The sequence below is a fragment of the Chlamydotis macqueenii genome, chromosome 5 (genome assembly GCF_036417535.1).
Source record: "Chlamydotis macqueenii isolate bChlMac1 chromosome 5, bChlMac1.mat, whole genome shotgun sequence".
Lineage (NCBI taxonomy): Eukaryota > Metazoa > Chordata > Aves > Otidiformes > Otididae > Chlamydotis > Chlamydotis macqueenii.
In genome coordinates, this window is record NC_141560.1 from 25239698 (window position 1) to 25382407 (window position 142710).

A 142710-nucleotide genomic window follows, 5' to 3' on the forward strand; every position below is an offset into this window, starting at 1 on the left:
GGGTGAATGTCTTTTCTCCGGGGCGATGGATGGGGCATGGTGGGCTCCCTGCAGCAACACATGTCCCAGGAAGCCACGCAGCTCGGTGGCAAAATGGCTTTTGACAGAATCTAATATGGATGGCAGTACCTCAGAAAGCAGATGTCAGGAGGAATAAGCCCCGGCCAGCTGGATTGCTACATGATTTAGACAGCAGCCTAATGTCTGTTCCTTACCACCTCCAGGAGGGTGTCTCTGCTAATAGGGCTTCTTCCTGTCAACAGCCGTTCTCAGTTTCTTGAACAGTAGTGAAGCAAAACTGCTTTGGGGAGAAAAATGTAGACGAGAGTGGGCAACACTCCCGACCTTTCCCAGGGTTCTTGTGAGAACATCCAGAAGGTCACATCTACATCTGCACCATGGGGCAACCTGCAACGCGATTCTTTTAGCAATCTCATGGCCTAAGTTTTATTAGTGGGGTTACTCTGTACACTTTGTGGATCCCTGTCTTACTACCCACTGCGGAGCCATAGAGTCAGAATAGCATTGTTACAATTCTGGTGATATCTGTGATTCCAATTAGGAAGCACCATTTTATGCCAGGGATGAAAGTAGCCCGTTTATTAGATCTGGGCTGTAAAATGGTCTGGGTAATCCCTGATCACTAGCAGTATCTGCCTGGGAAAGGAGTCGTAGTCAGATATGGTCAATACAGTATACACTTGAACCAGAGGTTTCAGGTTTTAGGGATCAATCCCCTTGCTCGAGAAAATCTCTTTCACTGTGGACCGCAGCATACCCTTGGTCAGATGGATTACCTGCTATTCTCACTGTCCTCCGAGGCTTCATCAGGTGGACACTGTTAAGACTGGCCATCAGGAACAGATAGTTCCACTCGATCTGGTAACCCTGTGCTCATGCTTTCAGAGATTTTAAGGACAGAACAGATCATCTACTCCAGCTTTTTACATAATGCAAGCCCTGATTTTAATTCAGCTGGGGCACACCCTATTCATTTTCACTTTCAAAGATAATAAGGATAAAATATGTCTTTGCACAGTCCTCGTATTTAGAGCGGGAGAAGCCCTAATTGGTCTCATTTCATGTGTCTCCTGGGGACTGACAGAAGATAATTTCCTTTACCAAGTGCAGATATAAGTTCTAAATGATTCAAAAGATGATGTTTCCACTGCTTTCCTGGAAAAAAAAGTCCTCTGCAAAAAGATCTTGCTTAGTTTCTCCACTATTGCGAGCATTATATCTATAAATACAATAATTCAAACATCTGAAAATGTTTTCATCTCAAGAGAGGGTACCAGCTTTCTTTGTGCACTGCCTCTTCAGGGTTTGTATAGCTTTTGCCTGCTTCCAAATTCACCTTACTCTCACTTTGACATATCTTTTCAGGTGTAAAATCCCCACATCCTAGGGCCCATTGCTTTCTAATTTCCTTGGCCACCTTGAGAAAGCACTGCCTGTCATCCAGGCTGAACCCTCTGCTTCAGAGCACGCCCAGCAGTGAGGAGCTTGCACAAGTACCAGGCCTTGGGTGTCTCCACAGCCAGGAAGCTGCTGCCGCCCACTGGGTACATCAGTGCCAGAGATACTGTCTCCATAGCAACGCAGGGCTTTTTGTTTTTCTGATGAACAGTTTCAAAGAATAGAAAAAGCGCATCTGGAGTTGCCATATCAGCTGCCCCCCCGCCTGCTAGAGTCAACGAGAGACAATACCTCGGGTTTAGCAGGCTCAGGGCTGAACCTCCCAGCAGGCAGAATGAGAGCGAGTGAGGTGTACAAGAGAGAGGAGAAGTGTGGCGGGGTGTATTATTATTTAAGGGTGGATTTGGGTTGGTTACCTAGTAAGGTAGTGTCATATGAGGGGCTCTGCATGCGAATAGCTTAATCACATCAGTGTGATGTATTCTCTACCTGCTACATGTGTTGCTGAATATATGAGTAGGACTGATTTTTGTATCTTTCCTTCGTAAAGCCAGAGTTTCTAAGTGCCCCTAGTTCATTTGCACATGTCTTAGAGGGTATGATCAACCTAAGTTTTTTTGGTCTGTGCTTTAAAGAGGTTCTTTAGATATGTCATTATTTTCATTTTCTTTGTCTAGTTCTAGGAGAAAGTGCATTGCTGCTGTTGTCCGCTGTGCAATAAAGCCTCTTTTTGCAGCACTTAACGGCTTATGGGGTATCAGGCAGGAAAGCTGTTACTGCCATGGGACCATACATAGCCCATTCTGGACTGCGGTTTCTTTAACTTCTTTGACTCCTTGTGGATCGTCCTTCAGGTAATTTTTTGCTCTGTTCCTTCCCTGCTCCGCTCCAGCTTCTATTGCATACAGCAGTTTTAGCAGACAATTTAAAGAAGAGGTGATGCTGGCTGGCTGTGTCCAGCACAGGAAGAGGCAGAGGAATCAGGCTCCCTGCCATCAACCTCTAACTTCAGCAGGCGGGATGTGGGAAAAAGTAAAGCCCAACCCCAGCCAAATAAAGCTGGCCTGCAAAAGACCTTCATTCCAGAGGAATTTTTGAATTAAATACTGGCTACAGCCAGCCAGATTCCACTGAAAATGACTATGTCAACTGGTTTTAAATAACAGTCTTTCATCTATATGTTTTTTATGTTTCTTCCCATTGTCTGTTGATTTCCCCATAGGCACTGGGAAATTAAATCTTTTGCTCAACACATTTTTGTTCCTTCTTACTTGGCAAACATGGATTTTTGTGTCTGACTGGAAACAAGATGGCTGGCTATGCGTCCCTCACTGTCCGCTCCCCTAATGGCCGGTGGGAGGAGGTGACAGCTGCCCTTGCACAGCTGACAAAACCAGTGCCTCCTTTGGGTTTTCTGGACGCCTACGACCTGTTCCTGTAGCAGTCCCTGTAACTCTTCCTGTTCTTCTAGCAGTACTGCAGGAGTCATGCTGTACTCCTTATGGAATGAGCCAGTCCTGACTGCACTGGGCTCCCTTTGTAAGTAGGCAACTCATTTCTAAACCTCCTCCTAAGAGTGCCAGCTTCAGTGTGCACAGTAGCCACAGACTGCAGAGTTATTTTTGTAACTTACTTACCTCCAGCGTTGGGCCAGGAAAGGAGAATTAGTCCCTTCTGGGGACACAGTGCCCTTATTACACTCTATTAGAAGAAGTCTGATTTCTCTGGAAAAAAAAAAATGTAACAACTAAAGCCACCTGCATGGCTCTGTCTGGAAGAAAGTCTGACAGAGACTTGGAAAAGGCAACTACAGTATTCCTTGCAAATAGTAACGAGAAGCAGCTGGAAAGAATGAAATCTTCCACATGGCTGTATGTGCCATCCATGTTGGCCCAGATCGTATGGCGGTGGCCTGAAAATAAAGAGAGATCCCTTACAAGCACCCTTGTGTTCCCTACCGTTGCTGCAGTATGGATTTATTTTTAATAGCACCCAGAAGTGCCATGAGAAAGCACACAAGGCTGTCTGCCCACAGGATGAGTCTGTTGCTGCTGCTGTTACTGCAGCACCTAAGAGTTAGTGGTGGCTCTCCTGCTGCCAGAGTAGGCTTCCTCTTCTCAGGGGCAGTAGCACACAATGCTGTTATTCAAACGTTTCTGTGATACTGTAAGTCTTGAACATTGCTGGTTGTCTTCCATTTGTGTCACTGCTTTGATATATAACATTAGGTGAGCATAATGTCCCTCTGGCTTTTGACTGGCAAAGATAAAATAACCTTCTATAGCGCAGCATTGTATGGAAAGGTCTTCAGGGCAAATCTAAAGCCTCCCCTTAAACCCCACCAGTATAACTTCTGGCTTCTCCTTTGTCTGGAGAACACTTCAGTCATGATCTGCCATTCGATCTGCTGATTCATTTCAGCAACTTGGATTTAAGTGAGCAGGTAAGGAGGAAGAGCAAGAGAGGGTTGACTGCATGACCCCTAGTGCCATAACCTGGCACAAGTGGGCTTTTCTAATGGTTTCTAATCTCTGGACTCCTGAGTTTTTTTTCCAAATATGCTTGATACCTAAACTGTTCCCTAGGGTGTGGAGTAAAGTCATCTGTAGCTAGTTATACTTGGAGAGAAACACAAACCTAGGAATGTTATTTGTTTTGAGTTTATCTCACTTGCTATGCCAAGTATTTGTAAATACATAGGAAGTAAAATAAAACATAGTGGGTTCACTATCTTTAAATCATTAGAGTCTGTATCTAATTCACAGAGACACGGCACTAAAAGGTGAGCTGAGAAACAGCTTGAAGGAAGACAGGTCCATGGTCTCCTCTTCATAGCAAGAAAGAAGCACATTGATATTTGCTGGAAGGACACAAAGTGGGAAGCAAGAGCTGTTCGGAGAAGTGAATGGACAATACAATAAAACCAAACATTCCTCATGGGGTGAGAAGGTAGCTGATCTTTCAAATTCAAAAGCAGTTCCTGTTTCTTCTAAGGATTAAGTGTATGTCTTACATTCAAATATGCCTTTGAGTACCTAGTCTGGGCTCTAAGGAGGAAGATAACTATGGTTATGGTCATTAGGTTGTTTTTGCTTTACAGAGTAGTAGGGGTGGCATTAGCTGGTCATCTTTGGAGTCTGTCCTTTCTTCATAACATCCTGACCTGTAGGAAAGGGCCAGGCAGCAAGTACTGAGCATAGAAGAGTCGGCGCGAGGGCACAGCAAGGGCCAGTGGCTCCCTGGGGACACGCTGTGGGGAGCTGTAGGGAACCCTGCAGGGTCTACCAGCCCAGGCTTGTCCCACCACCCCAGCCAGGGGTACCAGGGCAGCCCCAGCCCTGGGCATCAGACACCTCCCGGGGGATGGGGACAGGCCAAGGCTGGGCTGCAATGTTGGCTCCCCTGTGAGGAGCTGGAGATCAGCATCCTATGGTGTCGCTGATGCAGGGATCGATCACCCTGAGGGGACTGAAATGGCGTCCTGGGTCCCGGGCAGGGTGGGGGGAACCCCAGATGAGGGTATCAGGGCCCTGGCAGTCAAGATTAAAACACCATGAGCTGTTTAAAAACAGCATCAGAATCCTCATGCCGTTTTCCTGGTTTGGGGTCACCAAGTGGCTGGGGCTGGACCTGGACTCCCTGAGCATGCTCCCGTTCTTCCTTTAGTCTGAGTGAGCTTGGTCTGAATTATTTAACTACATTTACGTCTTTGATGCACCAGTTTTGTGTGACTTCATTGTCAATCCAGAAGGAATTTGGCCTCTTCAAAGTGATTTCCATCTGTAAATAAAATGTCCTCCTGGCACCCTTCCAGTAGAGAGAGCTACTGCTGATGCCTGTGTAGCACAAACAGTATCATACAGAGCTGCTCAAGATTAGATAGGAGAGCTAATTTGGGTCAGGAAATAAATGTAGCCATGTTAGGTAGATACATTTAAAAGAGAGAGTAAGGAGCCCAGAGAGAGAGCTACATTAATGCAACTGCATCGCTTTGGGTACCGGAGTCGACTTGGGCATCTCTTAGCTGCACGATATGGTGGACACCCCTTAGAGGCTTCAGTTTACAGTTCTAGCTGCGTATATCCCTCAGGTGCTTTAAAGTGCTTCTGAGACAGAAGAAACATTCCTTACTGAGTCACTGCTTTCACTTCGACAGTGCCACAGCTCTGGCCCTGTGTGGAGACACTGGGGACTGACACAGACTCTAACAGCAGCACCCCAATGAATCACTCCTATGGAAACAGCCAGAAATTCTGTGTGTGACATTTGCAGAGCTTCCAGCTCTATCTATATTCATCTCAGGCTTCGCACGTATCTGTGAGGTTTCCACTGTCTTCTGCCCAGGGTGCCATGTGTGTGAAATTGTTCAGACTCTTGTTTTGACTAGAGGAGGCCTAGCCAGTTGCAAACTAAGAATAGCCAAAATATAACTGTCAGCATTAAAAAAAATTAATAATATATATATATGTACATAAAAAAAATTAACTACTAGTAAAAGAATGTAAAAAATGGAGCATGTCAGTAAAATATTTTGGCGCTTCATTGGTATAAATACCCAGACTCCCTAAGCACTTTCAATGCATAATCTAGATTTACTGCCTTTTCGAGATGGCTGAAGTGGTAGATTCTTTAAAGCTTGACATGACTGACCATAAGCATGAATTGTACAAATCCAGAGTTACAATTTTACGGCCTGTGTGAACACTTTTAACTGTGTGCTTTAGAGATTTATTGAGGTTCTCTATGTTTGAAGTGTTTTTTTTGTGAAGAAAATTAGAATGTCAGTTAAAAATGTGAAAATGACCAATAAATTCTCTTTGGTTTTGTGAGGTCGAAGGAAAAAAATCTGTTGGTTTGCATCTCAAATAAAAGTCCCCCCCCCAGGAAAATAATTTTTTTCTCTCCTGTTTTTTAAAGTTGTTTCAACTTGGTGAAAGTTACCAGGCCAAGAAATTTAGACCTAGAGGATGAAAGATGTCTAAGCTTCACACAGCCAGGAAAATGCAAGTAGCGACAGCACAAGCTTCCCCTGTGTGTTGTTCCCCAGCCAACGTGTTGGTGCTTTCATTCATGCAATTCTCAGCTTCCTCGACTACTGCATAAAGTTAGCTAGTAATTGGATGGAAACCCTGTACCTCGTTTCAAGAGAGCGTGTAACAGCCGCCACCTTTCAGCATCAAGAAGACCTGAACTGGTGACTTAAACAGAGGCCACATCTACATCCTTCTAGTGCAAGGAACCATATTTTGGGCTTGACTCAGTTCATCTACTCCCACCTTCATTGTCTCAGATTCCCACTGAGACTGACTGCAGAATGATGAAAATAGCAAGACAAAGCATTTTGTGTTATATTTCTGATCTGTAAGGAAAAGCAAAGAATGAGAAATGTCAGGAGTAAAGCCAGCCTTAGGAGATATCCTCTTCCCAGACAAAAGAGATTTGGAAGTACAACCATCTTTATTTTAATGCATTCTTGAATAAAACCTCTGAATCTCGTGATGCATGGGCCACCACTAATGTGATCAAATTGTACTCAGACTGTCTGTGGATTTCTAAAGCACCTATCACTGCCACAGCTAGGTGACAGATTACAAGAATTAGAAGAGACATCACTGCAGTTCCATTTATACCATATTCTCTGTCCCCCCTAAGGCATTTTAAGATGGATTCTCTGGTCTCTGCTAAATTTGCTTTGCACTGGTTATGGAGCATAGAGAGAACTCAAATAGGCAAAAGATTCCCACAGGAAAATTCTCTCAATACAAGGGAGGTCTGTGCCAGTTGTATAGCTGTCTAATCTCTGCTGGCTGTCCCTCATCCTTCTACTCCCAGCAGGAACAGGATGAAACAAAGTGCTATATTACAACAGATCTTTCTCTGGTATAAGGTCCATTATCTTGTTTGTGCTGGTGGTATAAACTGGAGAATATGATTTATTGTTACAGCTTCCAGTTGGATAAGGCAGCTCTGATTTGGACATCTGCCTCTCCAGCATGACTTAGTCAAGGGTCGAGGTCTCTCTTACTCTAACTGTTTTGAAGGATAGCCACAGGGAAAGACACCCACCGTCTATTTGGCAAGTGACTTCATAGAGAAGTATTACTGCATGCAGAGGCACCATGTATTGGTCTCAGCCTGAGGTCAGGCTGAGCTGTTACTCCATGGAAGAACACAACAAGATGTTCTCATAGCTGAAGGTTTTCTGGCTCATGAGATCTTTTTGCCTCTCAGGATGGCAAACCAGAACTATGGGCTTCCCAACCTCAACCTGCTCACAGGAAAACCAATCATTGTTTCTTTTCTCTTGCCTGTATCTTCACAAAAACTAATCACAGACTCATTTTACTGCCTGTTGTTGGTAATCTCCTCCTGCCCCTACAAACCTCTCTAAACCAAGCTAGCAAGCCTTGTCATTGTAGAGGGGTTAGTTTCAGGTTCCAGTTTTACCTGGAATGATAATCTGTCCGCTATGCAATAAAGGTGTAGTTTAAATTTCTCAGGTTTTATTAGTCTCCCAGTTCTTTCCCACCTTGCTCCTACTGGGCCCTGCAGCTGGTTAGCCATAACTCATCCCGTACTTTCTGCAGCCCAGAGAATCTCAGGACATTCCTTCTGGGCTTCTCAGTCCAGCTCCTTGCTCGCACAGCCAGCCATTTCATACAATCTGTTGAGAAAATGTGTCTAACTGGCTCTAAAAACCGGCTTGGTTTTTGGCCTTACTAGACCCCACTGGGAGGCCTTCACAGGGCATCAATGCTCTCAGCATTAGAAACCTGACAATCCCTAGCCCAAATGTATGCATGGCTAGTTTATACCCATTTGTTCTTGTGCCAGCATTGTCCTTTATCTTTAAATAGCTTTCCTCCTCCCCATGTGTTCACCCCCTGAAGTATTTATTTATAGATTGCAATTATATCCCCCTTTGCTAGGCTAAACAAGCCAGGCTCCTTAGTTAATTAAGCTCTGGTGAATGATGCAAGGCCAAGCACCGTGGATGCCCAAAATCTGCTTCAGTCAGGGCTACATTAACAGATCATCAGGAGCCAAAAAGGACACACCTAATTTTTACCGGAGCTGATTCTAACTGCCCTCCTACATAATGGGAAGCTGCTTAGTTCAAACTGTGATCAAGTCTTCACTAGCCAGTCCTCCATTTTATCTTTAAGGTAAGGCAGATGTGGGCTGCCTTTGATGCACCCTGTTCTATCCTGCTTGACATATCCAAGCAGCTGGGTGATCCATACTACATTAATCACATCAGGGTTTATTTTTAAAGTAGAATTAAGAAGTGAAAAATAGGTGAACCTCAGTTGCTTGCTTGTTCAAAACATGTCCAGACAGAAACTGAGGAAATGTGTGAGAGGCAACAGTCCTGCATCAGCTCTGCGAGATGGGCTGGAGGAGTTAACAGAGCTTTTCCATCTCTAGCCTGTAGGACTGTTGTAATTCATCATTTCTATAGTACCATAAATTAGACAGCACTTCGCAAGCACAGAGGCAGTTCTTGCTTCCCTGAAGTCTATAGCAGGGCTCTCAGGATGGGGTGCCTGGCTGAGGCACGCTCTTCCCCAGAAAGGCTTCCACTGTGAATGCCATGCCTACAGGACTATGTGACAATAGAGCCCCATTGTCCCATTTGGAGTGGGAGTAAAAAAGCTGAGGAAGGCAGAGGGCTTTTTTCCCAACTCCCCCATATCACAGCTGGACTTCTCGTCTCTCCACGGCCTGTTTTAGCGTTGCCCGGATGGAGAATAGGCTTCTTGGGGCTTTGATTCAGTCTGGCTGTCCTCCAGCAACATCCACAGTACTCCCTCCCCTCCCATATGCTCTCCATTAACATCCTCCTGTCTGCTGAATAAGGAAAGAATAACTCTCCCAGCCCCAGCCAGAGCCCCTGAGCCAGGGGAGTTCATCAGTCAGACTGGTTTCTCCTGAACCCAGAATAGGCCTCGTTAATGGGCCAGGAGGGGATTTTATTTTGCCTTTCAGCTAGTGGCTGCCCTGAGCCAGGAGTAGAGTCAAGTTACTGTGTCCGGGAATCTCAGCTATTCCAAGAGTAGGAGCAAGCAAGCTGCTGACTCAGGAGGTTTCCTAGTATTTTCAAGCAGGGCTCGGTCCTGTCAGAGCAAACTGAACTGTTGGTCTTGCTTTCTTCTAGCCCCAGGACAGGGATTAACAAAAGTCACAGCCGACTGGAACAGGCTGGGGAATGGAACTGGAGCAGAACTGCAGATCACTCCCTTTCCTGGCATGGACACAGATCCTTGCAAAGACTCATATTAGTCCTTTACCCTTTTTTACTCCTCTCCTTGGAGTGCTGTTTAGTATAGTACAGACATCCACAACCTACGAGGCAGCTCAGCTTTATTTGCACCATTTTCTAAAAGGGGAGATAAAATCAGAGGGAAAACCAGACTTATGAGGCAAAATTTTCATTGCAAATCAGTATCAAAAGGGAGGCTGGTGTTCAGCAATCCCTGCCTTCCTGCACCCTGCTGTCACCCAGAGACCACCCTGCTTCTGTTTTGTGCAGGGATGCAGGAGGATCCCTCCTGTGCAGCTAAATCCTCCTTTGGGTTTCCCAGAGTCTGGAACAGAGTCCTGGCCTGCGTCAGGGACAAGCGGTTAGAAGTCACACTGAGTTCAGGATTCTTGTCCTCATTTCTAGTCTGCCTACATGCTCTTATATCTTCAAAAGGAACCAATTTCTAGAGAAGATGAGGCTACTAAAGCAGTCCCCCACACTCACCCCTCATGAAGCAGTGCATCCTTTGCACAGAGAGTGAAGTCACTGGAGAGCATATGTTTGCACATTTGCACTCCTCCGTCTCCCAGCACCGCTGTGACTCCAGCCAGCCTGTTACAACATGTCTCCTCTCAGCCCCTGCAAAGTTCTGTCAGCAGAGAAAGCCTCAGCTCTCTTCTTCCAGGTCATGCTAGTCCTTTCTTCTTTGCTGCCTCCCTCTGTGGGCTGTTTTGTCTTGCTGGCCCAATCCCTTCCTCAAACTCACTTCAGCAATGAATAACCAGCCTAGTATGTAAAGGGCAGTTGGGTACTGGTATTTATAAAACAGAAGGTTTGTAAAACAGAAGCTGCAGACATGCCTGCAGCTATTGGCATGTCTATCCCAGCCCCATCCCCTAAGACTAGCATCTGATACAAAGACAGGTGAGAGCTTCTCTTACTTTCCTTCAGTCTGGAAGATACGAAGGTCTCCACTTTGAATGACTAAGGAGCACTTGGATTGTGGCCCAAATGCCACCTGTCTCTGCAGTATGGCCAAGTGGGTAGGATGGCTCTCTTAAGCTAGCATCTCACAGAGATTTCCCTATGTAATGAGAATTTTCAGCTACCTTTCAGCTACCTTTTAAAAGGACTTAATGTCCCTTTAGAGGTGGCCAACATGACAATAGTGACAAGCTGCAGACTAAGGCTCTGGCCCACTTACCTTTGGCATGCTACTTGCTTTACATCATGAGTTCTGTAGAGGCCCATGGATGGTGCCTGGGAGTTGTGATGGGTACAGGGAAGCAGCTGGGGAGGAAGAGCATGGCCTGGGGCACTTTCTTTTCTGAAAAACTGACAAGTACTGATTTTTCTCCGTCACTTCTTAACACACTGTTTGGATTAGGATCTGTAGAGTTTGACCATTGAACAATGACCCCGAGAAATCTAGGTGTCTTCTTCCAAAAATCTTTGACTCAGAGGGTACTGAAGTGTTTCATTTCAGCTAACCAGGGCATGAATTAAGTATGCGAAACTGCAGTAGAGTAAAAAATGAACTGCAGAGAGCAATGCCTGTAGGAATAGATTTCATGTGGCCTGCTTGCTACCTGTGAGACAGGGATCCCTGTAGAAAAGGCAGAACAAACCTGCTCTGATAAATATGACTAAGTGAAATAACTCATTACTCGGTCTGTCATGTAGTTCAGTGAGTCACGTGTGGTATCTCTAGAAAGTTGGTAACACCCCAGAAGTCACTAACTTAATTTGTGTTTAACTGAGGTCTTGTCTCATATTTAATAGCAACTCCAACTGGGCTTGCATGACAATCTAGAGAAGGGTGGAGATAGCCAACATGGACCTGAATAGAGCACTAATAACCCTTTAGTATCCAAGATGCCTAAGCAAAAAGTCAGCAGAACATTTGTATTTGTAGCCAAGGCTTATTTGCAAAAAGTGATAGAAATGTGGTAAACAAGACACCATGCCACAGTTGCATTGGCTAAAAAGCAGGAATCCAGGCTGAGGGAAAAGGATGGACACAGAACGATAGTAGGGATGCCCTGAGCAGGATGGCTCCCATCTGAGAACAACATTCCGAAGGTGCTGTGAGCTCCAAATGTCCAGCTTCAGAGACAAAGACTGTCTTGAGAGTGTCTAGATAAACACAGCTAAGCTACCAGGATGTTTTATCTGTTCGGAGGGAGTGAGCGAGCCCAAATGCTGCAGTGTTGCAGGGAGCCAGAATAACATGTGCTGTGTGACGTGAAATATTTAAGCACACATGGGCTTTGTGGCGTTTCCTGCCAATCTGCAAAGTATCAGTGTGGTGACTTGTGCTGCCAGGATCTGGGTTAAGAGAGGAGTTCCCTGGTGGGCATAACCTAGCTGCCGTCTTACACGGGGCACGTGGCTGAAAGGCATGACTCGGCTAGGGGGAAACCCTGAAATGTCACACTGTCCCCTTCCAAAAAAATGAATAAATGTATCCGCCCCATCTCTGTCTTCCAGAGAGTCCTGCTCCTCCTCCTTCTCCAGCTATACAGCCAGGGAAACTGAAATACTCTCCAAGTTCCCCAGCTTGCCCTAGCTGTGCAGAGCAGTGGCTGTGACAGGGAAGGAGTAAGCATGTAAGGGCTGTGTTCTGTACCCACAGACTGCCCTTCCCTCTGGATTACTTTTCCCCCATGTACAGAGGTGAATCCTGGTGAGGCAGGCATCCAGCCGCTTCAGGTGATGCACATGTGCCCACTTGACTCTCTTCTGGAAAACCTCCTGCTTTCCTTAAGGGTTGCTCACACCCATCCATATACATACACATATAAACAGCACAATACCACATTAACACAGTTGAGACCTATGATAATGGCAATGAAACATGAAAGCTTCTCCCTTCATCCTTGTTTTTCAGGTTTGAAAGAGCAGGGTGTGAGTCCCGGAGTGGCTACGAGAGAGGTAGGTGCTCCTTCTGACATCTTAGCAGCCCCACTCCAGCACTGGCAAGGCAGCTGCACTGCAACTGCTTGTGTGCAACTCAAGAGCTTCAGGTCGCTTCTGACCCGACGTGGCATTTCGTGTCGCTGGTAATTGTTACTTCCTTACACAACGCAAACAAAAAATCCTGCTTCACCAGCACAGTCACCTGTTGTGGTTTACCCAGGGGAAAGGAGCGGGCAGCGATGGCCTGGCTGATGCAAGAGAGTGCTCCGTGCCTTTTGGGGAGATTAGGGACATTAAAAATCTTTCACAGCGTGCATTAGCTAGTTTTCCTCTCCCATACGTTTACACTCCACCCTAAACATGGGAACTGTCTCCCTGCGGGTCTTGTGGAAGGAGGTAAATGGGAGTGCTTATGGGTGTGTGACCTGAGGCGCCCAGGAGCAGGACATGCTGATGTCCCTTCCCTCCCAGGCCAGCCTGGAGCGGGGTGGAAGGGGCTGGGAGTGGAGAGGAGGAATTACCCACTGAAGATGACCAGGAACTGTAAGGGCACAAACCAGTGTCCCAAGCGTTTTGCAAATGGCTTCCTCCCCTCTGAACACCAAGAGCTTGCGAAGCAAGCAGAGGTAAATGCCATTTGCAGAAGAGACGGGATTTTTTCGCCCTGTTGCAGGCAGGGCCAGCTGCGTTCCAAACCCGTGACTGCAGCAGCCATGACCCCTCTGAAGGGAAATCTGAGCCTGCAAGCAGTTGTGCTGGGGAGGGCTATGCTCTCACGTTTCTCTGTTTTGTTTTGGAGCCTCTGATAAATAGTGGGCTTGCTTTTTTCCTTCCTTTCTTTTCTTTCTTTCTCTCTTGCTCTCTCTCTTTCTTTCTTTCTTTTTTTTTTTTTTTCTGAACGTATTTCCACAGCCTTAAGGAAGGAATTTAAAAAAAAAAAAAAAAGGGCTCTGGAATGGGAACGAGTATGTTTCAAATTACAGAAAGGATGTGAAAGGTTCAAGAATTTGAGCCCTGACTCCGCCTGTGTCTGTCTCCACCCCCCCGGAGAGCGGCTCGCACGCCGGCTGCTCAGGGCGCTGCGGGCCGGGGGTGGGGGGGGGCGGGGTGCCCTTTGTGGGGGGGGTGGGGAAGCGGGGGGGGCCGGGGTGCCCCGCAGGGCCCCGGGGCGGCCTGCCAGCTCCCTCCGCTATGCGCGCTGGCCGGCGCGGGGCCTCCCGCACCCCGGCTGGCTCCCAGGCCGGCTGCCTGGCCGGGTTTGCAAGGGTTTCAACAAACCTTTTCTCAGCGCGCAGTTTGTCTTCAGCTTGGGTTTGGTTTTTGCCTTTTTTTTTTTTTTTTGTCTCCTCGGGTGTGTATGCGTGTCTGTGTATGTGTGCAGGAGTTTTTCCTTCCAGCGGTTACGCTCCGTGCCAGCAATGTGCTGAGGAGCTTTTCTGAGGGCGGAGCGCCCCCTGCTAGGCGGAAAGGGAGAAGAAGCAGGCCAGGGTGCAGCCCTAGGGTGGAGGAGCAAGTTTCTGGCTGCTGCGGTGTAGGTAGGTCTTCCTTAGACACTTGCACAGTGTGAGAAGCATCGACACCATCAGTGCCCTCACGGTGACTCAAGGGGAGGGCTGGAAGTTCATAGAGTCACAGAATCATAGAATGGTTAGGGTTGGAAGGGACGTTTAAAGGCCATCTAGTCCAACCCCCCTGCAAGGAGCAGGGACATCTCCAGCCGGATCAGGTTGCTCAGAGCCCCGTCCAACCTGGCCTTGAATGGGGCATCCACCACCTCTCTGGGCAGTGTGCCAGTGTTCCACCACCCTCACTGTAAAAATTTTTTTCCTGATGTCTGATCTGGATCTACCTCCCACTATTTTAAAACCATTACCCCTCGTCCTTTCACAACAAGCCCTGCTGAAGAGTTTCTCCCCATCTTTCCTATAAGGTTCTCCCCATCTTTCCTATAAGCCCTAAAACAGTGGTGAACCTCTGAGTCAAACTGCCCTGGCGCTTCTCAGTACACGTACCCAGTGTAACTGGCTACCACAGCAGCTCCACAAAGATGAGATGGGGAGAAACCACTGGCAAAGAGGACTGTTGAAATGGCTTGATCTTCCCTTACTGGGGAAGATATGATTGGACCTGGTCTCTGTCCCTTATGGAGGACCATATTCTGGAGATCTTCTCTATCATTAGGCCACTTTATCCTATGACCTTAAATGCAAACCTGGACCATCAGGGAATGCACACTCAGTTTCCTGGAAGGAGGATCCTGTGACTAAGATTATATGGCAGGACATTATTTCCTTGTCCTCCTGTGACATCATCAGGTACCCCCTTCCTATGAGGCTGTGAAAGTTAGCACATTTGTCCCCTGAGAGATGCAGAGCTAAACACAGCATGTCAGTGGAGGAACTAGGCTCCTCATGAAGTGTCTGGAACAGAGAAGACTACCAGAGCAATCTGTCCTGCCTGTGTTCTGTGTCCAGCTGCCATCTCAGTAGCCTGCAAGAAACAGAGTGGCAAGGAATGAACTATGGATGATTGCATTCTTCTGGTGGGCCAAATTCAGAATCCAGTCCTTTGGCTGTGGTCTCTGGATTAAGAAACTATGAAATAGCTTCCATATTGTTGATCGATAAGGAATCACCCACATAAGAAGAAAAGAACAACTGTAACATACATTTTCAAGAACTATGTCCATTATGATCTTGACCTTTTCCAAGTGTTTTGTAAAAACCATTAGCATCAGTCAGTTGACATGAATCCACTGCCTCATGCTGGAAAAATTAAATTTTGTCCTTGCAAACTTTCACTCCATCATTTCTTCAGATTCTATAGCATTGCTGTGATGGGTCCAGGTGAGGTTTTACCTAGTGAATGAATGGAGAGGGGACTTAAGCATCTCAGTTGCACTGACCAGTGCATTGTGCATGGCATGCTCCCAGTCCCGTGATGCTTGATTTTGTGCATGGCTGCAGAATGCCTCTTTGCATAAGGCGTATGTCCACTGATATATACGGAACACCTTTTGATATACTCATTGTATGGATGGGAGGCCACGGGAACAAAGAACTATTGATGCAAGTTTAAAAGATGAAGACTAGTATCGGTGTACCCACTTCAGCAGCCCGTGAGATTTCTCCTTTGAAAGTAAAGCCAAAAACCTTTAGGCCAGTTCAGCTAGACAGATCAAAGATCTTCAACGTGAACAAGCTGAGATAGTTTGGCATGTAACATCAGTCTTTATACTTACTCTGAGATTTCCAAAGCTTCTGACTAGCAATGTCTTTTGTAATGCAATGATGCGTTGTCATAAGTGTTGCAGTGGCGCCTAGGAAATCAGTCGGAATTGGGTCTCTTTCTGCTGGATGAGACCCACAATAAAAACATTATTTCCCCTGCAAGAGATAAAAAGGTTCATCTAAACTAGCTAACACATTAAGTACTCTGGTGTGCCTGTTGCGATTTCAAAACATGTTACTTAGTGTTATTTTGTTTATAATATTGAAGAGATCTGACAATGTCACTCAGCTGTGTTACTCTCACAAGCCATGGAAGGTGCAGAGATTATGTTTAGCCAGCTTTCTGCACTAATTTTGTGCTGGCAGGCTGAAATCCTGAGGTATGTGAGATGAGTCTCAGAGCTGCTTTAATTTATGCTGGCTAAACCATTTCCTTCTGCAGCATTTCACAGGTGCAGGATCAGCAGAGCAATTCATGTTCCACTCCCCGACCGCCCCTGCTCAGTATCTGCCACAGTTTATCCCCAAATTCCCAGCAAGGGGACAAATGCTGCCACCAAGCTTAAGAAAGCTTTATTGATCTGAGAGTGCTCCGAAAGACTCAGCAACAATACAAACTGCAACTACATCCCTCCACCACGCTGCTTCCGTGTGAATTTGGAGAACTAAAATTTTCACTAGCACTCCCAGTGTTTTTCTAGTATTTTAATTGCATCAGGCTACACAGTAGGATGGAAGCTTGCATCTAGTTCCTTCCCAGAGATCCAGCCTCTTTTGATTTTTTGTTTGGCAAAGCAGATAATTTTTATTTATCAAGCCCTTCAGGAATGGAAATTTCAGCTCAAATTCTTCAGCTGAAAGAAACCATCCAGTCTCCCTGTAGGTTTTTGCTGGTGTAAAGGTACAATCTAGCTGCCACATCATTGTTGAGTGTGGAGTTTAAGTGGACACTCAAATAAATACAAGCCACACTTGCTGCAGGCCAGTACCCATCTCTATTTGATTATGTTGTTTTCCTACAGAAGATTTTTGATTGCTGTAGCTAATCTAGAATCTTAAGGGCGGTAATTGGACAAATCAGTTTAGTTGGGCAGCCGAATCTGTGGAAATCTAAGCAGAATGGTAATGCGTGACTAATACACAACAGCGCTCTGCATGAGATAAAGATGCATGTGTAACATATGCAACACACACCCAAGACACTGTGGGAAGAAAAAGACAAAGACATTTGACAGTATATATGCGCCACTCCTCCACTCCAAAGTGCATCCCTTTCTACAGAACAGACACAGCTCTGTAGCGACAGTGAAGCATGACCTTCACTCTCTGCCATCAGGGACCCTGAGATCCCATTGTTCTCTCTTCCATGTTTTCCAGTCTGGAAACAAGTAAGAAACTTTTCACCCCTGATCCAGCTTAACTGACCATAGTGCATCTCCCTGCTGATAAGCCAAGAGGCTCATTTTTGAGGACAATCTAGGATGCTGTAAATCTCGTTCTCTGTCAGGTAACAATAGATGCCAGTCATGCCAAAAAAAATCCCACTCTTTTTTTTTTTTTTGGCCAGATATAAAATCCTTAGGTGTTCCCAGCTCCCCAACCTTAATTCTCAGCTTGCCCATGTTGGTATTTACATTGTATGCCTCTTAAGCTGGAAAAAAAAAGACTCAAAAAAGGATTTATTGGGGCTGAGGGGGAGAGAGAAGCATAGATACTTCATATTGGCATAGCCAGTGAATGGTAAATACTTAGCCAACAGAACTGGAGCCACTGAAGAACATCCCAGAAGATGACCTGTTTAAACAGCAGCCCCCTCCAGAAATAATGAGTAACTACACTCAGGTCCATGGATCATGTGCAGTACCTTCAGTGGATCCAAGAGGTACTAAAACTGTCCTGCAGCAGTGATACCTCTCTGTACACAGCACAAACGTGGGCCAACAAGCAATGTCAGAGTTGCCACATGGGTAGGGACCGATTGTCAGGTATCTCCAGTCCCTCAACCACCGATGCAGTGCGTCCAGCACAGCCACCGCTCCCCAACCCACTGGCCTCTGGAGCACGATGGTGGAGCAATGTCTTAACAGCAGTTAAAACGGTGCTCCTGCTGGTAGCCATTTTCAGGAAAGAAGCACTGAAGTAATTTTCAGTAGAGGAGCTGAAAGCAGACTCCGGGCAAAGCCGATGTGTCCAGGGGTCAGTCCTCGCGGGGGGCAGCAGGGGTGCTGGACCCACCTTGGCCCTCAGCCTGGCCCAATGCCCTCTCCTCTTGTGAGACCAGGGGTTAGCAGGGCTTTTTTAGGAGTAAAGGAGCTCAAATTGTGAAATGGTGGGCATAGACAGCTCTGCCACCCTCCCTGAGCCCTGGTGTTCAGGAATAACATCTTGCAGGTTTGGTTACGCTTCTGTGAAAACGTACCTCAGTGCTTAGGAACAAGCAAGAAAAGTTAATTACATTTTAGGAATGATTAGGGAAGGAACAGAAAACCCCTCAGTGTTACGCCCCTGCATGTGCAAAATACCCAACATCTCAAATGCTCTCTGCTGCTCTGATTCTTCATCTCAAAACCCACATATTCTGTATGTGAAGGAGACACCGGCTGCAATCACAAGTCAATTCTAGAACAGTCATAGGCATCAGAGCACAGACCTGCTCGGGTAATAAGTTAAAGCCTACTGAAGATGACTACTGAGCAGTCACACTGATGCCATCATGTCAACAGTCTGATTTGACTCAGATGAGGCACTGGAGCCACCTGAACTCTAATTTGAAGATTTTTTTTTTTCCATCTGGGAATTCTTCTGGGAAAGAGAGACTTAACAGATGGCAACTAGCTGTTTCTTTTCCCTTCCACTGAAGGCTAGTCTGCCCAGAGTGGCAAACATTTCCCAGTTCTCCAAGGTTCTTCGTCTATGTTGGCAGTTGCTCACATGGCAAAATGTACTTCCTGTGAAGCTGCTCATCTGTACATGTTTACATTTTCTAAATTCTATTTATTTATAAATATTAATATATGCAAGGCTTTAATTCCTTCTTAAGAGGTTTTTATTTTTAATACTGGTTTTAAAAAAGTAGTTCAGTATCTAAACCACTTAAAATCTGTTATGGCTTCCATTCTTCTAGCATATTTTTTCCTAAGGAGATATTAAATAAAATTCCTTTTACCCTATTACCCATAACTTTTTAAGCAACATGAGCTGTAGTTTCTCATGATTTTTTTTTTTTCTCCTCTTGCAAAGGTCCCTCTGTCAGGATTGCTAAGTCTAGTAGGGAGTGTCCGCAGGGCACTTTCTTCTGTCTTTATCCATGTGCTCTTCCTCCGAAGGGGATAACAATATATGAGTGCCTTAGTTTCCCAATTCCCACTTTTTGTCTCCATCTTTGTAAATAAGTTCAGCATTGTCAGCACACAGAGCAAGACAGATTTGTTAATCAGGTCCAAAGGACCAATCTTTCCTTAACCAAAAGGACCAGACTGTATAGGGACCAGCTGTGTAGTGGAACATCGACTTTATTTCTACATTCAATAACTTAGACTATCCAAACTCCCCAAGGCCAGGGCCACTCTGAGCTTTGTTCCAATGTTTCTCATACAATCTTTCATTGTCTGACTCGCCTTCTTTCTTCATTTTTATGACTTTTCCTTCTCTTCCTGCTTGATTTCCCCTTTCACAGGCTCCTGTGCCAGCTTCTGCTCTTTTAAGTGACTGATTGAAAAGAAGGAGGTGAACCAGTGTTAATCTAGTAAAGTAAACATTCCCTGACAGGTGTCTTAAAGCTGCTGAGAAGGTCTTGAGGAAACAGCCTGAGGTGGGAACAGTAAGGACAGCAAAGGTCACAACTCTTCTGACTCTTGTCTACAAGGTGAATATTACTAGTACCACACATGCTACAGTCCTAAAATGCATTAAGCAGCTAGATGAAGAGAAGGTATATCTTTATTTTTCCCTACATATAAACTCAGTGGCATTAATGGCATCAAATGAAGTCTTTGCCGGTCATTGGGTTTCAACAGTTCCTAATCTGCTTACTACTTAGCCACAGTTTGGTAATTTGTGCCGAATTAGTACTTGGGAACATCAAGTAACCTCTGATTCAAGATTAACCAGGCTAAGGCCTGTCTAGTGTCTGAGCATGAATGCTTTCAGTACAGCACCAATCTATGCAAAGGAATGAAGATCGGACCTCACAAAGTAATTTGCTTCTCTTTGAAAACATAAGGAGGCAAAGAGGGGAAGAGATTTGCAAATCTGACCCATTGCTTCTAGCCTTAAAACTAGACTATAGCATATATATATATAACCCATCAGTATGTGCTGAGGGATGGAAATATTTGGGCATGATTAGTTGGGCTTTCAGCTGATGAGTCACATGTCAGAACTGACTGAAAATCTAGGGGGAATTCTGGGTCTAATGACAAGTGGTTTAGCCTGCAGCGACTGACAACCTCCGAGGAGTTTGCTGCTGACTGCTCAGGCTCTCAGAACTTGGACATGATTGCTACAGGCACTAAGGAAAAGACACTTTCAAGAGAATGAAAAGTTCTGTAGTTTGAAGGCAGGTTTCCAGGAAAAACTAGGTCTCCTAAGAAGGATCAGAGAGAAGGAAAAAAACCAAGAGTCCCTGAGGATGGAGGAAAAGGTCTGAAGGCACAGATATGCTGTCTTTGCAAATCTCACCCTGCCTTCAGGGGGAGGACAGTGATGAGCTGATGCTTCTCACACAAGCTTATAAGAATGAATGAAAATGCCATTCAGTTCTGAGATCCCTGCTCTCTCATGGCAATTTTATCAAACAGAAAAATAAGACTGACTTCTAGTTTGACTCAACAGAGCTTGTAAACATACCAGGTGTTTTTTCATCTAACTTTTACTTAGGTAAGTAATGGACTGGCCAAAACCATATGTCCCTTTATCTCCTAAGGTGAATAAGGTTATGTTTCTTTGGTATTGGGCCAAATTAAAAAAAAAAAAAGAAAGACAAGCCAGGACAGTAAGTGGAGTCACTCACTCACCTATAGTCTACAATCCCTGTCCGATGCCGGTCCAGCTGGCGCACTAGTTCCCCAATTTGAACTCGATCCAGTGGGATGCTTTGTTGCTAAGAGAAGAGAAATGCTAGCAAACCTGGGTATTTTAAAGCAGAAAAATCCTCCATATCAGACTGGGCCTTGGCCATCTTTTAATAGGTGAGCAGATGGCCACGTGCCGGGAGGAAGGGATGGAAAAAATCCAGAGTGGTGGTGGTGAGTCAGTTTCACTCCTTTAGGATTAAAATAAGATTTTCTTTTGCATTTTTTTTTTGTAAAGGAGCATCATTGCTGCCTGACCATTGCTACTGATTCCAAGTACCATGGTGGTTTTGGCAGGAATAGAACTGTCTACTCAGTGTGTAAAGGCAAGAGTTTAAATGCTTCTTTTTCCCTTTCTCATAGCAGTAAGACATAAGTATCTATCAAGATCCTGTACATCCTATACAAACAGTGGACCTCTGTGATCTTCTAGAGTTGATCCGTTATCACTGATGCCATCTGCAGTATTTATTGGCTGTCATAGCCTTTCCTTTGATCGCATTTGGGGCTCTACTTTGCCAGTGAGTGAATTTAGCCTTCTAGCCTGAACACCATCACCACCAAGGCTGGCTGGTGGCTGTGCTGCAGCAGAGAGGTTTCCCTAGAACAGTAACCTGCCAGAAGAGCATCCTGGCCATGCTTTCAGAGGCACACCTGCATCATGGCTCTCCGGAAGGCTGCCACAGGGATCTTCATGTTTCCATCCTTGTCAATATTCCTAAAAAAGTCCCAGAGTTGTAGATTGTGCTCTTTCAAATATTTCTAAGAGAAGCAGAGATAAAACATGGACATAACTGTGAAACAGCCACTGATACTTGCCTCCAGTTCTCCCCTTATTCTTCCATCTGTCACCCTGCCTTTACTTAGCCCATCACTGAGATATACGAGCTCTTAATCCTTGTGCAGCCACTCACCCTATTGTGAGAATAAAATCCTTTTGTTCAGGTTAATCTCATTCTTCTCAGTTATACCTCCTCCCCTTACCTTGAAATGAGACTCAGTAGTAAACCTGTTTCTTCTGATAATTGCCTATGGTTTTTTGGTCCTCATCCCAGCAGCCACTGCTTGGCTAGGCTCTCTAATCCAGAGGCAGTCCTCTCCCTCAGATCTCTGATCACTTTAGTGACTCTTCTCTGAATTCCTGTCTGTTTGATTGAGGACACATCTGAGTACTGTAATGGCTGTTAAAAACTGCAAAGCATTCTAATGTGAGCGTCACTAGCTGTGAAGCACAGCAGCACTGATGTGAGCTAACAGCCCAAGCTTTTGCTTAAGTTCGTCTGAATCCGTATCTACAGCAAAGTCTCACCCAATTAGATGAAAATTTGCACAGCAGCTAAGAAAGGTGGTGAAGCTGATAGTGCAAACGTGTTATTTAACTCAGCAGTGCTCAAGTGCTTGCGTTGCCTTCCAGCAAGGAGGACAGCACCATCTGCTGCTCTCCTTAGAAATTACAGACCTTGAAAAGCTGGGTAATTTCTATTTAGGATAGTATTTGCTTGTAATACCGTATCCTACTTTTACGAAGCACATTAATTTTGATGCTAAAGCACAACTGTCAGTGAAAGGTTCTATGAAAGGCAGCTATTGTGGTGAGCTTGTGATGAGGATGGACACTCATTTGGATCAGACCTGAAAACAATCGGTATGCTTTACACAGCAAGCAAACATCTATCCAGATTATTTTTTCCCCAGTGCTCTCAGATACCAAGGCATTAGCTTCTCCTGAAAATCAAAGGATTTTCTTAGTCAGTCTGCTTGGCCTGAGATATGTGAACATTGTGACAGTCCTTGTGAATATACTTTTCTCAAGGAACTTGGCTGAATTTCCCACTTGAAAGAAAGCTTATTCCTTCCAACCTCCATCGCTCCAAGTGCTTGGAGCATGTGTACTGTGTACAGGGGAGCTGTGGATCCAAATTCAGTAGCTCACCTGAATCACTTTCATGGGATTTGGATGCTGGTTGGGGATCTTGGTGATACAGCCTTCGACCTCACCATGGATGACATCTAGTTCAGGACGCATTTGACACACCAAATCCAGCAATTTGATGAAAGTTTCATTCACCAACACATTCTGGTACACAGGAGGAAGGAAAGTGCAGTCAGCGTGGACATTCAAAGAACAACAGACTTGTTTGTATTCACAAATTCATCTAAAGTCAACATTAACCATTCTCTCCTAGGGGATGGTGCCTTCTCCTATCTCTGCTTTTAACTTTCAGAAATCCCGTGGAGGCCTGAGCCTAAAAAAGTGTTCTTCTTTCTCTTTTCCCATGTCTGAGACAGAAAAGGGTTTACCAATTTATGTAGAAATTAGCAAAGTAGATGTTTTTCAGGTGAATGTCTACACCAAAGACCACTTATGTTAGGTGATTCATGTTCATCCCTGAGACAATTCTAGATAGGTCTCCTCTCCATTCAGTTAAGATGCAGACTGCAAGTTGAACACTCAATGGCCAAAATGTGCCATTGAAAAAAAAAACCAAACCTCATCCAAGGCCTAAAGGATTAGTATCTCCAGCAATGTAAGTTTATAGCCCAGACAAGAAAGATGCACCTAGCTGGGAAAGGTCTAGATGTCTTGAGATGAAAAGAACTTCTGGTAAAGCTCTGTTTCATTGTGTAACCCTAGTAAGAAGCTCCAGTCAGCAGTACAAGACCTGAGAATTGTTTTTTCCTAAGAATTTCAAACAGGGTAGTGATGGCTCAGCATTTCAGAGCTGAGTTTTCTGTTTTAGCACTTACAGAATAGGCAGCAGCACAGTGTCCTGATTTAGGATTTTGGGATATTAGAAAGTAAGCTATCAATGTAAATATTATTAATGTCACTGTAATTTATTCTTCTAAATTTAAGTTGTGACAAATTTGCCTTTGCCTCAACCGATCTTTTAAAAACATCATTACGATTTTGTTCATAGCCATGACGGCAGGGGAATTGCTCATGTGTTATGTTAGTTACATACTTAATTGTTGGAAATTTCCAGGCAGTTCAGGAAATTAATGAAAGCTTGTTTTCTGTCACAGTGGGAGGTTCCCAAGGCATCAAGCACCATATTTTTTCCCAAAGTTTATTTACAAAGTCTCCCAATACATTCTTATAGCTTCTTTTTAGAAGCTTAAGATCCACCATTCTTAAGATTCATCTAGAAGCTTATAATCTACTGTGCAGTGAGCTCTTGACTGTTACTACTCGAAGACAGTCTTAAATGAGTCTGAGTCTGGCTGGATTTACTAGTTTTCATTCAGCACCTGGGGTTTTATAGATGCAGAGTGACTCTCTGAAGGAGCCATTCAGACATCCTTGCACTGTGCACACTAGCAGAGTGTCCTAGTCCTGGGAGCACAGCACAGGAGAGCCGGAAGGCTTGCCAGCCTGGCTTGAGCCCATGAAAAAGCCAGTGGACCACCAGTGCGGCCTCAGCAGCAGTGTAGCCAAAGCACCGTGTCTGGCCTAACAATCCATGCTGGGGTCAGGCAGCATCCAGAGAGAGCCAGCTTGTGCATTTCTGCAGGTTTGACACAGGCAGTCCACAGTCCAGAAAAACAACACATGGACAGCAGAAAAGCAACAGTGTTTTCTTCTGTACTATGATGGTGAAGATGGGCGTGTGCTGGCTATTTTGATTCACGACTTCTATAAAATGTTTGATAGTCAGTATCTGCAAGTCGAAACCCTATAAACAGTAAAAAGAACATGGGGGACAGTCATGCTTAGAAATGCTGTCAGAAGCAATAAACTGTTGTTAAAAATGTGCCTTTCTATTGCTTCGCCTTTGCTACTGCTGTCAAACCCATGCAAAGGTTTCTAGATGTCATCCTTATTGGAAATTCCTCTTACAGACACACTAATTATTAATTTCTTCAAAGTCAAGATAAGCATTTATCACTGGGAAAATAGGCAGAAGAGGCTTTTTTTTGTGTTTTTCCTTAAGTTTCCTATAAAAGATTCAAACCTTTACTAATTTCTTAAAGGTTTAAGACCGTGTAAGATCTTGGGAGTTGTGTATTTGCAAGTGCTCTGAATTGAAATGCAAGATGCCCTGCATCACAGGTGGATTGAAATCTGTCAGACAGATTAGATGTTTGCCTACAAGCATTTGATTGGGACACTGAAATGTCATTGTAAATTTATGCCATTGACCATTTATCTTGTGAAATGCCAGGTGATTTAGACTTTTTGAAAAGTGAGGTGAAGAGAGCATCTGTTAACCCTAAAAAGCAGAAATACATAGTGAGATTTAGGTTGTTTTGAAGATTCTTCATGTTAATTAACTCCTTGCCTCAAAATTTCTCAAGTGTCTCCTTTTAAATAAGTGCATTTAAACAACTTATTTAATTTCTTAGAATTTAGCTGAAATACATTACTCTTTCTAAGTTTATGAATTGTTTATGTTATTAATAATACAAACAGCAGAACCATGTATACTATAATTAAATCCTTTACCCCTATACAGCCCATTTTATTTCTCCTTTGCAGAATGAGTCCTGACTCCTTGCAGACTTGGCTAATAATTCTCTTTAATCTTAATTTATGCAGGAAAAATTGTCTGCCCTAGAGGAATGCCTGTTCTTCAGATGATCTCTGCTGAAAGCCCTTGATACTCTCAGGAAAGACTATAGATGAATATTATTTATTCTGCTTTGTTTTAGTTTGCTCTTTAGTTTAGTTCTTTAATACAGTAACCACAGGACAAAGGTACACATGCAGATGTAACTCAGGTACAATCCATTACGTCTCCAAAAACTGCCCATGAACGTTTTTTAGCTGGTTTCAAGTGTGAACATATTATTTACATTCCAAGTCCCAAATCTAATCTAATGCTCTTTCCTTTAATCATGGTGCTCCCAAACATGGATGGGCCCTGAGGCCCCTGACACCTTCTGTAACTGCTCCTGTGAAGCACCAAAGCTTGGATGGGAAGGCTAGGAGTAGACTGATGTGTGCCCAGATCTCTCCCCAGTATTAGTCTACAATGCAACCCCTGCCCTCACTCAGGAGCTCAGAAGCATTTCTGGGTCTCTCATTTCAGAAGTAGCACATGAGGTTATAACAATATGTGTCATGCTCCCAACTTCCTATGCAGCAACATACTAAGATTTGGCTTCTTTGATTTTTTTTCCTTCCACATCAGCCTTTTAATGTTTGTTGTTGTTGTTGTTGTTGTTGTTTTAAATAAATTTGCTTTGCTTTCAATGCCTTGAAGCATCCATCTTCTTCTACTCCTCATACATACTATCAGAATATCAAAGCACTTCACAGTATCTAGCATCTTAGGCTACCCTGGAGGGGGACAGCTCAGGGGACGAAAAGAATTCATCCTCCAGTGGGAATTCTCTCCTTGTTCTTGTTCCGCTATTGCAAAATGGGAGTGAAATGTGGTAATACTACAGACACCTCTCTCCAGCGCCAGACCAAAGCCCTGTAATTTCCACATGGCTCCTAGAGGGCTGTCAAATAGTAGCCTCTTTTTATTAATGGCTGTGTATAAACAAAACAAACAGCAAGTCTCAAAACAGTTTTGGAAGGGAGCAGCTCTGTTATCCACACAGTTCCTAAAAATATATAGTGTGTGGTTCTGGAGGCTTTCCAGCACATAAGCTCTTACTGAGATGTTGATCTCCTCCATCATGCAGTTGTGGTTCTTTCTGACAGACGTGAGTAGTGCAGTGGCACCTTCCACGGTCAGGGGATTATTTGCCATCTATGGATGAAGAGACATAGATTCAGATATGGTGAGAATGAGGATTTCTGCCCTAGCAGAGGGCATATTGTAACTTCAAGGACCATCCTTTCTTCCCATTCTTCTGCAGGGCTGTAGAATAAGTGGTCCCTTCTGATGGGTTTACCTGTTATCTCACCATCTCTTGTCTCTGTCCCACAAAACTCTGCAATGCAACTTCCCAGTGGAGTTGCCTTCTCAGCCTCTCTCTGTCTCCTTGTGTGAAATTCCACATATCAGATCCCCTGCATTTGTCCCTCAGGAGTATGTGATGTGGATCATGTTCAGTCATGTGATGGGGAAACGCTGACACAATGGACTGCATATGAATGTGTGCTTGCTAGTAGGGTCCCTCTGGATGGGGGTATGCCGCTTGGGGCATTTCCCATACCCTGGGCTCCTCTTGGTAGCACAGCAGATCATAGCTCAAGCTGATCGGTTGCCTCTGGCCTACAAGGTCTAATTATCTGGCATTATGGGGTTCGCATTGCCATGTGCATCTCCTAGTGTGTGAACATCACCTCTCCTGCACCTTGGACTTCATGTGCACGCCCCACTCCCACTGTCTGAAAGAAAAACTTTCTTCATTAACATTGATCAGCAGAAGACATGTCCTCCTTTAAACCCGTTTTGTTATCAGGCCATAAAACAATCTGTGCAGTTACATAGAGAGAGGAATACCTTGGTGTAAGCTAGTGACCTTACCTCAAGCCAGGTTAAGAGCAAGGCAAGCAGACGCATTTATTTACATAACCTAAACCAGCAGTCCCAAAGACTGATGTGGTTGCTGTGATTTACAAGGACAGGGATGTCCAAAGACAGGCCTACATGAACAGCTTTAAAGATGCCCCTCAGGCACCATAGTGCCATTTGCAGGGTCTCAGGATGGTGATGTTAGATCTAGCAGAGAATGCAGCTCGTAAGCAAGCTGACTTTTCTGAGCCAAATTCCTAGAAAATGATCTTGGATTGAGAAGACATGCTAGCTCTCAACCCTAACCTCTGAAGTGAGCTTGGGTGGTCATTCAGTTTTGCTCTTTCCAGGATTATTGATCCCTAGTTTACTAGAAGGCAGTTTTGGCTTTCTTTTTTTCCAGGACTTGATAACACTCCTCTCCTTTAGGTAGTGCTGTGGCATTGCCCTGACATCGCAATGACACAGATTATCCTGTGTTTGAATAAATTTTTAGCAAATCATTAACACAGTGAGAAAGGCACACTCTTGCCCGGCTGCAAACTTAAGTGTGAACCTTTGCTTTAGGTTGAAATGCATATTACATGTACATACGTACCTTCACAACTACATTTTATGTATATATGCAGAGCTGTTGAACGCCTAAGCTCTCTGCTAGACATGTTGAATGCCTAGGTTCTCACTTGACTGAGACTAGACATCACAGGAATCAACCACTTTGGGGTAATAGTGGGTGTGGGGTTATGCCAAGCCGTCCCTGGGGGATTTTTTTGAGAGAACAGTACAATTTAGTTGTCCCAGAAGAAACTCACGGGATAGGATTTCCTTCTGCTTAGCTCACCTTCAGCCCAGTGCAATACTAATTTCCTCCAGTTCTAGCTCAGACAGCTCAGCTCTGTCTTCTGTCCCTCCTGGCTCAGATCTTTCTACTCCCTCAATTTATTCCTGAAGCCCTGTCTGGGCTTTATCTTACCTTCAAGATTTTGAGTTTTCCATTAACTTCAAGGCCCCTGCAGAGATTCTTGGCTCCCTCGTTGTTGATCTGGTTGTTGCTGATGTCCAGATGAACCAGCACGTTATTGACTTTGAGAGCTTCTCCTAGGGCCAGTGCTCCCTCGTTGCCAATGCCATTCCAAGAAAGGCTGAGTATTTTCAATGCACCATTGCCCTCCAGGGAGAGAAGAGGGATCTTAGCTACTGCATGCCCATCTTCTCTACAACTCTACCCTTTCTTGCCTGACTGAGACAGGAGCATCCTTCAAGTCACACCCGGGCAGCCCAAACTAATCCAACATCTCTGCAATGTTACCAGGGTCTCTCCATCCATGTAAGTCACCAGACCTACTCACTGCTTTAGTCATTCTCCTGGCGCTGACTGCCCATGTCAGTAGGATGAACCTTGCTAGAGCTACTGAATCCTGCTCAGATCTCAGGGATGTGAATTTCCAATCAGTGTTTCAACCAGCTCCTGCTAATATCCCTGGGAAGGGTATCACAAAACCAGGGCGTTCCTACCCTGAGACCTGTGCCCAATCCTACTGTCCCTTTCCGGCTCAGGTGGTTCCAGCTCAGGTCCAGAATCTCCAGTGTTGTGTTTCTGGCTAGGAGAGAGAAATTGAGATGTCAGCGCATGAAAAGTGCTCTAGACAGAGCTGCTGACCCACTAAGAGAAAGTTTGCTGGGGGTTCAGCAACAGCTTCATTGATTGCAGTAGGAGGAACTTGTACCTATAGAGTCTTTGCTGTACATAGCACACAATGAACAGAGAATGGGCTGTCAATCACAAGCAGAAAGGGAACACAGATTTTTTTTTTTCTGGCTTAATCAAAGTATAAGTTGTGAAAGAGGAAGGTAGAGAGAGGGAGGATTTCTTATATTAATATACACTGTCTGTTTTTCTCGCTGTGAAAAATGACTGGATTCTCCTTGCCACATCTAAAATATCAAGACTCATTCTGTGTATGTTTGATTAGCAGAAGAGAGGAATTCAGCTTCATATGGTAGCTCTGCCCAGCTGTATATGTGCGAGTGCCAATTCACATGCACAGCACACCTCACGGTGTAAGTTCTGCTTAGAGCAGGGTATGTGTGAATTTATTTGTGTCTACTGCAACACTGGGAGGGGTAAGACTTGCTGCCAACACTTGCTTCTCATTTTCAGAGAGAATTTCTCATCCAGATTTCCCATGGATGGGAGGTTGGATGGAGGCAGATGGTGATTTTAGCTGACTTAAAAATATTCCTTTAAGAAACAAAGCAGAAAAGTAACAGATTCTGCAGAAATCTGCTGCTCCTGCCTCAAGTGAGCTGGAAGGAGAGAAGAGCTGTAAGACCTTTAATTTTGGAGAGGCATTGTTGCAAGTTTTAGTACCGATCTCTGTGCTGCCTGCAGGCTTGTCCGAGCAACTTATAGCACATGCTTGTGGCCATTATGGTAGCAGGTGTGATGGACATACTGAGGGAAGAAAAGCTGTCAGATATTCATATAAGTCTTTCCCAGTGCACTAATAGCACCTGGGATTACTAAAAGACTGTAACCATTTTGTTTGCTTTCCCTCTCCAGGGCTACTAGCACACTGTGGATCTCACTTTGTCTGAACAGATAAATTAGGCAGCTTAATTTTATTTCTTCCTAATCTGTTTCCTTTGCTGCTTGCTCTGCAATGGCTCAAACCATAAGGATCTGGGCTACTTAAGAAAAATTGAAATAACTCCTGAACTTTGTAATCAAAAGCTTAAAACAAGCAGCAGTTCTGATCCTATAAGATTTTAGTAGAATGCAATTTTCTGCTTTCTACTCCCTGAGGGACTTAGCTTTCAGCTCCCTTCTCTCTGACACAGACTGCTCTGTTAACTGTGATTTCTCATCCTGCATTTGTGTTCTGATACATCAGTCATAGTTCCTACAGTCACCTGTGGTGATGAGGGTGAGCCTGTGGACCAGGCAGGAAGCTCTAAAACTGGATGCCCTGTCTTTTGTACTACCCACCACGACATCGGGCATTTTTGCTGGAGAAGAAAATACATGTTCACTGTGCTGGTGCTATCAAGTCCCCCAGTGCCTGCGCTCCTGGCTTTGTGGGAGTAATAAATTAAGTTACCAAGCATCTGTCCCAGGAGTTGTCCTCCCTTCTCAGAGAACTCATTGTGGCTGAGATCCAGCTCCTTCACTTTGTAATTGCCCTGCAGAGAGACAAATGTGCAGAGACAATGAGATCTTCCAGCTGGCTGCAACCAGCTGCCACGCCAAGGCCCCCACAGGAGGATGAAACAGAGGGATATCAGACACATTGAAATCTTCGGTGCATGGGAGATCATCAGTACAATCAGAGACTGTGGCACTGTGTGTCCCAAAACAAAGCTTTGTTAGGCATATAACATCACAGTGATTATCTTCCCAAAACAGCAAAAGCAATGGGTTTGTTGTGCAAACTTCCCTCACACAGCTCATGTCTGGCCTGCAACACATTCTCAGTCTGTTCCTGCCCCTGTTTCACTCCCACCATTGTACCCTGACCAAGAGCACTTTCTGATACCAGGTCAAGACCTTGCTTCAGGGCAGCTCCTGGTAGTGCCAGATGACGCAGAGGCTTTGAGACAGGAATAACCAAAGAAGCCAAGCATCTTCTTTTTACTGGTGAATTGCAAAATGATATGAATTTGGGTTACTTATCCTTCTTGAAAATGTTTTGTCACCCAGATGTTGTTCTGCTGTTCTGTTACACAGTCCTGCAGGTTTGTTTCTCAGCCAGACTCACACAGCTGTTCTGAGAAAATGTTAACGCAGTCCATCCTGCTCTGTGTCCTCTTAGCCTCTCTCATTTCTGAAGTAAGCAAGAGGCACTTAACGGAATTATGCCAGGAAATCATATCGGCATTGCCAAATGAAATCATGCCAAGTGAGTAGCAGCTTCAAGATGAGGAAAATCTGTTACACCGCCAGGGCTGCAAATGACCTTGTATTTCAGGTAACTCACCATTAATGCCTCAGCAAAGTATGGTGCAGTCTCCTCTCCAAAGTTGTTTCCTGGGGAGGAAAAGTATGTTAACAGTGTGCTGCTGATCTCTCCCTTGGTGCTGTGCTGGGGTCTGCAGGAAGCTGTGCTTTTAGGTGGAACCTCCAGTTAACCACAGCCCATATCAGGCTGTAAGAAGTTAATCACTTTTGCACTTTGCTTGACAGAGTAGAATTACCCCAAGACGCGGCAGACATCAATTATCTAAGTTTCTCCTAAAGGACTGTTTTTCAGAGGTGCTGGAGGTTGAGCGCATCAAATATTTAATCACATTGCTATAAATCTAGATTTCCATTGTTACTCTGGGTTCCCATCAGAGACATAGCTGAGAGATTGATTTTGCCATAGTCTGCCTAATATTCTCAGAATGACAGACTGGAATGGAACACATGCTATTTCACTTCCACTGCCATCACTGTTTGAGAGCATACAGCCCACCTGAGAGCTGAAGAGTATGGAGGTAGGACATGTTATCCAGAAGCAAACTGGCAATGGCTTCAGCTCCTGCTGTGTCTAGGTGGTTATTGGAGATATTCTGGAAAGAAAGAAGGCAGAATGAGAAGGATGAGTCCGAAGAATGAATCAGCTTTATTGTCTTCTTAATGCCCAAGATATCAAGGGAATGCGATGAGCAAGACAAGCAAGATGAGCAAAGTCACAAATTTCAGCCAGACAGTAATTAACCTGTGAGTTACAGGTGTGTTTAACCCTGTATCCTTCCTAACAGGAATAAAGCCCTAGAGCCTTCAGTTTCACATGGATCTTTGTCTTCAGTGAACCAAGAGGCATTTGGCCCAGAATCTTTTCTTACAGTGTAACACAAATTCCATGGCCTATCAAAATGCATTTTGTATATCCCAGTTTCAGATCGAAGGAACATTCCTACCAGTTCATATCTGAAAGTTTTGCATGATTCCTTTAATCTAGTTGGAAAAGTTTCCCCATGTCATATTGGAGAATGAAAGTTCCTCACCAAAACATTTTTTCCATTGGCTAAGCATGAACTAGAAAGACTTAGTTATGGTAATTATTGTCACATCTGCTAATGAAGAGAACAGTTCCAGGCTCACCAGACTGCCATCACATGCCCACTTTTGCTTTTCGGAAGCATGTACTTTTAAAAAATAGAGCAGCATAAAATACCATGAATGTGGATATTTTTGTATGGGAACAATGGTTATTTGGTTAAAATTTTAATGGAATGAATTGATTTTCTTTCAGATGATTGAACTTCGTGAGCAGTAATTTTGGCTACAAACTGTGTTAGATTGGGTACCAGTTCTTGAAGGGAGGAATTCTCTCGTAGCATCTCTGCTATATCTATGGCTCCTTCTGCCAGAATGCAGTTGTCTTCCAACTCTAGATGGGTGATGGTTCCATTGGACTGGGGAGACATGAATGTAAACAGAGACACACAAAAAACTGCTGAAAAGTTAATGAAGGGGATAGTTTCCTCAGTTCAACACACACCTGACATTTCCTCCAAACCTCAGAAAGTATTCCAGGTCCTGATCAGGACAGTGATTGGGGAACGTGACAGAGGCATGGCAGTGGGAACTGGCATACAAAAGAGATGGGTTTTTTTGAGAGGTTTTGAGTGGGTAGGACTTTCCATTGCTTTCTGCCACCCTGGAGACTCAGGTTCAGATCCAAGCTCCAATTCAGCCCTTTTGGGCCTGTCCATTGGTGAGTGTAGCATATCCCTATGCAGAACCCAGAGTGGGGCATACCAATCCCTCCAGCCCTACTTCTGGCTTTGTAGGGATTAGGAGCACTGGGAACTTGTGTCCCATGGAAGAGCATCAGTTTGCTCTTGGGGGTAACTCCAGCAAAGGCCAGCCATTGCCACACAAGACTTTCCTGTATAGGGGATTAGAAATATTAGGAATGCTCAGAGCTCCTACAGGGAAGATACATGACTTTTTCTCCCATACTGTGTACTCAGTGATAGCTTCCAGGCCTGAGAGAGGCCTAAAATGCCTATTGTTCTTGAGAACAGTGGTCCCACTCCTACTGGCTACTCACCACCAGAGCAATAGCAATGGCTTTGACACCTTTGGGTCCTAGACCATGATGGTTCAGGTTTACATAAGGCTTGGCCAAGTTCTGAATAAAGTGTGAGACAGGCACCACCTCCATCAGCCTGCATGCTTCCAAGTACAGCTCTGCGCCCATAATGCCTGCAAACGCCTTCTTAGGATCTACAGAGAAAAGGTATATTAAGTGGTGCATTCAGTGTCCTCCCTCCTCTTTTAAATAAATGAAGTAACTTAATAAACTTAAGTAACACTATCCAACAACAGTAGGGTTTTACACTTAAAGGGTTATTGTCCCCTGGTTCTCCCCATCTTGTTATTCCAGACTTCCAAGAGTTAATGTATCCTCCTTGCTTCTCCATTTGGCATCCAGTGACTGGCTGCAGCTTCTCACCAGTCTGCAGTGTGACTAAACCTTTCTTGATGTAATTGAGAGTTCTTGACATCAGGCAGAAACATTTTCTTTTCTTTTTTTTTTTTTAATCTTAATTGAAGCATGCAGCTGATATTGCCAGCAGAGTTAGGGCAGCTCAGAACATTTTGGCTTACAACCAGCAGAAAGAATCCCAGCATTCTCATCTTGGCCATTGAGTGTTGTTGACACAGCTGCAGTGAGACATAACAGTGCAGCTGGCGGCTGTATTTCCACAAAAACCTGTCATTTGGAATTCCTTCGTCAAACCCCATACTTAGAGCTCCTATTTCTCCCTGTTGTTATATGCATTCAGTGGTCTGACCTCAAGACAAATTCTCCTCTCATCAAAGCCATTTTCCAGTTCAATCTGAGGCCTTTAAAAAACCAGTCTTTTGTTCTTGCATTCTTAAGTTTTTTTTTTTTTTTAATTTTCCTTCCATTTATAATAAGTTAAAAAGTTCTCATCCTAAATTATGGACAAATCCTGCTGTTACAAAAATGACTTGTTTAGCCAGAGGACTGACTTCACTAGGCAGAAGATAGGAGGAGAGCCACCAGAAAAGTCTAGGACAGTTGTGGCAAACCTATGGTACACAGACTGCAATTGCCATGCAGTGTTTCATCAGGAGCACGCATTCAGTCCCATCCCAGGTTTCAGCTAGCTGCTCCTGCTGCCCAGGCAGCGGGCTGGTCTGGCAATGTTGGTTATTAAGAACTAGAGGAGAAAAGAAGGGACAAAGGAATAGCCATGGTGCATAGGAAGCAGTTGAAGGAAGATGCTTGACATCTGAGGGAGAGCTCTTAGAGGGAAATTCATCCCCCCCCCCCACCTTTATCTGTTGCCTGATTACATGTGGTTTTCAGGACCCCAGCAGGGTTGTGTCCTTGGTCTCCATTTTGGATACATACTAGTTGGCTGGTACAGCTCTGACTGTAAGGGAAAGGACTAGTGAGGGCAGATGGTCAGAAAACATTTACCTTCAACCTCAAGGTCAGTGTCAGAGCCTTGTGTAGCTGTCTCTGCTGAGACGTCAGCCAGCGACACAGAGTCTGGAGACGCACTGGTATTGGACATCTCTTCATTCTGATCTGCCATCCAAACAGATTCATTTTGTCAATGCAAGTCCAGCAGAGATGTGACTCTCTGGATGTGACAGATCTCCCACTGCTCTCACTGAAGCCTATGCTCACTTCAACATGCTGCAGGTGCACTCCTTCCCCAGCTCCACTTTGAGCTCACCGCTCCCTGTGCACTGTACAGTGGTGTCAGCCCTGGTGTGGGGACAGGCTCACGCTGGGGCTGCAGACCTGCAGACCAGCTGTGGCTTGGTAGATTTTCAAAAGAGCCCTCCCCAAATTCTCCAGCCTGTGTGCGGGGGACGCACAGTTCTCCCGCATTAGGTCTTTGTTCCCTCATGAGCTGCCTTTCTCAATTTCTGAGCCCACCAGGCAAAGCAAATTTCCCCTCTTCATCCCATTTCCCCACAGACCTGCAAGCCAAACCCATGGCAGTTCCTCCCAGCTCTCCTGAACTGACTCACACTTCCCCAGGCATGGGCAAGGACGCTGTTGGCTGACTTTGCGATCAGGCTGGGAATGCTCCGTAGTACTCTTCAAGCAAAGCAGAAGAGAAAGCATTTGTATGCTGTTGTATATTGGGACTGAGTGTAACTAGACCCACTGGAAGTGATACAGCTTCTCCTGCCTGTAATTCATAACTTATTTTATAGTTAGAGAGAAGGAGAATTTGGAAAATTCCTTTTTAAGAGCAATATATGCATAAAAAATAATGAAGAGTAATTTTGCCAAAGTAATTTCTGGCTAGTAACATAATACATATTTTTTTCCTACTCTGAATCTTCCTTTTCATTCCCTCTCACTGCTTTTACTACCTTCTTCCCTTACTCCTTATTTCCCTTTAGAGCTCCAGGCTACTGATCTGTAATTTTGTACCCTTCTTGGGTGTCAGTTAGCATTGATGTGTGACGTGGAGCTTGCAGTTTGGCTGTTAGTTCAGACCTATGTGAGGGAAAGACTTGGCCAGCTGGTACCCACCTCATGGCATTCAACCAGCCCTGCAGCTGCAGCTCCTGTGTTAAGTGCTTTTCCTTTATTTGTTCAATGATGGGTTTACTTGCCTTACTTTAGAGTGAGAAAGACAAAAGAAAGGGTAAACATGGGTCTAAAACCCATGTAAAGAACTCATGAGACAAGTAGAACCAATGATTTGGGACATCATGATGGTACCTGCTCATCCTTTTTGCTTAATGGCCCTGCAATGCTGGATATGCTGATAAAATAAACTCCCCCCTCTGGGGAACAGTCTATGCTATACAAACCCCACCCAGACGGTATCATCCCCCGATAATGTGGCTGTCATGTGCCCAGTACATCAACCAGTCCTGCAGTATGCAGGCTGAGCCTTCTGAGGTAGATCCAGAAGTGGTCCCTGTACCCTCGTGGAGCTGTGGAAGTTGGCACTGGCACAGGTCCTTCAAGTAGAAATTTGAAAAGCATTGAATCATGATTATTGTTGTTAAAACCAATGCAGTGGAAAGTGATGGGTCTGGAGACTCCTTTACCACCCTCTCCTTTCCCCAGGTGCTGGGGCTGAAGACACAGCGTTCTGCTCAGCCTGCCTCATGCACGGCCTGTATCGGACATGAACCAGGATCTAAGAGAGGAGTTCACTCCATGGTCTGATGTGTGACTTGCGAGGGATGCATCCAGGTAATGGCAAATCCCTTCTCTTGTGCTAGGTTAATGTCCCTGTTCTCTGGGGACGTTGCTTTCTGTTGTCCCCTCATTTGTGTTGTACAAATATTGGATGCAATTTATACTTCAATAGCACTGTGGAGTAGAGAAAATGTTTCTTATTTTTTGCCTAGCATTGCAACAAGGTCCTAGTTTGTGCTGTTAAACTAATGAAGTGGTCTTTCTTAGAACCACTAGTGATGAACATAAAGATCAGATTAAGATTTTAATAAATTGGTTCCCCCCCCCCCCCCGCCAGAATAAAATCTAATTGATGTATATTAAGGAACCTCAGCTGTGGAAGGAAGCTACCAAGGTTGTCCTCACTTCTTTTATTCTGAACATCTGGCATAAGAAATAAATTAGAATAACAGCTCAACTGGGGCAACTCATCAAGTGGAACATAGCATTTTGCAGTACGCAGACAAAATGATACTAATGTAAATATTCACATATAAGCATTTTTTTAACATTCTATAAGGGATCAGCTAATTCAGTGATATGTCAAACAGTATGATTATAATAACTTGAGAGTATTAAGTGCTGAAGGAATCTATGAGGAAACAGCTACGACACGTGATTTTGTATCTAAGCAAAGTATTTAGGAATTAATATCCTAAATGTTGTCATTTATTGAAAATTTGAGAAATTAAGTTTATTGTGGTTTGGAAAACTGTATGTACCTTAGCTTGGTCATCTAGTCAAGGGTATCAGATCTTTATCTCCTATTTTAAGTCATGCCACTGTGGATATTAAAAGACTTATAGAGAAATTATAAACAAATATGTTAATATTTGTCAGGAAAAAAAGATTTTTTTTTTCTCCATCCTAATATAAATAATTTAGACCAAGAAAAGAGCACACCAACCAAACATTTTGACAACATTTTGTCTCTGGAATAGGGTAGGATTAACAATTATACCATTCTCCTTGCTGCTACTGTCAGTTAAATTCAGCCAGTATTTTACCCACAATTATTTAATCCAATATGTAAGGCAAAATGGTAACTATTAATTGACCAAGTATTTTCTTGTGATATTTTTTAATTAATACTGTCAGAAACCCATGAGAAATATTAATTTTAATATAATTGTTTGGGCTTGAGAGCGGGTAATTAATTTTGTCAGATCCCACTTAAGGAGTGAAAGTTTCAAGAGTTCACAGCCAAGAACAGAAATCTTGTTTGCAGAAAAGCTATCTAAAAAGGACTAATCCCAAATAGGCAATAAATCATTATTGCTGGATCAGAAAAACCCCCAGAGCTACCTTTACAGAAAAATAAGAAAAGATATCTGATAAAGGATCTCATCTCTTAGAGCAACCATTAGGGAAAATTATGATGTAACACTTAATAAATTGCATTATAGTCTAAATACAGAAAAACAAGAATCAAAGAAACAAGTTGTCCCACACTACCTTACAGTAATTCACTATGAAGGAAAATAAGAAATGAATTTGTAATGACTAAGTGACAGGCCAAAGGAGGCTTTGAACTTTGAGAGGAACTGCTATGCTAAACTGGGAAGTCAGCCCAAAATGCTGTGAGCAGACCCGCAGCGTGACTCTGCTGTGTACAAGCACAGCCTGAGAGCTGTAGGTTTGAAAAACTCCTCTGCCTCTCACACCCTGCCTGCCCTGGGTGCTGAAGGGCTCAAAGAGGATCTGGGCTCTCGAGGTACTGAGCTCTGACATCTGCTGCAGGCAATAGGGGCAGCTGGGCGGAGCTGCCTGGAAGCTGGTACTGGGCAAGTTCCCAGATGGCAGCTCCCATCTCAGGGCACCTGCACCCTGGATCCCTGTTCGCCACCTTTCTTCTTATTGCTGCCTGCCCTGGGGAAGGGAATCCTCCCCTGCCCCAGTGATCAGCCTGCTGCAACAGCAGTCCCCCTTGGGGGCCAGCAAATTTCCTTTGGCTATTTCTAACTATTTCTGAAGTGAGTTTGCTAGTAACTAAACATCGCACCTGTGTTCTTCTCACGCTTGTTCTCCATGTCCCCACCAGCGAGCGGCACGTTCATTCGCTTTTTCTCTTCTGTAAATGAGGAGTTCACAGCCACCTCCTAGACCCTGGAGATTGCTCACAGCTACACACAAACAGTGCAGCTGCTTGGCTACGATTAAAACATCTCCAGGAGGAATGGTGCCACTTGTAAAATCTGTATTCTTGATTTCCACTGCTTATGAACAGGAGAATCCCATTTCCTGCTTTCAGGGGCTAGCCAGGTGTCATGAGAAAGCCCTGTGGAGTCTGTGGCCACCCCGTCCCCCTGTCCTGCCACCACCACCCTTCTGTGACCTCACCTGCACCTTCCAACTCCAAGGGGTGACATTCAGTGCTGGAAACCCTGTCGCTCTGGAATTCCATCGGCTCCCGATAACTGAGAACAGAACAGCTGCGGTTTTGGCTGTGAAACCCCCCCAGATATATCAGAGAGTCGTGCCAGGCTGCTGGTAAGAGTTCTCCTCTCCTTTGAGTTCCTATTCCAGTTTGTACAATTTCATGAGAAGGCCAGACTGCAGCAGTTACAGTCTTAAAGGAGATAAGGATAGAAGGAGTGTATCGGCCTTATTAGTCTGGAACAGATTCAGACTTCCCTACTGCCAAATTTCCAGTATGTTTGGTAATAAAAGTGTGACTTGTAAACATGTCAGCACTTAACAGGGCCTTGAATCAAGTACTCATTCATCCCACCAACTACTTTTGGTGCCAAAATTGGTGCAGTGCTTATTACTTTACATCATTTATGCCGAGGACTCTGTAACCTTTCCTAAAGGGCTAAAACCCAAACTGTGACAGAACAGGCTTTCTGATAAAGGTTGAGCAGAACTAATACATAAACTTAGAAACCATTCCATTATGGGTGATGTTCAGTGAACATGATCTCTCATACAGATTTTGAAGTTTATGTAGCCTCCACAGTGTAATATGGGCTATACAGAGAGGAAGAAAAAGGCCAAGGATAGGATATTTTTAGCAGTTTTATTCCCCTAGTTTCTACATAAACCTCTCAAGTAGTTGTTGTGGTTTTGTTTAGTGAGGGGGGGCCTAAGGTGGTAGCTTCTGTAGGAAACTGCTAGAAGTCGCTCCCGTTTGTTCAGTGGACTCGGCCAGGCCTAGGGCGGACCCACTGCTGGCCAAGGCCAAGCCAATTGGTAGCAGAATGTTCCATGATAATGACTCTGCGATAACATATTTAAGAAGGGGAAAACAGAAAAAAAAAAAAAAAGAGAACATGTGAAGAAGCTGAGCAGGGGCAGAGGCACAGAGGGGGAGGAGCAGGCCTCATGGGCCTTGCAGGCCTCACCCTCTGGCCTCTCGCCAGGCGGCCGACTGGGCCCGACTCGGTCCGGCCCAGCGTGGCTGCAAGAAGTGGAGAAGAGATGAGCTGGATGATGTGAAGAGATTCTGAGAGGCGTCTGCCAGCCTGTTGTGAATAACTTTTCTTGTGAGAGGAACAGCTACAGAGGCCAAGGTCAGTTCAGAAGGAGGGGGAGGAGTAATGCGGCTCCTGGCCAAGATTCCCCTGCAGCTTGTGGTGATGACCATGGTGGAGCAGGTTGTCCCCCTGCAGCCTGTGGAGGTCCACGGAGGGGCAGAAATTCACCTGGAGCCTGTGAAGGACCCCACACCAGGGGAGGTGGATGCCTGAAGGAGGCTGCGGCCCATGGAGGGCCCGCTGGGGCAGCCGTTCTGGAGAGACTGCACTCCGTGGAAGAGATGACCCACGCCAGAGCAGTTTCAGGAAGGACTGTGGCCCGTGGGAGGGACCCCACAACAGAGCAGGGGAGGAATGTGAGGAGTTCTTCCCCTGACTATGAAGCAGTGGTGTAAAACAATGCGTGATGAACTGACTGCAACCCCCATTCTCTCTTCCCCCCTGTGCCGCTCGGGGTCGGGGGGAAGGTAGAGATAATGTTAAGCTTGGAAAGAGGGAGGGGTGGGGGGAGGTTATCTTGTTTCTCTGTCTCATTATCCTGCTAGTTTTAGTAATAAATGAATAGTTTTCCCCAAGTCGAGTTACCGTAACAGTAACTTTAAGGATTTCTCCCTGTCCTTATCTCAAACCTCGAGCCGTTTTTCTCATATTATCTCTCCCTATTCTCTCGGAGGGTGGGGGGAGTGAGAGACTGCATAGTCTGGTCTTGATGCGGGCTGAACTACAACAGTAGTCCAGTCATTAGAGACCATGGTAGGGTTAAATTTTGATATAGAACAAAATGCCACAAAAGCCAGTGGAAGGTTTGACCCTGAAGCAAATGACTATTGTCAGCTTTGATTTTATTGCCAAAGTTTGTAAATATTTTTTCTAGTGTAGGCCAAACAATTGTGGCTGTCCAGATGCTTGCTTGTTTGTGGCACCAGCTAACATTCCTCTCTGATTTCAGTCTGATTATCTTGATGTGGGTTAGATCTGAAGATACGTTCTTAGATCTTTCCTTTTAAAGAATAGCCTTGTTTTAAATGCCCCAGTCATCAGTCCTTAATGTGGCAGATCCTTCCTCTGGAGAACACTCCATTTTCTGACTGGAAACCAATGGAATGGTTTCCAGAGGTTTGCTTACTGCAGCAGGAGATGGGAGACCACAGTCTCGTTCTGTGCTTTGCCAGAGACATTTCTGGGATTTGAGACAAGTCACCATGTCTATGGTCTGTGATATTTTGTAACTGGAAATTTGAAAACGAGACTGGTGGGATTATTATTTATATACATTATAACATCAGCGCAGATCCTAGCCGTGGACATGGTGATTGTGCTAATCACCATAAAAAAATAGCATTAGAGGCAGGTTGTTCCTCAAAAAGTGTTTTGTCTAAGTGTAACCCATGAGACAGCAGCTGATCACCACTGAGGGAACAGCATGGCGGCACTCGTCAGAGCCAAAGGCAGGAGTGGCACGAGTCTTGATTTCACTGCAAGTGCCCATCTTAAAGAGAGTTTGGAAGAAGGCTACCGAGATCTCACATTAGAAGCGTGTATTTGGTGTAAAGAGCCGTAGGGGTGCTCAGTTCAATCTCTTTGCCTTTAGATGTTGCACGCATTCAAATGTGGAACAAAGAAAAACATTAAAAACGTGGATTTCAACCAGGACTTCGCTTTTCATATGAAACTGTTTTCGACATGTGATCAGTCTCAACTTGCAAAGGCTACAGTGTGCTCACAGCCAGGTGAAAGGGTGTGATTTTGCAGAGTGGCGATGACCTGTGAGCAGCAGCACACCGAGGGAAAGCACGCTCCCGCACCGCTGTTGCACCCACAGTGGCGTTTGTCCACATAGAAGCTGTGCTCTGCAAAACCTTGACAACAGTATTTGCAAAGCCTGTGTAATTATTAACTCCTCTGGAGCAAATGGGACTTTATTTGCTCGGAGGCTTTCCAGGGAAAAAAAAGATTCCTGGAAATTTTCCTTTCTGTTTGGATTTCTGGAGAACGGAGGGGTGAAAACTTTTGTTTGAACCACAGATTTCAGGGTGGCAGGGTCAGAAAGCTGCCGTCACCCTGCTTAGCGTCACAACCCCTGCCCCCCGGGCGCGGCGGGGCCGCCGGGCCCCACCGCAGGGATCGGTCGGCTGCGCGGCACGGGCGGACCCGGGCCGGTGCCCCGGCTGCGCTCCGGCCCCACCCCGGCCGGGGCCGCCCAGCTGGGGCCGTCCCACTTGCCGGCGGCGGGCGGCCCCGGAGCAGCGCAGCGGGAAGGCCAGGCCCGAGCCGGCCCTCAGCCCCCGCGGTGCGGCGGCCCGGCGCGGTGCAGTGCGGGCCCGGCCCGGCGCGGTGAGTGCCTGCGCGGCGCCGGGGCCGAGGCTGTTGCTGAGGCGGGGCCGGCGCGTCGCGTCGCCTCGCTGGGGGCGGTGTAGGCCGGGCCGCGCCGAGCGGTATGATCGGCACCGTGCTCTGCTACGTGCTGCTGCCGGCCGCGCGGCTCTTCCGGGCCCTCCGAGGTAACCCGGCCCCGGGCGGGCGGCGGCGGGGGCCGGGGGAGCCGGCGGCGGCGGCGGGGGGCCCGGAGGGGCGGGGTGCGGGTGCCCCTCGCTTTCCCCCGCCCTGGCCTGAGCGGAGTGCGGCGGGAGAGGCCTCGGCGGCTGGGTGCCAGGGCCTGGGGCTGCTGCCCGAGGTGGCGTGGGTACTTGTGCCGGGCCAGGGCTGCTGTCCCCCGGGGCAGCGCGGGGGGCTGGGTGTTTGGAGGAACCAGTTGTCGGCTGCTGTGCTGCGGTGGCAGATTGCAGTCTGCGGGGAGGCCCGAGCCTCCAGGCCCGGACCTGTGCTGCAGGTTTGGGGACATCTTTGGAGATGGGCTGCTCTGAGGTCTGTGACTCCTCAAGGACCTACGGGTGACTCATGGATGGACTCTCGCTTTGTGTGCATCAATATTTCACTTAGTTTCCTAGATCCTGCTGCTACTTCACAGACACTGGTAACTCCGCTGATGCAAAGCCACTCTCCTGCCCGAACCTGTCCCCTGGCCTGTAGCAGCCGCTGGCACGCTGTGGTCATAGCGAGCAGCTAGCTGACTCCTCTCAAATTCAGCTCCTGTCCTGTAGTAACAGGCTCTTGTAATAGCTGTGCCTGGCTAGTGGTGTGTGAAAACATTATCTTGGTGCATTGGTGTTTCTGACGTTCGTGAACTTAGTTATAAAACTACAGAGAGAAGTATGGTTCTTAAAGCTCCATTTCTGACACATACAGAAAGCTTTGATGCAAAAGATATGGTAAAAGCATACACAGATGTTGCTGACTCCTGTGTGTTACTGCTCTAGCTGACTGACTGTCACAGGGATACAGTAGAGAAAAAGTGATTTGTAGACAACAGAAATTGCTAGTCAACAGTGGGGACTAGTGTCTGTGCAGAATTCATATCAAAACGTAAATGCCATCATCTCTTAGACAGATACAAGCGAAAAGAGTCTCTGTCTTTTTCTACTTTACCCCACCAATATTAGTATATTCAAGTGCTATGTGAACAGCAAAGGTTTTAATTTTTTTTTTTCCCACAGGTCTCGGTCATCAGGTGATCTGTAGTTCTTACTAGGACTACTTCTGTGCATATATTCTCTCTGATAAGGCTTTTAACTGCACATATTGGTCCCTGTGAGTCTTTATTTTTAATCTCTTCATAACAGAACAGTTTTTATTTTACAACACATTCTTGTGATATGTTTGATCTTCTTAGCTGACCACTACTTTCTCACTGAATCCCTGGAAAGAAACTTTCTCCAAGTGATCATCTACAAGAATGTGGCTTCTTAGCCCATGCACCCCATCAGCTAACTTCTGCAGACTGTGTATGTACGTGTGTTACTGAGAGCTGATAGTTTCCACAAGCCTTGACTGACTGGCTGTGGCACTGCGTAAGTTAGAATTGCTTTCCCTAGAGCTGGTAAAGCCAACTGCCATCCTGACAGTTTCAGTGACTTTGACTAACATAACTAGAATTGGACTGTGGCCTAGCATTCAGGAAGAGGCAGGGTAAGTTATTCAGACTGTAACTGTTTTTCTTCAGCGAAGTCATTTGATTGGGTTGCTATACTGTGTTGCACAGTTACAGTAAATGCATAGGAAAAAGAAAAAAAGTGAATGAGAAAGGATTTCCATCTGTCTTATGTTGGTTTTGATGTTTTTAAATGGCAGATGCTTTCTTTACCTGTCGAAAGAATGTGCTTCTGGCGAAGAGCACGTCCACCCAGATAGAAGGCGTCTTTGCTGCAACCAGAGGAAGGTTGGTCCCAGAAGAGCAAGAAGCCCTTCTCCAGCAGTGGCTGGAGGAAGGAGCAGGGAATTTGCCAGCCAGCGAAAGTGTTCCAGCAGTGGGGAAAGTATCAGTTACGCTCACTAGTGACTGGTTAGAAGGTTCAGAGCTATTGATGACTAGCCTCAGTGACCTGAATTCGGCTCCAGAAGTCACCCAGCATGCTGGTCAGCAGCTCGTAGAGCTGCATGCCTTGGCTTCTTCAGAACCACAAGATAGTGCAGTGACTGAACTGGCAAAATTACCAGCAGAGGAGACGGTGGCTGTAGCAGACAGTGCCCCTTGGCCAGCTGTGGTGGCACAGACGGATCACCAGATAGCTGGCTGTGTCGCTATCGATGTAGAAGTGCAGAATGAAGACCCAGCTGTGCTGGCCTGGAGTATAGCACGTGATGCAGAGACAGTGCCAACGGAGCCCCCAGCCTGGCGTATTCAGGATACGGTACCACTTTGTCCTGTCGCAACAGAGGTGCCCTACCATGGTCAGTAGTAACAGCTCTGAATCTAATGTTCGGTTTGGGATCTGCATTGGTAGTGAATGTGGTCGGGTTATTGTGTCTAGGCTTGCTGTCAGTAAGACATTGATTATATCTGTCCATGCGGAATTGGCAGGATCTGCTAGTGAAAACCAAAGTGAGTTTTTGCTGAGGGAGGGCTGGCCAGAACTAGTTGTCTCTGTGCAATTAGACCATCTGGTGTGATCATCAATATATGTTGGTTTCCCAGGAACTGTTCCCAAATGCTGGCTTTATAATACAAAAAGGACCCAAAAGCTGGTGGAGTGTTTCAGGGTACTTGACTCTGGTCTTCTGTTATGCCGTCCCCATTGACAACTATCCAAAGACATCCAAAAAGAGCACTGGAAAACCAGAGTGGATGAGAGTTTGCTCAGAGGCAAGAACACCCTAGCTTAGAGAATGAGAATGTTCCTCTGGGATCCAGAAAATAGCCGAAAGTGTCAGCAGGGTCCCCAGCATGGCTGTAACTTGGCTTTTTGTCTCTTGCATGTAGAGATTTTATGGAGAGACTGGGAGGATCTTTCTGTCCAGCCTTGTGTGCTAGAGCAGGTGTCGAAAAACACTCCTCTCTTTGAATTTCGAGTCATGTCTTACAACATCCTTGCCCAGGACCTGGTGGAGCAGGGCCTTGATCTCTATCTGCATTGTCATCCAGACATCCTAAACTGGAACTACCGCCTTCCAAACCTTTTGCAGGAGATCCAGCACTGGGATCCTGATGTGAGTATGACTGAGCCCTTCCCACATCATTGTAACCAGAATATGAATTCCTTGTTTGATCTAACAGCATTAAAAAAAAAAAAGGAAAAAAAAAAAGATGGAGGGGAAGTCCTAGGAAGACACTATGTGCTTGGTAATGGAACACTAATTCCTTTGAGAGTGTTTGAGGCCTTGTGCATATGCTTTTTTGGTGTCTGTCTTGCTTTGATTGTGTTACTGTAGAAACTAGGCATACTTTGATAGCAGGACTTAACTTATTTAAACAGGAGAAATAGAAAAACAAGAGACGATATGTGTTTGGGAAGGAAAGGACCAGGTTTGTAAGGCAGCACAGGAGGGGAAACCTGCATAGAAGAGGACTTCATGATTTTCTCTGTTCCTTGAGTCCTCTTTGTGTGATGCAGGATCTTCTGCCTCATCACTGGAAAACTGAATTATAAGCTAATGTGACCCATAAAGTTACTGCTCTCTATCTGGAAAGTTCAGGACAGAGTTGCAGTGATGACCTTTCTGGTTGCAGGGTTGGTATGCGAGTGCACTTTTCCACTTTCTTCCTTCCCCAAAACAAGGTAACCAGCAAATACTGGTGGAGTGAGCAAGGTGTCTGCCTTCTTTCCAGGTTCTGTGTCTCCAGGAGGTGCAAGAGAACCATTACTGGGAGCAGCTGGAACCAACATTCAAGGAGATGGGTATGTCCTGGTTTTGTGTGTCTGTCCCTCCACCTCATGAGACTGGCCAAGCAATGCTTGGCTAAACCACCACACCTGCTTAACGTCTTCAAAGGACGCTCCCTCAGTCTTGAGGGAGCTCTTCCTGTTTGTCGGGGGCTAGCTCACCCTACTCTGAACTGTCCGCCTGGACCTTTACTCTTTCTTTTGTAATTGTTCTTTCTCAGAGTTGACAGATGAGAGTAACAAAACCAAAAGGGTCCTAGAAGGACAAGGAGAGAGAAAATACCCTCAGTGATAAATGATAAACTATGATTATTGGAATAGAATTGGGTATAATGCTGTACCCAAATGTAGTAGGAACCTCTTCTGCCATACAGACTTGCTGAACTCCCCAGCTGATGGGGGGAGCCTGAAGTAGTGACTGGATAAACCTTTTAATAGGTGATGGTTTCTTTTCAGGCTTTGCATGCTTCTATAAACGGAGAACGGGGACGAAGACAGATGGCTGTGCAGTGTGCTATAAGCACAGCAGGTTCCAGCTGATCAGCCTCAGCCCCATAGAATACTTCCGGCCTGGCCTGGACATCCTCAATCGGGATAATGTAGGCTTGGTGTTGCTGCTACAGCCTCTGCTCCCTGAGCACCTAGATCTGAAGGCAGTCAGCCCTCTGTGTGTAGCCAACACTCATCTGTTGTTCAATCCCCGGCGGGGAGATATCAAACTGGCCCAGATAGCCTTGCTCCTAGCAGAGATTGACAAGATTGCAAAAACTACTGAAGGCAGCTACTATCCTGTCATCTTGTGTGGAGACCTGAACTCTGTACCTGATTCTCCACTCTACAAATTTATCCGGAACGGTGAGCTTTCCTACCATGGGATGCCTGCCTGGAAGGTAGGTGCCAGCCAGGACTGACGTTGGGTAGCTCTTTTTTGCATGCTGCTAGAGAAATGCATGGCTGCATTCTTTCTCTTGTGAGGAAATAGTCCGAATTTTGAATTCAGTTATTCAGCAGTCTTCTTCAGTGCCTCGAACATTTCTGGGGAAAGAAGCAGACAAATGCGTGCTTGTTGTTTCCACTGCTGCTCTTTTGGTTTCTCTTGAGGCAGACCAGTGGTAATAGACCACTTAATTTCAGGTCCTGGTTCTCCCTTGCTATGGGATTTTTGTGCCTGGGTGACTGGAAGTGTAGGGGAGTAGAACTCCAGCAAGACTTACTGAAATTTTATGTGAATATTTGTTCTGAAAACAGTTTGAAATGGACACCTGTGCTAGAGTCTCTTGTGGTTACTTGTTATTGTGTATCCATGATGAAATACATTATTTGCTTTCAAGCTAAATCATCAGTTCAATAGTAGATGCCTGCAAAATATCTTGTCAGCTGACTTTTGGCTAATTGTATCCATCCCCTGCAGCTGAAGGCTTATTATAGCTACACCTTATTCTGAACAGCTTAGTTGATGACTTTCTATGAGGGCATTCTCCTGTCTTGTTCTTGGCCAGTGTGTATCTGTACATTGTCTATAGCTTGCAAAAGTTCTACTCCGTATTGCTGTTGTTTCTTCTCCTGTTTCTGGTGTCCTTGCAGGTGTCTGGTCAGGAAGACTTTTCCCAGCAGTCGTATTCACGGAAACTGCTGGTCCCACTGTGGCCGAGCTCACTGGGTGTAACAGACAACTGCCAATATGTCGCCCTGTGCCAGCCAAAGAAACTAGGTGAGCTTCAGTGTGCACTGAGAACACAAGTTTGCTGAGGATGGACAGTTTGTGGGCCTTACTGTCTCTCTGAGTAGCTTGGGCATGTGTTGCTTGAGGCACTTATCAAATATTCTCTTCTTCAATCAGTTTCCTTGGTATATGAATCCAGTTTAGTTTTTCTGGAGTCAATTGCTGCCAATTTCTGCCGTTTTCTTTTTCTAGTCAGGAGCTGAATGTTCCCTTACCAGTAACCATTGCTTTACGTATTGCTTTCATATTCCCAGACTTACACTTTTGTGCGGTTGTAAACCATGTTCAGCAGCAGCAGCCTTCAGCTGCAGGTGTTTGTAAGAGTGGTTTTGGGCAGTATTTGCACACCACTATTAGGACATCGTTCTGAAGAGCCCAGTTACAGTCATGACTGTTTTATACTGTCCTTAGAGAGGATTAAAAAAAGTAGCCCACACCAAATAGCTTGTGTTGGAATCTTGAATGTAGAATTTGTATTCAACTCGATATCCAGAATTGTTTTTTCTTTTTCAGCAGACATTTCCTTGAGTTGGACACTGACTAATTTGCTTAAAAGCCTCTTGAGCTTATGGTGTCTCAGAGGGGGCATTCTTAATTTGTTTCATCAAGGTGCTGCCCATGACTGTTGCATTAGCTAAAGGGATAGCAATGGCTGTGCTCTGTTCTACATTTACACGTCTGTTCTGTTCTACACTTAGGTTATTAAGTGATTCCCATTCTCATGGTATCATAGAATCATAGAATGGTTAGGGTTGGAAGGGACCTTCAAAGGTCATCTAGTCCAACCCCCCTGCAAGGAGCAGGGACATCCCCAACTAGATCAGGTTGCTCAGAGCCCAGTCCAACCTGGCCTTGAACGTTTCCAGGGATGGGGCATCCACCACCTCTCTGGGCAACCTGTTCCAGTGTTCTACAACCCTCATTGTAAAAAATTTTTTCCTAATATCTAATCTAAATCTATTTTAAAACCATTACCCCTTGTCCTATTGCAACAGGCCCTACTGAACAGCCTTTCCCCATCTTTCCTGTAGGCCCCCTTGAGGTACTGGAAGACCGCTGTCAGGTCTCCCCAGAGCCTCCTCTTCTCCAGGCTGAACAGCCCCAGCTCTCTCAGCCTGACCTCATAGGAGAGGTGCTCCAGCCCTCTTATCATCTTCGTGGCCCTCCTCTGGACCCTCTGCAACTGGTCCATGTCCTTCTTGTGTTGGGGGCTCCAGAAGTGGACACAGTCCAGAGTCAGAGTCCTTGGGCACAAAACCCACTCTCAAACTAAAGAGATCTGAGAGGTCTAAAGAGTATGCAAATGTTTTCTGTAGATGTGACTTTGCTGCAGTTATTTTCGTGTTTTAATTTGTGTTTTTCTCTGCAGGCAGACGTAAGTACAGCCGAAACTTCCTGCTCCAGTTTCGTTTTTGCGATGTTGCCTGTGAACGACCACCACAGCTGGTCCTCTTGGAAGGTGTGACAGATGCTAAACCAGGTATTAATGGGGGATTTCTCAGATTGTGACTCTCCTAGATCAATTTTGATGAAAACGTCAGGTGGAGGTAATGCCTGGTGAGAAAAGGGGGAGGCAGAAGGGTGTCTTCTCTGGCTGTGCAATCACTAATGGATTCCCTGAGAGTTCAGAGGAGGACAATCTTACCACCCTGGTACACACTAACTGTATTTCTTGAGATGCACTGAGATTCAGCCTCTTTTGGGGGCTGTTTCTTATAGAATGAAATATCTAAGTATCTTTTTTTTCTACTTCAAGATTTTTGGTGGGGGAGAACAAACCTGAAGACTATAATGTCACGATGACCACAACATAGATGTCTCTGGATGCTGGTACCCAGTAGACACTGCCTCACCTCTGGGCCCTGTGGCATGGCTGGTTCTGCTCTCTCCATTTCTGTTCTGCCTTTCTAGACACCCTTTGAGTAAGCTGTGGGATAAGGCAAATGAATTTTCTTCGCGAGCAAAGGTTGAAGTATCCTGAACTTTGATAATATTACGTGCTTTAAGGACATGTCCTTAGCAGGACAGAATATGACTTCTCAGTTGTTTGCACTGATCTGCTCTCAGGATGTTTCTGTTAGTTTTAGAGCTGGAGTTTCCTTTGAGTATTTTTCTTTAAGGTGCCTGTGACTGGAAGCTATCTGCTCTTCTTGGGCAAAAAGATTCGTTTGGTCTCAGCAGAAGGTTCTCAGACTTGGGATGAGCAGCCTGTTCCAGGATCTTTGTAGGTCTGGCTGGAATCTCTTTACTCCTTTGCAGACTGCCCTGCACACTGGCCCAAACCTGCTGCCGTGGTGAGAGACCCTGATCCCCAGCCATTTGTCCCAAGGTAATTTGGTGGACTTTAATGTCCCTGCTCTTCAAGCCTGGTCTTGTTTTCCTGAGCACTGAAAATCTGGCTGAAGTAAAGACTGAAATAAGTGTAAGGGTGGAAGAGAGTAAGCAGGGCTACCTGGAAGAGTCAGATCAATCCAGGGTTGTTCCAGCAGCTGGGCGCTGTTCTGTCACCATTGTGTCGGTGAGGTCGAGAATGAAGGGCATAGAGAGGACTGGGTATTGGAGACAAAGGAAATTCATAGTCCGCTTTGTCTTGGTGTAAGTGGAGTGAATAATTCTGAAAGACTCTTTTAGGTGTTCACAAAGTAGAAATAGTTTGTACAGTTGCATAAGCAAGAGAACATCAAGCTTCAGCTGTGATTGCAGTACTGTGATTGCATAGTTCTCTTTCCTTCCGTGGTAAATGATAGCTGTTCATGTGCAGGTCTACAGGCGTTATCCAGCACAGCCTCAATCTGACCTCTGTCTACAGCCACTTCCTACCACAGAGGGGACGCCCAGAGGTCACAACGATGCCCATGGGGCTTGGAGCCACTGTTGATTATATCTTCTACTCGGCAGAGCCTGTGAGGGATGGGAACAGGGGAGGTGAGTGTACCAGTGCAGGGCTTATCCCTGTGGTGTTGAGAGAGGGCTGTGAGGCGTGCCAGAATGCAGCTCCGTGTTGGGCAGTGTATTTCGTAAGCTGAGGTGGATCTACAGGATGTGACTTTGACTGAAATGATGGACAAAGTGGAAGCAACATTTCCTCAGTTATCACAAGAAGACACTGATTATCTTTGCTCTGGAAAAACTGAAGCTGCTTAGCTTAGGTTCATGTAGACTTTTGAAGAAGCTAAAATGAATAGATTCTGTTCTTCTGTGTAAATATCTTAGTTGTGCTTCTGATAACAGGCAGTGCTGGGTCCTAAGTTCAAGGCTTGGACTTCTCGTCTGACTGAGACCACACACTGGCCTTAGAAGGTGGTGACTCTGTTTGCCTTACAATGGCACCACCTCTCTGCTACCTGAAGTGGGAGTTATGTTGATGAAAGACTGCATGTAAATGTGTCCAGGAACTGTCTCTGAGCTGATTTGGATACTGTCAGAATCAACTCTGGGGAGGAGGTTAGGAATGAAGAGGTGAATTCCTCCTCAGGGGAGAATCTGAAGCTATTGCTAGGACTTAGAACCATGAAAGAAACTTCCCATGTAAGCAACTGACTGGTGAATTTAGTATGTACTTGATTCCTGCGCCTGCAAGTGTATGAAACCATTGAACAGCAGCATTACAGGATGCTCACTGCTTTCACATCTAGGCTCAAAGGTGCATGCAGTGTTTGTGCAGGCTGTCTTTGCTCACTGGTGAAAGAACAGGAAAGCATTGACAAGCATCCCTTTGTGAGTGTATAGAGTTAATCTACAGCACCAATCTATGGCTGATGTTTCTTTCCGTTTTCTTTGTCAGGGCGCAGGCTGTACCGGGATGGAGCCCTGAAGCTGCTTGGCCGCCTTTCCCTTCTCTCTGAAGATGCCTTGTTGCTGGCGAATGGCTTACCAAATCCATTTTGTTCATCTGATCATCTCTGCCTGCTGGCTAGCTTTGGCTTGGAGATCTCCAGCCTCAGAGAGGGTTAGTGTTGGTTCCCTTTCCTTAAAGAAAAGCTGTTCTGAATACAGCAGGCTCTGGATTGCACAACCTGCTTGCAAGAACACTCTTATCCTTGTCGTGCCCTGAAAGTCACCTTCTCCTCTCACATCCTCACAAAAAGCAGAGATGGGAGAGTTGGAGTGCTTTTTGCATTGGTATTTTGTGGGTCTCTGCAAACCTGAGCTGTGTTTCCAGTGGGCTTCCAGTTGTATTGCATTACCATCTCTTAAAGAGATCCATGTTCCACTGCTTTGTTTAGCAGATGTTTTAGTGCTGCAGGAACCAACATAATTCCCGTGTTTATTTGTCCCTGTATGAGATCTTAAGGAGCTAGGAAAGAGAGGGGCAACACTGCCTGCTTCTGGTATTCAACTGCTACCAAGGAGCAGGGGATGGATATACATCAATATTATTTCACACCAAAACAATGGTTCTTTTAATTTCTCAGTGATAGTTTATGAAGTATGGTCCTTCCAGGACTAGTTGTCATGTTGTTTTTGAGAGCCTTGGCTCTGCTAGCTGCTTGGAAATGGCTTTTACTTAATCATGTGTAAGGGCTGCCTTGCTGACAGAAGAGTTTGTGTAGTTGACCAGTTTCTACAAGAAGCTGCCTGCTGTGACTAATGGACCAGGGAATGGGATTGCCAGGAATGCAGCCAGGGGTTCTACAAAGCCACCCACAGGAGCTCTAGAACTGCAGCAAAAGCCTAGAGGCCTTGGGGAAGGCTGCCTTCCTTTCTAGCAGTCTCAGAATGGTGCCTAGTTTGGCACTTGTAGGAAAAATATTTATGATCCTCCCAGTGAATATCAGGTGCAAAAAATTGTCCTGTAAGGTGTGACAACCCCAGGAGGCTGTAGCTCTGGAAGGTCCCAAAAGTGAGATGAAAATAGCATGTGAGAGGTAGCAGAGCCATCAGATGGAAGAGCTGATACTTGTCACTTGCCCTACTGTTTCTCTGTGCAATCCCTATTCCATTCACCCTGCCAGGGGTCAGATAGCCAACCTGTAGCGTCCTCCCGTGCCACGCTGAACTTCATGCTGCTGCCTTATCTGGAGCCGGCCATGCCCTAGGGAGGTAGAACCTGTAGGACTGACTCCTGTCTTTTGACAGGTGTTGGGAGGGAGGGGAAGGCTGTGTAACTTGGAGCCAGATTGACAAAACTACACTGACAGGACACCAAAGGTACACCGGGATCCAAGTGATTGACAGAAATGGCTTGGCCAGTTCAAAACCAATAGAACTGTACCTGTTCCTAGGGCAGATTCCCTAGTTCAGCCTGACATTTGGTGCTCAGTTTTTCTGTGAGAGATGAGGGCAATATTGGCAGAAACATTATCAGTCTTCTGTTCACAAATGAGGCAGGGAAATCTGATCCCACCTCAGATTTCTGTGTGAAGATATGACGAGACTTGAAATATTCTTCTCTCTTCCTGGGTTATATTGGGGGACTTCCATATTTTAAATGTTACTTTCTTTGTTGAAAAATAAAATTTTTCTTATCTGAGAAAAAAATACAAAGTAACTGCAGCGCCTTGTGCTCCTGGAAGCTGAACCCTCTGAGGGCTTGCTCAACAAGGTTTTACTGGCTGGGATGTGAAAGAGGAGAGGACAAATTAGCTACACAAGACAGTAGTAATGAGGGTTGAAAAGAGGGAAGAAGTGGGCCTACCTGTTGTCTCCCAGCACATCGCCAAATCCCAGAGGTGATTTATTTGACATTGGGCTTGTCTCACGAAATGGTTTGCATTCAGGAACCCTTCCCCTCCTCCCAAAGAAGGCAAGTACTGCTGATCTGTTACAGCTCACTCGTGTAATCTGTACAGAAAAAAGAAGCGTGTGTGGGGATTGTGTTCTGTGTCCACATGATTGTGTAAGGACTGCATATTCCCTTCCTGCCCCTGCCAGATGGTGTGGTATTTGCCTGGTGACCTGTGGATAGCTTTTGCTACCCCAGCTGGGATAACATGTAGGAGTCTGGATAAGTGAATATCAGTCTGAGGGTGAATAAGTTTGCAGCTTTGCCCTTAGTTTCACAGGTAATGGTTCTGGCTTGGCACTGGTGTTTGTTCATGGGGAGGGATGCAGAGCTGTGTATTTCTGTGGCTCTGCTTGTCTGACAGTTGCACTAATTTCTGCAAGTACTTTTATTCTGATTTTGTAATTGGTTGTATTTGTAAAGGGAGGGGAGGAAAGGGAAATTAGTGAACTGAGAGTTTTATTTTCTGCCAGGCTTGAAAAGAGGTTGCCAGAAAGCAGCCTCTGCTAGTTGCAGGTAACTCCCACCAGCTGGTAACGTTGTAATAGGAAACTTGGAAGACACCAAAGGTTTGAAAACAACCATCCAAAAGCAAAACAAAAACCACTGTGACACATAGTATTGGCACTTACAACTTTGGCTGTCTGCTTCAGTTGTAATTGCTGGCTAGGTCTGATGGTCAGTTGATGAGGGAGGGGTGTGTGTGTTCGTGTGAAAGCAGCCCTTCTGCCTCACCTATTGAGGCCCATAAGGTGTGAACAGTACACCATCAGATGAACTGTTTCCCCCTGCACTGGCTGAAGCACCCTGCCAATCCTGTGATGTAACTGAGACGTAGGAGCTGTGCTTCAACATCACAAATGCTTCTTCCATTTTATTTAAACCAAAGACTTTTCTTTTGGGTAACTTGCGTGAAAGCATATCTCAGGGAGTCTTTAAGGTTCCAGCTATGTTTAGTTGGAAACTCTAATGTTCCACAGGTCAAGCTAATGCTTTCTCTTTTGATACATGAAATAGTATGGTATGAACTTGGAATGGTTAAGTTGTTGAACACTGGATATGGAGTCATGTGCTAAGAAACACCAGGACAATGCCTGCAAGTCCTCTGATTCTTCTTTCAGAAGGCTAGAAAGCTCCCAGAGGGACCTACAGCTCCTGAAGCCCCGGCTCACACATACTTCCTTGGGCATTCATAGGTGAAACTATTGCAGAAATGCAGAACCATTGCTAGTGACTGCATACAGACACACGAAGGCAGAGCTGAAGGGTTGATTGCTGGAGTTGTTTTGAGCACTGTCCCTGAAGCTCTGGTATAGACCCCTACAGAGGTGACCTGTTTCAGGAAAGAAAAAAACCTGTGTTCTAGAGCAATTTACAGTTAACATCAAATGGATCTGGAGTCTTGTGAATGCCTCTGGCTTTGGGGCACTATAGGAGAAGTTTGAAGGTAGGGTGGGTGGAAAGAGTCCCCACCACTAAGGTAGATAGCAACTAGTGTATAGCCATGGGGAGAAAATAATGTGTTCTGTGATGCTTTAAGAATAGCACAAAATGATATAATAAGAGGCTGTGGTAATGAGCAACTCATGGTGGGAAGCAGAACTGAGATTCCAGATGTAGCTCTTAACACTGTTTCCTGACCTAAACGCGTGACTAGTTGTCACTAGCACTGCTTTCTGATGAATTACAGAGGGGTCTGTAAACAGTTATGAAAGTGGAACACCAGGAATATCTGCTATAGTCAGAAAAGGAAGGCATCTTACAGGTAGGATCATCTACATTGTTTTAGTAGTGATGCAGAGCTCAGGGAGACTGGTACTTAGGGGAACGGGTGCCAGAGACCACTGGCAGTGTGTTTACATACCCTGTTATCTGTCTCCTAAACTGCAGGATCATGCAGCTGTAGAGGCAAACATGTATTTGACAGAGTATCTTTGCTAGACAGTGCTTAGGTTGCACTACAGCTGCTAGGCTGTATTTAGTTACGCTATTTAGATAGAAGTTGGACTTCCGTCATTTTCTCACAGTTATAAGTTCTTCATCACAGAAGGATGCCCTTTTTAATCAGTTTTCCTGATTTCATGGGACGGGAGGAGTGGTAAACAATGTCGTTGCTCTAGTTTCTTTGCTTTTCTCAATAAATGAAACTTGGCTGCTGCTTGAGGTCTTCTTTCTCCATGCCTTTTCTTTACGAGGTATCTCTTCAGCAGCTGTTTTCCCACGATTGCCATATCCAGTTAACTCTGAGTTACGGATGTTTATTTTTTTTCTGCAGCTGTATTTTTCAGTTAAAAGCAATGGGTGGAATTCTTTAGGGCTAAGTCTTATTATAAACTCAACATTTAAATAGCGCCAAGCTGTAAGATAGTGGGTTCCCTCACCCCTGAAGAGTTAAGTGGAAGGGTGGGAGCTCTGAAACTAACACTTAGATGGGAATAACTCTTGTTCTGTAAAACAAAAAAAAAGTATAAGATTTATCATTAGTGCCCTGTATGCCACCTGCTTTGTGAAACACAGAACTCTGAAATATACTTGACCTTAGTTCCTCCTCTTTGTGGAGTCTCTTAGAAGCTCTAAGAACAGTTCATAATCTCAGAGAGAATCTCTTTTAAGAGTAGATCACAGTATGTGTCCTGCTTCTAATGATACTTGAGAGTGGTGTTGGCAGTCTGCAAAGCAGGATGTTGCTGCAGTGCAATTTCTCCTCCATTGCCACTGCCTCACTAATGAACGTTTATTGGATGTACTGTTAGGAATTTGCAGATATATCCATGGTTCATCCAAGTGCATTTGAAGCCTTTTGTGGCTCATCTAAAGGAGCAGCACACAAGCCTTAGCGGGATATAGTCTCCTTTCAGTAGGCTTCCTGTTATGCAAGTTAATTGAATAGCTGCCTATGACCTGCTCCTTACCAGACTGTAGCTGCCTGGCCTGCAGCGCTTTCCCTAGCACCGTCACACTGAAATGGACAACCTGCACGACCACTGCCACTGAATGTACTGCATCATGTTTCAAAGTATGATACTGAGTTTCTGTAGAGAACTCACCTGCTATCATTATAACCAAGATGCCTGATTTGACAGCTGGCATGCCTTGAGCTCCTTCCTTTTGTCAGCTGTACAAGTTTGGCTTCCCCTATCAAGGCAAGTTATTCTCCAGCTTCCACTGAAAATGTCATTCTGGTCTTGAAGCTCTTTTCCCTTTTATTTATTTTAAAATCTATTTATTTTATATCAGATCTACACTGCACATTCCTGTGCTCTAAGGGAATAGGAATGCTGTATAGTAGAGCTGGAAAATTTTTCCTGACTTTGGTTAGACAAACACAGCAGCTTTCAAGGTGCTGAGGTGGCAAATGGGAGAAGGACTGGACTAGACGCTGGCATGTGCTACAACAAAAGATGCATTTGTTCCATCCTTTTATACACAAAAAAACCCTTGACTGCAAGCCTTAGCAATGTTATTTAGTTTTTTAGTCTTTTCTTTCTGGATGTAAAGCCTTCTACAGCAGTCTTAAGTTTATTCAGTTATTGGCCACTTTCAAGAGCTGCTCCTGAACTGGGAGTAGATGAATGCAGTAGTTATTCTAAAGCTATTCCTCTCCTCCCTTCCTCCCCCAGAGTGAGGCTGGAGATACGATGGCAGTCATTCTTTGCCAAAATAAAAATATAAACCAGGAAAGCGAACACAGCTGTTAACTGAAATCTGTAATGGCCTGCTGTCCACAACATGTCATATGCCTTTGCCTTCCGTAATCCTGCAGTGAATCCAGCATGAATGGTGCTCTTAAGGCTCAGTCTCACTCTTTATGAATAGATTTCTGTACGCTTTTAGGCATGTGAGAGCCGCAACTTTTGCAGTCTTGGGCTTCTTAGCACAGTAGCTGACTGGGTTTCTTTTTTTTAATTACTGTTTTGCTGAGTTGTGTATCCTTTCCACAACAAAGGTTTTTCACTAAGGACCAAGTAGCGTAATCTCCAACTGACTTACAAACCTCAAACTGCAAGAACTATCAGTAGCAGGGAGGAAAGCCTGATCTAAGATGGAGCAGAAGGTCTTATTTTTAATCTCAGCTGTGGCCAAGTTATTGTTTTCCCATTCTCACTCCATTATCTAACAATTAATTACCCTGACCTATACATCTATAGGGGTTTTAGGAGTTACCTGATTTTTAGCAAAATCTGTAAGACATGGGGCAGAGGGTATTTTCAAGCAAGCATCTGAAGTAAAGATTTATAGAAGTCACAGCATTTTAGTCTTTTTTGCTAATATTATTGATCTTAAAGTGAAAGATTCTACTTCTACTGCTGCTAGTGTATTGTCAGCTCCTGGGCTTGAGCCCAGGCTGTGCAAGATTATGAAGTGGCTACTTTCTTCTTTTGTCTCTTCATACCACCTAGGAGGAACTGTGCAATTACTTCCCCTCAGGGCAGAAGTTGTTAATATAATTCATTTAGCTAAGAGGGACTATTGCATGTGCCATTCTCTTTGGAGTAACAGGTTAGAGGATGTTTATTCCTTTCCTCTACAAGCTGTAGGCTTGCCTACATCCTGGCCCTGGTCCCAGCTATTACTCATTTCCCTAGAGAGAAGGGGTATGTTATGTCTGAAAGATGATAGCTTGAATAAAGTTGGATCCCCCTTGCTGGGGAAATGCACTGAATCTTGCATTTGACTATCCTTTATTAACCCAGCATTTGTCTTGAGAAGTCCTGGTGAGGTCATTAGTTTGGAAGGCCACTAAACTACAAGCCTTAAGCAGAATTGCTTTTCAGGCCAAGAAGGGAGACTGGATAATATGTTGAATAGTAGAGCAGTGCAAGCAGAGCCTTCTTTTAACCCTTACAGTATTGTTTCAAGACTGAAATTTCTGTTGCTGCATCCACTGACTTTTTTTTTTTTCCATCCCGTCTGACTAATGGCAGTTCAAGAGGAAAAGATGAATTTTAGCTTTTGCTACACGGCCACATACATACTTCTTACTCTCCAGAAGGTGCCTCTGTGTGTGCAGACATACTTACCTGTTCAGATGATTGAAGGAGAACGAGGGTTCTTCCATGTCCGTAGTGATGCAAGTACAGGGCATCTATACCTGTACTTGCAAGTACCCTGTCTGATACCATCAGTCAAGGCTGTGCCTTTGACTTTTCAGCTGATTGTCAATAGGAAAGTTTAAATTGGAAAGAAAGACAGTACAGACACCTTTTTTTTTTTTTTCTCTGCACAAGCTGAGAGCAGTACAGAGGGAATTTTATTGTGTAAGTGTCAAAGGAAGCAGGAAGAAGTATCAACATGAGGGCTATGGGAAGTGCAGTAAGAACTAAATCTAAATACAAGTTCTGTGTTGGCTACATAAGAACAGAGAACCACACTGATTAATTACAAAAAGACACACATGATATTGTTCCTAAAGAAAGAAACCTTCCATTTCTTAGTTCTGAGCTGTACTGATGATAAAGATGTAAATGGTTTTGGAGCACCCTATCAGTGCTAGAGTAGAATACTGATGTGTATGGAAGGGGACCACTCTGGTCCCACTAGCACCATCTCAACCCTGACCTGGAGGGAAACTCTGCTCTGCAGAGATTGCGGGGGATTCAGTAGCCTTCTGGGCCTAAGTTGAGTTGCTCTTGAGCAGACAGGGCCAGGGCACCACTGAAGGAGAGTGGCTGTGATACAAATAAATACCTCAGAAAACAAACAAAAATATTAAATTCCCTAAGGAGTTCAGCTTGGCTGTAGAGGGACCATCTCCACCTTGCTCTGGCAGAGCAAACACCAAGCCAGAATAGCACTTGCTTGCTTAGGTTAAGTTACAAATCCATAATGCAGGTCTTAATGTTGACAGGACAATGGTGCAAGACCACTGAAACACACAGTGTTATTTCAGCCAGACTCGCTCCCACAGCACGCGTGGGACACAGGGCACCTCCTGGTTGTATCTAGTGCCTGATCATCAGGAGCACTTCAAATACTTCACTTAGAAGGAGCAAGTGGCTAAAGCGACCACCTGAAGTGATTAGCCATTAGCAAGGTCAAGCCCATCTAATCCAGACTCTTGCCCTTTGGCAACAGGAGCATTCTTCTGTTCATTACGGTTTCTTAAACTCCACAGTCGTGTTTCAGTCTATACATCACCACATATGAGCCTACCTTAAGGGGCAGGCACCTCATTAAGGCTTGAAATACTTAAAAAAAATTTCTTCATGTTAAGCAGATCTGATCACAGTAATACAGCTACTGCATGAACAAAAAACTATCTTTCAACTACAGTTCCGGAGTCATTTATTCTGGTAGATCCAAGCGTACTATGTACTGACAGTGGCACACAGGTAAAACAGTCAACGGAAAAAAAGCACTCCACTCCCAGCTAAAAACACTTGCTAACATACCTTAAGTTCCTAAAGACTCAATTAGCTTATCATATCAGAGTTAAAAAAAGGCTAGTGTGTCACAGACTGATGGACACCCAACCTCGCTCTTTAGTATATGAAGTTTACATCAGAGTGACACTGTAGCGGAAAGTTTTGCTTACTAATCCATTCATCCATTAAAAAAATTGCAGTTGGCCAGGTACCAAGGGACTTGTCTACATAAAAGTATAAAGAGGAAAGGTTTGCACTACATTTAAAATAGTTTTCCTAGTAGTAGGTCAGCATTTGTTCAAGCCTTTCAAAGCTCACTTAGACTTCACATACAACATAGGCCATGCCTGTCCATTCCTAGTGTATGGATGCTGTTCCCTTCCACAGACTTCAGAAGGACTTGTACTGCAAAACAGACGTCAGATGAGACCTGCTGAACAGTGCATGAGCTGCATGAGTTATCATATTAATATTTAACATTAAATAATCAATATGACTCCTCAAGATCCATCTTTTTTTTTTGTTCTGCAGGCACTAAAAAATATGAGTTACAATCTAGTCCTTATTTTCATCCCTTCTCTGTAACTCTAAAGACTGCAGAAGTGAAAAAGACTCATCTCCAGCCTTTTTTTCCTTATAGTTAAAGGCAGACAAACCAGAAGGCAGAGCAGGTGGATGAGGGAGGAAAGAAGTGGAAGTGCAAAAGTTCATCTTTCATTGTACCTTCAGGTTTCTTGTGGCATAAAACTGGATTGCACTAATCCTCTCTGTCACAGGGGGACTCTGTCTTCTTTGTTAGCAAGGAGGCTAAGTTTTGTATTGAAGTGGTTCATCCTGTTCAAAGATGAGGGGAGCAAGAGCAAGAAGGGGAGAATTGTTTGGTCGTTTTCCACTTTCTTGCACCATCTGCTAAACTGGAAATACAGAAACAGTAAGGGGCAGGAATTCTACCACACAGAGAAACATAGTAGAAGGCTTGAAATAGTAACCCTAGTAGAAGGCTCATGTCTGCTCCTGTGTCCATCTTGAGAAGTCCTCAACAATAGATACATAAGAAGAATTAAACGCCTTCTAATGTACATAATTGTGCAACTAAATCTTGAAAGAGGATATTCTTGTCTGGCTACAGCTGAGGATTAAGAGACCTTGAATTCTACCTGTCATTCATTCTTTAAACATCCACTTCCTTTGGTTTTCTATGCTATGAGCCTCAGTTACATCCTGCAGGAAAGCGCTTAATTACCGGGTTAAACAAAGCATTTTGTTTTAAGGCATTCTGCCCTGGTGATCTAACACTGCTGAGCATCCCTTTTGCACTGCTCTAAAGCATCATTAGTTTGCAGCTGACCCCTTACTTGCCCCATCTGTTTTGCAGTCTTCCTCCCCACAACACACTTCCCCTCCTTTCCATCTAAAAAGGCTGAAATCTGTCCAACTGTTTGCTCTGGATGGAGCTACTAATTCTCAAGAGTTTTCTAGTTACTCTGAATTAACTAACTATCCAACCAACCAAAGTCATGGTGAGGATGCATCCTAGTTTTATCTAAGTGGCTTTTAGAATTTTTTTTTCTGGATTTCATCCACTTTAATAAAACCTGACATTCAATCTACTTTGCTGACTGCAAAGGAGACTGCAATTATCATATAATTCACAGTGGCACCTTCACTTTCAGTCTGCTGCATAGCAAACATTATGCAAAGGCAGTTTGTGGCTTCCAAGTGACCCATGTTACTCACAGGTGACTGTGGTACCTTTACAGCTAACATCATCGTTAGCATCCAGACACTAAATATCTTAATTTACAGCCATGCAAAATTGACCAGAGGACACATTCAAGTGGGTGCTTGGCCTGCTGCTGCTGTCCAACTTCAAATGTTGCATCTAGCTGGAATGCAAGGGAGGGGACAGGTGTCACACTGCACTGTGAAAACTGGCATCCTCTTCTGGATTAACCTTATCTTGGATCAGCAGCAAGTTCTGCCACCTCCTTATGGATTGTCCTCCTGGTTGTACAGCATAGCAGAAAAGTACAGACTGCAAAGAAAGTTGGGAAGGACAGACTGCAGTGGTATGAATATAGTGCCTTGCAAGTTACATCACAGTTAAGGATGTACAACTGGGGACCTGTAAGGCCTGAGTTAAATCGCTTGTAGGTGGTGCTTCAGGGATTAACACTGCTTTAACTCAACAGAAGAGCTGATTTGTTTGGGGATAAGAACCCATTCTCTGCCACCAAAATAGCACTGCTTATATGAGGGTGTAGCACAGCAATACTGCAACAATAAACCCGGTAGAGCTAAGCTCCATCATGTTTCTAACAAGTTCACAGGAAATAATAAGCCCAGTTCTAGCAAAATTAAGTATGTATTATTTCAGAATGTTTAAGTCCTTGTCGGTGCTGTCATAAAACAAGACTCAGTTTCTCTCAAGGATATTCCCACTCCCAAGCTCAGGTTTTGCATTCCCTAGATCCATGCATCAGGTCACTTCAAGGCCATGCTGTTCTGACTTCTGGCAACCCCACTGTTTCCAGGCCCTAGGCCTCAAAGAGAGGTCTGACACCACTCCAGATTTCTGACAAGCATTACACTGCTTAATCAGTTGTACAACAGTCCCCTGAAAAAAACTGTAGGAAGAGTCAAGGCTGTAAGTGGGCAGAAAGACCCAGCCCAGCCCTTTGGGGAAGGCTAGCATAATTGGTGCTCTTAAACACTGCAGGTATCCAAAGAGCCAGAACACAAGCACAGCTCTGGGACTGGGGTAGGGAATGACTTTAAGGAGGCTTTAGGCTGAGCTGTCAGGAAAGCAGCTGCAATCTCCTCAAGCAGGGTTTCCCACCAACAGGTGTCTGTAACTCTAGCACTAACACTACAGTGAGGAAGGAACAAGACCCTTGTGGAAAGGAAAAATGCTTATAAAACCTGTTCACATCATTAAATCCTTCTTTAACTATTTACTCTTAAAACTCGTACCTCAGTGACTGAAGTGCCTTCCGCAAACTTTCATAGTAGCAGTCACTAGAAGTTAATAGAGAGAAGGCTGATGATGAGATGACTCAAAGTTCAGGCTTCCCCCTGCCCCTGCCTCCACTGCTAGCATGACCGAGGTCTCTGTGCCTGTTTTCATATGGCAATGGCATAGGCATATCCTGACCCACTGAACCACAAAAGGACTTGCAGCAACAGCTCACCAGCATTGCAGTGGGTAAAGAGGATCATCATCCCACTGTCTACCCCCTCAGAGATAATGAAATGCTTTGAAATAGGCAGGAATAAACACACAAGATGTGGTTTCTCCAGATGAGAGGCTTGTATGATCAATAAATCAGGCTGAGCAAATTCAGCCCTGTCTCTCACAAGAGCAATGCTAAACAAAGTGTTCATAATGACAAAACCAGGAGTTTTTGCACAAGATGTGGGGGCTATCCCATTCCAACATCACTTCTCCCTCAGCCCTGCAGGCCTTGCATGGGTTCAAGACTTCTGTGCAGACTGAAGAAGTACTGTCAACAAGATGCTTCACCTACTTGCTGTCAACACAAAAAAACCTGATAGCAAGTCTGCTGACCCCACTCACTTCATATTCTTCCTGCAGCAAACTCCCACCAACGTACAGATCTTTTATTTTTTTTTTAAATACTTGTTTCAGTGAATTAAGATGGACATCTCTCCCAGAAACAGGCAGGTGAATCCTCTGGGACCCATGGGACCCAGCTCTGGGACTGGCCCACCAGGAAGTACCTGGGAAGATCAGCACTCTGTTCCACTCCCGCTCCCCTGTCCCCTTTGTCAGAATCACTGCAGGTGGATCCAGGTCCCAGCTGTGGCCAGGAGAAAGTCTGTGAAGCCAGGCACACAAGGCACAGCTCTCTTCACACCCGGATCTGGTACCCATTGAGGTCTGGCATGGCTTTGGAATCAGCAGGCTTCTTCTCACCAGATGGTCTGTGAGCAAAGAGGGTAAGAACTATTCAGAAACTTTTTTCAGTCAGGAGTTGCTGCACATAGAGATGGCAGCACAGGAAAGCTTCAGACTTGTCCTACACTATTGAGGGCAGGATTATTCTGCAACCTCCAGTAACTCTTCCAGCCATCTCCACCGAAGAGAATGCAGATTAGGAAGAGTAGGAAGTCCACTTTGGTAGTGCAGATCAGTTTCAGGAAAACAGTCTCACTGACAGCAGAGCTCAGCCCCCTGTGTAAAATTAAATATCAGCGACCAAGATCACTGTCTATTTGAGCTGCCTTCCTCCTCCCTGCCAAAAACAGCTGTCCCCCCCACTCCCCAAGCAACGACAAACTGACAAAAGCACAGACCAGGGAAGAATGCTACTGCAGGCCAGGGAAATATCCCCTGTTATAAAGAACCCCGGTAAGACATCAGAAGGATCCAAAACAGCAAGGTGGGGTCTGTGAGTAAAATAGAGATGCTCTAGGTAGATCTCTTGCCCAGCAGCCCAACTTACCGTCGGTCCCCACGGCTGTTGCGCCGATGGGGGCTGGCCTGACCTCTTTGTGGGGAGGAGACATCCTTCTTTCTGTCCTTGGTGGGAGATGGTGGCCCAGTTCCTTTGCCAATCTGCCAGAAAAATTGAAGTAAGAGCAGCATGAGCAGAAAACCAATACGAGTAGTAATCAGAAAACACAAAACATGACAACCATTGATTATATGAGAATAAAAGACAAAAAGGCGAGTGCATCAAAAATTCAAAAGTCAGAAAAAAACAAGCTACAGTGACAGCTATGGCTCCAAGGACTCTATACAGTCCAAGCTAATTGCAACTGCCATACTGCACAAGCGTCCATTACGGGACCAGCCTGCATACAAAGGAAAAGAGCCCTGAGCCTCCAGCTCGCCCTCTACTCCACCACCATCTAGGGGAGCCTCCTGCCACTTCATTCCCCCAGCACACCATCAGCCAGGCAAGACAGTGAACGCAGCAACAAACTACTTCTCCATCCTTGCTGCTTACCTTCAGCCTCATATCACGGGCATGTCTCTCAAGCTCTTTGCGGAAGTCTTCCCGGGTTAGCTTGTCTAGATCCAGGATGGAGTGCTTCCACTCAATCTGCTCCACACTGTGTGGGTCATGGGACACACAGTGGCCTAGCTTCACCTTTTTGAGAGTGTGCCAGCAGCGGCGATATGCCTCCTCAAAGTCAAAGATGAGTTCGCTCAGTGTGCGGAAGACGGGTGCTTTGTACATGAGCTCCTCACGTCGGCTGATGCCCAGTGCCCCATAGCGGCCTCCAAAGTTCACCCCCAGCACAATGTGTCGGAAGTAGTTCCCTGAGAAGTGGGTTTTGAAGCTGATGGGGAAACGGTCCAGCGTTGTCATGTTGTTGGTGAGGTAACTGACGGCAGCCACTATTCAGGAAACAACCAGCGATACCATTTTCTTGACAAGGTCCTTCCTGCTCCAAACCCTCCCAGCCTGCTCAGCAGACTCACCACTGATTCAGGCATTGCATAGGCAGGATTTGTTCTCCAGATCAAGAGTCCGGCTTATTGCAAGCTGCCCTACTTTCTTCTGGGTCATGGGGAAACCAGACTTGGCCTCTTCAACAAGACAGTCAACAAAGGGAATTTAATTTTGATGCAGTTTTGTGATGCGGATGTTGCAATGCCAACACCTCAAGTATACCATATCCCATAGCTCCCAAACTGCTAATGTGGTGGCACTATTCCTCGGTTTGTTTTGATGTTTTACTAGCTACGATTTCACACACAAACTGAGGAACCTTCAGGACAAAATACTCATCAGACCACCCTTCTGAACCATTAATTTGCCATTTCTGCCCCTCCAGATAGCTTTGCCTATGTGCGTCAAGAATCTATAGCCCAAGTGACAGAGACTAAGCCTGGAAGATAGCTAGGAAAGGTGTGTACGTAAAGACGACACGTCTAGAATTAATAAAGGTATTGCCTAAGCTGGCAGGCAGTGTTAGACGAAATAGTTAAGTGACATATACTATTATTAGAAGCTGGGGAGGATCCCTAACTTACTTTAATGTAGAACACATGCAGGCGACATCACAGTAATGGAACAATGTTACCCACAAAGGACTTCCTGACCTAACTCTAGCTAATATTTTTGCCCCTCTTTAGATGTTCGTTAGATCCTTCCTTTATATTTTACTCACTTGTAGAGTTGTCCAGAGCAGCACCAGCCTTCATGGGGAAGGAGAAGCAACCCTGAAGAACTAGTTCTGATATTTCAGAGAATTGTTTGGATTTGGATTTTATTGGTGGGGTTTTTGGGGATAACTAGGGAGGGAAAACAGAGGGATGTGGGGCTTGGTGACAATATTATCAGCATCCTCAAAGCATCCTAAGAGAGCAGAGGAGAAAATGCAAGGATGGGCAGACATGCACAGTTCCAAGAGGAAAGGATACATTCCCAGGATCACAGCTTCCAGGCATTTTATTGGCAGGGCCTCTTTGGTCATTTCTTTGGCCAGGTCCATCAGCCTGCAGAGTGGTACAGGGGAAAGACGAGGACAGTTAGAGGGCTTGTGCTATGCAAGTACAGCCAGTTCAGACCTTTTGCATTATGTGTGTAAGGTAGCTTCCAGGAGAGAAGGTGGCCCACTGAGGACTGGGAACAGAAGAAAATATCTTCTTTAGGAAGATATTAAATCCAAGCCAGGTCTCTACCATGTGCTGTCACTGCTTACAAGGAACTCCCTTCAGTGAGTTACAGCAAAGCTGCCTACAAGGCCAACCTCTGTTCTCAGGGAGACCACAGCACTTGGCTCAGTGAGTTCTGGATGGACACCAGTGTGACCACAAGCAGAAGCATCAAACGACCAAAAGCCAGCAATGTTTTTTTCACAAGGTTCAAGGACAGTAAAGCCCTCTTCTTTGGCATCAGCCCTACTCTCTGTTTAACAAATACTGTGGAGGAGATATTGCAATGATTACAACACGAGACATTTGGGGTGACGCAAGTCTATGGACTAGACCAATAGTAAGAAGCCAGTCTTGGGAGACTCAACATGCTGGCCAAGAGAGTCAATGAACATCAGGTGCTTATGTCCAGGAACTTACGGTGCACAGCTCTTCCCAAAATCTGCAGTCAGGAGAATTCCCCTTCTCCTTCAAAGTACGAGACATCAAAAGCTTAGTGAGCATAGATTATGCAAGGCACTTAGAGGAGCTATGAAGTTAGACCCGTAAAGATACTTGGCTTTTACAAAGCTTGTTTAGGGCAGGACCTAATTTCAGAATCCATCAGAAGTTCATATAATTATATTCCAATTCGAAGCAGGCAGAATCTGCAGATCTTTGAAATACATTTATGTTATTTTACTGGATTTACTGATTAACGACAACAAAACCTATTTGTTCTTGAGAAAGGCCAGACACAGCTGGCCCTAGACAACAGACAATAAAGTCACCTAAACTAGGATGGAGCTGCAGTACTGAAAGCCCTCAGTGCCACCTAGACCTTGTCCAGGGGATGTAAGAAAAAGTAGTGGGTATAGCAAGGCCCTAACATCTTAAAGCAAGGATTAAATGCCAGCACTTACCCAGTCAGAGGTCTGCTCTTCTTAATCTCAAAGAATTGTGTCCCAGTATGATTGTACCTGGAGGCAAGAGGTTAAGGACTTGGCAGCTTGGAAACTAGAGTTTGAAGTAAACCTCTCTGAAGAACTTTTGTGTTACTTACTATTCTCTCAGCAAAGTCATGATCCCACAAATATCACAGCAATACAAGAAAGATTCCACCTCCCTTTCCTGCATTTCTCCCATTTATAGGCCCTCCTTACTTCCACTGTGTTTCCTTCTTGTCAATTCCTCTCTTTTTCCTCCTCACACACAGGTTTCCACTCTGTTTCCCAAAGGTCCATGCTGACAGCACATGCTCTGCTCAGCTTTCCAGTTACCAGGGCAGAACAAAGTTTGATAGATCTCTGCCTGCTCCAATCTGCACAGAACGCATGGAGCATTGAAACATTCATGCTACCTTATTCTAAGATGGACTGAGGCCCATTACAAAGCACAACCACCATAGATGGCTGAGAGGTACCAAAAGATCTGCCTTCTTGCCTTGTTTTAGGGGTGAAGCCAGAGCTAGGTCTGTATCTCATCAGTGAGATTAGACTGTGCTGTCTGGCACAACAGGGATGGAGAAATCTCATTCCCAGTCACACAGGCTGCTCTGTGTATAAAGGGGCAGAATACCACAGATGTACAAAAGCCAGGTGGCTGACTGTCCTTCAGACAGCTACAGAGAAGGGTGTTCACGCAGGATGACCTGAGAGGCAGTTTTCTCGCCACCGCAGCTCACCCATGCCTTAACAGTGAGGTGACACAGTTTGTAGTCCATCTGACACCCGGCTGTCAGGGTCTCAGATGTGCATGTTTTTAACGAAATGGCACTGTAAAGCCACTGACCTAGAAGGGTGGGTAGTGGGAAAAGGCCCTTGACAACATGCCCGTTTGTTACGTGGAGTGAAAAGGATCAGAAGGTAACTTGGGCAGAAAAGAAAAGAATCAGAGCAGCAAAACAAATGGTCATCCCAAGTCCAGCTTCCTGTTTTCAGGGACCAAGTTTCAGTTCCCCTCCAGCTACAACAGCATTTTCAGGCTTTTCTGTTCTTCACAGGGAAGGAAAGTCCCCTTGTTCCCTCTTTCTTGGTTACCCCACCAGTGACTAAGGTAACAGTAAAGGATACTGAAGCTCCCTGATGTAGCGCTGTACAGCTTCCAGGCGCTCAGGGATGGGGGTGGACGGCTGGAACGCAGGCACACTTGGTATGGGAATCTGAAATGGGGAGCACAATGTAAATCGCTGCTTCCAAACCTCTCCAGCTTCTTGCTGAACGCAGTGGCACATAGCTACATGGAGCGTGTTCCTCTGAAACTGGCCCCTTTTTGCTGCCAGAAGTGACCACACCAGGAACATTCCTCTGTTCCCACACTGATAACTGAGGAGCAATTCAGACTGAAGCACCACCACAGAGCTGCAACAGAAACTGTGTGAAAGGGTTCTGCATTTAGGCAATGTTACATTGGAAGAATTAGATAAAATTAACTGACAAGGCAAGATGCAAGACAGGAAAGCTGTGACCTGAGGGAGCTCAGCCTCATTTGAATATGCAAACTGGAAGGCACAAAACAAAAATAAGAGGAGAGAGAGAGAGACAAAAAATGGAGAATGAGTTTCCCCAAAGCCACTGGAGCATGGAACATTCCTGTAAGGAAAGGTATAAAGGTTCCTCACTGCCTCCTGGCATCTCAGGTGAGTTGGCACTGACCAGGTCACAGGCTTGACAGCATCATGACTCCCCCCCCGCTCCCAGTGTCGGTTGTTGTGAATTACATGGCCAGAGAATGACTTCTGAAAGTTCACTGTCTGGACTGTTGTCCCATTCTGAGGCCTCTTGGCCTTATAGGTCCAGTCAGATTTTCCTCACCATTTGCTCCACGGGATAACTGCAGCCTTGTCAGCAGCTGAGAAAATGTGTTTAAGGAAAGAGAAGGATCCTGTCTATAGGACAGATACAATGAAGACACAAATTTGGTGTGACTGGCAGGCTTGGAGAAACAGCCTAGCATTTTCCATCTGAAGGATAGCTCATACTGTGCACATACCCCTCTGATACCAGACTGCAGCTTTTCACAGCAGTTTGGTTTGTAGCATTTCAGTTCCTCCTCAGACTTCCCCCAGAGCTGTGCTATCCCCAGCTAAGAAAGAGTGAGTCAGAACCGTATCTTCCCCTGGGCCTTCCTCTCTGCTGTGCACAACTGCCTCTGCTGGCCATGGATTTGTAGCCAGCAGCGCTGCTTAGCCACTCGTCACCCTTCACGTGCATTTCTGAGGCCGCTTATTTCCATACCTCCTTCTGCCCTGGCTTGGCGCAAGTGACTGGTGAACCAGGTCAGGCACCTGAACCAGCTGAAAGCCAAGCCAGCAAGCATGGGTAATTTTCGGCCAGATCAGTTCCCTATGCTGGTTTGTCACATGGTCACACTCCGCTTGTGCTCAGGCAGCACAGGGGCCAGAGAGATGGGGTGTCGCTGCCTCTGGGAACTGTAATCCATAAGCGTTTTTCATTCTAGCTCCAGACACCATCAGCAAGTAAACACTGAGCTAAACTCAACTCTCTATCCATTTTCTCTCCCATGTTTTGATCTTTCTTTTCTTTTTCTGGAAAGCAAAGCAGCACCATTTGGCCACTGGTACCCATTTTCCTAGCACCTCTTGGAGGTGCGAATTGCTGTCTCCAGTGCCTCATTTCTGTACCCTGCTTGGAGCAAGCAGGGGCACTGCCTGGGGCACTGGCTGGCTCACTAGCAGGAGACGGCACAGGAATGGCAGGAGCAGATGTGAAGCTGGGTTTGTTCAGCCACAGCAGGAGCAGAGAAGGCTCCAGAGAGCGGCACAGGGATGGAGCCATCTCTGGAACCGCATGAGCTGAGTCAGTTTGGATGCTGTGAGCTGACACACTGAGTCATAGGAAATGATTCCCAGGCAGAAACAATGAAAGAGGTAACCAGGACAGGCTGACTATTTAACTTTGTTTCATTTCTTCAGCATGGAGACTTTCCTGCTTTTGGAGTGGAGACAGACTGATGAAGTGCATGTTGACAGCATAGATGGATGATTCTGGGTAGTTACTCCTCCCTTTACTAGTACGGACCCCCAGATCCCCTTTTCCTCTAAGGACTGTGCAACACTGAAGCAGCGTAATGGCAACCAGTTCAGCAGGGGACTAGTTAACACAGAAGAGTCTCCTGCACCTCAAGTAATTAAACTGATGAAAGTACAGCATGCTCTCTCTCTCTCTCTCTCTCTGTGTCTCTCAGATCTGGGCCTGCAGCCCAGACTGGGCTACGGTTTCTTTTGCATCAGGTCTATAGCATTTTAATGGAGCAATAGAAGCAGGAGGAGAGGAATAAGGTCTCCATCCCTCAATCCCGCACTGACAGGATGGGAGACCCTAATGCTTTGTTCTTACCCAGCATCATCCACTGCACATCTCAGAAGGGCTATAAATATTAGGCAGTCTTCACAATCCTCCAGAAAGCAGAGAGGAATTTATTTGTAACAGAAAAGAGAGAAAATCAGATCTTTTTTGCTTTCCTTTTGGTTATTCTGAAAGCTGGAGAGAGAGCTAGGAAGTGAGCCCAGACTTCCCAGAGCACATACCTCTGCCAGGCTTCGCAGACTATTTGAACACGTCCTTGGTCCCTCATGACTTGTGTGGAGGGACCATCACCCTCGACATCGCCCCACTCCTAGATTCATGCACTCCGGCAGGCTGGCTATAGGCTTGGGACTGGGACTCTACTTTTAGAAAGGGCATCCTGAGAACAACTGAGATTTTTGTGTACTAAGTGGGCCATGCTGTACATGAAACAAGGCAGATGGGAGCAAGGCACAAGACAAAGCTCCACCCTTATCCGTGTCACAGAGGTGCTTTTTGGACAGCCTAGTTTAGCAACAGTTTCTTTTATGGTGCTTACGTGTATCCAGGCTCCTCCCTAATAACGCTTTTGCAAGCAACATAGGAGCAATACCATTGTTAGCCTGACTGAAGAAACTTTTTTTTTCCCCTTTCTCTCTATATGAACCCATTAGATGTAACTCTTCCTGTCTTTGCCTTCGTAACCACCTCATTTAAATGCCATCATTTCTTGATGAGGCAAGCGCACATCACTTTGTATTTCCAGTGTGCACTCATTTGATGGTCCCAGCAGCTCCAAGCAAAGCAATACCCCACCCTGTTGCTAGAAAGGAAACAACCTACAGGAGGGTGCCACTCTCAAGCCCAGCAGGCATGGCCAATCAACTATGTCCTGCCACTGCAGCGCTGCTCACTCGATGGACACCTCGAATCTAACAGGAGACAGAGACCAGAGGAGATGTTTGAGCTCTCACACCACAGTGAAAGACATAGATCACCTGCAGCTGATCTGTGAACATATTTATAAAGCCAGATCACAGCCTCCTGCAGTCATTTGATGGTATTAAGTTTAGTTTATAGACAACTCTCAAAAGAGTTATTTCCCCCAGTGCCCAATATGGCTACCATTCAAGGACAAAAATTTGAGAGTAGGCAAACCACTGCCCAATTCCCAGCACCTAAAAAGGCCTATTCACCCTCCAGCACATGGAGAGTACCTGGCTTTTCAGAGGAGCTAGCCCTGTGGAACACACTCATTGCCCTAATTCTTATCTGTTGCATCAGCCATTCAGAAAAACACATCCCTAGAGGGGAGAAGGAGCTAGGGAAATACAGTCCATCTATCCTTGCTGCCTCCTGCCTCCCAGCATCCTCTCAGCTGCGTGCCTGGTGAGCTTGGGATCTCAGATTGTGGAGTGCTGGACAGTTTATAGATCTGGTTCCCAGGGGTACTAGCAGATGCCAAAAAAAAATGATAGCCCAATTTTACCTGTTATTGCAAGAGCTCATACCACTTGTATCCCCTAACTGTAACCCTTTGGCACCAATACTATAAAGTGAGAACTTCACATTAGGACCAAAACCAGACTGAACACTATTTCCCTCCCTTCATGCACCAAACTGTTGTTTGTGAACTTCTTTCTGCCGCTTCCCTCACCTCTCCTGGCCAAATCAGCCTTCGGTCAGGAAATTAAGTAGTGCATGTTCTGATTGATCTGAAACATGCTTTCAGACTTCACCCAGGTTCAGGACAAAGTCAGAGGAGAGGAAGGAAATCTGAAAAGGAAGGAAAAGTCTAGTGGGATTAGAATAAGGACTGTAATCATGATCCAAGATTTGTTCTGGTTGTTGCCACAGATGCCTATAACTCTCCACCGCACAAAGGATGTTACATCACAGGCTTCTCCAGAGCTCCTCATGGAAAGCAGTACAGGTTGCCTGTGCGCTATATGCATCTTCTTGCATATTCCCAAATTACCTGGAGATAAGTCCTTGCTAAAAAAGCCTGAGCAGAAAAAGCTTAATCTGTTTTGTATTTGAATTTCCTCTGCTAGCGTGGTGGGAATACTCTGATAACCCACCTATGGAGTGACACACCGAATGTTTTGTTCACAGGATGCCAATGAAAGGGGGAGATTTTTCTCCCCTGAGGTGCAACACAGATAGCAACAATCACAAGAATTCACACACGAATAATTCAGTATGGCACAAGGTTAAGTGAAATGATCACTGGTTCTTCTTTTGGTAGAGTTTGCTGCTGCAAGGCCAAGAACGCACCTGGAAACCACAGCATCTGACCCTACACCAGCAACAAGCTCTGTGAGCGTTCGCTAACTCCTCTTAAAACTCTTTGGCATCAAGAGTGCCTTTTCTGACAGACACTGTTCTGTGCAAGAATGCGTTTTGGTGTGGGAGACTGCACCCGAACCTAATTTCTTCTGGTTCAGAGACTCACCTCTGCCTGTCCCACTTACCCTCCCACCTCAAGTATTTGGACTCTTCTAAATCTGACTCTCCTCATCTTTTCATCATTTATCCAGCCTTCTCTTTAGGACAATCCATTTCCCTCCCAGGGGGCTCGTACATTCGCCATCTGAAGTCTTTTCCAGCAAGGCCTCAGAAGCGGGGGATGCTGCGGGTGCGCCAGGACAGAGCCCCGCAGACACCCTCCCGCCCCCCGAGTCACAGCGCGGCTCGGCTTCCTGCGAGAGCACCCCCGGGGGGGCCCTCTTCCCGAGGGATCGCTCGCCGCCTGTGCAGCCCGGTCTCCAGGCCAGCCAGCCCCCCCGGCAGGATGCCGCCGCGTCCCCTCTGCCCCGCGTGCGCCCCGCTGGGGACGGCCCGGTGCGGGCGCTGCCGCCGGGACCCCGCTCCGCAGCGGCCCCGGGGCGGGAAGGGTCTCACCTTGGGCAGGTCGGCGGCGCCCCGGATCCTCTGCGCCACCCGCTCCCCCTCGGGATGGATCCTGCCCACATGCCGCCACATCCGCTCCCAGGTGGGCTCGTCCACGGGCAGCCCGCCGCGGTTGACGAAGAAGGGGACGCCGCCGTCGCGAAGATCCTCCTCGCCCTCCTCCTCCTGCTGCTCCTCATCCCGCGCCGCCGCCGCCGCCGCCTCGCCGGACGGGGGGCGCCTGGCAGTGGCCGCGGCCCCGCCGCCCCCCGGCATAGGCATCGCCGCCGCCCGCGCTCAGCGCCCGCCGCCCGCCGCCGGGCCGCCGGGGGCCGCGCCCCGCATGGCCGGCGTGCCGGGCACGGGGCGTCACCGCCCCCGCCTCGCCCCCGGAGAGATCAAGGCGGAGGGGGTTCGGGGAAAAGGGGAGAGAAAGGCAGGAGGGGCGGCGCCGGGTGCCGCATCAGGCCGCCGCGGCGGGGGAGGCGCCGGCGGCCCAACCGCCCGCGGCAGTGACGGCGGGCACCGCGCGGGGCGGGCCTGCCGCCGGGGCGCCCCCGCCGCGCCGCCTCCCGAGCGCTCCGCGGGGCGGGGGGGCGGGCGGGGACAGCCGCCTCCCCGGCGAGCGCTGCATGCGGGGTAACAAAGCCCCCCGCGCGGGGCGGGGCGGGGCTGGGCGGGGCTGGGCCGGGCCGGGCCGGGCGCCGCTCTGCTCCGCCCCGGGCCGGGCGGCGCGGGGTCTGGCAGGCCGTTGGGTCGCGGCGGGCGCCCACCGCCGTGCCCGGAGCCGGCCTGCTGCTGGCAGGGGTGGCCGGGGCGGGGGTGCCGCTGCCCGCGGGCGATAGGGCCGGGAGGCGGCTGCGGGCGGGCGATAAGGGAGGCGGGGCAGGAGGGCGGGAGCGAGCCGCTGGGGGGGGGCGGGGGCGGGGCCACGAAGCGTCCGTTTGACGCTCGCGGCAGGGCGGAGTGTTCGCCTGGCTGCGGTCTTCGCTGGGGGTTGCGGTGGGCGAGAGGGGAGCGGGGCCGGGGCTGGGCGGCCGGAGGCGTCCGCTACACACAGGTTTCCGTGTGGCGGTTGCTTTAAGGAACAGAAGAGCTGGGATAAAGCTGCCAGGTCAGAAGCAGTGAGTGGCAGTGGTACCTGGGACGCTCCTGTTTTGACTTCTCAAGTGGCACAAAGTGATCGTGAAGGATGGACTTTCCCCTGGTGGGAACCGCATTGCTGGCCTCAGGGTGTGCCCCGTGTAGTGAGTCTCTCGTGGGAAGGAGCCCACAGCAGGCTTCTGGCTGGAAAGAGACAAAATGCACTTTTGGGTAAGGTCTGGAGGTGCACCACAAGTGAAAGAGCGAGTGCTGTGCTCTGGCCTTGTGGCCTGGTTCTCTGTTTGAGCCCTCCTGTAGTGCTGGGGTTGGAGGCTCTCCACGCAGCACAGGAGATGTGGAAGCCTGTTCACCTGCCACATTCCTGCCACAATGGTTGTGTCCTCATCTGTAAGAACCAGGCTATCTCTTGTTGTGGGCAGGACTGCTGACTGTGTTTTCTTGCCACCCTGTGATATTAATCTATGTTGAAAGCTCTAGTGCAAGAGAAAAGTGTTCTATAACTTAAGCACCAAGTAAAAGAAATGCATACAAAGTAACAGGTCTGCTGTTGAGGAACCTTCTGATGGGCATCTTGAAATGCTTGCGTTTTGCACTCCAAACTAAAGGCTATTGCTCAGCATCAGCGTGGGGAATGAGGGAAATACATCCTGAATCTGGTTGCCATGGGATTTGATGTGTCCTGAGAACTGGGTATAACCTTTACGGAGTCTGGCAGAGGACTTCAGAGCGAAATGCCACTTCTTCTGTAATGCTCTGTGGGAAGATGTTCACATTAGATTATTTCTGAGGGCAAAATACTTGGAAGCAGCATCTCTGGTCATCTTGGCATTGCCCAAATTGCTGAAAGGTTGATTTCCTTTCAGGAAAATTAAGCTAAATGCACATCCCTGCTTCTTCCTTTTGTCTTCCAGACAAGTCACCAAATGGCTTCACGCAACCTACATTGGCTTCTGTAATCCTTAAACAGATACCCCTTCACTGAATAAGGACCAAGGATTTTTCTCTTGAATGGGGACCTTGAGCAGTGCTAATTTATCACTTCAGTAAGGTTCTTAGTGGGTTTGTGCTTGTCTTTGCCTTTTACCCGTGAGCAAGTGGAGGTTGGTAGAAGACAACTCCTTGTATCTAAAAAGGCAGCAAAGCCTGTGGCAGGAATCACTCTACAGCCCCTGAATGGATACGTTTTGTAAGAATGGTTCATACCTTCCCATGTCCTCGGTGTGCCAGTGATGCGATGGCAGTGCACAGGCATACTGGGGGACATCACCTGCGTTTTGGTTGAGTGGCAGGTATATTTCCAGTAACAGCACTGGGGAAAGGGGAGGATGCAAAGGCTTTAAATGCTTCCTTTAGAGCTGTTTTGCCTCCCCTGGCTGAAATGAAGCACAGCTGTCCACAGAAGCAGGGATGCTAGTTTTGACTTTGAGCTCGGGCACTAATTTACAGCTGGTAATTCACATTGCCTTCTATACCTCAGCTTTTCTATCTGTCAGAGGGAAATGCTAATAACCCTGACTTGCAGCCAGAGATTTTGTAAAGATTAGTTGGCATTTTTGGCACATTAAGAATTATTCTTTCCTAAAAATCAAAATAATGTGTTATAGTAGAAGTGAAATATAATCTTTGTATCTTTAATGGCTTAAGATATATTCTGAAATCTCGATTGGAGGAAATGTGGGTGATAATCATCATCAGGCCTCAAAATAAGGCTTGTCAGGGGATTTTTGCTTCAGTTTATATTAGCTGATTATTAGGTAGTGTCCCTCCCTTCTGGCCATCACTTTAAATAATTTGACAGCAGCAGGGGATCAGTATTTTAAGGTAATAACATGGCGCTGCACTTTATTAGCTGGGACACAACAGAGCGCAGCCATGCCGCGTGAGCCAGTCTCTGTGGTGGGGACTGAACGTAACTGAGGTGACAGCAGAGGATGGAGACTTCTCTGCCTCTTCTGCACAGCTCATGTTTCCTTGTCTGCGAATGTTGTTACCTATGGTGCAGGCTTTGTAATGGACATTAAACACTGCCTTGGATTTCTGGCAGCAGATTGTTGTGCCTAGGATGACAAGGGACCAGAAGACCGTTTGATTTGTGTTTAATAATAATATAAATCTTTAATTTACCTATGCTCTGTAGAGGAAGACTGTGTGCACACTGTATGTGAATCACACCTGAGAATGGTTTAAACGGGTGAAGCTTTGTTAAGACAGAATTAAGTTTTGCTGTTAGTGAAAGAATGAATAACATTGCTAAAGGATTGAAGTCAAGTCAGAACTTCTTTGAATAAAGAAGTTATTTCATAAGATATGAAATATTTGATAAAAATATTAAAGTGGTGTAGAAAGCACTTGAAAAAAATAAATTATTTCCTCTGCTTTGCTGGGTGAACTGGGAGTTTTGCCTCTATTGGAGGGGATCCAAATTTGTTTCTGTAAACATAGATAGTGAGTGATAGCGTTGACTTTCTGTTTTGTAATGTCTTTTACATTTTGATTAATATTTCATTTTTTAAATGTCTGCCAAACATTTATTATTATTCTGTCTTTTTTTTTTTTTTAAATATCTCTGTTCTTTAAGCAGTGTCTTTGTGAACTTGCATAGGAGCAATTAAAACTCTTACCAGAGATTTCTAGTTCTTGACAGCAATTTTAGGCCAGTATTTCCATAGTTCAGTTAACATGCATTTTCTTAGTATGAACTGGAACCCTTCATCTCAATGATCTTAAAGGTCTTTCCCAACCTAAACTATTCTATAATTCTATGTAACACTAAATGTTGCTTTGAGCATGAGCAGGGGTTGTACTATCTTTATTAATCTTGGCCTCTTGGCCTAACTATTTGTCATCTAAGCTTCTCTGTGCCGCTAACTTCCTTTCCTGTAACTGTTTCCGAGTGAGTTCCCTTTTCTGTATTCTTGAAAGAGCTCAGTGAAAAGCCTCATGTGACAAATCAGCATCTTTCCAAATCCGTTTCCCAGAGTTTATTTAGCTCTGAAGCTATTATCAAAACCCATTGAATTTTCTTCAGTGTTTTTTATATATTAGTTCTATTTAATTCTGTATGTGTTTGGAATGCTTCTTTCAAAGGCACGGGTAGTTTGTCTAAACTGATTTTCAGAACTTTGCAATTGAGTCACCCGGTGCCTCTGTATCACACTGGATAGCTTGCAATATACTTTGAGGGCTTTTCTCCTGAGAGCTATATTCCTATATATCAGAGATTCCTTTGCACCTGTTGGAAATCTGTAGGAAAACTTCCTGCAGATTCACATATTTCAGTCCAGCCTTGACTCTACTGGTGGCACTTAAGAGAGGAGGTGAGGAGCTAAAGGGCAGGAAGCGAAGTTTGCTGCTATCTGACTCTGCTTGGGCCCTGCTGTGTCCAGTTGAGTCCTATTGCAAAGAGGAATGGGCAGGGGGGATGTCATGGTGGAGTCCAGGATGGCTTTGACCTGACAAGTTAGCAGAGCTGCTGTGCTCAGCGAAGGTATGGGTAGGAAACATGCGTAGCTTTTTACTCACAAATTCTCTCTGCAAATTCATTATGTGAAATATGTGTTAATTTGGATTCACAGTACTTATGTTCTATGAATATCTTTATATGAACCTTGGTTTTTGTGTGGAATAAGTGGAGGAGCTGAATGTGTTAAGTCTAGGGAAAAAGAAGCCTGAGAGGGTACAGTCTTTAGATATATAAAAGATCCTTGAAAAAAGGCATGTCTTACACTTCTAGGGTATGTAGGGCAAGAAGTAATATGTGTTTAAAATGTGATGAGTAAGATTCAGGTTATACATTAGAAAAAACTTTCCATAAGGACAACAAAAGACTGGAATAAATGGTCTCAGGAAAATACGGAGTCCATATAATTGAAAAGTTTCAAGCATTGTTCATCAGCCATCAGTCAGGTATTATTACAGTGGACTCAATAATCTTAAGGGTCTTCTCCAACCTAAATGATTCTATGATTCTATGATTTAGTTAGAGTTGATCCTGCTTTTGGGAGGAGGGAGAAGAAACTACATGAACTGTTGAAATCCTTGTGGCGGTTTCTTCTGTGCCTGAAAATCAGTAGCCTAATGTCTTGGCCACTGAAAGTGAGGAGGGTTTTTGCTGATTTGAAGGGCTCTCTTGATGGTGAAGTAAGCTCAACTTACTTCCATGGATGACCCTTGCTCATATAAGCAGCCTCTTGGGTTCCAGTTACTGCACTTAGGTGAGAGAAATAGTGCATGTCAGAGTGGATCATTGTAATCTCTTTTTTACACAATATGTGAACTACCTTTAATGTTTGATTTGTTTGGGGTTGGTTTTTTTTTGTGGGTTTGTTTTTTTTTTAGCTGCTTTCAGTTAAAGAGGGTTGAAACTCATGTTTTAAGTGGTGCTTTTTGTTGTGTGGTGTTTCCTTTATCTGTGTTTAGTTTTCTCCAGCTCACAACTGCCTTTACCCTGCTCATACAAATGTCTTTATGTGCAACTAAATTCTCTGCTGTGTGGAAACCCTGGTGAGATCTTTATACTGCTGAGCAGTGTGCATATGCTGCAGTAGATCTTTGCCCAGAGCAGGAATTTCACCTTTGCCCCTCATTCTGCTCTTGCCTTGGTTCTAATCAGGACTATCTCTGAAGATAACAGCAAAGCTTCTGTTATTTGATTGCAAAGCTGATGTAACCTTTAGTCTGTCTGGGAGACGGATTGGCCTAGCAGTGCCAGAGTAGCCGTGTTCTGTGGGCAGCTAAGAATGACTTTGTCAGAGACTGATACAGTGACTCCACACATTTTCCTGTTCAGATGCAGCCATACTGGTTACCTTTCTGTATAGGTCAAATCTAGGAGAGAGGAGACTTAAATCCAATCAGATTATCAGATGTCAGCAAATATTTGTGAAACTTGCATTTATCGTCTTTTATCAGTGGCCTGTTGAGTTCACATGACCCAGCACATTGTGGCATGGCATTCTCCATTTCTGTGTCACACAGTCGATACAACAGCCGTGCATCATCCAACACGTGGAGATTCACACACTGAAACTCAAGAAGACTGAAAGGTTAGGACTTGCTGGAATGAGGAGAGGACTATAGATGGTGATCAGAACTTTACAATTGGACTGTTTTATTTGGAGTTTATAGTTTATTCTTAATAATAACTCTACTTGATGAAAGGGACTTGGAGAGGGATGGGTGTGGAGTTTCATGGTTGGGAAAAGAAGCAAACAGCCCATCATCTTGCATGCTCTGTGCCACCCCAGCTTAGAGGCAGGGTGTGAGACCAAAAGATAGAGTTTTGGGTTGTGTGCAGAACTGGCATCTGAAGATTTATTCATTCAAATAGAGAACTAAAAAAGCACCACGATACCTCGGTGACAAGTGAAAGATTTGTAAGTAGAAATGCTTTCTGAGGTTCAGCTATCTCCTTCAGAGAAAGAACATACACTGACATGGTTTCACATCAAACTTCAGTGAAAGGAAGTTGAAATGCTAACAGGTATAAAGTATTCTACTTATCTGGGAAGGAAATGGAGCTCTGTTTCCTTAAGAGAATGGAAAGCTCCAATTTTAAAAGTCATGAAAGAGTTAACAGAGCTTTCTTCTATATGAGTGCTAAACAGACATAGCTCAGTTAAAACCTGAAGTTACACTAGCAAAAATATTGTGGAACATAAATTGAAAATAAGTGTACCTGATTTTAAAGCTTATTATCTTCTCCAGTGAGCTTTTGGATAAAGCTAGAAGGTTCTTTTAGCATTTTTTTCTAGAGGTGGAGAGGGAACAGGCTCCTATCCCATAAAACCTTTTTCCTGTTCTACACTGGTACAGAACAGACACTTCTGCAAGATTTAACTAGAACCAGAATAATGAATACACCAAAATGTGAAGTATTTATTTAGGTTTTTGGAAGAACTGTTTTCAAAGTCCAACAATGCTTTTTGTGAAACAGAAATTTAAACATAGATATCTTGCATCCAAACAGGTGTACGGACCTTGGCCTATGATGTAAGCCTTTCTTATGTGGGTCAGAGTGAGCATTCAATTATATTTACAAGAGACGCTACTCCCAGACTAGCTAGGTCAGGAACTTATGTGGAGCCTTAGATTTAATTCCCTGTGCCAAGTCTCATCATGTATGCGATCTGAACTTTAGTCTGTCTTATCATTGACCCTGCAGGTTGTCAGTACGTTCTGGAATTGGCACCTCTCCCTTTTGATTTGATCAGAAAATCCTCCTTGAACCCGAGTAACCTTTCTTAGCAGAAATTTATTTTTCTTCAAGAAATTTCAGTAAACTGACATTTCCCAAAAGCCAAAGTATTTCCTCAATAAACTTTTGATGATTTTCTCAGTCAAATTGGTCCTGAGCAGTCTTCTCTTCACAGCTTGGTCCTTAATGTTTCCAGTTTTACCTTTGTCATTTAGTGGTAATAGATGTGGGTTGTGGTTTTTTTGTTTGTTTGTGTTGTTTTGTTTTGTTTTGTTTTGGTTTTGGTTTGTTTTGTTTTTTTTCAAAAGCCTGGAATAAAGTTATTGCAGCAAAGAAACTTAAGCATGTTCTTTTACTGTAGGTGGAAAGGCATCTGAGCAGGCTCTGTGATCACTGACCTGGAGCAGTACTCTCAGTGGAGTGAGCCCGGTAACTGGTTTAGAACTCCTCCATGCAATGATATCCGAATGTACCAGCGCCGACTCTGGTTCGTACTGGTACGGCAGTGCTGTGCCGTTTGCGGTTCCTGGCTTGGGAACCCACAGCTCAGAGAGCTCTGCATCGTTCTCTGCTGTGAGGTGTGAACTTGTCCTGAATGACTGTTCAGGATCACACAGGAAGACCTTGGCAGAGCAGGGACTTAATGTGAGTTTTATCCTAAGCAGCAAGCCAACTTTCTTTAATTTTGTTTCTAGGCTACATAAATATTAAGTGAATAAAAATTCTCTGCATTTGGAATGACTTCTTTGGTATTTTTTGGAAAGTGGGTTAATTCCTGTAATAAAATGAGTTTTGAGGTCTGGAGAGAATTGGTTGGAATGGGATTAGTTATGCTAAGAAAATGCTTAGTTTGTTTTTTACTGTTGGAAATGCAAATAATATTTTGATGGACCAGAATTCCATGTTGTTTTTCTTTATTGAAGTTAGAGTAGGAATGCATGGATCTGCCATATTATGCCATAGACTGAAGGGAATTGTTATACATTGAGGAATGTATTAGAAGAATATTAATAAAATGTTTCGTTTTTAAAACATGCTTATTTCTATTAAGAAATGGTGCTGTTTTGAAAAAAGTGATTTTTTTTTATGCTCTCTGCAGTGCGGAAGGATTTTCTTGTTTGCACAGTGCATTAGTCAGTAGTGTTCTATCCCATCTTTGAAAGCACAGGAAGCATGAGAAAACTGGAGTGTTAGGGTGTTAGTGTAGCAATAGGACAAGAAGTGATGGTTTTAAACTAAAAGAGAGTAGATTCAGACTAGATATAAGGAAGATATTTTTTACAATGAGGATGGTGAAGCACTGGAACAGGTTGCCCAGAGAGGTGGTGGATGCCCCATCCCTGGAAACATTCAAGGCCAGGTTGGATGGGGCTCTGAGCAACCTGATCTGGTTGGAGATGTCCCTGCTCCTTGCAGGGGAGTTGGACTAGATGGCCTTTAAAGGTCCTTTCCAACCCAAACTGTTCTATGATTCTATGATATATCTCCTTGCTTAGAGGAAAGCTGGCACATTAGGATGCCAAACAAGCACCAGAAAACAATGCATAGGAAGTATTTTGAGGAGAAACCCAGCAAAATTATGGCAAATCCAGCCCTATCATTACAGAATTTTACAATGCAATTCTTCACTGTTAGCCTGGTTTGCTGAAACTTGCTAATTTCCTAGTAGTGATACTTTTAAATTCACTAATGCATTACATTTTTGTAGGTATAATGTTGAATGTGCTTGATGCCATATGGTGCCATCTATTCATACAGAGGAGATAATTCGTTACTGCAGATTTTGGAGGTAGAGTTGGGTTTTAATTAAAGTTAAGGGGTAGTACAAAGAGCTATGTTTTTTAGCTGACTATGGACTAAAAATACAAGTTTTCCAAGATAATATCGTATAAGGAATACACTGTAGGGCTCAAGGCTCACACTCTTGGAGTATAATGGACTTTGCAGAGGTTCAAAAGGTGCTGCTTTCTTTCTAAGTTGTTCACTTTGTTAGTATTTGAATTGGAAATTAATTGGACAGTTAATAAGTCTGTCTCTATAACTATGGAGGTTTTGTTTTCCACCCTCTCCAACTGGAAGTGGTGCTGAATCGAAGCCTCAGCTCCAAAACACCTTGACCTGTGAGTATTTGAAAGCTAGATTTTTTTTTTTACTTCAGGCTTACAAAGAGGCTGTGTTTGTGAAAGCTTTGTGCCCTATTTGATCATTCATCTGTTTCTTCATAGAGTGATTATTTCGCTTTTTTTGCAGGGTAAAAATATAAACAGAAGTGGTAAGCATGAGAACAAAATGTGAGGAGTGACATCTAGTGGTTAGTAATGAAAATATGTTTTTTTTTTTTTTTTTTCTCTCTCAGGACAATGAAATTCCTAATAAATGGCTTGAGAGTCACCTAGAATTTTTTAAACCTGAAATTTAGAGATAATTTCTGATCAGTGCAAATTCTGTGTGTTGTCAGCCTCTGGTAAGCAGTAAGTTTCTTGCCTGATGACTGATGCCAAGGAACAAATTTGATGTCTGATGCCAAGGCCTGGCTACTCTCAACATATTCTAATATCTTCCTGTTTCTGTTTGTCATTTCATTGTTTGCATGTTTTTACATGGCTGTCTCTTTCTCATAACCAGGATGACTTTAGGTTTATATGTTTTTTTTGTTGTTGTGTTTTTTTTTTTATTTTTAAGCATTAGGGGGGATAATCTCATGAACAGCTCAGTTGTGAGGAGAAATTATTTGAAAAGAAACCAATCTCAGCAAAGATAAACTGTTTTCTTATGTTGAAAACCTAACTTTCTCATTTATTGCTCTTGGTGTTACAAGAGTTGACACTGTTCACTTCCAGTGGGAAGGATTCTAGTCCTGGACTGGTCTTCCATCATCCAGCCCTGGTCTCTGCTGGCTCAGGCAACCTTGTGGAATGGATTCCGTCTAAGGATACAGAGTGGATTACACCTATATGAAGGCTGGTGGACAAAGTGAGTGGTTTTAACAGGTTCTTTCCTGTTGTAATTTCCAAGGACTCATTTTCTGCCCTACTGGACCAGTGTAACTAATCTTGCTATCAAATAGCAGCTGTCCACTTCCCAGTGAAGCAGGAGCTAGATAAAATCTCTATTGCTCCAGGGCAGTGCTTGGCTTCTTGTGTTATACAACACTATGATTTCAGGTTAAATTTGGAATGCCAAGAAATGAGCTAGTGTATGGTCATATTTTTTAGAACTCAGTAATGAAAAATGTTGTGTCTTCCCACTGGCCTGGCAGAGGGAGAGAGAATGGAAACAGACATTTCCTCAGACTTGAGAAAGGAGTGGGCTCCACTGAAATTGGATCAATCTCTCTCTTATCTAGCTTCCTGGAAAGTCACAAGTGTTTTCAGAAATCCCCCGGCCCATCCTTTATATTATGAAGTTGGGTAAGTTGTTGAGTCAAGATTAGACTAGTGGCCACTGCAGTTGAGCCAGCAATTAAAGTAATACAGCAAATTCTGTGCTCCAGAAGGCTTTTGGGATGTATAGTATGTAAATACATATGTAGCTATGGAAAATTCTGGGAAAAAAAGGTGTGATTTAAGACCTAGGAGGAGCAGTAGCTCTGTCAAGCTGTCAGGTCTCATGAGTCTTTGACTGGGCCTTGGATACATCCAGATGACTCTGTCTAGCTTTGTTTCCTTTCAGTTCTTCAAGGCTGCAGAAATGGAGAGAGGAAGATAAAGGGATGTGTGGCACATGTGCTGTGTGTGTTAGTAATGTATCTGTCACAGCTGCAGGATCTGAAAGGAGAAGGAAGGAAGCAGGTTAAATCTGTTCTGCTCAGAGGAAGTCAATGTGTTTGAATGCTAGCAAATGATGGATTTTTCCTTTAGAGCTCTATGCTCTCATACTGGGAGAAAGGGACAGGCCTGTCATTGTTAAACACCTCCTTTACAAAGCTATAAAGTGAGCTTATTTGGGCGCAGGTTTTGTGGAGAAGTCCATAGATACTACAACAGGGATGAAGCCCAGTGCCATCAAGTTCCTCTGGAGCAGGGAGTGTTACAGACAGGAGCTGCATGTAAGGGAGAACAGCAAAGGAATTTTTCCAAAACTTCAGTAGTTCCAGTTACTAGGATATGACAGAAACCATCCTGCATTTAGCTTCAATGCCCTAACAGGTAGCAGAACTTCTTCAAAATGTATGCCTATTGCATTATAACTTCTGCACGTATTTTCAAGTATAGTATGTGATATGACAGCAATTACAGGTGAAGACACACCAGCTTCTTTTCCTGCAGTGGGTCAGGCCTCTTAAGTCTGTAGTGTCAATGACGTTTCTCCAGGCATGGCTTCTTGCATAAAAGTGTAAGAAATGCCTTATTGTGTCAAACCTGTGGCCCACCTAGATTAGTATTTCTGCCTTGGATAGTAACAGCAGGCAATACTGTTTGGGGCTAGGAGATGATCCTGGCCATTTAGTGTTGTGCATTCCCCTCATTCTTTCCCAGCATCTGCAATCATTGTCTTAGGATCATTAGGAGGTACACTTGTGCCCATTCCCTTACCTATTTAGGAACTGCTGTCTTTAAATTAATCCTCTTTTTGTCTACTTCTCTGATATTATCAGTCTCCTCAGTCCTAGGTGACCAGAAATTCACTATTTGCTGTGTTTGTAAAAGAAAGTTATTGCTTTTGTCTGTTTTAAACCTATCTCGCACATGGTTTGAGTGAGTGCCCATACTTCTGGTATTGTAAGGTTTGTTTAGTGACAGTCCTGCTCTCACTTTCTCCACTAGCTTCATGATTTTTTAACTCTTAATTGTATCCCCTTCAGCCTGCATGTCTCCAAATTAAGGAGAGAAACATCTACTCATAATGCAGCTGCTCCATCTTCTAAATTCCTGTTGTACAATTCATGTGCTTGCATGAAATACAAGTGCTTAAATGTGGATACAAATCAGTCTCCCAGCTGTCTGTCACAAGGCAGAGTTGGCTCCCAAGTAAAGCAGCCAGAGCGATCACAGCATAACTATTTTTTTGAGCACCTTCTATTTGACCTCTTTTAAAGCTGTAGCAAGCAGATTCCAAGAACACTTGTGGCTTGAACTGCATCAACTTTCTGTGTTTGTGGATGGAGACTGGCCAATTCACAGCCATCCCTATGGATGTCTAGCTTTTTCTTGGCTTTAAACCAGCTGTTACAGGCCCAGATCCTCACTAGTTGCATGTAGTTTCTGATCATTTGGGTTACAGTGCTGGTCAGTCACCCATTTGTAATTTTTCTGGTGATTCTTACCTGTCTCAGTGCTGAATGTGTAAAGTCATTTTTACTTGGTAGTTAGAATCATAGAATCATAGAATAGTTAGGGTTGGAAGGGACCTTCAAAGGTCATCTAGTCCAACCCTCCTGCAAGGAGCAGGGACATCCCTGACTAGATCAGGTTGTTCAGAGCCTCATCCAGCCTGGCCTTGAACGTTTCCAGAGATGGGGCCTCCACCACCTTTCTGGGCAACCTGTTCCAGTGTTCTATAACTCGCATCGTAAAAAATTTTTTCCCAATTTCTAATCTAAATCTACCCCCCTCTATTTTAAAACCATTACCCCTCGTCCTATCACAACAGGCCCTACTGAACAGCCTCTCCCCATCTTTCTTGTAGGCCCCCTTGAGGTACTGGAAGACCGCTATCAGGTCTCCCGGGAGCCTTCTCTTCTCCAGGCTGAACAGCCCCAACTCTCTCTGCCTGTCCTCATAAGAGAGGTGCTCCAGCCCTTTTATCATCTTCGTGGCCCTCCTCTGGACCTTCTCCAACTGGTCCATGTCCTTCTTGTGCTGGGGGCTCCAGAACTGGACACAGTACTCCAGGTGGGGTCTCACCAGGGCAGAGTAGAGGGGGAGAATCACCTCCCTCGACCTGCTGGTCACGATTCTCTTGATGTAGCCCAGGATGCGGTTGGCCTTCTGGGCCACAAGGGCGCATTGCCTGCTCATGTTAAGCTTCTCATCCACCAGCACTCCCAAGTCCTTCTCCTCAGGGCTGCTCTCAATCCATTCCCCGCCCAGCCTGTATTTGTGCCTGGGATTGCCCTGACCCAGGTGCAGGACCTTGCACTTGGCCTGGTTGAACTTCATGAGGTTGGCACGGGCCCACCTCTCCAGCCTGTCAAGGTCCCTCTGGATGGCATCCCTCCCTTCCAGCGTGTCGACGGCACCACACAACTTGGTGTCCTTGACGAACTTGCTGAGGGTGCACTCTATCCCACTGTCCATGTCGCCGACAAAGATGTTGAACAGGGCCGGGCCCAGCACGGACCCCTGAGGGACGCCACTCGTGACCGGTCTCCACATGGACATTGAGCTGTTGACCACCACTCTCTGAGTGCGGCCATCCAGCCAACTCCTTATCCACCGAGTGGTCCGTCCATCAAACCCATGTCTCTCTAGTTTAGAGAGAAGGATGTCGTGTGGGACAGTGTCAAAAGCTTAGTACCCTTCCTATATGTGACAGGATATCAATGGTGAGAATGTGGCCAGCTGCAGGGCAGACACAGGTTTGCACTGATATTGACCAGGACACTGATGCCCTCCATCTTGAGAACTGGATCTTTAGAGTAAGTCGATACTGCAGGCAGCATCTCTCAGCTCACTGGTCTCTAAAAAGGGTAGTGGTTACCTTCAAGTGGTGTGGTAAGGATAAAACTGATTCTTGTATGTTACTGTTCTTGACTTCTGGCAGTTTATTATAGATTAAGTTGTCTTGGTTTATTGAAAATAATCCAGATCTTTCTTCAAGATTTCTGTTCTTAAAGGGTTTTTTATTTTTTTTTTTCAGCTCTCGTGTTTGGTCTCATAAAAACTACTGCACTGGTCTACAAACTCATCTTAGAATAATTTGCAGCTACAGCAATGCTAATGCTGGAAGGAAAACAATGACTCGGGGCAACTGCTCCCTCTGCTGTGTAATCCTCCTGCCAGAAGCTCTGCACTTGCAGTATTCATTCAGCTTTTTCCTGTGACACAGTTGTGTTGTTGGGTATTGATTCCTTGTGCACAGGAAAAATTTTGAAAAACGCAATCACTGGGCTTTCAACAACAAAACACTAATTTCTCAGTCACATCAGTGAAAAAGAACCACTTTTTAATCTTTATAAATATTAGCATAAGAATAAAAATTTTGTGACAAATAAAATAACTATAAAATATTTCAAATTCCACGAGGTGTCATATTTATGCATTTTAAAATACAATCTTTATAGGATTTTGGTTTTATGAAGCAACACTACACAAGGAAATTTTTTATTTAAATAAAAACGGAAACATCTGTTGCAGTTTTTCAGGTACAGTAAATACACTGCTACTTGAGCACTAGCACAGATAGTGTTAACAAAATGCCTCACTGGTATCTATGTAGATAGAACTATTAGGCTAATAATTCCTTGGTAGTGGTGTTTTGTTTTTTCTTTTCTTTTTTTTTCTTTTTTTTTTTTAGCTTTTACTGTTATTATTTTGTTATCTTCCTTCTGGGAAAAGTTGTTTTTTAAAGGATAGACAAGTGTGTCAGTGTTGTTAATGTGACTCCTGTGGTACACAAGGCATTTCAAAGGGGAAGCAACACTTCCTGGAAGGTCATGCAGCAACTGGCTGATCTCTTGAAGCCTGTTTTCCAGGGAGATGCCCTGGGAAGAACACTGTGAACTTTCACAAGTTCTTTGTCCCTGGTATTTGTGAACTGGATTGTCCTAGGGGAATACAGTTTCAGAACCCTTCAAAGATGGATATTCAGTCTTCGCTGTAGTTGAGACTTGATCCACAAACTACTGTAGAGATAGACACTGGCCTTAAGCAAGCATTGACTACATCTACTTTAACACTTTGTTTCTGAGTAGTAGTGTGCTTTTAAAGCAGGCATGGTTGCTATCATTTATTGCATGCTGGTTCATCTTACAGGGTGATTCTGGTGTGTGTGAACCACATATGACATCCTTTGGAAAAAACTGAACCAAAAGCTATGGTTCTAGGTGTGCACCAGATGCATCCAACCCACAAGGAGCCACAAAAGTCTGAAACAAAGATTGGTTCTCACTTCTGCAAAGCCCTCCAGTGTATTCTGAACAATCCTGTACCATTAGAAGGCTCCCAAACTATGGAGAACGCTTGCAACATAGAACCATAGAATAGTTTAGGTTGGAAGTGACCTTTAAAGGTCATCTAGTCCAACCCCCCCCTGCAAGAAGCAGGGACACCTTCAACCAGATCAGGTTGCTCAGAGCCCCATCTAACCTGGCCTTGAATGTTTCCAGGGATGGGGCATCCACCACCTGTCTGGGCAACCTGTGCCAGTGTTCCACCGCCCACATCGTAAAAAAAAATAATTCCTTATGTCTGGTCTAAATCTACTCTTTTTTACTTTAAAACCATTACCCCTTATCCTATCACAACAGGCCCTGCTAAAAAGTCTCTCCACATCTTTCTTATAAGCCTCCTTTAATTATTGAAAGGCTGCTATAAGGTCTCCCTGGAGCCTCCTCTTCTCCAGGCTGAACAACCCCAACTCTCTCAGCCTGTCCTCACAGGAGAGGTGCTCCAACCTTCTGATCAACTTCATGGCCCTCCTCTGGGCCCACTACAACAGGTTTGTATCTTTCCTGTACTGAGGGCTCCAGAACTGGATGCAGTACTCCAGGTGGGGTCTCACAAGAGCAGAGTAGAGGGGCAGAATCACCTCCCTTGACCTGTTTGCCATGCTGCTTTTGATGCAGCCCAGGATACAGCTGGCTTTCTGGCCTGTGAGCACACATTGACAGCTCATGTCCAGCTTTTCATTCACCATCCTTTGACCCAGGTAACTACAGGCCGGTCAGCCTCACCTCTGTGCCTGGCAAGGTCATGGAGCAGATTCTCCTGGAAACCATGCTAAGGCACATGGAGAGCAAGGAGGTGGTTGGTGAGAGCCAACATGGCTTCACCAAGGGCAGATCGTGCCTGACCAATTTGGTGGCCTTCTATGACGGGGTGACGGCATCGGTGGACAAGGGACGAGCAACTGACATCATCTACCTGGACTTGTGCAAAGCTTTTGACACTGTCCCGCATGACATCCTTCTCTCTAAACTAGAGAGACATGGGTTTGATGGACGGACCACTCGGTGGATAAGGAGTTGGCTGGATGGCCGCACTCAGAGAGTGGTGGTCAACGGCTCGATGTCCATGTGGAGACCGGTCACGAGTGGCGTCCCTCAGGGGTCCGTGCTGGGCCCGGCCCTGTTCAACATCTTTGTCGGCGACATGGACAGTGGGATACAGTGCACCCTCAGCAAGTTCGCTGACGACACCAAGTTGTGTGGTGCTGTCGACACGCTGGAAGGGAGGGATGCCATCCAGAGGGACCTTGACAGGCTGGAGAGGTGGGCCCGTGCCAACCTCATGAAGTTCAACCAGGCCAAGTGCAAGGTCCTGCACCTGGGTCATGGCAATCCCAGGCACAAATACAGGCTGGGCGGGGAATGGATTGAGAGCAGCCCTGAGGAGAAGGACTTGGGAGTGCTGGTGGATGAGAAGCTTAACATCAGCCGGCAATGCACCCTTGCGGCCCAGAAGGTCAACCGCATCCTGGGCTGCATCAAGAGAAGCGTGGCCAGCAGGTCGAGGGAGGTGATTCTCCCCCTCTACTCTGCCCTGGTGAGACCCCACCTGGAGTACTGTGTCCAGTTCTGGAGCCCCCAGCACAAGAAGGACATGGACCAGTTGGAGAAGGTCCAGAGGAGGGCCACGAAGATGATAAAAGGGCTGGAGCACCTCTCTTATGAGGACAGGCTGAGACAGTTGGGGCTGTTCAGCCTGGAGAAGAGGAGGCTCCGGGGAGACCTGATAGCGGTCTTCCAGTACCTCAAGGGGGCCTACAAGAAAGATGGGGAGAGGCTGTTCAGTAGGGCCTGTTGTGATAGGACGAGGGGTAATGGTTTTAAAATAGAGGGGGGTAGATTTAGATTAGAAATTGGGAAAAAATTTTTTACGATGCGAGTTATAGAACACTGGAACAGGTTGCCCAGAAAGGTGGTGGAGGCCCCATCCCTGGAAACGTTCAAGGCCAGGCTGGATGAGGCTCTGAACAACCTGATCTAGTGGGGGATGTCCCTGCTCCTTGCAGGGGGGTTGGACTAGATGACCTTTGAAGGTCCCTTCCAACCCTAACCATTCTATGATTCTATGATCCTTCTCCTTCTCAGCTGTTCTCAATCCCTTCATCCCACAGCCTGTATTGATACCAGGAGTCGCCCCAACTCAGGTGCAGAACATTGCACTTGGCTTTGTTGAACCTCATGAGGGCCACATGGACCCACTTCTCAAGCTTGTCTAGATCCTCTGGATGGTATTCTGTCCTTCAAGCACGTCAACCCCATCACTCAGTTTGGTATTGTCAGCAAACTTGCTGAGGGTGCACTTGATACCACTGTCTGTCTCATTGATAAAGATATTAAACAGTACTAGCCCTAATATGGACCCTTGAGGGACACCATTTGTCACTGATCTTGATCTGGACATTGAGCCACTGCCCTCTGGATGTGACCATCCAATCAATTCCTCATCCACTGAACAGTTTACCCACTGAATCCATGTCTTTCTAATTTAGAGAGAAGGGTGTTGTGGGGGACAATGTCAAAGGCCTTACAGATGTTCAGGTAAATTACATCCATAAGTTACATCCATAAGTTACATCCATAGCTCTTCCCTTCTCCCCTGATGTAGTCACTCCATCATAGAAGGGCCACTAGGTTGGTCAGGCAAGACTTGCCCTTGATGAGCCCATGCTCTCTGACTCAAATCACCTCTCTGTCCTCCATGTGCCTTAGTGTAGCTTCTAGGAGGATCTTCCCAGGCACAGAGGTGAGAAGTGCTTCTTCATATGCACTTCCATATTTGCCATTAGCTGCCATCCCTCCTCTCTGTGTCTTTGCTGCTCCTTTCATCATCCTTCTCCTGCCTTGAAATGTGTTAATTTCTTTAGCTGTCTTATTTCTGTTGCAAGCTACCCTTGCTGAACCCCTCCTGTCTTCTAGCAGCCTCTCTTATTTAAGTATTTGTCATTATTGCTGCAGTCTTTTGCAGTTGTGATAAACTCCTTCAGAGTCCCTGAAGATCCAGTGAGATATAACCTGAGACTCTGAGTGCTTGTCGTTGACATGTGTAGTGAGAAATCTGAAAGTTTCTCCAGTGAAAAGATAACCACATAGCAAAATCAGGATTTCTATGCCTCACATAAGCAGACCGACAAGTAATGTTGTATTATGTTCAAGAAGATGAAGGATCAATTCTTGAAAAACTGGGAGAACAATAATTTTTCATCAGCAGTATGCCCTGATTCAGAGATTTGAAGAGATCTTTATGTCAGAACACACCACTGACTTTGAGTCCTGGAGTCACATGGGGTAGAGTGGAAGGAGACAAGTTCTCCAGTGAGCTCTGGAGTGTTTGCTCCAGGAGCTTTCCAAGATCTCTCTGATGGCAAACTCAGGCTTACCTCGTGGGCTGGCTTCCCACCATGGTCTGGTGGGCCACACAGTTCAGAGCTTGTTTCTCACAAAAAAATTAGGACAGATGAGTATGTGTTAGTTCTCCAGTTGCCATACAGGGTGCCCAGAGAATTGCATTGTATCCACAGACATATGTGGCTGGCCAGCTTGCTTTTCCCTGCCTTGCAGAGTCCTCTGATGGAGAAAGGCGAAATATGATGGCCATCTACCTCTCTCTGTCTAATAGAGGGGTTCTGGGGACCACTTCTTAGTGGGGAGATCTCACTTCAGGTGTGGTTGAACCTTCCTTCTTCTCCTCCTCAACTGGCTCCCCAGTCACTGCTCAAAAGCACTGCCTGAGCTGCTGCAGGCAGGGGGCAGTGAGCAATTAGTGTTCTGCACAGCCGTTCTGGACGGATGATGTGTCCCTCCCAAAGTCGAGGTGCCATCCATCAGGGGAGGAGAACATACAACCAGTATCTGACAACATTATCCAGTACAGCTACAGCTGCACAAATTCCTCAGGTTCATACTCCTTACTGAGGCTTTGGGATATCTTTGGGTTGACAGCTTTGCAGTTTCCACTGCAGGTTGGGAACTCCTCACAGGTGTATGAGCTCAGCATTGTCATTGTGCTTTTCTTGGCTTATGATCATAGTGGGATGTGGAATGGAAGAGGATGTTGCGTCTATTGTTTGATCTATCTTAAATAGATAAGTGCCTGCCTCTGCAGTTAATGCCTTTAAAGTTATAGTATATGTAATATGGCCTCACCAGAATATCTTCTTCCACAAGCCATAGCTGGTTACTTTGAAAGTTATACCAGGGTCCTCTCACATGCAAGGTAACTAGAACTACCATATTCTTATGCTTTTCCCTGGGTATCTGTCATTGATCTCTGTTTACAGCAGCACAGACTTCAAGATGAATTTTTAGATGTCTCTATTCAGGCTAACTGTTCCAGAGTTGAGCCTGTTCTGGGACTGCACATTCGGTGACTAGTAGGCAGTGTAGGAGACAAGCTGTCAGGCTAGACTGACCTTTGGTCTGACCCAGTACAGTTCTTGTATCTTCCATCTCTGCTGTCTTTTTTGGGTGAATTTTGTAGAATACCTTGTAGGTCAGCATATTTCTTCTGGTTTAGCCAAAGAAGGGAAATATTTTGTCTGAAGACCTATCTCGAAGAACCTTTTTCTTTGTAGTCACCAGACATCTGACTTTTTTACTTCTGCTGATGTGGAGGTAGACTTTCCATATGGCTTTTCCAAGCATGAAAGGTCTACCCAGAGGGTAGATCATATCTGTGACAAGTAAAGATCCACTGTCTATTTTTGTTCACCTCCCCCATTGCATTGCTGCAGCTTTTACATTCTATGGACTGGAAGAGAAACAAATGCAGAATTGAGTCCATTGATAATAAAAAAACAATGTCCCAAGGGCAGGCACAGAAGAAATGTGTACTTGAGTATGTGGTTAACAAAAAGACCAGTGATAGCAGCCCAAGGAGACATTTAGCTTCTAAGTGGTTTGAGTTTTCTGCATTTTGGCTTAGAATAGTGCTGTGTTTGCTGGAAATGGGAAAAGTAAAAATTAAGAAAAAGGAAAAGATCCATTTAGTGAAAATAGTAACCCGTGTCCCTGGATAATGTTATTTCATTTTTGCTTCATAGTGGTAAAATAACATGTCAAGATAGCCCTTCAGAAAACAGCTGAAGGGCTATTTCTACCCAATTTACAAAATGCAGTCTGATTTAAAGGTTCCTTTGTTGTTTTATCTGCATCTTTCTGTTTCTGAATAACCTTCAAGAGTGCAGTGAGTTCAGAACTGACATAAACTTAGCTAGATGTCAACATTATATGGATATTTCATGTTCTGCTACTTGGGGAGTACAAGATTGTGATGGTTTAAAAATTTGAATCTGGGACACTGCTGAATGCTTACATGCATATAAAAAGACATAGGGAGGCATCAGCCTGAATACACAAATACATGGGACAATACACAGCCATTGATTAAAGTTGTGATGAAATAGTGTTTTCTAAGAAGTACCTCTGGTGTCTTTTCTCCTTAGCCCATATCATGGAGCTCACTACCCACAAAAAGGAACAGATCTCGAGGTAGGAGTCTAAAGTCCAGTGGAGATTAACAAAGTTGGAAGGGACCTCGTGAGATCATCTAGTCCAAGCTCCCTGTTTACAACAGGGTCAACTTCAGCAGGTTGTTCAGGACCATGTCCAGTCTCATGTTTATGAGTTATCTCCAAGAATGGACACTCCATAACTGCTCTGAACAACTTGTTCCAGTGTTTGGCCACCGTCACACTAAACTTTACTTAGTTACTTTACTTAGTTTACTTTACTTTCTTATGTTTAAATGGAGTTTCCTGTGTTTCAATGTGTGCCCATTGCCTCCTCTCCTGTCACTGGATACCACCGAGAAAAATCTGGTTCTGTCTTCTTTACTTCCTCCCATCAGGTATATACACATTAATAAGATCCCTCCTGAGCCTTCTTTTCTCCAGGGTAAACAATTCTACCTCTCTCACTCTCTCATTGTATGATAGGTGCTTCAATCCTTAATCATCTTTGTGGTCCTTTACTGATCTTGCTCCACTTGTGCTGGGGAGCCCAGTGCTGGACACAGCACCACAGTAGGATGACACCAGTCCTGAGCACAATGGAAGGATCATCTTCCTCAACCTGCTGGCGATGCTCTTTATCCAGTTCTGGAGGCCATTAGTTGTCTTTGCTGTCTCCTGTTCAACCAGGATCCCTAGATCCCCTTCTTCCGAGTGGCTTTCCAGCTAGTCAGTCTCCAGCCTGTAGTGATGTATGGGGTTATTCCACCCTATGTGCATTTTGCATGAGATCTCTGTACAGAATAAACAGGAGAAACTGAATTAGTGCAAGGTCCTGAATCTTTCTGAAAGCGCCTGCATGGTATCCTAGTCTTCTGTCTGGTGGGAATTCAAAGCTGTTTCTGTGACCCATCTAACAGAGCAACAGCTAGATCTCAAAAAAACAGCTCTTCCAAAATGTTTGAGGACCATCCACGCACTTTCATGCTTTCCAAGTGAATTTATCACTATCTCCCCTAGCCCAGTTAATGGGATTGTGCAGGTTATCTCCAGAAACATGTCACTGCTGTTTGTTAAGAGGTTCTGAGGGTTAGGTACACTGAACTGGGGCTTTCTATCTCTTTCCCAGGACTGGGCCTGCGAAGAGTCTGGGCACCTCAGATCCACTAAATCCCTCTGTGTGTTCAGCAAAGAAAGCATTTGCTTTCTTTTGATGAGTGGTGCCCGTTCAAACTCATCTCAAGCATCTTTAACCTTGACAGATTTTCATATGAATAGATTTGATCCACCATAACATGAATAACCATTGTGAGGGCACTTGTAATCAGCCTGCCACAGGCCAACAGCAGAGACTTTCAACACGAAGATGATAATGAGAACTTGAGCTCAGGTTAGCCATTAACTCCGGGTTTTTACAGTTCCAGCAGTAGGAAAGCAGTGTGAGTTAGAAGCATATATAGAATCTCTCAGAGCACCACCAAGGCAAGGACCTATCTTGTAATTTACAATTTAAAGCTTTATGGACAAGTGAGTATTGTCTGTTGGTGATGTTGGCTATTCATTGGCAACTCATGTCATTTTGCCTTGACACAAAGATGGCTGCTTGCTGTTTTAAAATAACACTTCTAGCTCTCAAACTTGGGAGTGGAAATCTGTTCGTGTTTAGGTGCTGGATGATATAATTGAAACACTTTTGTCCTCAAATGGAAAAGAAAGGTCAAAAACTTTTCAAAACACTTCTTCCAGGAAGCCAGTGCAATGCAGCTGGCTCTGAAACAAACCTCATGTTAAGACATCCCGCTTTTGTAAAAGGACTGTGCTTAAATATTGCAACTCTGGCCCATCCCTGTTTTCAAGACCAATGTGGCTTCAGGCATTAGTCCATGTTAGACACAGTGAGAAAACATAACAGGCTTGATCTGTGAAAGCCTGCGGTGAGCAGCCGTATCATGAGCTCCCGCAGCCAGGCTGAGGCAGTACTCGAGCAGGAGGAATGCAGAGGCAGTGCTGCCCTTCCAGCTGCCAGAAGATGCTGCTCTGCAGGTAGCCTCTCTTGCTCTCCTCTTCCTGTCACCCAGGCTGGGGCAGAGGAGCCAGCAATTAGTGGCTAGTGCTTGCAGTATTCAGGGCTAGGCTTAGGCCAGGCTTCACATGTCTTCTGAGTCAGTAGAAGAACTGTTCTCCGAGGTGATCATATGTTGCCCACAAGGCAGAACTCAGATAGCTTTGTAACCCCACATACTTTACCTTTATCAACCCACCAAGCCCAGCACGTGTGGACACAATGTCATCTCTCCAGCTGACCTCCAGCTGTAACCCTTGTACCAAGCAGCTATTTACTGCTGACTTGAACAGCTTTCATCACCTTCCAGTAAGCAAGCACTGACCTGAGCACCTCTAACCAGCTTTCCTTCTGCTATGTGTCTCAGCTTTCTCTATAGATATGCAAGGCCTGCCTATTTACATAACCCTTGATAGAACCTTGAAGAAGACAATGAAAAAGCTACTGGAAGTACTTGAGTGGATGCTGACCTATTCCCGTGACTGCCTCACCCTTTATACCAGAAGCCTGAGTCAGAGTATATTTGCCACACACTGAAGTTTAGAGCTAATTTTTTAAGATTAGAATTTTTTTTTTGTAACATTCTCAACATGTCAGATGGAGCTGGTCATAACTTGATAACTATGAAGAAGGGCTGTTGACAAGCCTGCAGTGAGGCCTTTGTGTTCTGCAAGAAAATTTTAGTGTAGTCCTGTGAATAGGAGCCATAGGACTCCCCTGAATTGACTTCAGTAAGTTTTTATTCCTTTATGAACTTCATTATATAGCCACTTTATTTTCAAAATTATTTTTATTACAGTTGTGACTGTTTTCATTATGGAAAGCAGTGGACTAAGAGAAAATTGTGAGATTATAAGTGACAGGTCTCAAGCTAAAGAGGAAACGATTCATTAGAAAGATTAGTACTGAAGATTTCTATCACTTGTGACCAAAAATTGGTTTGGGATAAAGTTAGAGAGAGGGGGATACTGAAGAAAATAAGGGAATTTGGGAAGGATTAATAGTTTTCTTGTCAAAGGAGAGCTGAGAAATGTCAGACCTCAACTTTCTAGTCCTCTATATAAAAAAAAAAAATTTTAAAAAAAGAAAGAATTTAGTATTTTTCCAGGAAGAATATAAGAAGATGTATCCTGATTCTGCCACCAAGATCAAAGAACTTATCTTTGTGTTTCAGTTTCTTCTCTGCAAAATTAGGATAAGGATATTGGGCAGTTTTTGTAAGGTGGTTTGAGAGCTACAACTGTAAGTGCAAGCTAACATAACAGTACTCTTCTTTGATGCTGAATGCTCAGCATGATGCAGGACTAAGAAGTTGCTGGCTAAGTGACAGTGGCATTTAGGAGCATATGACAGTCACAAATAGTGACATTTGTGATTTTACACAAATTTATGTGATTTATTCTATTTCCTTCTGTGTTTTTTTTTTCCATGGGGGAAAGTCAGGCAATTGCTTTCTCCAGTGCTGAGATATAACCTACAAAGCTGATTTCTTCTGATTAAAAATTAGCCTACAATCTCTTGATGAATGATCAAAACAGGTACCAAAAATTCAGGTTATTTTCAAAGTTGTTTCTGAGGAATGATTTTTAAATGCCTGATTTTGAACTTCATTTTAATAAATTATTTAAGCAATGTGCTAAATTAAAAAAGCACTTGATTGACTTGACCTTTATTTTACCTTTGTAGTTCTTAGTTGTTTTCCTAAAAAAAAAAGATTCATATTCACTGTAAACAACTCAGTTTGTAGCTTTTACTCTGATTTTGCCAGGTCTGTTTGCACTCCTTGCCTCTACTGCACATAACAGTACAGTTCATGCCTAAGAGCTCTGCTTTTTCCCAGAAGCATCAGATCTCCTGTGTGGGTGTTGTAAAGGCCCCTCTGTGTGAGTGGGAATGGATTCTATAGGTATTTATGGATGTGGGGGTAGAAATAGACACCAGAAGACAGCAAGTCAAAGAGGGGAAAAGTGTGTGTTAAGAGGTCATGTCTGAAAGTTTTCCAAAACCTGATAAGCTCCAGAGGTTAGTAATGCTGTTGAATCCACAAGCATAGATATATTAGCATGTGAGTCAGCCAAATCTTCAAAGGCCAACAGCAAACACCAGGATCAACAGTGGGATGCATAACTCGCACCACATCCAAGAGCAGACAGGGACTACAAGTGTACACATATGTGTGTATACATATATATACATCGATATATACACACGCACACCAGTTGAAACAGGGGACTGCTTGAAACACTTTCTGAACACCTGCCTGGAAGCCCTTGTTGTATCAGTACAATCCTCTGCTTCTGATGAAACCGCTGGGGTTGGCCTCTCGGCTTACCCCAAGTAAGTTGGAGTAGTTCAGTACTCCAGCCTGGTAACTACAAGTTAGTGTTGGCGTGCATATGAGTGAGATTTGTGAAGTGGATGTGTTGTATGTGGTTATCTGCTATTAAAATTAACAGCTTGATTTTATTATTAATAACAGATTTATTAAGAAAAAAGTGTTCTTGTAAATAAGTGTTCTTGCTCTCTCTTCCTCCAACTTGATACTCTGTCGGGGAAAGGAAAATTTTCAACATATGCACTGAGTAATCCAGGCACATAGATAAGTCTGTGTAAGTTCCTCAATGATTCCTGGCGGGTCATGAGGCCAGAAACAGCCTGGAGGAGCAGGCAGGGAACTTGTGCTGCACATGGAGGGTCTGTATGTCATGGATGGGGCCTGCCTGCAGTTTTGTTCATATACATTCATAAAATTAATTATATAGGCTTATTTAGACTAGTGAAGTTATTTTAATGGGTGCCACCTTTCTTAGGCACTAACAGGTGAGACATTTTTTTGCATTTGGCAAGCTGTATTTTGGATAAAAATCATAATTTATTAAAAATTTACAATAAAGTATTAAAATTTTATTAAAGTATCTGAAATACGTTAGTCACAGGGTTTGCATTTTCAAACTTTTAAAAAATTTATTAAAATATAGGCATTTTATTAGTATTTGGAAATTTAATTATTGGATACATAAATTTTGAAGACCAGAAGCAAGAATGATGTGGTGAAGCACAGGAAATTTTGTATGAAAAGAGGAAAGATATAAACAGGTGAAAATAATGTTGGGATATATATGGGAATAGACCGGAAGACCTAAGCCTAAGTTTGCTGAATTTTAGCAGTGGTAGATATCATTCTCGTCTCTCTGGCTTTTACATGTGACTGGAAACAGGAATATTCGTTTCCTTCTTTCTCAGTTCCCAGGTGAGTTTCAACTGCCATTGAGCTAATGCATATGAAGAAAATAATCTCTCTTCACTTTCTAGCTAGTAATGGTGAAACTAATTAAGGCATAATTTTTTGTACAACAAAAGCTGAAAATACTGGGACAATGGAATTACAAGTTTTTTTTTTCTGTTGTGAAGACTGGAAATATGCTTGTCGTGAATAATGATGTTTTATAGAAATGAAAGGCTATTATGTAAATTCGTATTTGTCAGAGCTGCAAAATGGAGACTAAGTACCAACTCTGCTGGCAGTGTTATGTAGACCTTTGATTATAAAAGGCTGAATTCTGTAGAGCACATCAGTGCACAAGAGACAGGCTGGTTGGAGGAAAAATTCAAGACTTTTATTAGCTGCAAAGGCAGTTCTTTCAAAGAGGTGTTCAGCCTGCTGGGAATATCTATTTCACCCTAGGCATGCCTTTACTGTGTGCTTCACATAGGGCATAGTTTTAGCAGTCCCCTGAATATTTTAAATCTGCATGAAACATGGCATAATCTTGCAATGAGACTAGAATGGCTTTTGGGAGATCATAGAGCAGCTTTTATTATTCCACTGCTGTGACTTTGTCTCCATCAAAAAAAAAAACCCCACAACTGTGATGATATCATTAGCCCTAAATTTTAATGGAAAAAGTAAAATCTGTTAGTTCTCCAGACCTTTACAGCAAGATTTCCATTGACTTTGAGGCAAGGATTTTGCTCAGTAATAAAACTAGTAACTGATTCAGTCTTTACAGTTATTACTTGTTTGTGTTTTGCTGAAAGGCGATCTAGCAAAATGGAACATGTCTCTCTACAATTCTCAGTATGCTTCTAAAGAGACACCTATGAGTTACCCTTAAATTTTAGGAAAAAAAATACTATTCTGTTAGCTAAAGATTTAATTTTGCTTTTACTATTACCAGTGTAAATGCAAACACCTTACAATTAATGGAATTATTCATGATTTGCAAAGCTGTGTAAGATAGAGGAAAAGCTAATTTTCTTACTAGCTGTTACTCGCTTATTCACTTCACCCTCGTGTGACTTAATCTAACACTAGACAGCAAAGCATCAAATGTGATATTAGCTGGTGGAGGATGTTATTTTCCTCATATTGCTCATCTATTTTAATCTTCAGTGAAAACACCTAATAGAAGCCAGCTCTCAAGACAAAGCTCTTCACTGACGAAAAGTCAACGTTATTTCAGGATCTCTCCCCCTGATTGATCAAGGCACTGTAGGAAACTGAGCAGGGATAAAACTTGCTGCATACCTCACAGTAAGGAAATGCTTGCCTAGGTGAATAATTCCAGTGTTCATCAGCTCAAAGACATTTAATGTGTGTCAGAACTGTGAGGAGAGAGGCAGTGGTGTCTAAGCAAACCAGATGAACCCCATAAAGGGAGCTCTAGGACAATGAGGGGTTGCATTACCCTCTCTGATGGCTACAGTTGATCCTCCTCCTGATCCTTACCTTATATACTTCCTCCTTGAATAAAACTTATCAAGGGCATACATATTCAGGAGAAAGCATTACATGTTTGTGCTCAGTTGCTTTTATTACCTAATAAAAAAACTTCATAACCTATTTGAAACATACAGATCTAAAATATTGTACTCATTAGAAGTAGAAAAGCCATGTTTTTCCAGCATTTGTAATTGAATTCAAGTTCCTCATCTTCCAGTCTTGCAGTTTAAGTGTGCTATTCCAGCAAATGCAAGACAAGCACAAAGGGAGGAAGGAGAGAACTGTTGACACCAAAATCACAGATTTGCTCACTCCCCTTTGTTCCGGGCCAAGCATGATGGCTAGAGAAATAACTTTTCCTTCATCTTCCTTTGCAAATCAGATTCATACACAGAGCATTCTTTGCTCATGCTCTTATCCTATCAGCTTCTCATCTGAGGTCCCCAAGACAGATTAGGATATCGGTGCTGTGTATGTCGTTGTGAATCAAAAGACTTTCAGCTTTGTGGGGTTTAACCTGTTGTACTTAAGGGAGGCATTGCTGCAATTATATCTCAGGTTTCTCCCATATTTTTCCCACATGGTTGTGCTTCGAGACTGGCTCAAGTCCGTGACAAGCTATGAAGGGTGGGAATTTGGTGACTGATGACTCTGAATTTCTTCTGCTGTTGTGTGGGTCTATAAAGAGAGAAAATCTCAGCAGAACATGCTGGTCAGTAGCAAGGTGAAGTTTGGATAGGGTTATAGGGCCCTTCCAAGTCTTGTGGTACCTGTCTGTCTCAGTTAAATGACACCTAACCTTGGTCAGGCCTGGAAGGACACTTTTTGTTTAAAAAAAGAAAAAAATGTACATGGTGATAAGACCATTTCCTTTCTCACAGCGTCTCCTTTAATGTCAGGCCTGAAATATGAAGTCATTAGGGGATATTAAAACAGTGCTGACAAACTAATTAACAAAAGACATTACGCCGGATGGGCTCAATTTATCCTTTTTAATGGTTCTTATAAATGGGTGCCGCCAATTAAAATTAATAAAGATTTACCAGCGATTGCCCAGCATACACTGTTAAGGAGCTCCACTGAAGGTCGCCTTAAAGTCAGCCTTGTCAAAGCTGCAAGTTCAGCTCTCGATACCATTCAGCTCTCGATACCAAGCCGTGCTGAGTTGCTCTCAGTTATGTTTTCCCAGGCAGCGTCTCTTCCTTTGTATTTGGCTGAAGTTTATACACGTCTGTCTCTCTCTAAAATCTCATCCATCTGTCTTTCAACTCTATTAAAAAATATCCCCTCCATGCACTTAGATTTGTCACAGTTTCACAAAGGATAATCTCCACAGTCTGTATAATGAGAACTTTGTTCTTTCCAAATCTGTCTGTTATGAAGAAAATCTTGACATATGGCGTTCTTTTGCAACCACTCTTTATTTTCTTGCTGTCAAATCAATGTACAACAGTGTCCCTGCTTAGAGGCAGAGTATGGACGATCAAGAATGCCCTGTGTGCCTGTGGCTTTGTTCAGCCTAGACTAGACTGAATTCTGCCAGGTCACCCTCTTATGGCTGCCAGCAATCCTCTATGTTTATTGCTCAGGTTATGTGAACAAGGAAGATTAGGAAGTCATCCTTAGACTTGGATGACAATGAAAACCATCATGTTGAAAGAGTTTCAGCCAGCTATGTGGGGAATTACAACACTAGCTAGTGTAGGTGAGCAGGCATTAAAAATACGAATTAGGAATGGATCAAGGGAGAAGTCTGCTAATACCCCAGTGATTAAAAATTGATGACAAACAGTACCTTCTTTGTAACCAGTCCACTAACAGGAAAACAGCTAGACAGACTAGCCATGTAGCTACTAACCTGACTGGCTCATCTCTGAGGTTCTGCCCTCCATTTACATTTTGTAAGGCAGTGGGGCACATAAACTGGCTGAAGGCCATTCTTTTCTCCTTTACTTTCCTGGAAACAAATGCTGGCAGAAACATCGCTGTAAGTGGCTAGATGGAGATGCAGCTGTAGCTTCTGCTAGCCTGTGTTGGCAGATCTGGCCTGATCTCTGTGTCATGGGAATGTATTGACTGTAATAGGCAGGAGACAAGACTCTGTGGGAGAAGGTGAAAATGTCTGCTTAAGAATTGAATGATTTGGTGCAATCTTTTGGTATTGCTCCTATTAAGGACTCCCCAGAAGACAGCACTAAAGGACACATGCTGTTATCTTCTCATAGGAACATTTAGAACTAGATCCCCAATGTGAGATGGCAAGAACATGCTAACACTTTGAGAAAAGCCAACAGTTTCAGATTCATTACTATTCAGTGCCTGCTAAATGACTGCTTTAGGCTGGAAAGAGAAGTCTAGAAATGGTATCCTCTGTTCTGTTCTATCATTTCTTTGTAAAAATACTCATGAAGTACAGTAAATTAACAGTTCAAAAAAGGAAAGAGAGCCATGGGAGCAACGGTAAAGGCAGTGTTACATGAGCTAGAGAAATAGCTCAATTGGTTTTGTGGGAAACCACCTCAGATTGCCACAACCAGGGCAAAGTGACCCTGCTGGGTCAGCTGATCAAACTCCAGGGAAATGACAAGGATTAAATCTGTGTGAACTTGAAGAGAGCTGAAGCTTCCTGTTGTTGTAGAGCTGTAGCTACCTCACTGGAGCTAGTTTCTTGCTTGCTTTACTTTTGCCATTTCACTCCCCCACTTTTGAGTATGCTAAGCACATAGAGGAAAGCTATACAGTATATCCCAGGAATGAACATGTCCTCCTTGTGAAGCTTAAAGGACAGGATAACAGAGAAGATTTTCCAATTTTCTGGAGAGGAAAAGAGGGAAGGGCTGGGAAAGAAAGGAAGGAGGAAGAGAAGGAATAAAATCTAAGGAGGAATTGGAGAGAAAACTAAACAGAAACACTTAGAGCTGAGTCTTTCAAATTGCTCTTAACCCTTGTGCAAAAGTTTAGGAACTCCTCTATATGAATGTTGATTTTATTTTTTTCACTTACAAGCAGCATTCTTTGGCAGAAAGGTGCAATTTTTTTTTTTTTTTCTGACTAGAAGTATGCTACATTGAGACTAGGGGACAGACTTTGGATTTTGGAAGAAAGTTCTCTACTCTGTTGAAACAAGTCAGCTGCAAGATTATAGGTTTAGAAACATGAGTCCATCCAGGGTTTTTCAGGAATAACTTGTGAGTTCACCCTATCTCAATTTCCTTATTTATTTCTTTTACATTTATTGTGTGAAAAGGCATCAGACATAGGTCTGGAGCATACGAGATACAGTGGTATGGCAGTTGATGGAATCTGTGAAGCCATCTATTTTCAGTGGAGAAAGGTTAAATCTGTTACCAAGCTTCCATAGAGTAAAGGTCTCATCTATGGCTAAGTCTGATAATTTTGAAATATATCTCATTACAGAGCCCTCAGAATTTCTCCTGAGCTGTCTGAATACCTAAAAGCCCCAGTAACAACAACACCTATGAGACCAGTTGCTCAAAGCAAATTCTCTGTTGGCTTGCCTAGTAAGTTGATATTTAAGTTGATGGCAAGAAGGGGTTTGCACACCACTTCAGTATTGATTTTAGTAGTATGCAGAGCCTAGACTCTTCCTACTTCACTTGGTTAAAGTCTCATTTTCTGCAATGTTGAAAATACCCTTGAAAGAAGTCTTTTGTTGAATCCAGTTCCTACCCTGTGTCCTATTACACATGATGTCACAGGACTATAAATTGTTTACTATCCCATAGTAAAATTTTGGCATAGATATTTATAGCAGAGGTCTTAATCTTTGTAAATCTCCTTAAATATCTTCTCCTGTCCCAGCCTGTTGGATGATAGAAAACCTTTATCATAATGTGAATGGCTTTGTACTGTTTAAGGATATTGCTCTGTTGTTGACTTACCAATTTTGTTAAAATAATCACAGAACTTTAGGCTTGTGTTGCCTAACAATGGTGCTTAGAACAAAGATTGCTTATCTCCAGACAGTTAATTTTTCCTCTTCATTATCTCTCCTGTCTCTTTTTCTGATACAAATGTAAGTAAGATCTTTGAGGTGTCCCTGTAACGTCTTCCATGTTTAGTATTCAGTTTTCATATGACTCTGGAGAAAGGAAACTGAAGAAAGGAAAACATGTCTTGTAATTTAACATATTCAGCTAATGGCAAGATACATGTGTTCTGCATGTTGAGACTTCTCTTACCTGATCCCCTGTCTGCCCTGTAGTGGATGATCTGCTTACCCGAGGCTTTGCATTTTTTCTAGCTTTGTATTACTCAGTCTTCTCAAATTCGCAGTTGTTTTGCAGATTTTTTTGAGCTACATCCCCGCTAAAATAACCAGGTAAATGGGCAGAACAAACAACAGATGAGAACCAAAAGTGAAAAGCAACAGAGCATTGTGATTTCAAAAGTCTAAATAGTGGGAAATAAAATACTCAGAATGTGAGAGATTTCACTTTCTCATCAAGTTTAGTTCATAAAACAGTATCATTTGGGGAGGCTATTCTGGATCTTTATTGGCTTCAGCTCCCACAGTATGCGGAGCTGAGGGGACATAGTGATTAACAGTGGCGGTTCTCTCAGTACTTCTCTGGATCTTTCCATCCTGCCGTGCCATACTACCTAAACTCCTTGGCATCCTGGAATCTCATCATACAATGAACATACAAAAACCCCTACTATTCAGGAACAGCCATATATAACCTGCAGTCACCTCTGGCTAGAACGTGGCAGCTGCTCTGTAGCCCACAGCAAGACCATGCAACACTTAGAAAATAAGATCTGGCAATTATTTCACAGCATCCTGCAAAACAGCAGGATGATTTGTAAAAGATAGTGTAGGTATGCACAATAAAAGCAAGAGGTGTTTGGTGTTACTCTTCTTTGTTTTTTAAAAAGGGACCACACATCCCAAATTTTGGCTCTTATCTTCCCTGGTAAATAGTACCATGCCTGATGGAGCTGGTGGGCCCTACTTATGAGCTGGGACATACCTTCAATATCTCTACTGTTTTACTGCCTCCTTTTTTGCATGCCCCCAGATTTTTTTTTTTCAAATACTGCTGTCATTTGCCCCTCTTAACAGAAGATATTGGTAAGCTATGAGATGCACCACGGACACTTGTTTTTGTAAGTTTGGATATGAGCTCCTATCCTTTCAGATGCAATGACTGCCGATCAGACTTATTCAGGATGGGTTAAAGGGGAATACTGGGGTGTATGTGTTGCGACCTGGCTCCAGGCTACTGAGCTTTGCAGTTTCCTTAAACAACCCTGCACTGAGGGATCACCAGCTTTTGCCTGCACTCTTGATGTACAGTACATTAATCGTGCCCTCCCTAATTCCTACTTCAAGATAAATCTCTTGCGCTCCTATTATTTGGCTAATTGCTGTGGATTATATGGCAGTCGGGTGCTCTTTGACAGGGAAAGATTAATGGAGGACATTTCCTTTGTTTTGATTTCATTTGCTAATTGCTGTGTGGAGAGGTGGTTATGTTAATTCATCCTCTCTCACTGTTAGATAGCAGAGTTTTGTTTAGCATGTGCTGGGAAAGGAGTAGGTTGTCAGGAATCCTAAACGTTTCTTTGTCTTGCTCTGTGAATTTGGGAGAGGGGATGTCTTTGGGCAGTAGGTCGATTTTATCATTGGGTAGATAGAGTGCTCATATGTTTATGTGCTTTTGTATGTTTCCATGCACAGGAAATACTAATTATAGGTGCAAAAAAAAGAGGAATAAAGAATTTTATGCATTTTTGCTGGAGGCTGAATCATCTGATTGTTGATCTCTTTGTACCTCTGTCAGACTTGTGGGAGAAAGTCAGAACCCCACTGAAAAACCTGGGCCTTTTAACTGAGCACATATGTCGCCATTCTGGCCACTGGACGAGACGCAGGGCCAGAGCCTGTGAGCAGCTAAGCATCCTTGCTCTCCCACTGAACTTGATGGGAATTGAGTGCTGTTACTTGCCCATTTTTTATTAGGTAATTTTAAAAACAACTGTCACCAAATGTGCAGTTCTCTCAACTTTATATAAATGTAAAGTCTGAGGGAACTGGTCAGATAATTGAGCCATTAACACTTATTAGCCAGAAAGGAGTCCAAGCCAGTCACTGGTGACTAAAATTGTTGCCATCTGTTGCCTGTTCTCTGGCTTTTGCAAAGTGTCTTGGATGTCAGTCTTTCCTGCTGAGATAGATGTTCCCATTGCACATCTGCAATCAGGTATTTGTTCTAATTGCCCCTTTCCATTGACAAGTTCATGCACAGCCATGAAAAAAATCCACCTTTACCTCAGCAGAGATGCCTCAAATCAGAGATTTTATTAGAGTAGCATCCGAAAGGCATAGTTATGAGGAATCTGCCCACTGTCTTCTATAATTTAATTGTTCTGTGAATAAATGAGACACCTCTGTCTCCAGAGTTATCAGCTTGACAGTTTTTACTAGAACAAAATTATTTTGGTTCAGTGACTGCAGCTATTAATTTAGGAATCCAGACATAAAGTCTTTATTATGGAAGACTGCTAGTCTTTCTACCAAGAAGGCTGTCAGCCAGTCGTCTTAGTTTGGGGAAGATGAACAATCTGGCCATCTTTAGGTCTGGTTGTTTCAAAGAACTTTAAATTAAGAACAATAAAATCAACCCTGGGTAGTGATAGAAATAATTGTGCTGATCTGTTTATGTTTCTGATAGTTTGTAGCAAAATGGAGGGGCAGGGTTTAGTTGTCTTTGGATTTATGAACTCTAATTATTATTATTTTTTTTTTAAATTCCTGAGAAAGCCTTTCTGTTTTCACTTTATGACAATAGACAGGAGCACACTTACCTGTTCTAGACTGTTCATCATTTTTCTATTGCCATGAGAGCATCTTCTTGTCTCTTTGGTAAACTCCTCAGAAGAAAACATTTGGGGACCTCTCACAATTTTCTTGCTTTGTTGTTATTGCTATTGTTTCAAGTTAGACTCCCTGCACTAAGGCGCCATTTATTTCTGCAATGCCAGCATATTTCCATTATTTTTTTGCATCCTTTTTAATTTTCTTCCCACTGCTGTGAGCTTAGTTATAAGATGAACTTAGCTTACAGCAGATCTTCTTGGCTGACCAGTAGAATTCCATGCCCTATAATGTCCAGACTTTGAATTAAATAACCATGCAATGTTATATCTGATCTTGGACATTACTGGATTATAAACTAAGACTCTTCAGGCATTTTCTTAATCTTATTTAAGATTAAGAAAACCAAAATCTAGTCTTTAGAGTGTGCCCTATATGCAAGCTTTCACAGTTGCTTTGTTTAAATCTTTAAACTGTATTTCACATCTCCCAGAAAGGTGAAGATTTCAAGAGGCTGCCAGGAGGTTTTAAGATGCTGCCCTGTTTCAGGTCAGGCTGGGCAGGCTCAGCTTTGCTTTGTTATATGTGGTTCCATTTGGAGTGCTTGGAACTCCTCTCATGTCAACTTGACAAACTTCATCCCCAAGCAGGACTCTTGGTGTAAGGTAGTCTTTGCCTTGAATGTGAAATGTGAAAAGTAGTTTTCAGAAATCTCTTTATAGCTGCTGAGGAGCTAGGAGTCACTGCTCATGGTCTAGCAGGGAAAGCTGCTTTCTTTTGCTCTATGTGTCACTGCTAGAATATTTCTGTAATTGTGGCTGAGGGTGGTGGAAACATGAAACATTACAGGACGTTTCACGTTGGAAATGTTTTGAGATAGTTTGTGACTAAGAGTGTTTCACAGTAGATGTCTGAGAGCAGATCCACTGTGATCTAAGTCATGTGGAAATTATTCCAAAACACTTAATATATTTTGCAATTCATAGGACTTATTATCCATGGCTCTTAAAGCACTTTCAAGAAAGGTTAATGTTGTGAGAAGTCTTTAACACAGAGGCTATTGTTTTGCATGGAATAAAATCCCAGAGTAGGATGTTGAATTGGGCAAGGTGACTGGGAAATCCAGAGAGGAAAGTTGGTTAGGAAAAGGATGAGGCTGAGATCCTGAGATGAATAAACAGCCTATAAAAGCAAAAGGTACTCATTACTCCAAGTAAAGGGTCTGAGCTTTGCCTCAGGAGTCCTAGCTCTTAATCCATGACTTATCCCTGGCTATTTCTTCCTACTGTGACACCATCGATGAAACAATTGCAAGGCTAGATAGAGGAGGCACTGTTCAGTATGAGGGAGCAATAGCATCAGGGCTGGAGCACCTTTCCTATGAGGACAGGCTGAGAGAGTTGGGGCTGTTCAGCCTGGAGAAGAGGAGGCTCCAGGGAGACCTTAGAGCGGTCTTCCAGTACCTCAAGGTGGCCTACAAGAAAGATGAGGAAAGGCTGTTCAGTAAGGCCTGTTGTGATAGGACGAGGGGTAATGGTTTTAAAATAGAGGGAGGTAGATTTAGATTGGATATTAGGAAAAAAATTTTTACAATGAGGGTTGTAGAACACTGTAACAGGTTGCCCAGAGAGGGGGTGGAAGCCCCATCCCTGGAAAAGTTCAAGGCCAGGCTGGATGAGGCTCTGAGCAACCTGATCTAGTTGGGGATGTCCCTGCTCCTTGCAGGGGGGTTGGACTAGATGACCCTTAAAGGTCCCTTCCAACCCTAACCATTCTATGATTCTATGATTCTATGATCAGGACATCAGGACCTTTCCAATGCTAAGTGTTAAAACAATCCGAGGCCCATGAGGTCCCTTTCATGACCCTAGGAACAAACAACATTGCCATCATGATACTGGAGCCATCAAGTCTAAATACATAGTAGCTAATGCTGCCTTGAAAAAGCAAAGAAAAAATGTGTCATGAAGTAACATGTTACTGCTAAGCAGCAAGCCAGCACTTAAACAGAAGTGACCTTTATCACGCATGTATATGTGCCTCTGAAGCTTGAACTGAAATTATAATTTTTTTAGTGGACATGAAGGTTGTTACTGGAAACATGAGCTTGCATACCCCAGTCATTTGGAAAGCAGTTCTTGATGAAACATCATTAGCAGCAAACTCACCAGAAGAGTGGAAATGAATGTCATAGGCCATAGAACTCAAAAGGATCACACCAAGTATTGGGTCCAGTCCCTTGCAGTTTCTGATACACTTGAAAGCTGTGTAAAGGGAAGGGGGTTAGGACGTTTAGTCACTTGTCTGCACTTTGCCAGTTGTTGTTAGTGCTAGTAATAACTGATTCCTCAGGGTGACTTTCCTGATCTCCTAATCTTTTAATTAGCAAAAACTGATAACAAGGAGGTGACCTCCATAGACAGGGCAATGGAAATGATATTGAATCCCAAACAGAGAGGAGACTCTTACACTATTTTAGAGTTTAATATTATTATTTAACAAATTTTCCATACTGCAACATTGTTCAGGATGTGGCATTTCACCTCTTAAAATAAATTAAACACAGGTGAAGGACATTACAGTATGGAGTCTTGAAACCCACTTAATGTATTATTAATACACTTGCTGCAGGAACAGAGAATGATAGCTCCTTCATACCAACACTACACATCCATTTTATTTCTGCCCTGAGCAGGGGAAATACCATCTGTAGCGACAGGGGCATGGAGTTGGCATGATCCATCAGGTTTTTGGCAGTCTGCTAAGTACATTGGATGTTTGGACTTCCTTTACCTTCCTTCCTGATTCTGTGCTAAAATCTGCCCACTCATGTCATGTAGAGGTGACTTCTAGGAGTTGTTGAGAAGTCACTGGTATTTAACCTTATGCCTTTGATCAGGTTGATACTGATTACCTAAAAATAAAAATCCATCTCATCCATAATGCTCTGGACTGTCTTATCTTCCAAGCCTGGGTGTTTCAGGTAATTTTCTCCTACTGAGTACAGACCTAAGGGCAGATATGGGGTCATGTGAAGTCATTCTACTTTCCTAGCAGTGCTGCTATAGCTACAACTTTGTCTTAACATGGCTGTATGCAGCTGTTGTACAGCTGTTTGGTACACACCACATCTCACCAGCTGCTGTCACAGAGTGAACTGATTCCTGAGACTCAGTAGTACCTAGGTATTCAGCCAGCATGTCTTCACCAAGGGCAAGTTTTGCCTGACCAAGCTGGTGGCCCTCCATGATGGAGTGACTACATCAGTGGACAAGGGGAGAGCTATGAATGTCGTCTACCTGGACATCTGCAAGGCCTTTGACACTGTCCCCCAGAACATCCTTCTCTCTAAATTTGAGAGATATAGATTTGGTGAGTAGACTGTTCGCTGGATGAGGAGTTGGTTGGATGGTAGTGGGTAGTGGTCAATGGCTCAGTGTTCAGATCAAGTTCAGTGACAAGTGGTGTCCCTCAAGGGTCTGTATTGGGGCCAGTACTGTTTAATATCTTCATCAATGACACAGACTGTGGGATCAAGTGCACCCTCAGCAAGTTTGCAGACGACAGCAAGCAGAGTGGTGCGGTCAACACACCTGAGGGATGGGATGCCATCCAGAGGGACCTGGACAAGCTCAAGAAGTGGGCCCATGCAAACCTCATGAGGTTCATTAAGACAAAGTGCAAGGTCCTACATCTGGATGGGGACAACCCCCAGTATCAATACAGGCTGGAGGATGAAGGGATTGAGTGCAGCTGTGCCAAGAAAGACTTGGGGGTACTGGTGGATGAAAAGTTGGACATGAGCTGTCAATGTGTGTGCTCGCAGCCCAGAAGGCCAGTCATGTCCTGGGCTGCAAGAAAAGAAGCATGGCCAGCAGGTCGAGGGAGGTGATTCTCCTCCTCTACTCTGCTCTGGTGAGACTCCACCTGGAGTACTGCATCCAGCTCTGATGCCCCCAACATAAGAAGGACATGGACCTGTTGAAGAGAGTCCAGAGGAGAGCCACAGAGATGATCAGAGGGTTGGAGCACCTGTCTTATGATGAAAGATTGAGACAGCTGGAGTTGATCAGCCTGGAGAAGAGGAGGCTCTGGGGAGACATTATTACAGCCTTTCAGTACCTAAAGGGGGCCTATAACAAAGATGGGGACAAACGTTTTAGCAGGGCCTGTAGCAATAGGGCAAAGGGTGGTGGTTTTAAACTAGAAGAGAGTAGATTTAGATTAGATATAAGGAAGACATTTTTTTACATTGTGGATGATGAAGTACTGGAACAGGTTGCCCAGAGAGGTGGTGGATGCCCCATCCCTGGAAACATTCAAGGCCAGGTTGGACAGGGCTCTGAGCAACCAGATCCAGTTGGAGAGGTCCCTGCTCCTTGCAGGGGAGTTGGACTAGCTGACCTTTAAAGGTCCCTTCCAACCCAAACCATTCTATGATTCTATGACCTGTGCTTTATAAGACCAGAAGCAGAGAATGTGTGGAAGGACCCTTTGCGTGCACTCTGCCTTCCAAGGAGGATTGACGTCGAGCAGGCAGAAGGCAGACAGGGAACTTGGTGGTGGGTCTTTCATGGCAGGATGTGGAGAATACCGGTAGTCTTGGAATCCTGAAATGAATCTGTGGAGCCTTTGCTTTGGTGCCATTCCTATCAACCTGTGTTATAAACAGTTTAAAAAGCCGTGTTGCGTGGCTGTTTTTAGAAGAGGAAGCTAATTCCTCATCCCCCCTCCAGCTGGATTATATACATCCAATGATGTGGAAACATGCATGTGTGTTAGTTATTTTGATTTACTTACTCATACAGAGGAGGTGCAACCACAGGGATAAGCCATGACTACATAGGTCCAGTCACTGCAGAACCAGAGAAGACCCTTACCCTGAAAGTTATTATAGTTTATATGTAACTGAGTTAATTTCTATGAGGAAAGGATGATTTGTCACATAGTTTTCAAAGCACTTGAAGATCCTTCCATCTCTGTAAAAATATATGGAATTATCAATGGACAATATGCTGCCTAGCTGTGCAAAGCCCTGGGTGATTAATGGGGCCTGACTGTGAGAAATTATTTAGAACATGGCAGCTCAGTCTGAGATTCCCAAGAGAGAATAAGCAAAGCACTCCTATAATTCCCCATAGTCTCAGAAGGAATGCCATTAAAAAATTAATTGTATTGAACAATTAAATTTAAAATGCAGAATGCAAACAGGCAGTGTCCTTACCAGAGGCCAGAAAGGTCATATCCATTGATTTTTATTTTTCTCCATGGATGTTGCCATCTGAGAATACTGTCATGTCCCAAGTTGAATTCCAAAACAGGGAGTTTGCAAATGCATTTAATCAATCTGTAATTATTGATTTGTTTTCAGAGAGGAAAGTATGGTCAGTGAAATGACAGGCTGGCTACGCTTTCTATTCTCCTCCCAGGACTGAAGGAAAGGCCATGCTAGCACAAGATTATTGCCTGAAGCTGTCCCAGGAAGGCTTTTTGCAGTGACTGCCCTATCTTTGATGATTTCTACATTGTAATAAGGGACACAAATGATTTCTTGTTGTTCACTTGCTTGAACTCTCAGAGAGAAAATTCCTCCAATATAGCAGCTGGCAAGCATCCAAAATGGATTCTAGCCAGAACCACCACCCCAAGAGAGTATCTGTTCTTTCTGGGAAACGGAAAATGCACATCAATCAGAAGAGCACACACAAAAGGCAGCCCATAAAATGTTAGTAGACCTGACCATAGCTGAAGCTTTGTGGCCTTTCAGCAAATCTATATTGTGCAAAGTAAATTCTTGAACTTCCAACTCATCATAAGCAACAAATTTCTCTTGGGCAGATGCACCTCTTCCAGATTATACAAGAGGACAATCCCCACTGTTCTTAAACTGGGTCATTTCCTTGACAGATCAATGTTCCTGCCATCAGTCCAGTGGAACAAGTTTACAGAAATCAAAATATGTGGACTCAAAAAAAAAAAAATAGTGATGACACAGTGGGAGGAAGTACTTAGCTATCTGTGAATGAGTCAAGAGAATCCTACAGACCTGTCAAATTAAGACTGGATGGATCCGTCAGCCCCTGAGAGAAGAAAGTGCAAATGAGCATAAAATGCCTGACAGAAATTTTCTCACAGAGTTTAAGTCTAAAATTACGAGCTGCTGAAACATGTAGTGAAAAAATGAGGCTTGTAAACAAAGAGCAGGAGGAAAAGAAACCCTTTTATAGTGTAAGAGGGTTATAAGGGAAAGAAACAAGAGTATTCAGTAGATTAGAAGGATGATAATAGCTGAGGATATCACTACATCTAGTCAGTTTTTCAACTCACTTGGACAAAACATCGAAGACGGAAAAATGTCTTAATGACTAACAACATGAGATCAGTCTTCAGAAGAGACAGGGAATAACTCCCAGCAATCGCACTCTTATAATGCAATTGCTAATAAAGTAGCAGAAACAAATGTACCTAGGCTTTTTTCAAGCACCAGCTTGTGCTTGCACGTAGATAATATGGAGAAAGGGGTCCCTAGGTGAAGAATCTCACTGTCTGCAGTAAAGGTAAATGGCTCCAATGAAGGATACTGAGTGTCTGTTTTTATAGAGCAGTCATCTCCAAACTTTTTTGGATCAGGCATGCTCCTCCAAGCCTGGGCCCTTGGAGTCAATTCTTGAATCTGATAGACTCAGAAGAAGTTGCCTGATTTTCTGAGGTGATATGCACCCGTTGTTTCAGCTGGGGTGAAATCCAGGGTGGGCCACTCTCTGCTGGAGGCACCATAAAGCCTGGCACAAACCAATGCAACTAAACCCTTTGTTGTCATGAACTCAGACAAAGAATGACTTCAGTATGCCTGAAGAGTAGCTACTCTGTGATATTGTTTCTCTAGCACGTTGATGCTCTTGTCTTTGGACCACTTCAAGGAGAGATTTTTGTTATTTCTGTGATTATGGCCTCGTGCTGACAGGGTTCTCGACATCACACAAGGCAGTGTTGTATACTCTGTCTTAAAGGCTGCCCTCAAGAAGGTAATGGGACTTCTGCTTGCTGATTTCAACAGATTCACACCACAGCTTTTTCTCTAGAGCAGATACAGCACACTAGGGAATGAGATGAATAAACTAGTGAGATTGATGCCTTCAGACAAAATTAAACTTTCAGTTCTTAGATGCCCACTACTCGAATTGATTCTCAAAGTCCCCTGCCTTTGTTAGGGTGGATGTTTGCTAGGAAGTGTTTTCACTGTTATTGGAGTCTATAGAGAAATGAAAATGATTTCTGCTAACAGATAACAGTACCTCATGGTTTTTTTTTCTTTGTTTAATCATGTCTTTTTTACATTTTTTACATTTTCTTTAATCATGTCTTTTTGGGTTGTATGATAGTATTTTTAATGTTTAGCAATAACATGATTTCTTTTTAAATGCCAGTTATCTGAAAAGTGCATTTAACTTATTTCAAGGAATTATTTTTAGCTGTAGCAGTCTGGGACATCAGCCTGTCAGAGAGCAGAAGCTTAATTTCCAATGTGTTTATGTGCATAGAGCTAAGGCCAAACAGTATTTTCTTGTCTTTCCTGTGTGCTAGGGATAAGGAAAAATGTTGGTACTTTGTCAGAGTTTTCAGTGATCTGGAGTAAGGACAGGAAATGGTCTGTGTATTTGCTTTTCTAACTAAACTTCTGCTTTTCTGAGCAGGAATCTGAAAATCCATTGCAAATCAAGAATTTTCTTACTGTTGAGCATCATGTAACTCCAGGAAGATGACAGTATCAGATCAGTATCATCAGATTCATTCTCTTGTTCTTTGGATTAACAAATTTATCTAAAATCCAATTTCTTTGTCCAATTTTATTTCTACTCCAGGAGTTTGCAAGGGTATACGGCTTCAGATCAAAGCCTTAAATTGAGAAATACGAAATGTAATCTTGAATCTATTTTAATCTTGCAATGCAATTTTACATTTTAAATTGCTAAGGAAATACTACTTTAATTTGGTGTTCACCGTTGCCCTCCTTTTTGGCAAACACATGCAGGTTGGTATGCTAAGTACAATACTAGTGACCAGGAGGATATACTATACCTGTACCAGTTTGAATCAAGCAATGGTGTATTTTAATGTGCACACATTTAGGATCCCAATTTTTACATTTTATTATACTAGAAAATAATGGGTTCATTTTTATCAGAAGATTAATTGGTGTCAAGATCTAATTGGATTGAAATTGGAATTCAATTACAATGCATAAATAGCTTTAAATTTTTTTATTAGTTATCTATCCAGACTGTTGAAGGTAGTTTTACTTAAAGCTTAAGAAAATATTTTTTACTGAAATCTGAGTCTAAAAAAAATCCATCTGTACTTAGGGAATTGAACAGATGATTGTTTTTGTTTGTTCATGTCTTTCAGTATTTTAAACTAGCTGAATTTACACTCTCACACCTTATTTTTCTTAATGTTTTATAAAAGAAAAATGAACTTTCCCGGTTTTTCAACTCCCAGTGGTTTTTCCAGCTTTCAGTGAACAAGTATTTGGACTGACCTAGTTGAATAAACCGAAACATCTCCCTACACTAAGAAAAAAGGCTCTTGTTGTCAAAATAAGATTCTTGTTTTAACAAGTAATGAATCTAGAGGTTTGGACGGTGTGTTATATGGATTTAGTGGTTCAACTTAAAGTGCCAACCGAGAACCTGTATTGCTTGCTCTTTTCAAGTTGAATTTTAAACAAATTATTTTTAAAAATTCAAGAGGGAACAGCTGCTCTAGTTTACAGTCCAATGTAAGTTTAAACTGCTGATGCTGGTAGCTTATTCTACATGTCCTGTGACAGCAGCAGTGGATGTTGGCTGATGAAAGGAGCTGGTACTGAGTAGGTTATGTGTATAAGTATTGCTGTGAAAACAGTAAAAATGTAATCTCCATCCTACTATTGCTGGAAGATAGATGTTCATAATTTCATTATATTCTTTCTGCCTGGAGGTGGGTGTGTTTTCTTAAAAGCTAATTCTGCTTGTTTTCCCCTCCCCCTCCCCTGCAGAGCATGAGAATTAGACTTAGGAAGCCCATTGCACATTAAAACTCTTGGTTTGGTCAAAAGTTACATTAGAATTAGAATGCAGGGATTCAGGTGATAAATGGTACAAATGCTGCAAAACCCTGGCTTATAAAAGCAGCCCAGGACTATTTTCTCCAGTGTCTCTTCATCTTCTGCCACTCACAAAGAGGATTAAATAGATTCAAACCAAGGGAGACAGGTTGCTCAAGTTTTCTTAACATGCAGCCTGCTTTCTCCTTTGCTTTGTGTCACCTACCAGGCATCCTCTTGCGCTGTCATTATGCCGCTAGGTGAATTTAGCTTTATTTTTCCTCTCTTCATAGATCCGTACTGCCAAAGAGCTGATAGCAGATCCCAGCAGTGAATATGCATGGAGTAATCCCAGCAGATGGATGGCTGTCCCTCTACTAAAATGCCTGTACCCCTGTACGTGGGGTGTCTGCATCGCACTGTGAGACCCCTGTTCTTTCCTTCCGGACCCCACTTTTGTCCAGACAGTGTTTTACTGCTCCCAGGCTGTGTACCCACGCTGAGTATGTATCACTGGTGTCTTCCCCCCACCCCCCAGCTCATTTAATGCCTGGAGCTCTTTTCAGTCAGCTATTCAGTCAGCAAAATTTCTGAGTCCGTACTGCTTTCCCTTAAGTTTTTCCGTGCCGTGTGTTTAAAGAGGCGTTGGAAGGAAATCAGACCGGTGGCTCGTGCTCTTTTTTATGATGAATAAATGCCTCCCATTCACAAATTATGTTCTCCTTTCCCTCCCCGCTCCCAGAGAAAAACTGGGAGCTGTGTTTCCTGTGGGAGGGCTCTTTGGAGGAGTCAAGCAGGGACGGGAAGCTTCCACCACCCTGCATAAGACAGAGTTGTTGAAGCCTTTTCTCCTAGATAACAAATAGTCTGTATTTCCATTTTTACTCTCGCCTGTACTTAGGGCAAACTTGCAGCTCTATACTTGAGGAGCAGCGGGACCTCTCCTCTCATCTAAGGCTCCTGGGAGCGGGTCCAAACCGGTTGTTCCAACAGGCAACTGGGGGCCAGCCGAGCTCGCCCCGCCCGGGCGGGCAGGCGGGATCCTGCTGTTCAGGCCGGTGGCCACCGAGGGGCACCAAAACCTCACGGTTAGGGCGGGAGGGGCCGGCGGGGCTCGGCGGGACGGGGCGGGGCGGGCTTCCCTGCGTGACCGTCCCCGGGGGCGGCTCGCTCACCTCGCTGAGAGGCGGGGCAGGGGCAGGGCCGGGGGAAGGGAGCGGCGGGAGCTTCGGACGGTCCCGCAGGCCGGGGACGGGGAGGGGATGCGCCCGCCTGGGGAGGCTGCAGCCGTGGAGCCCGGGGGCAGGAGTGCTGCAGGCTCCGGCGGCAGCCTGGCATATGTGTTTGGTTACTTACCTGGCAGCAGGGAGGAGAGAAGCAGAATGAGACAGCGTGTCTGCCTTGGGAAGTTTCTCATGTCACCCTCTGTCACCGCCATCCCTCAGGGTACCCCAGCCTCCTGCTGATTTCGTTTGTGCATACTTGTGTTGCTGCTGCGTTTAAACATTCCTCAGAAATCTGGAAGAGCCTTTCAAAGTCACATCTTTAAACAACCTTCCTTTTCATCTGAGAATGGCAGACACTCAGTGAAAGGGCAGTCCAGGCTCTCAAGTGGGTGAAACAACTACACAACTATTCCATAGACTCATAGAAATAAATGTGCCAGTTGCTGATACCAGTCTGGTCCGCGTCACGCCTGTGTAGCTCTACAGGAAGACGGCTGGGAGAGCCTGATCCTCCTCTCCCAGGAGAACATTGGCTACTCCAGGGACCAGTGCACACAGAAAGGTGCAGTGGAGACTTCTGAAAAATCACTGTATTATGGTTTGCCTCCTTTAAAGGCCACAATTTCACTAAGTAGAGATGTAGGGAAGCCCTAGTCTGCCTGCTGCCATCAGCTTAGCATACAGCAGCTAGCTCCGTGGCAAGGCAGGACCATCCATGTTACTGGTGCACGGTCATGTTAGGCAAGACGGCAAGAGAATCCTTGAATACAGTTTGATCCTTTGACTGTGTAACTGAGGTAGGGAACTGATTAGGCCTTCGCTTCACTCCAGAGGGAGGGTAAGTAGGAGACAAGCTAATATAAAATGTGTTGATAAAAGGTCTTTTTATCGCATGAAAAAATGTTAGGTGGTTAGGTTCCACAACTGATGCTCTGTCTTCAGTGACGTTGACCAGACGGTGCAGCTCAGAGCACTGCCTTCCTGCTTCTCAGAGCTTTAGCTCTGTATACTCTTTGGCTTCTCAGATCTGAGCTGCTCTGCGGTTCGTGAGGGAGTCTGTAGGCACCTGGGACAAAACGCATCCCTGGACACTAGTGGAGAGTGTGAAAAATAGCTGGCATGGTAGTGAGGAAGAGACTTGGCAGTTGTGGTTATTTTGTGCAAGTACAGATAGGTGCTTACAGAGAAGCTGCTAACTGAAGCAAGGTTGCGAATGACTTCCTGTAACTTGTCAAAGCAGACCTGCTGGCTATTTGTCTTGCTTTCAGCCTCAATTGAAGGTTTTCTTCCCCAACCCTTGCTGTATAATACAGATGGACATGAAAATGCTGAGTATTCATCTGCAGTAGAGTAGTCCTTTTTTGATAGAGATCCTGAATTCCTTCATCTCTTGAGGAAACTGCTAAAAGCTGCAGAGTGCAGAGCTGAGACATGGGAAGGGCAGGCTGTGGTTTCAGGCTTCCTACAGGTGCCACCTGATGACACCAGTTTTAATAGTTTTGAGGCCCCCTTGAAACCAGGAAATTGAGAACATGCTGAGAGGTTAGAGTCCAGAGTACAGGTCTGTGTTCAGGGGATGAATCTGGCAGCAAACTGTTTGGCTGTCTGGTATGTGAATGCCAGTACCTTGCAGTATCTTTCTCAGAGCACCCCAAAGTACTTAGCTACGTTTTTAAATGTCCCACTGTCCTATAAGCTGATTCAGAGTCTTAAGTCCTGAATTGACTTAAGTTCTGAATTGATGGGGGCCCCAAGGCACAGAACTGGGTTACATGATTGTTGCAAGGTCATACTAGTCAGCTCCTGTTTGCTGGCTTAAAACTTTAAAGGTTTTACAAAGCTTCAGAGCTGAAATCCCTTTTCAGTGCTCTGGCTCTGTGATTTTTGCCTTTACTTTTTTAATGTAAACCAATTAAATCTCTTATGGGCAGGCTTCTCTGTTTGCAGAAGATCACATAAGCAAACCCATGGTAGGAAGATACTTCCAAAGCTGTACATGCTAGACAAAAATCCTGCTGAGTCTTCTGTAGTTTATTTAACCTCTGCAGAATCTGACACATGCAGAAAATATTTTTTCCCTATCTGAAAAGGACAATGTGCTTGTGGATCACATGAGGATCCATAGGCCTTTCCAGTCCGTTAGTTACCACAAAGGAGTGTTAAACAATATCCAAAATGAGAAAACTCCTTTAAATGAGCAAGTCAAGGGTCTTCGGAAATCTCTGAATTACTGGTAATGGCTTTCGTTCCATTTGGGGATTTCTTCACTATTTCAAGGACTGTGAGATCACCTGGAGAATATTCACCTTGGATACGGAACGGAAGCCAGCTAGGAGGGCTGTAACTTCCTGTTAGTACTGTTTGGTGATGCCTTTGAGAGTGACTACATGTCTCCTCTCCTGTGTTTCTCCTCTTCCCTTCCTAACCATGCTGTCACTGCATCCTGCCCTGCCTTTGTATGCCAGAAGTCAAAAAAGAACAAGGGAGTAAAGGAACATCTGATGTGGAAGCAGGTGCTGAAGAACAGGGATATAATTAATGCCAGTCGACATAATTTTATGGAAACTAGGTCTTGTCAAACAGAATTGATCTCAAGAATGTAATCTCAAAGAATGGATTTTTAAAGGCAATTGTGTAGATATGATATACTTACATTTCATAAAGCATTTCACTTAGTACTGCATGATAGTCTGGCTAAACTTTTAGTATTACACGATATCAGTAAAGTGCCTGTTAAATGGATTAAGAACTGGTTAGCTAAGAGAGCTCAAAGGGATCATTTGTGGGAAGTATCACTGAATGAGAGAGCGTCCAGGGGATTCAACAAGAACTGATATCAAGTTCAATGCTACTCAACAGGTTCATCCATGTTTTGGAAGTGACTACAAACCATAGTTTAAAGTTGAGTTTTAAGTTTTGCAATGTCACAAGACTGATAGGGTAATAAATAATGAGAAAAACTTTATATAAAATGATTAGCCTCATGAGGAAAGTTAATTTTAACAAAACGTGTATTAGCAGTCACATACAAAGTAATACACTTGGGAGCAAGTACTGTATCTTGCAGTGCTCCATTCTGTAGCTATATATTGAAAAAAGACTATTGCATTCCCTAGACTTGACCACAGGTGCAGGAAGTGGGAGTAATTTCTAACCTACATGTATGGCATTGACAGACTGCTAGTAGAATACAGCATCTAGCTCTAGGATAGAGTTTCTAAAGGAAGGTGGAAAAACTGATGAGAACAGAGCAGAGGCACCAAGATGCCTTGCAATGAGCAAATAGAGGTAATTTAGTTTAGTTTCAAGAACACCGAGAAGCGACTTATTTAGTGTAGAAATACCTTCATGGAGAAAAACATACCAGGTGCACTTTTCCCACACCATAACCAGGGGACCCTTTCACAACAACAGGAAGCAACATCTGTAAGCTAGAGCAGTTTATATTAAAACTGCTAGTGTAGTTTATATTAAAAATAAGGTACATTTATTTCAGTAGAAGGAATGATCAAGTATTGGAAAGACTAGCAAGGATGTTTTTGTTTTGCATATCCTCAGTGTCTATCCAGTGTCTTAATGAAAGAGTAATTTTAACTCATTACCATTATGCTTGAAGTGTAATTCTGTGGGCTGAAATATAAAGGAGGGCATTCACATGGTCTTTTTGTCCTTGAGTATGACTCTGGGAAGCAAACAGCACACTGAAGGGATTCCTGTTGGATGAGCATCATCTTTGTTCCTGAGTCATACTGAGGTCTTACGCAACCCTACTGTGTCCAGTATTGAACAAACCGGATGACCAGATGATGTGTTGTGTATGTGTATTCACTCTTTCTCTCTCTCTCTATGTATATAACTTGCAAGAACCCATTGTTCTTCCTTCTTGTACTCCTTACGGCCATGAGTTTCTGGCCGTGAGAAGAAGGCTTCTGTTAACAGCTTAAGCTGTATTTCCAGCCTGCCACCTTCAGTCAATTTGCCAATTCAGACCAACCTGCTGTATCTCAATCTCATTTTCTGGCCCCTTAACCTACACCCAGAGCTCCTGACTGTTCTGAAGACTTTGCTTGGTCCATACTGCTCTAAATCCCTCTTCCTCAACCCCTGTAGGCTATTTCTGGCCTTCCCTACTGGTAGGAGTCAATATGGGAAGCTGTGGGAGATGAAAAGAGTGCTAAGGAAGTCTCAGTATGTCCAAGTAGCAAAAAGCTCTGCTGTGTCACCCTTCTTTGCACCTGCGGGTTTGCAGAGGCAAGGGAGGGGAAGTTTTGGAAATACTCAGGCTTTCAATGAAAATTAAGAGGCAAAGACGGAGAGCAGACAAACTGACACAAGAAGATAGGAGATACAGGGAGGAGAAAGAACAGTGTGAGGAGGCTGAGGGGAGGTCTTTATAGTAAGATTTCTCACTAGAAGCTTTCAGGAGACTAAGCAAAACAATTTATAGCCAAAGACGCTGTTTTGAAAACCCAGAAGCTTTTGTGTCCCCCTCATGAAAGAACTGCAGCACCATCCTGTTTCTTTCTCATAATGGACATGAGCTTATGTCCTCTCCTTTTTGTGCTTCCAATGGGGTTGGATTCTCTGAGCAGAGGCAACGGCCAATCCCATTATAAATACTAGTGCTGCTTTCCTGGCCGTACCCCTGCATTCCCACAGTGGTTGTGTCCAGGGTCAGTGACCCTTGCGACCGTTTTGTGCCCTTTACCCTTGCCTTCTTTCACTGTAATGGCACTACCACTGATTTAATAGCATTAATGTTTTAAGCCTTTCTCAGATCATTCTACTCCCATTGGCCCTCCTCTTTCATCTTAATTTGGCTGAAAGAAATGGCAGCTCTTTCTTGGTGTTTGTAATGAACCTGGAGCAAGCAGGAAGAATGGCCTCATAAAGGCTTCTATAAGCTCAGCTCAGACCGGTACCTGACTAAAGCAACTTTACAGTTGGCAAGAAAAGAAAGCAAAGCCTATCAGAGCCTCTGTGGACCAAGACTTTTTCTCAGATATGTTTCATTTTCTCAAATCCAATAAATTATTTTGTGATTAATATTTTTTTCTGTTCCACATGTGATTAAAGGAGGACTCTATGAAGCTTTGTCAGAGGGAAAGAAAAATCCCTGGCTTGTAGGATAGACAGTATCCAAGTGGTCAGGAGTCTTATGTGGGGTACTGCAAATATTTACTGAAGCAGATTTGATCTGGGCTTTTCCACAGGCTAGTTCTGTAGCAGCTGTAGGACTGAGCCCTTGCCAAAGAAGCACTTATTAATTCACACAGAGTGAAAGAGTTCCGACAGGAGAGACTGTTCCCAGCAGAAGAAATTACACCAATCAAGGCATTTAACTGTGCTGGGGGAGAGCCAAGTTCAAGTCTCAGGCCAGAAAAGTAGACCAGGAACTTGAGCCTAAATCTCTCATATCCCATGTAGATCTCCTTCTACATGCGGGCTTCTTTGTTGCCCAATGCAAATTAGGGAGCCTTTTCTAGCAAGGGTTTCCTCAAGACAGTGAGTTCCTGCAAAACACGTAGATTTCAACAAATTGAGTATTTCTCAACAAAGCTGGTTATGCCAAAGACAGAACAAAAAAAAAACCCATGAGCAGTTCTATGGATAAGGTGTTGACAAGTAGATAGAGAGGGAGATGTTAGGGAGATAGTTAGATACTTGCCAAAGCATGGGCAGACTTGTGGCAGCTGCTTAAGTCATGTCTCTCTTTTGAGTTCTTGCAAGTGTCTTCCTTACTTGGGCTGCAGAATGTGTCAAATGAAGGAATTTTACTTGGACTCATAGGGAGGATTGGCAAGTTGCATTACTCTCTCCTGAATGCAGTGCATGCCTGCAAAAGGCCACACACCCTTTTCTTTGCCTGTTTCCTGTGTGGAGGAGGAATGGAGCTGCTGATTGATGTGTGGTGCTTTCATGTGCAGACATGAACTTTGGGATTTGGGCCTCTATGGAAGCAAGTACTGCCATTACATTTGCTTTATTTTTCCTTTTTTCAGTGCCATTGTTTTGGAGCAGCTCCTAGGGCTGTTTGTTTCAGATACATGGCCACTTCCCCTCTCTGCTGACTTGGACCACAGCTGCTCATCAGTGCTATCGAAAGAGATCTGAGCAGATTTTTGATTCGCCACCTTCCACTTCCTAGAATTATTGTTGTGCTTCCTTGTGACTGGAAGGATTTGTTCCTTCCAGACACTTGGTGTTGCTTCATGTAAGTGCAAGGTCACTTCTACAGCACTGGTTTTCATCCAGCTCCCCTACTGCTTGGAAAGCATTCTCAAATAGCCGCTTGGCCTTTGGAGTGAGTTTGTCCCAGTCTGTTGCTGGTGGACATCTGGATCAGAATCACAGCTGGCATTGACTGGCCCCCTTGACAGTAGTCTTGGCAAAGAAGCCAGGGCTTGAACAGGCCATTAGATAATTAAAAGCTACTGTAGGAACTTGCAATCGAAGAGCCTAAAGAAATGGATGCAGAAGGTCCCATTGCACTCCTAGAAGTAACAATTCCAAAGGAGTAAAACTGGCTCTGAAAATATATCCTTTTCTCTGAGAGACATCCCTGGGTGTACAGCAAGATTTTCCTGAGTTTCCTGACAAACTGCTTTGTACGCCCGGTGGGGCTGGCAAAGCCAGGAGGCCTATAGGAGACAGGCCCAGATCTTTCTGTGGCTTGTTCAGCATCCATACAATGGTTAAATGTTTCCACTGCACAGTCTTCTATTGCTAGTTGAGGTAACAGAGGGAATGTAGCTGCACTTTCAGAGCCTAGACAGGATGGCAGGACTGGCAGCTAGACAAAGCTTCTCTTTCTCCAGACGGATCTCTGTGACTTTTGGATAACAGGTCAGTCAGTGCCAGCTGCATGGTGCAGTTTTTGCAAAGAACCTGCCGAATTTTGGAAAATTTTTGAGCATATCAGGAAGGGAAGTGTACTCCTATAACTCTAAAGTTTAAGCTGAAATTTAAGATCTTTTCTTTCTGTTCTCCAGGTTGAGCAAAAAAGAGTGGGAGTTTTGATAAATCTGAAAATCTGACATTGAAGTAGTTCTTTTTCTAAGGAAAGAAAAAGGGTGGGAATTGATCACAGCATCTGTATTCAACCTTTTCAATTTTGCCATTTTTTTTTAGTGAGCAACAGCAACCTTTTTCATTTTGCCTCTTCTCTATTGCTCTCCTGTAAAACTGAACAAGATTCACAGCTCTGGCTATACACTTACAGCATTCTGAAACTAACACTGCGAAGTGAAGCTGGATTTTCTTTAAATATTTCCTCTTAGTGAAGACATTCCTAAACCAGAGGTGTTTGTGTCCTTTGCTGGCTGCTCCCCTGATAAATTGTGATGAAAATAAAGTCACTAGTCAGCAACAGCCTTTGTCTGAATGGCTCTGAATAAAGGTTTGAGGTGGAGTGTTTTAAGCCTTCCTCTTCAAAATCAAAACACTTCTGTCTGTCCTGCGTTAGCACTATTTCACAGTCCAGAATCAGTCTGAACAAACTAAGCAGCTTATTACTGTATAGTAACATGCAAAATTCTTAATCCAGAGGGACACCTGACTAACAGGCCCAACATTTGTTGGACATCAAAGGTCAGGACACTTGTGTGAATTATGAATTGATAAACAAATGATAAATGTTGAGAACAAGAGTCTTCCTGTTTCATGGTGGGCAATAGGCACTTGCTAGAGGTGCTTGAGATGAGGCTGCCTGGTGACTGCCCTCTGAGGAGAATCTTGTTCAAGCAGCAGGCACTGGCAGTGTAGGAGAGGACAGGGAACTGGGAGGAACGTGTCTGTTCCTCAGCTTGATAGTGCACAGGCTGCCTGAGGACCAGTTTCTTGTCTCAAGTGCTTCCTTTGGGTGAGGAGGGAGGACTGGCTGTGGGATTTGAATCTTTGCTGGCATGTGTATGCAGAGGTGGAATTAAATCACTCTTGCATCCAAACTGTACTACAAGAACTTGATTCAACCCTCCACCAGAGAGGGACAATAACACACTAGCACATTTTCTGCCCAGAGACAATAAAGTTAATTCATTTAATGGTTTTGTTCTAAAGAGAACTTTCATTCTTTAGCTCATGCTTCATTTGTCACCCTGAAGTAGACATCAACAAGTAGGCTTGGCCATCAGATGCCACCTACATTGTTTAGAGTCTGCTGTCTAGAAGGTTCTCCTTGCTAGAAGACGATATTGTAACCTCCTTGTGTTTCATGGAAGAGAAATTGACTTAAAAATGTGAGAAACAGTATTGTCCCAAGTATGGCTCTAGGACACTGTTATTCAGAAAAGCAGGATGTGGCAATGAAAAACTTTTTTTTTCTATTACAAATTCGTGTACCTGCAATCTTTAGCTATGTAGCCATTAAGCTAGGCATTGGCTATAGAAATGGAATAGCACCTTGTCACTATGATTGTGCTGCCTTTCAAGGGGGTTGAGAAGAAGGTGGTAATTATCTGGTGATACATGAGCATCAGATCAATTCTGTGGAAGTGGATCTTTCAAAACATTACTTATTTGGTCACTTCACCAATTGAAAAACACTTTGTGTTTGGCTGACACCAGCTGTACACTCTGGTAGCTCCCAATCGTTCCTCCAAGCATGGAGTATCTGTGATAATTTTGTTATTTCGTCCTGTTACATTTCAGCCCCTCAATCTCCAAATACTTGTGCCTTTCCACATGGTGTGCTGGAAATGCTTTTTCCAAACTTCTTTATCAAGCTCCTTTGAATGTCTGTGATCACTCTCAACACTTGTGTCTTCTTATGAAGCCATTAGAATCATAGAATCATAGAATGGTTAGGGTTGGAAGGGACCTTCAAAGGTCATCTAGTCCAACCCCCCTGCAAGGAGCAGGGACATCCCCAACCAGATCAGGTTGCTCAGAGCCTCATCCAGCCTGGCCTTGAACGTTTCCAGGGATGGGGCTTCCACCACCTCTCTGGGCAACCTGTTCCAGTGTCCTACAACCCTCATTGTAAAAAATTTTTTCCTAATATCCAATCTAAATCTACCCCCCTCTATTTTAAAACCATTACCGCTTGTCCTATCGCAACAGGCCCTACTGAACAGCCTCTCCTCATCTTTCTTGTAGGCCCCCTTGAGGTACTGGAAGAAGCCATTGATGTACGATGTTGAAATTCTACAAGGAAATGGCAATAATTATGTAGTTGCAGTTTATTACTACTCTCTGAATCTTCTCTCTGTTTCTTTTTTCCTTCCCATCTTTTTATATATGTTCATGACCTTATTAGTTGGGTATTGCTGACTTAAGAAATTATACTTCTTCCTGCAGAAAGACTGCACCTTTGCTTGTTCAGTGACAAAGCTAGAAAGCTGGGCAAAGTAAATAAAGCAGAATGCCCAACATGAGATTAGAATTAATTATGAAGATGCTTCTTAGCTGCTTCAGCACTCTTTTCCTTGGGTTTCCACAGCATCTTCCAAGATGCCAAAAGTCAGGCACCAGTGCTCACAAAATAATGCTGCCAGCCATAACCTCAACAACCCCTTTTAAACCTCAGTCTAAAGCCTACTAAAAAAGGGAGTTTGGGGGCTACAAATACAAAGTTCTTGTGCCTTCTGCTCCTGCTACTCTTATCTCCCAGGGCTAACCACGCTTTAAACAGACATCTGTGAGCTTATTTCTCCCTTGCTGAGTTCCTGCTGGATCTTTGTTTTGTGGTTTTAATCCCACTGTCCTCGTGCTGCCACTTCAGTGCAGTGCTATGGAGAGAAAAGTTTCTTTTGCTATTTGGAGCACTCCCTGGCCAGTCACAGCCTTTTTTAAGGCAGTTAAAGTGGCCTATAAATCATATATTGCAAGGCGTCTTCATCAGTTATATGTTTTATTTAACCCCCCAGCCTCTAGCGTGCTCTCAACTTTATATAGAGATCACAAATGATCACAATACAAAAAATGGGGTTGGTCTTGAAATGTTCTATCTACATTGTTGTTTTCTCCCCACTTATTTTTAGTTTTAGGGATTCCTTGTGCCTGAAAAATATTTATTAACACCATCATCTCCTCCTGTTTGATGTTTAACTGTTTAGGTAGCAGTTTGTAGTGCAGATTTCTATCTATATCAGTCCTGTGCTGCATTTATTTCCTTTGCTGATAGTTTTGACTAAAATAAAAACTGCTAATGGATTTCTCCAAAGGGAAGACTTTACACTCCACATAATCACCTCCCAAAATTACTATCACTTTTGTTGTTACAGTGACCTATGATAGAGACATTATTTTTACTTTAATTGGTGGCCTATAACAAGGGAGTTAAACAGATTTCAGGCCTGTAGTTCAAATAAGTATTTGAGTGATGGAACTCCAATGAGAAACTCCAGCTGTTGGTGAATTCCTGGGGAAGGGTCACTGTTGGCATAACTTCCCTTCAGCACTCAGAGGACCACAGTGATCGAGCTTGCCAGATTTCAAGATTCTACTTTAGAGAAAATATGGGACTACTTTTAGGAATGGCGTATCTAAATCAGCCAAGCAGGACAGAGATGTTCATGGTGCTTGCCTGAGGTCACAAAGAAAGTCAGTATTGGAGGTGGAGTATTGCAACTGCAGGCTTTTGCTCAGGCTCTGTGTCTCCAGTATAGAAATGTATAACCTGTCCAATCTTGTCTCCATGGGGCAGTGTTAATATGACTGGAAAAGCTTCAGAGTTCCCAGCAAACTGCTAATGGGGGACTTCTAATTGGGCAAAATCTGTACCATCCAATCCCATGGAAGCTAACTGCAAGCAGAAAGATTTGATGATCTTATTGTTATCTAGATTATATTCCACTATGAAAGGGATTAAAATATTATGTTAACACACCTGATCCTCTGAAATGCCTGCTACCAGGCATTTGAACAACATCATTCTTTGTGCATAGAGAATATTCTTCTCACATGCATCTTGCTGATTTCCCCCCATTCTCGATTCTCTCTGCTGATTGTCACATATCATTTCAAGAGCTAACCCCATCTCTGACTGCAGCTATTCGTTATCAGCCCCTTTGCCTTTACCACTTCCATTTGTAATTTAAACACCCTAATTTAATAGGTTTGTCTCATTATTTTGATTAATCATATTAACTCATATTAATTAAGAGATGGATTTACGTAATGACAGAGGTTAATGGAGTCAGTTTTCACTTTCCCCTGGTTTTTCAGGGAAGGGGGGACACTAGAGTAGGAAGGAAAAATAAAAAGAGAGACTAGAAAGAGTGAAAAAGAGAAACTGTTGGGGGGGGGGAAATCTCAGTTAGCAATCAGAAATTCCCCGCTAATTGAATGTCTGATTTTATTAATGATGAAATTTATAAAGGTCCTTAAGAAAAGAAAAGAATTTAGCCAGTTCAGCAGTTAAGTGTGAATATTAACTAACTCCAAGATAAAAGTTAAAATATCCATTTTCTTTTCTTTTCTCTAGTTCTTTAAATAAAAATCTCTCTTTGACACTTCATCCCATTAGAGCTTTGGCTTCCTTTGCCATCCATTGCTAAATGGCTGGAGACTGTGCAGAGAATGTAATGTCCTGGATGGTTTAAGAAATGCTGACCTTGGAGGGCAGGAAGTTAATACATGGATCATCATAGTGCTTATTTTCCTTGGTGCTTGCTCTCTGATGATGCTTTGGTAAGTGGAAGAAGGATTCCAGCTCTGCCCTGTGCTCTGTCTCTACTCTATCATGCTTGTTTCCCTGAGGCTCAAGAAAAAACGAACTGCAAACAGAGTGTCGGATTCAGGCTGAACTTTGTGTTGGTGCTGTGGGCTGCATTTCCATCTCAAAAAAGGCATGGTGAATCCTTTGCTCACCGAAGTCCCTCCATGACAGAGTCTCGTGGTTATTACTCCTGGGCAGGTCCAGCAGCAGACTGCTCCTAATTTGTCTTTTTCTTTTTTTTTGTTATTTGTACCAATGCTGTACAGGCATAAAATCCCACTTGAGGAGGGGAACTCTTTATAATCCTCCTGCCCTCTTGCAAATGACAGCATGAGGGCAAGTCAGTGGAGAGCTCTTTCATCCTGTGCTCCATGACACTTCAGCTGACCTGCTTCAATGAGCATTTGAACAGAAAACCATTCTGGGGCTGAAGCTGGCTGGTAGTGAATTGTGGGGTAACTGTGCAAGACCCCAGAGTAAGCAGTTAACCCTTCTCCTTACCAGAAGAGAAGATTTTTTGCAACAATGGTAACATTCCAATGGTAATATTTTTGTGATAATTGTAACATGGTATACAAAATAAAGGGAGGTAATTGTACAGGAAGAAAAACTGTTATTCAAACCCTAAATCAACAAATATAAGCAAAGAGTTTGTATAAACTGTGACAAGTCTAAATAAAAAAGAATTAGAACAAGATATTTGTTTGTGAACAAACTGTTACAAAAAGAAATTAATTGTGAAGGAACTCCACATCTTTGTATATACTCTTCCAGTACATGTTGCTGTTGAACTGTTGGTGTCTTGTGACAGGTAGCCAGTAAGGTTTGTAAGACCATATTTGAAGTGTAGTGTGCTGTCAGCCCAAAGATTATTTGGCAATAAAATACAAAGAAAAGCACCAAGAACATAGTGGGTAGTTCCTGTGAGGTACCTGGGGAAATGTTCTTTAAGTATGACCTACTGTAGTCATTGTGTTTACGTTAACTTGGTAGTATACACTGTCTGTGGAAGGACACACAGTACCTCTCAACTGTCCAGATTTCGTGACTGCAGTACAGTCCCTTGCTCTCAGCTACTTTAGGCTAAAATTTGCAACATTGACAGTCTCATGTGGGTTTTTAATTTCAGCCAGCTGGAGTCCTTATACTTAACTTGACTGCCACACAGAAAAAATTTTAATACAAATTCCAGAAGTTGATTACTTTCTGGTGATCTGTGATTAAAATAGCAGAAGTCTAAAGTGGAATTTTTCCATAATCAGTGTTTCAGAGTGGATGAATGAAAGAAATTTCAGTTCAAAAGGCACTAGAGCAGTTGAAATCTGATAAGACTGACTGACCTTTTTGTGACTTTGATGAAAACATCAAAAAACAATTTTGCTTTTGCAATGATGTTTCATAACAGGTAAAAATATACCACATTTCAAGATTGTTGGTGTCCTGCTTCTGGCTAGAACAGAGTTAATTTTCACCTGAGCTGGGAGAGGAACTGGAGCTGGTGGCACCTGTGGCTGGGGGACACAGCTGGGATAGGTTACTTATTAGCCAACAGCTGGGATAGTTTACCCAAATTGGCAAAGGGCTATTCCCACCCTGTGACATCATGCTCAGTATATCAGTGAGGAGGGTGCTGAGGGGAGGTTCCTGCTGCTCAGGAGGGAGCCAGGCATCAGGATCCACTGTGAGCTGTTGTACTGTAAATTACGTGCTGAAGTACTTTCTGTTATTGGTTTTGTTTTTTGTTTGTTTTCCCTCTCTATTTTCCTCTGTTGTTCTCTTAAACTTTTTTTAAATCTCAGCCCATGAGTTTTTGCTTGTTATTCTTTAATGATTCTTTTGTGCATCCCACTGTAGTGGGGCAGGGGGCAATGCGGGAGGAGCGAGCAACTGTGTGGTATTTTAGTTGCTGAGCAGGGCTAAACCAGGACAGTTGGCAACTTGAGAACATTAACAGTCTGTTTCTAGGATGCTAGAAAACACTATAAAATTAACTTCCTTTTTTTGTTGTTGTTTTGTTTTATTTTTGCTTAATATAATCATAAGTCAACTAGGGAATGATTTCTGTGCAAAATGACAGCTGACCTGAAGTGTGGAGAACCAGGTGTTTGAAAGATCCCATTGATGTTCCCAGTTTAGTACCTTTTGGCTTGCATATAGAGGTATGAGCATGTAGGACTTGCCTTTGAAAAGTACAAGGCTCAGAAGAGAGAGAATTCTAGCATGTAACGTTAAGGGACTTCAGAAATAGATGACTGGAAGCATCTGAATGCAACCTGACATTATTAAATGACCCAAAGAAATTTCACTAAATCGGGAATTAGAACAATATGACTGGCAGTGTGTTTTTGTTCAGAGAGCTAAGGTCTTGTTCAAGCAGGGGAAGCCTCTCAGGCAGACTTTGTCTCCGTGGAACCTCCCTGCGTGGTTACTGACCCGTCACAGCTGCCTCTCTGCCTGGGAGTATTCCTAAAACTCCAGCTTCTGAAATCCTGCTTTCCTTTGAAGAATTCTCCTTTTATTAAAATCCTGCAAAGCTTTTATCTCTGCAGAAAAGCTTGAAACAGTAGAATGTTAAAAGCTCAGAAAATGTAAAAGCCTGATAAGAAAATCCAATACATGTATATGCATATATATATATATATAAAATTATATATAAAAGACAACAGTATCTTATGATGTTTTTAGACTGTTTTGGGATTGTTTTGGAACCTGACTCAAATTTGAAGCCTTTCATTTTGCAAGACTGTCAATTATTTCAGTGATGGTTCAGATGGACAGAGAACACCAGATATAACATTCTCATTGCGAGACTGGGAGGACAGGACTTCTCCTTTCTGGAGACTTTTAGTGGATACTGTTTGAATTAATATGTATCTGAAGGGCAAGTTTGAATAAAAGAGCTTGAATTTAATGTTTATGGTTTTTTTCATACTTCTTGACTTAAGTTTGAGGCATAGATTTTTCTTTTTATTAACAGTAGAAATACAACCAGAGATTTGCATACAGCAAGGAAGTACTAAATAGGCAAAAGCAGATTGTGATATTAGTCTCTGGATAAAACAAAGATTAAAAAAAAAAAAGCACAGAAGAATTGTAGAGACATAATATTTTTGTCAAAAAAGCCACGGTAGTTTAATTCTGATTTTACTTGTGTTAAATAAGTAAACGGAGAAAGTCAATGGAGTTGCCTCACAATGTGCAGTAGCATGAGGTTAGAATTGAGTCCTGTATCTTAAAATATTACATGTAAGTGAATACACACTTCTTTGTGGGTGCACTCTTGCTCTTTGTCTATGCATATTCAAGTGTATATATTTCACAGCTGCTGTCTGCATCATTCACTTCCAAAAACAGCATGCATTCATTTTCATAACTTTTTGTTCTATTACAATATTAATGGGACTATCAATGGGAAAGGACAAGAGAAGCATTTTTAATGTTTATCTGACAGTTGCAAATTTCACTTGAGGTTGTTTACTGGGATCTGATTGTTGGCAAAGAGGAGTAGGAAAGGCAGCAAGATGAATGGGATCACAGGAAGAAGAGATGTTTTTACGGGTCCTCTTAGCACCATCTAAGAGTATTAAAAAGTCCTATCTTGCCCCTCCTTTACCAAGTCTTAAGTTTTAAACAGCAAGAAATGAGGAATTGTTTTAATTAAGTTCTATTTAATCCAGGTGGCTTCTTCAAAGTGAAACGCATTGCATTTAGATATGTGAAAATCAGATGAAGGTCTCAGTGTGTATGTCTATTTTTATCCAACATGTTTTCCTGAGTGGGAAGAATGCCTGGAAATAAGAGAGAGTTTGTGGATGAACCTGCAATGTGATGTCAAACTGTGTACCAAATTGCTGTTGGAGCATGCCTTTTTTGACCTTCAGTTCTAGGACTACCCTAAGTGAGGCTTATTTGTTATGGGTAGAGCTGAATCTTTTCCTAATTTTGCTCTGCAGTTTTCCAGACCCTAAGTTTTACAGATCTGAGCATTGCACCTCCAAATCTTCTGTGCTGTAAATACTGCCTGAGACAAAAAGAAAACCCCAACCAACCAAACTCAACAAACAATCTTGGAATTCTACTTATCTTTTTAGTTTATGCTTTAAAATGTTTATCTTTAAGTATCAGGTTTTTAACTAGAAATGCAGAGAGCCTAATGTTTCACCAGCCAATGTTTAAGAACCAAATAAAATATTTATAGACTGTAGATAACACAAAAATGGTGGAATGATAGCCTAAGAGTATTGTGTTCAGCTCTGGTCACCTCTGTCACAGATTAATGCAGAAATAGAAGAATTTCAGACCTAGGTAGCAGGCTGAGTTGTTTGGAAAAACAGGCTGCTTCATCTGAGGGAAAATCTTTGGAGAAGAGCGTGCAAGTGTGAGGGGAAGGGTGAATTTTCCATGCAAAATGAAATGCAGAATAACTGGCTATGAAGTTTTGAACTTTTAAGTGCTTCTTCCTGGAAATTACATCTTATGTGCTCCTCTTTCTGTTCTTCTCACTAGGCTGCACTTTTTTTTGGTGAATTATGTCTCCTTTGATGCACCCTGACTGCCCCACTGAGAAGCTTTGAGAACTTAGACCGTCACTACAGAGCACTGTGGCAGATCCTTTTCTTTTTTAAATGAAATATATGAACTTTCCACAGGAAGCAGAAACATTCTCCCAAACTGTAATTATGTCAAAGGTAATTAATTTGAAGGAAGGCTTGCAAGAACTTTCAGTTGTCAGTATGTAAAATAATAGTTGTCATAGTATGTGAATTCTTATTGTGTTTTGAAATATCAGAGTGAGGAAACAATAGATTTGGAAAAGGACAGATACAAAACCCTTGGAAAGGAAATCAAATAGCTATACAAAATGGGGTTCTCATCTGTAGTGGATGCCTTCTACCATTGGCTGTCTTTTCGCAAAGCAGTTCCCAGCCAGAGATAGACTGCTTTGTTCTGCGCTGAAATAATGTGTTAGAAATACACGTTTCACAGGTAATGCATGGGAAAGCCAGCTTGGATGGGTAAAGAGGGAATTTGACAATGAACCAGTCAACCAAACCAGTGACCTCTCTGAGATGCTTTTGTGAGCCTGCCTGATCTGAGAGCATTTGGGCTGGATGGTTTTGGTAGGGGCTTTATTTTCTGGCATATGGTCCTGCCTTTTCTGGGTACCTCTCTTCCCCTTTCTGTGGGCTGGGGACAGCCATGCAGGCAGACAGTATATAGCTGCGCATGCTGTCCAGCTGCTTTGAAACACTGTGGGAGCAAGGGAGGAGGTAAGAAAGTACTTCATTGCTGCTTGTGTAGGGGATCCTGGAGAAACGCAGACATCAGTGGAGTCTGCACATCACTGTCTGGTAACTCCACTCACTGTTTATCAGTTACCAGACTAATTTCTATTCAGTTAGGTTTGGGTTAATTATAGTTAGGTTACTTTCAGTAGTTAGGTTAATTACAGTTGGGTATTCCCTCTTGTCCACTGCCCCCAAAAGAGGGGTCTGATCCTGGGGCTGTTTCCTGCCTGCAAAATCCAAATTCGAACTGGGACCAAGGCAGTCCAGATCAGTGCCTTATTAAAAAGCCAGTGGAGCAGCGAGCACGTTGCACCTGTCTTCATTGCCTAAGGCTCCCCCAGCATTTTTAAAGCAATCTAGATTTGGTGTGTCCCTGCTCAGAGACCTCCTATGCACTTTACACAACAGGCAGTATAGGCTTAGCTATTCATATATCTCTGGGCTCTTCATGCAGCTCTTGCCTGCAGTGCCACTGCTGGCTGCCTTAAAAGCTGGAGCCTCCTTGTTTGAAAGGCCTCTGCAGGAAGACTCCTACCCTTTAATTTAATAGTGAAATTGTGGTGCAGTATCCACACATCTATTAACTGACTGCTGGGGCCAAAACCATTGTAATTTCTCCCACGTTTGCTGAAAACTGGCCTTTGGATTCCAGTTCTTCATAGTGCGACAGTCTCAGCAAGTTGCTATCATAAAAGTAGTATCAGCAGGGTCTTTGTCCCTGGCATGCAACTGTCTACATCCTCAGTCCCAGTCATTGCATTTTTGTAAGCTGATTCATCTGGGAAGGAGCTGATGTGTCCTTTTGGTCACAAATACAGCCATGAGCATAGGGGACAGCCTCATCTATTGGGCTAAGCATTCAACTGAAAGTCTGGGACTTCTGTCTTTAGAGATACCCCTTTTGGTGCATTCAGGTCACGTAACACACAAGCTAACTTCACTGCCCCAGCTTCTTCCTCTGAGGAGATGAATTCAGCACCCTCTTGCAAGGCAAGGGTTGATGTGTGAAGCTGATAGACTGGCAGAGGCAGTGGAGATGGAGGAAGCTTGTTTCTCCCTCCTGGCTGCACCTGATTCTGTTTAGGGCCCCTACATAGGTGAAGAGTGCTACTGGGGGAAAGGATCTCTCTCAGAGAAGGTGGTAAATTTTTGGTAGGCTCTGGAAAAAGCCCTGTGGAAGCACTTTCAAAAGTTGCCTTTATGGAAGAAGATAATAGATATAAAAATGGAGAAGGGTTACCTGCTGAATTCTACTATACTAGAATGAAGCAGTGCTCCACAGAGCTGACAGGAGGTTAGTTTAAAGCAGACAAAGGAAAGCTTCTGCCAGGGGAGGATTTAGGAGAGATGGTATGTGACTCTGCTTAGCTTGCTTTGTTTTGGAGTGTTGTGTGTGTGTGACAGAAAACTGGTAGTGGTAGGACTAAACGTGAGGTGACCTGAGGACAGAATGACCAGAAGAGCTTGTGATCCCAGTGGCCTGCACAGATTTTAAGCGAAAGCAAATACCTCTACTGGCCATGAGGGGTGCGTAGCACTCAGTGAGTTGTTTCCCCAGGGTGATACTGACTGACATTGTTTATGTGCTGAAATTGTCCTTAGCATATCCCAGGTCGGCTGGTGGATGAAACTGAGCAGACATCAGTAGCATACCTCTGTGGAAAAGTATCTTCAGCAATGCTATGTGTGCACCAAGCCTAGAGCTTATTTTGTGGCTCAGGAGGTTGGGGGCAGACTGTGTGCTTTCTACCTCTCCTGATTTTTTTTAGCAATGAGCATTGATGTGCAATAGGCTCTGCTGAGCATGCTGGCAGCAATGATTCCCCACTGAGTGACGTGATCACAGCTGGCACCTAGTCATGCTTCATGCTTGTTCTGGAATCTTGTTTCACAGAATCATCTCAAGATGCTGAGAACAGCTATGTTATTACACGCAGGAATGTTATTACAGTGCCTTCAGAGTTGTCTATGATGCTGAAAGTCACATGCCATCTCCTTGTGTGAAGCTCTGCTCTAAGCTGACTTGATTCCATCTCCAGGTCATATGCTGAAGTGGTAAAAGCATTTGCTGTGTTTCTCCTGTCTCTCCAAGCTAATGTCTTTCAGTTGTACCCATCTCTTATCAGAATGACCTTGGTAGGACACAGAGTGGAAATTTGGAGAATTATTTTAGTATGTTTATGATTACCTTTATTCATGTTCATAAAATGCTTTGCAGGCACTTATAGTGTAACTTAAGATCACGTCCTAAAGTAAGAAAACTTTATATCTAGCTTGAAGGTAGGGAAGTAAAGGTAAAAGGAAGCAAAGGGATTTGGCCAAATCTGCAGATAGAGTCACTGGGCATTGACATCTCAAGTCTGGTGCCTGCCTTTGTGCCCTAAAATGTGACTACATTGCTGATAGACTGAAGTGTCACTGAATAATAACTTTGCTATGCTGAACAGTAGTAAAGGAACTCTCATCTGTACCTATTGGGAACACAGCACTGGAGAGAGGGGTGTGCACAATGGGAAGTGGGTGGTCAATTGTGATTGAGACCTACAAATTTGTACAAATTAGTAACTAAGTCTCTAGGTTTCTTTGAGTGCTACATGAAGGCCAGAAGAAGGAAATCCCCTCAAATATCAAGTTGAATTTAGCAGTAGGATTTATTCCCACTGGATGTTATTGGTGACCAAGAAAATAAATGAGATTATGTATTCAAATCCATTGCTGGCTAATAAATGGAATGGTTTCAATGCAGCCTTTGGCCTTACGAACTCCTGAAAGGACTGGGTGCTGAAAGAGTATACCTGGAGAAGATGGACTCTTTCCCAAGGATCTCATGCTAGCTGTTGGTGAGGCAGGATATTCAGTGTGATGGGCCTTTGGTCTATCTGCTCTTATTAACTTCATAATGCATATTTTGCTGTGACAATCAATGTTAGTCCTGATCTTGAGAATTATGACTAGTTACTGATGTGAAATGCTATGACAAGATCCTACATCAACTCTTCTGCTCCAGTCTTCCTTGTTCTGTCCTTGCAGCAAAAGTCTGCAAAAGTCCAGTTTCCTACATTCTAACAAGTTAACAAGCATCAGGGCCTACATGGGAAGTCCAGGTCCTGCCCTCAGAATTGCTGGTAGGAGCTTGCTCAACCTATGATTATGCAAGTCTGTTCTGAACTAATAGCCTGCACTGATGTCTGACTATGCTGTGCTTGTGAGATTGCAGTGTTTGAGGCTGTTTAAGGCTGAAGTCCTTTCGTGTTGATGCAAGAGCTGATGTTAACACTGTTGTTCTAGAATTTGACAAATGTGTTAATTATATTCCATGTTCTGTAAATGCTGTTACCGCAATACTGTTCACTTTCTGTCCTGATTGTTGCTGCCTGAGTTGTGAAGTAAACTGACATGTATCTGTTATAGAGGTGACAGTGTTTTAAGGTGGGGTGAAATTATTCTTATGAATTCCAAGGTCTTTTTGAAATGAAACACTACATGTGCCTAGCAGTAGTAGATAACAAGCCTTCTTTCAAACTCCATTTGAGCAACAAAGCTGCATCCCAGAGTTTTATATACATTAGTGAAGTAAAACAGACAGTATTTAGAAAAAGCAACTGTGGACAAAGCTTCCCCAGACCCCCTCCTCATTTTCAGAAGTCCTAAATAAGTTTAAACTTGAAATCTGGTGTTCATTGATGGGCTAACCTGGTAATATTTGGACTTGCTCCTGTGACTTACAAGGCTGGGAAAGGAAAATTTTGGAGCATTGTGAAGTCTTTCCACACACCTCTTTTTGGCTGCTTGGGAAGAATGTAAATATGAGTGTTTTTCCTGGTGATTGTCCATGTGATAGCCTCTTCAGCATTCCACTGAACGGCCACCTGTCTGCCTGTAATAAATGATGGCTATAAAGGGAAGTGATCGCAGCCACGATACAGCCAGAGGCATTTGTTTATATTCTTATAATATGTATCAGATTGAATAGAAATTATCACTTACAATTGACAAATGGAGAGTGGAGGTGGTTGGTGGGTATGAGGAAGCTCAGCCAGAGCTGGGCCAGCTGCAAACTTTCTTCAGTGAAGGCTGTCTGCAGAATGAAGGTGTCGAGCCAGCCAGTGACTAATGGCAAAGCTGGGGGCTTGCTTGTGTTAATGATCCACATAGCTTTGTGTAGCAGCACACAGTCAGTAAAGCCTCTTGTTGCTTCTCAGAAGGGATCCTGATGGGTAGAGGCTACCATTTTGGGGGTGGAGTGTGTAATTAAGTAAATGGGGGCCAAAGTGGAGGGCATTTCTTCAGCAGAAGAGTACTGACATGTAGCGTTGCCCCTCACAGTTTAAGTTGTGCACAAGACCAGGGTTGCAGAATCTAAGGAGAGCACACCTGGCTGGATGCAGAAGTGCTAGCGTACGTTACTGTAATGGCAATACTGTTGTGTCAACAGGGGATAGGGTATTCCTTGGATGTGTTTCAGAATGAGAGTCTGCCTTATATGACTGCTTTCCTGAATGGCTGCTGCTATTTCTCCCTCTTGTCTCTGTGTAGACACAGCACTTCCTCTTCTGGAAGCTGAGTTTGTCCAAGTGAGAAACCTAAGAACTGATCAGGGAGCTGGAAAGAGTGCCAAGTGCATTCAGTCTGCAAACAAGCTGAGTGTTTTAAGCTCCCACTTAGCATTTGATCCTTTTTGGCAAGTCTTGGGAGGGATACTGGAACTAAAGAAAAATCTTGAACAAAAGATAGAAAAACAATTTCTCAAGACAAGTGATACCATCTCTGCTGCTTGGCATAAATGTAAAACTAGACTGGACAAATCTCTAGAAAATGTGCAGCTGTTGGAAGCGGTGAATTGTGTGCCTCTCCTAATTGTTAGGAGAGCTTTTTGGATTCTACATGTGAAGACCTATTCCTGCAGATACACATAGTGATCTGCCATGTTCTTATTTGCTGTCTGAAGATATTTAGGGGTGGGGTTGTTGAAAGAAATGAAGTAGGAGCATCTAAAGAAGCAAAGTGCAGGTGAGAGTGCTTCAGAGCAGGTCAGTTCCACCATTGTGCTTGCCTCCCGTTTTGGTATGAAGGAATAAAGATAGCATCATCTGTAGAGATTTTGTAGGAGAAAAAAAAAATTATGGAACATGCAACAAGTTCTAGCATAGAGTATAATGTCCTCTCACCCATCCGTTCCCCTCTGAAAATGTTCCATATAGACCCAGCCACCAAGAGTGTCTATCTGTGAATCTACAGGATACAGAGCTGACTTGAGTGAAAGCTCCATGTGAGAGCGGCCCATTACATAACTACTGTCAGGAGAGGGAATAGACTTGGTTAGAAGCTGCCTTTGTGCTCTTCTTTCTGTTTACTGAATTGTTGCCTTGTGTTTGGTAAAGGAGGCTACCCTCTAATTCTTGGAGTCTTGCCCTAAATCTGTCTTTTTCACTTTGGTAGAAAACATATGTCCCAAATTTCTGAGAACTCATTACTCCTGCTGGATGATAAGTTCAGGGAGTGCTGCCAGTCAACCCTATGCAAGGCCTTTTGAATTGGAAAGGAAAGCTCTCCCTTAATTTTCTGCCCAGATACTGAATACTGCTAGGGAAAGGGTTATATAGGAGTGGGGTAATTCAAAACAACATTTAAAAAAAAGTGAAACATTTGAGAGAAGCATCAGTTTCTTCCTAATGTGTTTCCTCTACTGATGGCTCTTACTTCAGGTTTCCCCACCAGCAGAGGAAGCTATTGGACACAAATGAGCTCTTGTTTTTCTTGTGGTGCTAACAACTAAAAGGCTAATAGTGCTTTGTCTGGCTTGCGTGGGACAGCAAACTGTTCTAACTGCAGACCCACTGGTTTTGGCTTGCTTCCCTGCCTTAAATCGCATTTCACATCCCGTGTTTGTGCAGTGCGAAGGCTTCTCTCCAGAGATCTGGCTTAGGTAGAGCGCACCGCTCTATTCATTGCTGCCTGGTCTTGCTGGGACAGACAGTTCCTTGCATAAGTTCATAAATCACATAATGCATGATGAGATCAATACATCCCTTCCATATTGAAATTCCAATAATCAGCTTGCCTGAGCAAGTAGGAGACCAAAGCTGGTACATATACACCTCAAATCCTGTTATGTCTATCAACATGTTGCTTTTAGGGATTTCTCACAGCTGCTGGCACTATAAATTCTCTAGAGCAATAGTTTTGATGTGTTTCTGCTTGTGAGGCATCATTCAACAGTAGGACATTATTTTTATCCCTGTGCTGAGAATTACATGCTTGTTTTAGCTTTAATGTCACAGCTGTGGGCTTGTATTCCTAATTCTATCACTGACTCCTGTACCCTGCAGAACTCGCTATTGGTCTCTGTACTGGACTTTTTGATAGGACAGCAATACCTTCTTCTGAAACCATTCCAAAGACTTCAGGCAAGAAGAACCACCTAAGCAATGCTTTGTGAGTGAAACTGCTAGGCTGAATTATAAAGGAGAAACTCAAAAATCCCTTTGCTGGTTTCTTAATATCTCTTTGTTTGGAAAAATTAAACTGTCCTTCTTGAAAAGCTTACAAAAGCAGAACTTTTACACTTGTTTTAAACCTGAAAGTCCTTACAGAAAAAAAAAAAAACAAACAACTGTGTCTTGCTTCAGCTTTACCACACTTTCTTTGTGTTACATTGAACAATTCTTGTTCTCTTTTAATCCAGAGAAGCATGGAACATGTTTTGAGGGGGGATCTGAGTCTGAATTTATCCACACAAGCCTGGTACTGAGAAGAGGAGGTGATGAATAAAGTACTCATAACTTTGCTTAGATAAATGCCGCTTTTTCATGGCATTGTAAATAAAGTACTGGCAGCAATTAGGTGTTGCAAATATATTTGCTAGCAGGTGCTGACACATACCTATACTTGCAATGTGTGATGGTGTGGAAGAGTCTTGGAAAAAAAAACCAAACCCTAAACCGCCAAAACCACATAACAAAACAACCAACCCCTCCTGTTCTTTGGTGGTTCACCGTCTGATGTCTGACGGAACAGTACGGATCTGAAGGGCAGTGCTGTTGCATTTGTCTGACTGGTATTTAAGTAATAACTTTACTCCAGCTTCAGTTATAGCCATGCTTACCTACTTTAAGGTAATACTTTGTAAAACTTTACGTGTACTTACTTTGTGCTGCTCTTGTAACTGAA

At 44.0% G+C, this 142710-nt stretch overlaps 3 protein-coding genes across 12 annotated transcripts; 1 reads left to right on the plus strand and 2 right to left on the minus strand.

Moving 5' to 3' along the window:
- Positions 1-19445: 19445 nt before the first annotated feature.
- LRRC74A (leucine rich repeat containing 74A) lies at positions 19446-38887 on the minus strand. Its single transcript, XM_086748552.1, has 15 exons — positions 38819-38887; positions 38486-38582; positions 34747-34857; positions 33343-33518; positions 32594-32701; positions 31756-31852; positions 31279-31328; positions 30403-30484; positions 28817-28902; positions 28275-28469; positions 26495-26590; positions 22819-22962; positions 21540-21647; positions 20829-20914; positions 19446-19521 (listed from the first exon to the last, which is right to left on the minus strand). The coding sequence occupies exons 1-15, from the start codon at positions 38885-38887 to the stop codon at positions 19446-19448; spliced, it is 1581 nt and encodes a 526-aa protein (XP_086604678.1).
- A 3496-nt stretch (positions 38888-42383) lies between these two features.
- ANGEL1 (angel homolog 1) lies at positions 42384-88389 on the plus strand. Of its 4 annotated transcripts, none has more exons than XM_086748000.1 (11): positions 42384-42460; positions 44148-44747; positions 45277-45503; positions 46123-46192; positions 46634-47067; positions 47762-47888; positions 49270-49380; positions 50160-50229; positions 50662-50825; positions 51685-51849; positions 87901-88389. In XM_086748000.1, the coding sequence occupies exons 1-11, from the start codon at positions 42397-42399 to the stop codon at positions 87957-87959; spliced, it is 2091 nt and encodes a 696-aa protein (XP_086604126.1). In that variant the 5' UTR covers positions 42384-42396; the 3' UTR covers positions 87960-88389. The 4 variants fall into 4 exon arrangements, with proteins under 4 accessions (XP_086604126.1, XP_086604124.1, XP_086604125.1 ...); XM_086747998.1 differs by lacking the exon at positions 87901-88389 and adding an exon at positions 73156-73415; XM_086747999.1 differs by lacking the exon at positions 87901-88389 and adding an exon at positions 70535-70768.
- Positions 59894-74303, minus strand: VASH1 (vasohibin 1). 7 transcript variants are annotated; one of them, XM_086748006.1, is made up of 9 exons: positions 73812-73949; positions 72565-72683; positions 68673-68761; positions 67524-67580; positions 66388-66462; positions 64964-65345; positions 64457-64569; positions 64035-64185; positions 59894-63957 (listed from the first exon to the last, which is right to left on the minus strand). In XM_086748006.1, the coding sequence occupies exons 5-9, from the start codon at positions 66456-66458 to the stop codon at positions 63514-63516; spliced, it is 1161 nt and encodes a 386-aa protein (XP_086604132.1). In that variant the 5' UTR covers positions 66459-66462; positions 67524-67580; positions 68673-68761; positions 72565-72683; positions 73812-73949; the 3' UTR covers positions 59894-63513. The 7 variants fall into 7 exon arrangements, with proteins under 7 accessions (XP_086604132.1, XP_086604128.1, XP_086604134.1 ...); XM_086748002.1 differs by lacking the exon at positions 72565-72683 and having other exon boundaries at positions 73812-74293; XM_086748005.1 differs by lacking the exon at positions 72565-72683 and having other exon boundaries at positions 63728-63935; positions 64063-64185; positions 73812-74288.
- Positions 88390-142710: the final 54321 nt, after the last annotated feature.

What these genes read in the sequence shown, in the direction of transcription:
- LRRC74A (XM_086748552.1), bottom strand. Translation starts at nt 38,887, where the DNA reads ATGGAATTCCAGAGCGACAGGGTTTCCAGCACTGAATGTCACCCCTTG. An exon ending in CACTGACCTTGAGGTTGAAG is followed by an intron (nt 33,519 to 34,746) that starts GTAAATGTTTTC and finishes TTTTCTCTGTAG; the next exon opens with ATCCTAAGAAGGCGTTTGCA. An exon ending in GAAAACTCAAAATCTTGAAG is followed by an intron (nt 26,591 to 28,274) that starts GTAAGATAAAGC and finishes CTTCATCCATAG; the next exon opens with ATGGCAAATAATCCCCTGAC.
- VASH1 (XM_086748002.1), bottom strand. Translation starts at nt 74,081, where the DNA reads ATGCCTATGCCGGGGGGCGGCGGGGCCGCGGCCACTGCCAGGCGCCCC. An exon ending in CGCTACATCAGGGAGCTTCA is followed by an intron (nt 67,581 to 68,672) that starts GTATCCTTTACT and finishes TCTTGCCTCCAG; the next exon opens with GTACAATCATACTGGGACAC. An exon ending in AAGAGCAGACCTCTGACTGG is followed by an intron (nt 66,463 to 67,523) that starts GTAAGTGCTGGC and finishes ACCACTCTGCAG; the next exon opens with GCTGATGGACCTGGCCAAAG.
- ANGEL1 (XM_086747998.1), top strand. Translation starts at nt 42,397, where the DNA reads ATGATCGGCACCGTGCTCTGCTACGTGCTGCTGCCGGCCGCGCGGCTC. An exon ending in TGTGACAGATGCTAAACCAG is followed by an intron (nt 49,381 to 50,159) that starts GTATTAATGGGG and finishes ACTCCTTTGCAG; the next exon opens with ACTGCCCTGCACACTGGCCC. An exon ending in CCCCAGCCATTTGTCCCAAG is followed by an intron (nt 50,230 to 50,661) that starts GTAATTTGGTGG and finishes GTTCATGTGCAG; the next exon opens with GTCTACAGGCGTTATCCAGC.